At 40.1% G+C, this 144,179-nt stretch overlaps 5 protein-coding genes across 11 annotated transcripts; 3 read left to right on the top strand and 2 right to left on the bottom strand.

Annotated features, from left to right (window-relative positions):
- Positions 1-20,538: 20,538 nt before the first annotated feature.
- On the bottom strand, positions 20,539-39,789 carry LOC141940171 (interleukin-5 receptor subunit alpha-like). The gene is made up of 10 exons (XM_074860944.1): positions 39,687-39,789; positions 39,187-39,341; positions 38,913-39,060; positions 37,583-37,691; positions 37,310-37,497; positions 33,866-34,002; positions 29,605-29,749; positions 25,565-25,652; positions 23,936-24,026; positions 20,539-21,584 (listed from the first exon to the last, which is right to left on the bottom strand). The coding sequence occupies exons 1-10, from the start codon at positions 39,787-39,789 to the stop codon at positions 21,462-21,464; spliced, it is 1,287 nt and encodes a 428-aa protein (XP_074717045.1). The 3' UTR covers positions 20,539-21,461.
- Positions 39,790-60,170: 20,381 nt separating this feature from the next.
- Positions 60,171-72,376, top strand: LOC141939355 (granulocyte-macrophage colony-stimulating factor receptor subunit alpha-like). 4 transcript variants are annotated; one of them, XR_012627565.1, is made up of 10 exons: positions 60,171-60,405; positions 62,351-62,426; positions 65,843-65,972; positions 66,054-66,229; positions 66,976-67,115; positions 68,710-68,748; positions 69,525-69,663; positions 70,356-70,473; positions 70,881-70,962; positions 71,903-71,942. XR_012627565.1 is itself a non-coding variant. In XM_074858935.1 (10 exons), the coding sequence occupies exons 3-10, from the start codon at positions 65,915-65,917 to the stop codon at positions 71,969-71,971; spliced, it is 786 nt and encodes a 261-aa protein (XP_074715036.1). In that variant the 5' UTR covers positions 60,171-60,405; positions 62,351-62,426; positions 65,843-65,914; the 3' UTR covers positions 71,972-72,376. The 4 variants fall into 4 exon arrangements, 3 of the variants coding, with proteins under 3 accessions (XP_074715036.1, XP_074715034.1, XP_074715035.1); XM_074858935.1 differs by lacking the exon at positions 70,356-70,473 and adding an exon at positions 70,230-70,317 and having other exon boundaries at positions 66,059-66,229; positions 71,903-72,376; XM_074858933.1 differs by lacking the exon at positions 70,356-70,473 and adding an exon at positions 70,230-70,317 and having other exon boundaries at positions 71,903-72,376.
- Positions 72,377-80,004: 7,628 nt separating this feature from the next.
- LOC141939353 (granulocyte-macrophage colony-stimulating factor receptor subunit alpha-like) lies at positions 80,005-121,166 on the top strand. 3 transcript variants are annotated; one of them, XR_012627564.1, is made up of 11 exons: positions 80,005-80,120; positions 80,916-81,009; positions 84,552-84,681; positions 84,774-84,949; positions 86,323-86,462; positions 92,840-92,878; positions 93,850-93,979; positions 94,435-94,531; positions 95,395-95,476; positions 96,458-97,368; positions 98,308-99,687. XR_012627564.1 is itself a non-coding variant. In XM_074858930.1 (10 exons), the coding sequence occupies exons 2-10, from the start codon at positions 80,925-80,927 to the stop codon at positions 121,026-121,028; spliced, it is 882 nt and encodes a 293-aa protein (XP_074715031.1). In that variant the 5' UTR covers positions 80,005-80,120; positions 80,916-80,924; the 3' UTR covers positions 121,029-121,166. The 3 variants fall into 3 exon arrangements, 2 of the variants coding, with proteins under 2 accessions (XP_074715031.1, XP_074715030.1); XM_074858930.1 differs by lacking the exons at positions 96,458-97,368; positions 98,308-99,687 and adding an exon at positions 121,026-121,166; XM_074858929.1 differs by having other exon boundaries at positions 96,458-99,687.
- On the top strand, positions 109,696-137,386 carry LOC141939352 (granulocyte-macrophage colony-stimulating factor receptor subunit alpha-like). Of its 2 annotated transcripts, XM_074858927.1 has the most exons (12): positions 109,696-109,794; positions 123,836-123,949; positions 124,121-124,257; positions 125,251-125,371; positions 127,575-127,704; positions 127,797-127,972; positions 129,166-129,305; positions 131,878-131,916; positions 132,873-133,002; positions 133,679-133,772; positions 134,404-134,485; positions 137,301-137,386. In XM_074858927.1, the coding sequence occupies exons 2-12, from the start codon at positions 123,862-123,864 to the stop codon at positions 137,367-137,369; spliced, it is 1,206 nt and encodes a 401-aa protein (XP_074715028.1). In that variant the 5' UTR covers positions 109,696-109,794; positions 123,836-123,861; the 3' UTR covers positions 137,370-137,386. The 2 variants fall into 2 exon arrangements, with proteins under 2 accessions (XP_074715028.1, XP_074715029.1); XM_074858928.1 differs by lacking the exon at positions 133,679-133,772.
- Positions 137,387-140,065: 2,679 nt separating this feature from the next.
- Positions 140,066-143,948, bottom strand: SLC25A6 (solute carrier family 25 member 6). The gene is made up of 4 exons (XM_074858931.1): positions 143,772-143,948; positions 142,064-142,550; positions 141,194-141,334; positions 140,066-140,710 (listed from the first exon to the last, which is right to left on the bottom strand). Exons 1-4 carry the CDS (start codon positions 143,880-143,882, stop codon positions 140,553-140,555), a joined length of 897 nt encoding a protein of 298 aa, XP_074715032.1. The 5' UTR covers positions 143,883-143,948; the 3' UTR covers positions 140,066-140,552.
- Between the last annotated feature and the right edge of the window lie 231 nt (positions 143,949-144,179).

Genomic DNA, 144,179 nt, shown 5'->3' with positions numbered 1-144,179 from the left:
CAAAATATGCCAAAGCTGCTAACCAGCAGTGTGCAGCTTCTGTATCGCACTCTGCAGCTCTTTCACAGGCATGGAGGAAAGAAGGTGCATTGTATATCACTTAGCTGCAAAGACCTTTAATGCTCTCCTGGTGTTTTTATGCTCTTGAGCATGTGTGTGTGTGTGTGCAGGCACACACACATCTGTATGTATAGGTTCGATACAAATGGATACATAAATACATGCATATTTTGTATTCCATAACAAATTATTCCTATACATACATATGAACATATATACATTCATATATATTCTATTATTTTATCCTGGGATGAATCAGACACATATCATTCATATTTCTAGATCAAACGAAATCAGAGTTTAAAAGTGACTTCAGTGCACCCCTTAAAATATTGCATAATCAATACCCTCCACTGCCCTGGAGGACTAATCTAGCAATTAGTCTGCTTTCCTTGCTCACTCCCACTTATTGGGGTTGTTTTACTTCATATACATTATACACACACAGAAAAAAAAGAACTCACATAGCAGGTGGAGTTTCTGTCTATGCAGAGGTGTCTTTACATGAGTGACTCCACACCTTAAACATCACAGATTGAACCCAAATCTGACATTTTTTCCTTAGTTTAATGAGGTGTTAAGCACTAGCTGGCAAGTGTCCTGACTTACTGACTACACCAGTCACAGCTTCTTGGGGAGGTCCCAGGGAGGCATCACTGTCCACTGGTACCAGCCCAGTGCTTCCTCCACAGGACCCCATCCAGTGTGAGCCCAGGAGCAGCTCTGGGAGGGCGAGAGCTCCAGCTCTGCACTCAGACTTCAAAGAGCCTCTTCCTCAGGAGGACACAGCCATTTGAACACACATCTTCGAGTGTGAGAATGGGGATGAACTGTGTGGAGATAAAGTCCTGCACAGAATTCTGAGGAGAAAATAACATCTACTTAAGTTAGTACTCTGCTTTCCCTAGTTAAGATGAGTAGCAGCTTCATGGCTCTCAAGTGGGGATGCTCCAGGGAATACAGGGAAATAAAATGGCTTTGAATTCCTGAATAACTGGAAAGTTGAAACCAGTTGTTTTAAAAATGAACATCTAAGTTCATGCAGAGCTGAGCTGAGAAGTGTGATACAGCCAGGCACAGGCATTTAAAAAGCTGAATCAGCTCCAGCTCTCCCATCCTAGAGACACCAGCAAGGCTACAGTTACCTGTGTTAATATGGTAATGCTCTGCTTTCCCCCTGTATTACATTCCTCAGTGAAAAATGGAACACATTGTCCTTTAACTCATTCCATCAATAAAGGGTTCAGTCTTTTTTTTCTTAAAGAAGTATATATTTATTCAATTAACAAAATTCTTATGAAAAACATTATTTAAACTTATGTCTATTGAAATTATCAGAGTATTTAAATCACCAACTGTAAAGCTTTCAGAAGTGAAAATGCTAATTTCTTCAAAGTTCCAATTTCATTACATAAAAAATCATAATTGCAATAACATATTTAAATAGGTTTTAATTTAAAAATAGCACTAAGAATGTCAATAATTGGGAGTGCTGAATACATAGTCATCAATAATATCAACTATTTTTAGAGAAAACTCCTTTCCAGAAGGTAGCAATGCCTGGATGAAAATGCTTCTGTCACCAAAACGGGATAAAAGATCTTATCAACACCAATTTGATGTAGATAAGCAGACACTCCTTTATTTACGGCCGAGTGCACAGGGGAGTCGTCTCACCAACAACACACACCTAGCTCGTATAATATGTTGATTATATAGGATACAATTATACATATTAATTAAGTGCTCATACATAAACATGTTAATTCCCGTAACTCGTTTTCATATCCACACCTCTTTCCGGTCATGCACAGTAGGGCCCTGAAATGAGTCTGGGGACTGCTTTTGCGACCACCACAGACTGTGACTCCTCAGAAAAGACCCCCCAATGTCCTTGACTCAAGGACTTTGGCTCACATTGCAACTTTAACATGCTTCAAGGCTCTCTTACAATATAGCCCCTGGTCTATAAGACAATAAATCACTTTTACCAAGCAGTCTAACAATAGTACTTTGACAACATAATTATCTAACTAATGGTTATTACTGGCCTATGCAGCTTGGTTTGGGACTTTACAAAGGAGCTCATAGCAGCATAACTGATTACATGGTTACACAATATTTCCATGGTTACTTAAAAAATATACAATTATTCTCTAAGTTTCATAAAACTAATATTCTATTTGGTTATTTAGTTATGATCATTTTATCATAAACCCCAAAATCAACTTAAATCAATAACAAATCAATGACAATCAGTAACACTTCAGCCTTTGCTTATTGAAAATGGCAGGCCTCTTTGAACACACATGGAAGAACATAAGCACCATTTAGCTGACACAGGCAGACCCAGGCTCTCTACCCCTCTGACAGGACTGGTTACGCAGAGTCTTCTACAGACCTGACTAAAGGACAGTGAACTAAGGAAAGTAAAAATAAATACGCGCAAGTAAATACACAAAAATTAAGACTAGCACCATGGAAGTAAAATATTTTTTAAAGTGAGAGGAAAAGATTATTGATTTAGAAACTTATGTTGTGTCTCTGTTTTGCATTTTGGTTTCAAATGTCTTCCAAAATACACTCATGATTTCACGCATAATCAGTGTGACATGAAATTACAGTGACTGCTGATGCAAATGAGGTAATTGTGCATGCCAATTATGTGTTACATGCCTGTTGCCTTGTTTGAATAAGCAATTACTGAATTTATAGAGACAAGCATGTTAACTAGGAATGCATATTAGGCACATAATTACCACCACTTAATTCAGAAAATCAGGCAAAGTAGAATTTAGCTGGGAGAATGGTTATGAATCTTGGCATTTTTCCTAGGCATAAAATTCTAGTTTCATTATATGAATTTCTTGCATTTATACCAGCTTATGCCCCAAGTGATTTAGAAAATTAAATAAGCTCAGTAAAATCAGACACGTGCCTAGCTAAGCATATGAATGGCCATTTTGATTACTTTGACACTCCTCAAATTTTGTGTGCAAAACTTGTGGAAGCAGAGTTATCTGTGGAGAACTCTTAATTTTCTCCTGAACTTTGGTTGCCCCACTGGCAGATTAAGCAGTCCCACATACTGCAGGGCACAGGAAGGAGTAAAGAGTCAACACACTGAAACTGAAATTTTAGCCAGAGCAATGCCTGATGTTTTCTACCTTGGGATGCTTGGCAGCCTTAGATTGCCAGGGTGCATTTTTATGCCCAATCTGAGAAGTGCTGTCAGCCAGTGTCACGACATCACCCACACAGTGGTGACAACTCTCGGAGCATCCAGAGTCTTTCAGAATGCTTTGACCACTGGCTGGTCTGGATGGACTCATCACTGATTTCTAAATCTCAAAATGGTATGCATATGTATAACCTCAATTCTGTTACAGCATTTGTTGCAAACGAAGACATCATATGCATTTGTCAACTTGAAAAGCAAAAGCTTGTATTTAATTGTTCCTGGTGGTGACTTTGTCTGTAGTCCCAATGCTAATTAGGTATTGATAATTCTTAAGCAGAGATGTCAATATAAAGAGAAGATCCAGACCAACTTATGTTACAACTTTATAACCTATTTATATATCATAGTCTATAAAATATTTTATAATTGTTTCAAATGATAAACTAGATATTTTATAAACATTTATAACTATTCCCCGTGATAAAATAAATAATTTAGTACTCTTTAAAGAACTCTCAAATGAAGGCCACAGAACTGGCAAGATATCTCTTCCATACCCAATCTCACAAATTTGTTTTCTCCCGCTGAAGATGTATCATTCCTTTCAACTGATCTGCTTGCATGTGTAAGGCTATGTGTGCAAGTCATGGGGATAATTCATGTATTTAAGAAATTGCCTGGAGGTCCTGATTATAGCTGAATTATTTGAGCTATTAGAAGTTTATATTTTCATGTTTGTAAAACCAAAAGAATATGCTGACAAAAACTAGCTCCCTGGAATATCTAACAGGGTGGAAGGATCTGGGATCAATCCTTTAGACCCCATGGAAAACTCAACAGAGAGGTCTGAAGTGTCCTCCTTTCTGCCCCAGCTGTTACCAGCATATACTCCAGCATTTCAATGCTTGAGATTCATGTTGCATATTTATATCTGGAATGCTGGTGGGCTCCCAAAGATGTGGAAACAATCTAGTTCTCTCCTTGAAAACGAAACAAAACAACCCCAAAACACTCCACCTTTCCCTCTTCTTCCCTGTCCTCTCCCCTCCTCTATCCCCCAAAGAAAACACATTGGATCTGATTAGCCTAAATTCTTATTTCATCTGTATGCAAATTAAAGGAAACAATGAGTCACCCTGGCTTACCATGGTTTCAGAAGAGTAGTCATCTATTTCGAGTTTCTTCAATGGTCAATCTGTTTTATTCATTCAAGTTCATATTTGACATCAGTTCTGTCTCTTTATGACAAGGTTTAAGACCTTACCACTTCCTTCTGTGGTACATCTCTTTTCACTACAACTTTCTGATTAACATCCTTATGTTAAACCTATAGCAGTTGTATGCAGCCTCTGTGAAGCCTTAGGATTGTTGCGTCCACTTCAGCCTTGTAAAAGGTTTGATGCTTAAAAGCTTCTCTGTGTTTTTTCCAGGTCTGTGAGCTGCTTTCATAAAAGACAATGTCGCTCCTGACAAACCTTGTGTCACTGCATATTCCTGCATAAACCTAACAAAGCTTTTTTAATATTCAAATATTCCAGTTAAAAATGAGAGTATGACAGACATTATTTTTTTTACAGGTAACTGTCATTTTTATTACTTTTCTTGTAGAAAAATGACAAATGAAATCTAAAAATGTTTTTTTTCTTTTTTGACAACATTTTGCTTTGGTGTGTTTTTCACAAAGATAAAATTGTCTTAAATGTGAAAGATTTGATCAGGTAAATCTTCTGAACACTTATAAAGTGCCACTCTGGTAAGTGTATATATTCAGTATATAGCTTTTGGTTTTGTCATTTGACAGCTTTTCCAGACTGGGTATTAGTTGAAGTTCAAGCATCTATATTTACCAGCAGTGCTGCCTTCATAAAGATATGCAAGGATTACACGTAAACATGTCTTGCTTGATGAAGGGCTCTGGTTAGTGCTGCGTATTTATTCATAGTCTTTATTTTAATTAGTTCTAAATTGTTAAAAAATACTATTTCAAGTAATAGAGAAAGTAGCAAAAATTTACATGCTTAGTAAAAGCATGCTTACTTTTCTCTGTTTCTTGAGGTTTCACAAACCCCAGACTTCCCTTTTACATACTACCAGTTGGTGCAAGATTATGTTGATTCATGCCATTCTTGTGGTGTTTTACAATTTCGTTCATCTGCTCTCAAGTGAACCCATATATGTAAAAGTCTATGAACATAAAATTTCAGAGGAAAAATAACTTCACTCATTCAGTTTTTCTTCTGGTTTGAGTTTTGAACAAAAAAACCCCAACCAACTGTAACATGACCTATTTGGCTGTTTATTTCAGCCCATCATAGCAAATTCAACTTTTTCAGAAGATGAAAAATGTGATGAAAATTCAACACCAGAATTTTTTTCTTATACATATTTTTTCTTTCCATTGTCATGCAAAGTGATAGTAATCCTGCATGTTTTTTAAAGTCTGTAGTGGAGTTCAATATTTGTACTTTATGCCTATTGTTTTAATTTTTTGTTGTTTCCACATACTTTATTTAATAAGATTTCATTTGTTTTCTTTCCCATGTTGACTAGAGGTGAATTTCTAGTGTAGTGGAAACCCCTCACATCTATCCGACATGCCTTACTAAGAACTCACATGTCATGTTCATCCATCTGAAATTTTGGGGTCTCCCTAAAAGTGATGATGTCTCAATACTCAACAGACAGTGCGGGACACTTTGTGTGAGCTTTGTATCCTGCCTGCCATTAGCTTAGTCCAGTATACCAGAATGGGTTATAACGGCCTGAGGAGAGCCTGGGCCTTTTGCGACTGTGGAAGACTTCACAGTGGCAAAGAAAGTAGGGAATTAAATGTACATTTAATGATACTCCCTTGCATTGACCAAATGGCTTCCCATCATACAACTAGCTAAAGATGTTTCTGTTCCCTCAAGCCTCAATTTACCTGTAATTCTGAAAAATGGTACCAGAATCTCAAATTTCAGAAGGTAGTTGTTCTGTTACTGTTATGTTATTTGTGCCCCAAGTAGTACTGAAGCTTTAAAGCAAGTCTTGAGGGGAAAACTGCTCATGTGTGCAGGGGAGGGTTAAGAAACTTATTTATATATTTTATAGATGATCCTACAGCAAAGGGGACAGAGATGCAGTTCTAGACTCTGGAGATCTGGTAATCCTATGCCCTCAGGGAAGAGGATTTTGCATTAGGGAATGTGATTCATGTCAATCATCTTTTGCTATCTGAGCTAATAACAAAATGTTCTTGTGCCTTTTAATGACTAATTGCACTGGAGATTCCCTGTATCTAGAAGAGCAATCATACAAAAACACTCTAAAAGAGGACTGTATGGTCAAAGCAGTGTGGTATCTTAGGTCACTGTGTCTAGGTTGAGTTTGGGTCTTTGTACGTTTTTTCATAAATATCAGTTATATTTGGGCTGGGGGGGAACTCTTCAGCCAGGACATCTTGCTTTGTTGCCATATGATCCAGCTGCAGTTACTACTGGCTGTTGAGAGGACCCTTCAGTACAAGACTAACTGGAAGTGAGGTATGCACAAGATAATATTCTTAAATAGGTATATCTGCTTAAAGGAAGAAGGGGAAAACCAGCCTCTACAGATAGTCTTCTGCACCAGCAGCAGCTTGCTTTTTTTTCTTGACAGCCCCCATTTTGTTTTCTCTGTGAGCTGTTTCAAAAAGGAAGCAGGGGCCCTTCTCAGAATTACAGTAAATGTAATTGAATTTCAAATGTTGTTTTCGAATAAACAAACCATAGAAAAGTTGAAGATGGGGAAATATAAGCAAAGTTTTCTAAAATACCATTGTACAGACAAACACATGTTTTGAGTTAAGTTGAGCTCATTTCTGGTAATAGTATTAACTTTGTGATGGCCATGACCAGCAGGCATATGGGGAATGGAGGTGGCAGTTTTTATCAAATTAGATCTCAAGGGGAAGAACATGTATTTAGGGTCTTTTTATTGTTAGTATTTTTTAGAAGGCAATCTGGAAAGGGCAAGTAGAGGCTGGGAGGGCTCATGAAATGATCATATTGGTTTGGGGCTGGAAAGAAGGATCTTGCTTTTGTTACAGAACATTTTTTCAAGATTAATTTTTCTCTTTATTTCAGTTTAAAATGTGGTACTGGCATGGAAAATCATGCTGAAAAGTTATATCTGCTTTTCCTTTGACTTTTCCATTTTCTCCTTTAACTTGGTGTTTGGGTATGACAGAGCCCCTGTGCATGTGAGTGTAGGCAAAGTAGTTTTTATGCTACATTGACATTTCATAGCTAGATAGTTATATTCCATGTTTTTCTTTTCTCATATCCATTCAGCTACACAGAGTTTCAGCAATCCATGGATGACTGCAGTGAAATAATGTTTGAGCCAACCCCTTACCCAGTCTCAGTTACAGGCTTACAATGGAAAGTGCTTCAATGATATGGAGTAGTCATAAAAACTAGTCTTGGAGAGTCTAAGTAAAAAGGGCTTTCTGGGATTTTACACTCACAAGAGGTTGGTATGTCACGTCTCTATCAATTTTTACTGCTGATAAAAAGCACTTCTAAAGGAAGCAAATTCTATCTTTAAGTGATTTTGAAGCAATAAATACCAGCTTCCCACCTCCACTGCTCCTCCTTTGCACTGCTCCTCCCCCATATAAACCCGTTTATATTGTTTTAACTAAGTAGCTTTCAGAGCAGAAGGTTTCTTGGTTCACTTATGTGCCAAGAAGACCAAACTGGGACACCTTCACTCACAGCTAAGGAAGGGTCAGCCTGAATGCTCAGTGCCTTGTAACTCATGCACTGATTCACCACTCTTCTGCATGAGTGAAAAACAACTCTGTAACAGAATGCCTCTATTTTATCTTACTTTCCCCTGGTGTAAATTGCTGCCTTCAGTCCAAGCCTGTGAAGTGGAAGTTTTCAGGTTGTCTCCTCATCTATCAGTTATCAACCTTGAAAATATGAAAGATGAGTTTTTTCCTCATGCTTTCACTGAAGGAAGCAGACCACCTTATGCTGTAAGGACTTCTGTGGGCTAGTAGCTGCGTCAGTGGAGCCAGCCCAGGCTGCAGATGGTGTCTGCCATTCCTCTCACAGTGGAAAGTGAATTAAGCGTCAGTCAGGCTCATGCTGTACCAGTTCTGTGTTGAAATACAATTTTAAATTAAGGATGAATAAATTCAGATTAGTAAGGATGATAAGCTGGACAAATAACAAAAGTGCCTAATAATTTCTGCTGAAGTCAATGTCACATTAAGCAAGAGAAACAAAGTTTAGTGACACCTAATACATAGTACTTGCAGGGAAAAAACAAACAGATCAAGATAGGCCTTTTTTAGTTTTTCTTTTTTCTCTTATCTCCAATTTCATTATCTCCTTTCAAGAAGCAAAACAGAGATAACAGAACACACTGAGCAAGTTTAAAGTTTTGTTTTGAACAAAATGGATTCTCTCTGTTTCACATCCATGCTTAGGCGACATCTTTGGACAAGTATTTTTCTTTCCAAGGGGGTAGGAAGAAGATGAAGGAAGGAGTAAAACATGAAACTTGCCCACCAGTTGTAGATGACACATTTCTGCATGGCAGGTGTCCTCATGCAGAGATGAGAGCTGCCGTAGCCAGTGCTGTGCCTGCACCCACAACCCAGAGGTAAAAACCCTGTTAGTATGGCCATTAAAAAAGGCCTGCAGAAGGTCATGTGCCCCTGCCCAAAATCATGGGTAACTGTTCTGTAGAACATTGTTACTGTGCCAGGTTATATTCCAACCTTGTTCACCATTTTGAGGAACTTTCTATAGTCTTTTAGTGCACAGATTACAGGAAGAAGATATGGACCACACCTGCTCACACCCCTATCAAACGTGATGAGCTTATCTATACCTCAAAGACTATATATTTTCTTTCTCTTGCCAAGAGTTGCACAAGAAAGAAGAGGCAGGAGATCAGCTCTAGAACCTCTTCTGTATTCCCTTCCAAGGAGAGCATAGTCTGGTCTTCCAAAAGCCCACTCCTCCCCAGGCCAACAGGGCGCCCCCTTAGCCCCTCCGTATTCAATCTGGAGGACTCAATGCCAAGGATCAGGTCCCAGGGCAGGTGGGGAGGGCACCTGGCGCTGCCAACCCAACCAGTCCTTCAGCTGGCATAGCACAAAAGGCCAAGGGAAGGATATAAGATTGGGGCAAGTGTAGCATGCAGCCTCCCCCTGTCTGGCTGCCTGTAGCTCAGGGGCTTCCTCAGTCACAGAAGTGTGCTTGATAGTACTTGGTGAATCACAGGTTACTATATGAGATTTTTTTAACCACCTTTTGAACCTGTGTTGGCCATCAGTATCCACAGCACTCCTTGGCAAAGATTTTTACAGCTTAACAATGCATGTTATTGGAAGAGATGTATCTGATTTGTTTAGTTTATAACCAGTTGTTTAGTTTATAGCCAGTACAACCATCCTTCCCCTTAACTACCTCTGTTCCAGGCTAAAGGACCCTAGACCACCTAGTTCCTTCTCAGGTGTAAGCTACTTCACACCTTTCACCACTCTTGTCTTTCACTTTCTAGTTTTACTGTATTCTTTTTAGGTTGGACAACCAGATCTGAATGCAGATTTTGAGCCACTGATACACCTTGAAATTTTACAATGTCATAATATTTTCTGGTTTACTATTTATTACCTTCTTATTAATTCCAAACATTCTTGAAACCAATAAATAAATAGATAAAAAGCACACCCACACACTACATAGGAAAAAACAAGATAGACCATCAGTTTGTCTTGACAGGATGTTTGTGTTGTGATCCAACAGATCAAATTGCTGCTTTATATCATGTATCATCTAGTTTTGGCAAAAAAATGAAACAAAACGGAAACAAAACAAACCCCCAGCCAGTCAACCAAAACTAATATCTTTTAATCTTGTCTCCTATGTGATTTTTGTAATATTGAAATAACATTTGTTTCAGGACCTTCAAATTTGTTATGAGATAGTCCTGCTTGCATAATTATACTTCTTTTTTAAACCAAGGAAATTATATCTTCATTTTGATGTGGCAGTCAGGTGGCATCTAGATTTTCCTCCTTCTATGGATGGCACTGGACTCTGAAAACAGTCTCTGTCTTGCTGTATTGAACAGCCAGCTTTTGTGGAAGAATTGTACGCACTTCCCAGTGTTTTGATGAAATAAAGAAATACCATACACTCAGTGAGAACTTTATTATTAATTTCTTTGGGAGCAAGATTAGTGTGCCCTCATAAAGTTTACATGATAGTTTGATTTGCATTCACAAGTGCAAAAATTATATTTTAATGACACAGAGAGCTGAACACATCTTTAGGATGTATGCAACCACAGTAACGAGTTGCATGCTTTTTAAATCTGTTATTTAATAAACTTATATTACTTCCAAACAGCGCAGTATTTATTTCACTTGGTTTCTTTGACAAATAATGTCATGCTTTTACATGCATTGTAAAACGATTTTTTTCAGAGCCCTTTCATTCAGCTTCACTTAATAAGAGATCTTTTACAGAGGCAAAAAAACCAAATTCAGCATTTTGAGTCTGTGAATTCTTTTATTCCTTACTGATTGCAAAAATAGATTGCAAAAATAGAATTTAGTCTTCAAGGTTTTTATTAAGTATGAAGCATACCAATCAGCTCATTAGCTGATTTTCTAGATTTTCTAAGTATGTGTGAGACTAATTGAATTGAGTTCAACAAATTTATCTAACCTCATTAAAGGTCATATCTTATGCATGGTATATTAGTATTTTGATAATTTCACTTTTCAGAGTAATAGTGTGTCTTCAAGAACTTTGAACCTGATTTATTAGATAAATGAGGTTGGACTGACCATGCTGTGTGTGTATATGGACCTATGTCTTTCAGTCACCTCTTCTTTTTTCCTTTTAATCCTGTTAGTCAGATTCAGCTAGAGTTTGACTGAAGGTAAAAGACTGATAAATATTCAGTGTTCACAAACATTAAAGAAGTAGTCATCAAGGGAGAGGGCAGAGTCTGTGTCAGGCCAATTCATTCAACCTTCATAGCCATGGAAGGATACCCATAGGCAAAGAACATATAGTTCTTTTGTTACAGTGCTCATTTGTTTTACTTCAGCTTTGTATAGCCGGTTTGGAACAAAAGACCCACACGATAATTTGGAAGGATATAATTTTTTGCTTATGGCTGTATCGCACCGATCAAATCAGCTTAGTATCACATGCTTCATGTTCTGAGCTCTGGTTCTGAGTGAAGCAAAGACAGTACTCATGACACCAGGTCAATCTCAGGCTTCAAGCAGATAATGAGTCCAAAATTCATCCCACTCTTCTGAACTGACTTTAGGCAGAGTCATAAATGGCTATTTCAAGCAATCAGGAGGATGTTTTCGGTGATTCTTATCAGTCTTGCATCTGGTCAAACGAAGATTTATGAAAGTGACAGAACTTTCAAACTAACAGGTATATATAGTCAAGACAGGCACTTTCTGATGACAGATCTGAGGACACAGGGCACCTGAAAGCCATTTTCTTATTCACCATTACACTTCTTTCCTCCATCTTTCCATTTTCTACTTTTTAACTACGTTTCCTACTTGTGCTGCTACATCTTTGATATAGCTAATGTTTTTCCCTTATTTCTTTCCAATCAGCTTTATGTGTTGAACTAGAGTTGTTGTAGTAAGATGGAGAGTAAGAGGGAGCTCTTGGAAGTCCAGGGAGAAAAGTAGAAGGAAACAGACATCCTCAGGTAGAATGAACCATCCTTTGGAGGAATCTATCTGTCTTTCTCCATGGCTTCAGAGGGGTTCTGGTTTTCTAACAGAGGCACCTTACTTAAGTGGGATGGATCTGGGTAAAAGTGTTTGCATATTGTTCCACACAAGGCAGCCTTTTCTTGGTAGAAGGCTTGCTGTACGAATATGTCTAGTTTTTATTGATTTGAGGGGCTGTCATGGCCATCATGATGATGTGCAGGTGAAAAACTACCCTGAAGTAAAGGGAACAAGAAAGGACGGCCAAGTGATCACAGCAGGAAGACAGGTACATAGATGAGGAGCTAATTCATTGCTGTTTCTTCAGATCAGCAGGAAAAAAAGTATTAAAGCCCTGATGTGAGATCAAACAAACTAAATAATACAAAAAAGGCTCAAACGCAGTGATCGTCTAGACATCAAAGGGACTGGTTCTCCAGTCCCCTCGCCTTCTGCAGTGACCTATGCTCAGGCTGGATGAGTGAAGAGTGGGTGGAAATGCAACTGCTCTCACAGGGTAGCCCTGCACATGGCTGTATTCTGCCTCACAAAGTACAGAGCAGTGAAAAATCCAGCTCTGTTCTTTTAGTCTGGAAGCTGTTATCTCTCTCCTCTGATGACATGTCTTCAGTGGTCCTTCATCCTGTGGACTGACACGTGGAGGAAGCTGCACTAACCCAACCTTTGGTACCCTAGGATCAGATAGTCGAGAGCAGCATAAGACTAGCATCCTGGGATCTCACAGGCTGGATGAAAAAAATCATGTATTGTGGGGTCAGCATGTCATAAAAGACATTTCTCCTTACAGTCTCACAACAGAGATGCAGTAATTTTAAATGTATGTGTAAAAGAGTAGAGATCAGAATTGTAAAATACATTTCTTCATACACTCTAGAGTAAGTTTCCATTTGAGTGACGCAGTGACATTGTCTTAAAAGTAGTTGAGTGTTTGAAATGATACACATGTATGGTTCCAGGAAAGAAAGAGAGTCTGAGAGTGTTCCAAGAATAGGTAACAGATTTTTGGAGGATTATTGATATTTCTGAATCAAAATGTAGCTAAAGATAATAATTTAAAACTCTGTAACTATGAAGACAAATTTCAGACCCTGGTTAGATGACCCAGAGGATGTATGTGCCCTGACATCTAGTGGAGCTATGAGCATTTGAGACAGGTCCCTGATGCAATCCGAAAGGAAAGCTGGGTGCCTAAGTCACACAGAGGAGAGGCAGCAGAATACCACCCTACATATCCATTCTGGGAGCAAAGTGAGGACATATCAGTTTGGGTCCTGAGGCAGTATGTCTGTAGTCATGTAGCAGTGCTTAAGCAAACAACTCATCTTGTATACCATTTTTCTATGGAGACAGCTCGGGTATTTACTTCTCTTGTAGTACCAGATCACTAAAAGCCAGATGCACAAAACTGAAGATCCTCAGTGCAGAGATGCCTGAGGAGCCTGATTTATGAAGTCCAGTGACTCTTGCTAGAGTTCACCACCAGACTGCTGGCCTCTTTGCTGGAGAACTGGCAAAATGTTCAATACTTTAATAAGTTGTGTTGTTTTAATTGCGGGTAGACTCTTTTTCTTCTGAGCTTTGAGGCAAAAATTGCCTTATTTGTTGTGCATGGTGTAGTAAGAGACACTATGTGTGAAAGGGCCAGTCACTTTGAACGAGAACATACAGCTCAAAGACGTTTGAAAATATCTTTGGCAAAGGAATGTTAAACCAAAATGACTGATATGATATCAGAAGGGTGTGGCCTAAAATCTGGGGGATAAAACACTAGCAGTGAGGCACATATATGATCTAACAAGTTTGCTCAGTCTTACAATGTAATTGTCAAGACAAGCATTTTGCTTAAACAGCCCTCAGTTGCCACAACAGCTTGGCTGCAGGCATAACTTTCTCTATACCAATGATGCCCTTTGGGGAGCAACCTCCAAAGGTTAGAAAAACAATAGGGACGCATAACTTCTTGAAATTCAGTAGCATGATCTCTTGCACCATGTCCTAACTTAGCTAAGAGGAAATGCAGAACAGAAGAGTGATGCTTGAACTCCTGTTTTTCAACCTAGCTGATGGGCATCCTTTTTTTTTGAAACAGAAGTTTTTTACAAATGGTCCAGAAGCTGGAGTAGCATGAGTGGTTTACCAGAGGAATTTACCAGTCACCTGTAGCATTAGACAGCAAATTAACAAAGATTTTACAGAGACAGTGTGAATACTCACCACAGTGTGTGCAAGGGTCTTTCTGCAAAAAGGTTTTCTCCACGTTCCCTCACTCTGTGATCTCTGTGACTGCTAAACAGCCCTGTGGAATAATTGCCTCACCTGGCTTTGGCATTGCTGCTGTTATTATTTAATGTGTACATTATTGTACATGCTCTCTTTAAAAGTTTTTGCTTCTAAAGACAAATGTGCTATCGCTTGAGAGTTTGCTTTTTTGAGGTGACTGACTGACACCTAGTGTTTAAAATCTACTCACATGAAAAAAATAACCAAAAAGGGTTATTTTTAGTGAGAAGATCTCCCAGTTGTTTCAAAGTACCACCCCATCAACAATGTTCGAAATTGAAGGTTGAGATGCCCTAGAGAAGTGGCATTTAAAGACAACACAGGATATACTGGGTTACTAAATCAATAATCACCATGGCTTGATAATCACCATGTTTTCACTAACTAATTTGTCTGAAGTGTGCTGTTTCTACCCCAAACCTTCTTGTGCCAGTACAACTAACCTATGGCTCTCGACCTGGGAGGAAATTGACCTGTCACTCACCAGTGGGGTGGCCCTGGCACCTCTGTGCTCCCACAAAGCCCTGCAGTACCCGTTTCCACTGCTGGGAAGTGGTTTCTTCACCACTTTTAGTACAAGTTCCTGTGCTAAGAGTATGGCAGATGAATAACATAAATTCCCCAAACAGGTTATCTTGAAGCCTCTTAATTTCAAATTACCAAGACTAAACTTCTCACCAGGCATAGCTCTTCCCTTTAATATACACTGTCTTCAACCTATAGGAATCCAAAATATATGCTACATAGGGGACAGGTATACTGTTGTTTTATTCTTTATTGATTTTCATAAAGAAATAAATTGAGAGATGTAAGGATGCAAATAATTTACATTTTTTTATATAAACCTGAATACCTCACTTCACAGACTCTTCAGTCAAGTAGGGCAGGTTTATAATGCATCAAAGCTGACTACATTCACAATATAATGAATATATGTTATTGTAAATTCTCCTCAGCATGCTGAAAATGGGCACAATTTTGCTTGTGACCATGTCTTTCTATCATTGCCAGATGTTGGAACGGTCCACGGTATATGCATTTCTTTTTATTAAATGTCTGAAAAGGATCTGGGGTAAAGCTTTCCCATCCTGTGTGTTTTAAATAAAACATTTTGTTCTATATAAAACACCCCGATTCAAGATGCTACTGAAATTATGTAAGTAAGTGGATAAATCCCCTCACCATGTTATCATTGGAAGTCCGGGCAAATCAATTTCCCCACATTAACACAGCGAAGATGAACTGGGTGACTTTGTGCAGCCACCCATTTCTGAGGTCTTCTGGGTTTAGATGTTAGCTGAGCAGCACGTCTTGCTGTTCTCCTGAAAACAGAGGTCATACACTTGGTTTCAACATTAGCAGTGACCTCATTAGTTCTTCCAGCTGCTCTAAAAATATGGGTGTAGTTGATCAGTCAAAAAGCTGACCTAGACCAGTGGTCCATTTTCTCTCTAATAGTGCCAGTAACAGGTGCCTAGGACAGAAAGTAAGAAGAGGGCAGATGTATTCTCCCTGTGTCTTGTAATTTATGAGTGGAGGACCACATGAGTCAGAAGAGTTGACTTTGTATCTAACAGGCTTTTGATAGACATTTTTTCACATTTTTGTCCAGTTTCCTTTTGAAGCCATGTACTTTTTCAACATCCTGTGGCAAGCAGCTCTATAGTCTAAAAATCAGAAAAAAGTTTCCCCACGTAGTAGCCTTTTGCACAAAATCAGGGATGAAATGTGTATCTGTTATCTATTGTGGTCTAGAATATTTACATAATCACCACATTTCTCATTTTCTGCATTGGTCAAAAACCAAATGACAGCCAGAAGCCAAAACAAGCTTTAAAATGCAATTATTTTTCATCTATATGAATGCAAAGTGGCAGCTTGCTGGATCCAAACTAATCTTGTGAGGTAATGAAGACAAAGTAATATTGTTGTATGGTCTGGAATACTAAATCTTTTAATTCTTTCCCTCCACTTCCATCTCTTCTTTCCTTCTTTGTTAATGTCTTGCTTTACCTGTGTATTATACATGTATCTTGGTATGCTTACATGCTTTGGATTTACTGCAGCTAGGTAAGTATGACTGTGGTTTTTGAGAAGCTTTTACAAAATTAGAGGATGATAATAGGAAAGCTGAGTAAAGCTATGAAAACTTTGACTCAAAGGTGTTGACTGCTTCATTGGATCTATGTCACTCCAAAAGTTTTCCTGAACTAAATACCAGAATCATATTCTCTAACTATTTGTCCAGTGGTTAGGGGTTTGATCACCTGCCAGGTTTCAGGAGAACCAGAGGCATGATGAAAGGCTTTATATGCAATTGGCATTGAAAGCTGGAACCTGGATTTTTTCTGAGATTACTGAAAATATGCTGATGTGTATATTCTGATGAGATGCAGTTTAGCACAACCCAGTGCTACACTGGCATTTTTATCATTTCAACATCATCTTTATCTTTAGAGTTACTTTGTCGGAGCCATCTGGTTCCTTTAGATGTAAGTAGATCAAGTTGTACCAATCAGATAACATTGGCTATTCAAATGCCAGCAGATAAGATGTACAGTCGTAATGGAGAAATACACGCAGTATGCTAAGAACACAACATACACAGTACACTTGGCCCTGAGGAATATTGGTGTCTTTTTCCATATAGACAGCATTTCCTTAACTATGTTCCTTCCACATCCGTATGCACATCCCCCACACTTACACATTCTTTCTTTATCTATTTGATAAATTTCACTTTGATGAAGCTTATAACGATATACAATTATGTGTAAGTAAGTTAGATGTTTGCGTCCTCCATCCTCTCCTCTTGATAGCAAGAAGAATAAAGTTGTGAACCAGGCTTCAGCCTAAATACTGCAGCCCAAGATTCTCTGCCCTTGCTCTTGATCAAGGCTGTTTCTGATCAAAACTGTTGCTGCTGGCTTAATAATGTTGGTCTGAAACATGATGAGATATGAATTGTGACTTCTTTAACTGTGCTGGAAAACCTCCCAAACACAAAGGCTACACCTGCCAAGCCGTTCTTTGTCCAAAGTATGTCCTTTCACCTGGGTAGGGAGAGCCAGAATAACTAGGTCAAGGAAAGCATGTATTGCCAATGTAGACATCTAACTGAGTCTGATTATCTAGGGTCTAACAAGAAAGAGATGGGCATCTCCAGAGGGGAGAGTCATTCTGTCTTGGACACCTGTTCTATGTTGGAGTGATGTATTTGTTGGTCTTCTCTCAATATCCCAGGGCCCTGGCCAGCTCTGTTTGAATAGAAACCAAACCTTGAGGAAGCTAAAATTAGGGAAGATGGATCCTGTCTGGAATAAAGGCCAGGTCTTCAAGATATCAGAGCAGTTAAAGCAGCAGATCTGCCCTGAGTTAAATCAGTTTGAAAACTTGAGGAATATTTCTCATTATAAGTAGGTTGGTTGTACGGTAGGTGGCAGCAATGGACAATCTGACCAGCCTTTCCTCAGTGGCCCAAGCCTGAGGGTTGCTTTGCTGATTCCCTTCATCCTCTTACAATTACTTGCCTTCCAAAACAAAGAGAATGGGCTGTTGTGCTTTCAGAAGCTACAGTAAGGTACGCCTGATATCTACATAGTCACTGACATTCAGGAAGAAACACAAACGTTAAATAATACTCCTAGCCCTAAGTCCCTGTGTGTTATATGTACTTGCAGAAGTGGGGACTTGGAGTTGAAAGCATAAAACTAGGTAGTCATGATATATCACATGGCTTTACAACCCAATCAAAGGGATTTTAACTCCAGAGTCTTCTGTACATGCATAAGTGGAGAGGAAGAGCAATCTCTCTATGTGTAATGCATTGCCTACTGTCTCATCTGGTTGTGCCATTTCAGTACAAGAATGTGAAATCTTATACACAGGAGCTTCCCTCACAGGTGAGGTGAAAGCAAGTGCTTCATTCACAGGAGCAAACCAGCTGAGCTGAGTAAGATTTTCGTAGAATCATAGACTCCTAGAATAGTTTGGGTTGGAAGAAACCTTTAAAGGTCATCTGGTTCAATGTGCCTGCAATGAGCAGGAACATCTTCAACTAGATCAGGTTGCTCAGAGCCCTGTCCAGCCTCACCTTGAACGTTTATAGGGATGGAGCTTCTACCACCTCTCTGGGCAACCTGTTCCTGTGTTTCACCACCCTCATTGGAAAAAATTTCTTCCTTACATCCAGTCTAAATCTACTCTCTTTTAGTTTAAAACCATTACCCCTTGTCATGTCTCAAGAGGCTCTACTAAAAATTTTGTCCCCATCTTTCTTATAAGCCCCCTTTAAGTATTGAAGACCTTGGAGCCTTCTGTTCTCCAGGCTTAACAACCCCACTCTCTCAACCTTTCTTCAGAGGAGGGGTGTTCCAAGCCTCTGATCATTTTCATGGCACTCCTCTGGACCCACTCCAACAGGTCCATGTCTTTCTTGTCTTGAGGCCCCAGAGCTGGATGCAGTACTTCAGGTGGGTTCTCACCAGGGCAGAGTAGATGAGCAGAATCACCTCCCTTGACCTGCTGGCCACATTGCTTTTGATGCAGCCCAGGATAGAGTTGATTTTCTGGACTGCAAGTGCACATTGTCAGCTCATGTCCAGCTTTTCATCCATCCAAGTCCTCTTCAGGACTGCTCTCAATCCCTTCATCCCCCAGCCTGTATTGATACCTAGGGTTGCCCCAATCCATGTGCAGGACCTTACACTTGGCCTTCTTGAACATCATGAGGTTGTCCAGGTCCCTCTGGACGGTATCCCATCCCTCTAGTGCATTGACTGCCCCACTTAGCTTGGTGTTGTCCACAAACTTGCTGAGTATTTTGTATATACTTAAGTGTTTATTGCCATACTGAGGATGGTACAGTTTTGCTTTCAGATAATTGTATTTCTTTATGTATATATTGCACATTAATCCACTATTGGAGACTAGGTCTAGGATAGGTTTAGAGTAATATTCTTATTTTAAGGAAAAATTATACCATTTTATAAACAAATTTAAGTGTTTCCCAGAAGGGTCCAGATACTGATTTTTTTATTATCAAATTTGCACTTTAGGATTAATTTTCCATACAACTGATATTATAATATTTCATTTTATGTGGTGTGTCTCTGGAGGTTGCCATGTGCATGTGGGCAAGCTGTGCATTGACCAAAACAGCTCTCGTAAGCAAAGCAATTTTAATCTAAAAGAATTATTCTATTTTCAGGTAAAATAATAAAATTACTTTAATCTATAGGTTCTCTGTCTTATTTTAAATCTTGACACTGGTTTTGGGCTTCAAGTGCTGCAGGCCAAAACTATATAAAATATATGTATATAAAATATATTTTAAGGAACAATATAATATTCACTGTGGCCTGATTTCCTTATACAAAGTCTGGATTCCAGATGTATTTTGTCAACGTGTGGTACTTCTCTACCCCACTTAGCTCACATATGTTCTGACTGGTTTATTATATCAGTTCTATATCCTCACCAAGAAAGGAATCTGTAAGTTCATGACACTTGTTTTCTAAATGCCTCCTTTAAAGATTTTTAACTGAAGTAGTAATTCTTCCCCCCTTCTTGAGAAAACATGTCTGGACCATGGCTGATGGGATAAATTGTCTTGTCTACCCACAGAGATGGTGTCTGACCATCCAAGAGAAAAATTAGTATGTTGATTGTGTGTTTTCCCATCTGCACTCAAGACAGAGAAGGAGACATTACAGGAGTTAAACTTGTATCAGTACCTGATATCTACTATTCACCTTCTCCCTGATGATTTGCATAGGCATGAGGCTGACAGGTATGGAGGGAAGAGCACTGATGTTCAAAGGTAAGGCCATCCTTACCTTCTGTAAAAAATACAATGCAACTGGAAAGGTGACATTACCCAGTAACATTGATTGTTTTTTCCTGAGGTCATGAATTTGATCTTATGTCAAACCAAGTGAATGATAGTCCTTTTATTGTTCAGGCATTTCCAGCTTGGGCTCTTGAGATGTTACCAGCCATTCTTAGACTTCTCCACTGTGGTGAGGGAGACTTTTTACCCAAAAAAGCATATTCAGGTGAATCAAAACTCTTCACAAAAGCACAAAAAATGTTTTATATTGTCCTCTACAATAAAACAAAAGATGTTATTTCAGATGTAATCAAATATTTCCTTCAAGGAATACTATTTTGAACATGGAGAAATTTTGTCAGTAATGAAAGCAAGAATTTTTAAGGTAGTTTCCAAACCTTCCAGAAAATTAGGTCCATCATTTATTCGTATTTCCCACCTACAAAAAGTCTACAGAAACTTCTTTGCAAAATCAAGGCCTTATATTCCTTCTCTTGTAATCAGATAAATACTGTCTCAACTAAGAGTTAAAATAGTCTGCCCTGGTTGTGTATCTCGAACTTGCATGGCTCTCTACCTCATGGTAATGGCAAGAAACATTTCTTTAAAAAGACAGGGAAAAATAAATAGCAATAGTTGGTCAGTTATGAACTTAAACTTCTTTGAGTTACCATTATTTAAACAATCACAATTCAGCTGAAAACTTTGTTTTCTTCTCCTTGTCTAAAAGGTAAAGAAAACCTTTCTCCTTTTACTAATTGCAAAGGAATAAATCCCTCACATTAGAAGACCTTATGTCTTCACAAATTACTTTCTTTCTGTTTGATGTCTGCTTGCAGAATACAGTACTTCAGAAAGTGATTTTTTTTTTTTTTTTTTGAGATTTAGAGAACCTTTGTAAGCTTCTGTTGCTGTTTCCAGACATTCATTGTTTCCACCATTACTCATGACCACTTCAATCAGATGTTGGATAGCTAGTATGAGATTTGTATGGCCAGTCTTCAAAGGCATTGATCTATCAGGTGTTACTTCGAAGTTATTACAGCATTAAGAAATACTAACTCTAATTCCATTTTAATCCAAGTGGACCTCAATATTAGATCATATTGTCTGAGGTGCTGTAATTTTACTGTGCTAAAGATCAGTTGTAGTTAGAGACAAACTGCAAGATACTGCTTTGTCTTTGTGATCCAAAGATCATTTTAAGAGTTACATAATGTCAGAGCTCAAAATACTTCAAATTACCAGTCTCAGACAAACTCCAGTATCAGCTGTTCTTAGATCTGTCAGGATATTGTCCACCTCATAGAAAGGTAACTCTTACATGCAGATAAAAAAAGCGTACATCCCTACAGGTCTTCTAATCCAGATTCTTTCAAACATTTCTGTTGTTGAACATTCTCTTCTCCACTCTCTTCTGATATTCCCATAGTAGCCTCTGAATGCATCTCCATTTTAATTGACATTTGTTTCTGTTGGATAAAAATTACATTATGCACAACATCTGCATTTGGTGGTATTATAAATGCTGAATATTGTTACAAGCATGTTACTTATTTGGTGTATCTGTGATTAGTACAGATTACTTACTCTGTCATGTAACTGGATCATATGAGTTACTCTTTCAATCTAAAATTTCCTTAGTTGTTCTGAGCCCTAATTTTGTTGCTTGTCACCCTCCAGGATGATATGACTATGTACCTAAGGTTCATGTCAAAGTCACAGTCTAGCTTTCAGGGGTTATATTTATCTGTTGGGTAAAACAGATTTTCTCATCACCATTCTCCACAGCCTTCTTTCTTAACTCTTATAGCATGTCCAAAGCCAGTGACTTTGCTATTTCAGATGTCAGCAGTCTTTGAGCTTCTGATAAGTTCCATATGTTTTATTCAATTTATCTTTCCTAGAAGTGCCATCAACAGTCATCTCAGCCACTTGTAATCATCTAGACAGTAGTTACACAGCTATGCTGAGGTCTTCCTATCAAAGGTGTTTGCAACAGCTTGGGGAAAGAAATCTCGTCTTTATCTGTTAGTGATATTATATATATTTTTTGGGGTAATCATTGATTGCTGTGATTTTTATTCATATATTGAATATAAAGACCCCTAAATAGCAGCGTATGCAGTTCTAGGGTTGAGGGAGATACAGAATATAAGTTTGATGGTGGTGATTTTATCTTTACATTTTGCCAGTCCATATGTGATGGCCATAAGTTAATCTGCACACCACTACTAGTGAAAAGGGCACAAAAGTGTTTTTGCACAGAAAAGGTGTTAAATATGGCACCATTTGGGTCAAATCTGGTCAAAGAATTTTGGCCAGAAGTGTCATAGAATTTTGAATCTTGAGAATAAGATTTTGAGTCTTGAGAATAAGAGAGTTGGCTTCAGTCCAGTTTTGGAGCTCTTGGGCTTTTCTTTTTTGAGAAGATGAATGTAAAGAAGAGGAGCACAGACTGCTCTTGGGAGCCAGCCTAAGGCTTGTGGAATGAACTCCAGGTGCAAGTTCAAAACACTTCAATCTTGTCATTTGTAATATGATTATATACCACATGCACATCAGTTTTTCCATAAATTTGTCTTTGAAAAGCTAAAATAAAACAAAACAAAACAACCCATGCCTCTTGCCTCACAATTCAAATTGTGATTCATGAATTGAGATGGTCCATGGTTTCTGTCAGAGTTTGCAATTATGTAGATATATTTATACAAAAACCAAAACACAATACTGGAAGGTATACATTTTTCCCCTGGGAGAGAAGATGGCATAACAGCTCACATTGGCTGAATGTTAGTCACATGTTAGTCACATGGCTAAATGCACTACTAGAAGACATTTCAATATTACAGTGTAAGTACAGTAATAATGTAGGATAGAGTAAAATTAATAGAAATCCTGCAGAGGCTCTGAACAAATGTTTTGAGTATATAGTATGGAGAAAATCCTCATTACAGTTTTTTATTTCAGTGATGTTTCCCCCCAAAAAAACATAGTTTGGGCACACCTGCATCATGTGTTGCAGGAGAACCAGGTAAGAGGCAATCTTATCATGCTTCCTGGAGCACAGTTCACTCTGCAGCTTCTCAGGAGTTATAGGGATCTAGAGCATGCCTGACTAGTGTATTTTTAACTCAAATTCACACAGTGACAGACAGTGATGAGACACTGAATATGCCACCCAAGGAGCTCAATTAATGATAGCCACACAAATATTACAAATATTTATTTTCTGTTTTGTCCAGTTGACCAAAGACTTGTAATTTGCCATGACATAAGCTAGCATCTGAACTTACAGCACATTAGCTCTTCCAAAGTAAACACTTCTGTACATGGGTTTATCACACAGCAGGTACACAGTTGGGGTAGGTTATGTTGCATGCATTGTGGAGCCGCCTCTTATTTGCTATAAGAATGTGCACATTTACCTCAGCATAGACAACGACTTGCAGATCTCCACAAAAGCTTTCCCTTTGATAACTTGCCCACATGCTTACACATGTAATATCCCACAACTGACTATTCTGCAGGGAGTCAGGGTGATTGCTCTTTAAGATGTTGGCCCATTGAGTGTGGATATGCTGAAACACTAGAGATAACACTCCCCTGAGGGTTTTCTCCATCCTGTTTACTGAGATCATTGTCCTGTAACCTCCACAAGATTTCTGTTGTCTTCTGGCTTCACTACAAACATTGTGCATGCCTTTTTCCCAGTTTATCTTAAAAATGACCTGCAGCTCCAAATGTAATGTTGTACCATTCCGATCACAAGTAATATCATATGTGTCAATGTAGTGAGAGAAAAAAAACAGACATGTACTACCTGGTGGTGAGTTTCATCTGCAGCTAACCAAGTTTTGATATTATCTGAAGGATGTGGAACAGGCATGGTTATAACTTCCAGGCATCTATACCTACAAGGAAGTGATACAGACGCGTGACTATTAAATGTCTGCAGGATCAGATCAATCAATAATGTTTTGTAATATATACACCAATTAGACAGGCATCTACCATTTCTAAAGCTGTTCTACCCTTTTTTGTTTCACTGCAGATGTTTTTCTCAACATTTTTCCCAGTTCTCCTTCAGTCTGACTGGTTTTTAGCCTGATAGAGATTCAAAAGAACTGTATGGATATGCACAAACACATGATTTACAAGGAAAGTGAGAGTTTGTGACATGCTACTATGTCTATAGCTAAAAAACTGCTCCTATACGTGCTCTTCGTAATTTAAATTATTACCTATAAAGTGTGATAATCAAAGAAAGCAAAATCAGATGACAGGGAGCAGGCACAGCCTTGGAAACAATTTCTAACTCAGAAGTCTGACAGAATTTGGGTTTGAGAGTGAGTGGTGTCTGCACAGAACCATGAAAACATTTTGTTTCATCACAAAGGATTAGTTGTTGGTTTTGAGTACTAGGTAAATTTTCCACCAAAAAGATCTACCAGCTGAACTGTTCTCTTGAGGCCAGAGTCACTTCTCATTATTTGACCAGAATATTGGTTTATGTTGGTTTATGCAGATGGCTTTCAATTAATTACATGTTTGTTTGCCCCAGGGGAAACTTTTTATTCTGTATTTTTATATTAACTCTTTCATATTTATAGTTCCTTGAGTCTTTTTCTACTGAAAGATAGAGCACATGATAAGTTCTTTTACCCTAACAAGGAATAATATTTAGTCATTAATAAATAATAAATTTACTTTTAACACAGGTTCCATTTACATCCTGCACCTTCCAAATAGTAAGGCATCTTGAGTTATCATCCTACCCTGAACAAGTTTATTTTTCAGGAAAGCCTTCTCTGACATGTCAGTAGGAAAGTTAGGTAGCCAGTCAGAAAAGTAGTGGCATAGAGGCAGTTGGCTGTATTAATTGTTGGTGGGTGTAGGGCCAGTATCATTATTTTGTTGTACTGATAGTACAACAAAGCAAATTCCTTCCATCAGCCTGACTTTCCTTTTTTATTAATTTCTTGTAAACTGTGCAGCTTAGAGTAAAAGACTGCTCTCAGAAATACCCATGGATAATGAAATGAAATTGGGCAACATGGTAAATGCAGTTCGTCTTTGGTATGATTAACGTTGGTGGCCCTAAATGAAGAACCTACGAAAACATGCCATAAAGTCACGCTGAGGGTAGAGAGGCAGTAAGATGAAAAAATGTCATTTATAGTGGCAGAAAGACATCTGAGAGTAGGGTGTGATACTGGAGCTCCAGGGACTGTGATGGGAGCTGTAAGATGACAGTGATAACACTAGGTCTTTACACCTAGTACCCCTTTGTCAGAATAGTAGTTGGAAATGCAAAATTTACTGCTTCTTATAAACATAATTTATCTGAGAAGATCTGCATTTGACTTTAATCTATTGTATGGTTTGTTTACCCTCACCCTGACGTCTCTTCCACCAGAAATTTATACTATCTTCCAGAAATGTACACTACCTTCTGCATGCACATATCAGCAAACCTCCAAGGAAAATCAGGAGACAAAACAACGTGAGGCTTAGCAGCATGATGTCCACTGTCTTTTCTTAAAAAGAATAGGGAAAGTTAATGCTAATAATGTGGGAAAAGGTAGTTCATAAATGAATCAATTATATATTAACTTATAAATATTGCACCATTCTTGAACTGCCAGAGTTAAAGATTCCTCGAGCTTTTTTAGGGGAAACAGGGGTTTCTGACTTCAGCACTGTTCCTTCCTCCTCCTTTTAGCCCTCAGCCTTGCTGCTGCCTTGATCCAGCACTTTTCCTTGCTTCCTCTGCTCCAGTAGACTCCATCCCCTCCTTTCCCTAGATTTCTGCTTTCACATGTTGGGCATGGCCTGTCCTGCCACTGGATACTGCCATTCAGCCTTGATTCTCTGGACATCAAACCCTCTGTCCATCTGCTATTGACGCTCCTGCTTCTACACTAGCTGCCTCTGGATTTCTGCTGTTGCCACCTCCCATCTCCACTCACCATGAGCCCCCCACCACTGTCTCCTCACCCATTCACATCTGGTTTAAGGCAAAATGAAAATAAAAGCTTTTTGTCAAACAAAATAGTCTCTTTCACTCAAGAACCAACATTTGGTTTTCATTATATTTACCTTTCTTAAGCCTGATAGGTATAGCCCTAAAGAAGTGCCAGCAATACATATTTATATTGTTCAACAAATACTACTGCTCTGTACCTTGCATTCCTTCCTCCAAAATATCCAAAATAGCAAAAGACCAATGTCTTTGGTTGAATCAAAAATGTATTTTTGGCAAATTTTATTTTTTGTTTAATACCTAGTTTTAGAACCACAACTAGTTTGGATTGCTTTGAACTAAGTACTTTGAAGAAAAAGCAGGCAGGAACAGCTCTTAAAACGTTAATATTTGGAGACCAGTTAAACAGTGGTTTTAGGATCAATCTAGGATCAAATTCAAAGAACAAAAGAATTGAACAATAGTTCCCAGTTTGAACCCATCTGTATTGTAAACCAAGGATATTATGAATTTCCACAAATTTGATATGTAACTGAGAAAAAACTCACAAACTTCTGGGCAAAACTGTGTATAAGAATAATCTTTATGTTCTGCTAAAATACAAACCTATTCTTTATTCATTTTAAGATGGAATTTTTCCCTTCCTGTCTTTTGAGATGAGGGTTCAGAAAATATATTCTGAACAATCTCTGGACTGTTTAGTAGAAATTTTTTTGTTTGAGGTAATTGTTCTGCATCATTCTGCTAACCCTGTATCACGTACACACCCAGGAGAAGAGGAAGCAGTGGTCTTTGCATCAGCCGAACCACAAAGAGGTTTGCTTCTCTTGCTGTCTTACTTCATGCATTTTGGAAAGGAGGAAGAAAAAGAAGCACATATATTCTTTCAGGGAGACCATTCTATGGTAGGGTTTTTTCAGATGCAAATGCTTAAACTTAGTCACAGATAACAGTACTTTGAAACAAGTGGCTTGGTTTGCAAAAATGCAGAACACCTCTGAATTGCTATTAACTTCAAAGTGATCTATGAACGCTCAGCAGCTCTAAAAATTAAACCAATTATTTCAGGTTTCTATATATGAATAAAGCTGATTAAACATTTCTTTTTTAGCAGAAAGTTTCTATACTAAACAGCTCGGTTCTGTTTAAACTATGGGGTTTTTTTCAAGGGCATATGCTAATTCCAATGGAAAATGAATGTGTTTCCCATGAGAAAATTAACAAATTCTTTTCATGTCAAAGGAACATTTCAGAACAAATATTTTAGTTATGTTTTGAATTATGTTAATTCATTTTGATGTTTCAGCTTTTTTAAATGGAGGCTGAAATGTCCCTTAAAAATGCATTCTTAAAGAAATGTAGCAAACTTCCTAGATGAAACATTGGAATGTCATATAGAAGCAAACAAAAAGCAGGTCACTGCATACTCTTTCAAGACTTTCAGCAGAACAATTGGCACATTCCAAAATAAAAATACCAAATGGATGTTTTTCCTTTCAGGTTACTCCACAGATTCATTTTTTTCAATCCACTGTGTCTATGAAATTAGGTACATGACTTTCACAGATTTACCATGAATAATACTACTAATACCAGGGGTTTTTTTCATCTAGACAGTATTAAAATGCACTTCATAATGTCCACTTATACATGTTCCCAATTAGAAGCAGACAAAACAATTTCAATAGAATACAAAATAAAATGGACAGAAAACTTTCTCTAGGCTTCAAAGAAGATATTTAAAGAGAATTGTCTGAGCATGTGACCCCTCGATATAATATATCCACAGATTCATTTTATAAAAGCCACCAATCCTCTCTGAGTACAGAAAGGAAGAAGGGAAATTGCTGCATTACATGAATTTGTGCATATGTGCAGTATGCTCCAGGGGTAAATCAACATGCTGCACCAAACACATGTAGATATTATACCTTATATGCAATGGTGGCCTTATCTACCATAAACTTTTCTGAAGTGGAGGAAACATGCTGTGGTTGTTTAGCCTCAACAACAGCTGTGGCCAAAGCTGGGAAAGCAGCGGTGTTGAAAACAGTTGAAGGAGAGCTGCAGCTGCTGAGAGCAAGATTTGGTAGACCGGAACCAGGATGGGTGACTGTTCAACTCCATTTCCTTCTTCTGGTGAGGGGCTGGCAGGGAGCGAGTAAATCTACATTCCCCCATCAGGAAAAGCCCTTCTAATTTCCCCTCCCTCTACTGCCCACATAGCAGATGGTTCTGTCCTGACACCAGGCAGACCCATCTGCTGTCCAAGCTGTGGTCCTAAGCTCTCTCTGTCTTCAGTGAGAAGAAAGAAGCATCTCCAAAGGGGAATTCAAGTCTCTGATGGCTTGAAACATGCTCTCCTTCACTACAATGCATGTGTGGAGCAACTAGGTTTATTTCTCCAAGCATTTCACAAGTGAAATGCTTTTGAAATTAAATGAATGAATCTGGGCCAACAAAGGTGGCAGCTGAGAGTTGCCAGCAGACCAGTGGGATGTGGTATGGCATCTGATAGAGTAGGCAGGCAACATCCTAAAAACCCTATAACTGAATTTACATTTAATCCATTGCAAAAATAATAATGTCTGGCTTTGTATTTCCTGTGTCTTCAGATAAAGACATGCTTGAAGCTCAATAGATTAAAAAGACATATTCCAAAATAAACAGTCTGTTGCATTAAATAAAGATATTTATCTTGTTTCTTTTTTCTACCAATAGTATTGTATTTTTTTTTGCTTGCCGATGTACTGAGACAAGTCTATACACCAGTATCTCTCCATAAATATAGCATCACTCTATTATACTACTTCCCTTTTACCTAACCTGACATCAGGAAACTGCTGCATGTGGAGGCATTTTTTTCATCACGGAACGCACAAGTTTCCCTTGTTAACACACAAATGTTGAAATCTAGTCATAGGCAGTGAAGGAAAGTATTACAAGGCTCTTGTTTATTTTGTGCTGAAGTGAGATGTAGGGTGAAAGCACATATATTTAAATGAGAGCTAAACCATTTCCTACCTCTGTCAGGTAAGAAATTATTCCCCTGATATAGTAAAAGAAATATTAGACTTAGTCCTTAAGGACTACGTGATTTGATGAATGTTATAACTTTTGTGCTTTCCTTGGCTTACTAACTCCAGTTAAAAACATTTGTAGAGATGCTTGGGCTGTCCATTGCAGGACAGTCAGGGGGGTCTAATAAGCTTTTCAGCTGCTGATCATTATTGTTTTCTAAAACCTCAGAGTCAGATGTAATTTCCCTCAGGAGAACAGCCCTGAGCTAGACTGCTTTAGCACCAACTCATTAGACCAAGGACTGCCTTTCCCTACAGCACCTACAGAGTTGTGTGAGGCTGGTGTGTGCCATGGGCCTCTAGGTACTCTTATGGTAGAATAATACAGCAAGGAGAAGAGCGGATTCAATAATGAAGTAAATATGTTGAATGGTAACAACATATCTAATGATAAGGGTTATGAATAGTAAATACATGATAACTTACCATTATGAATAAACACTGGTTCACTCCATTCACTCCAAATCTTGTTTCTTATGCATATCTCTTTCTTTACCCTCACTTGTGCTGCACATTTGTTTGCTGGTTTATGAAATGGATACTCATATTTCTCTGCAGTGACATCTACAATCTATCAAGATAGGTTCAGGAGGTTATTTTAAGTGGTTTCACATTGCAGTTCAAACAGATATAAATCTAAGATTGTCAAATATTATTATTTACATCTCTAACCTAGTAGGAAGAGATTTTCAGAACAAGTGTTTATTTCCAGACACAACCTGACCCTTACCTGGCATGTGTTAAAACACAGGACTGAAAATGAAGGAGAGCCTGGAACTGATAAGATGAAAGGAGGTATCAGCTATAGTAGGACAGTAAGAATTTGAAAACACTGATTCCCCTTTCATTTTTTATCACACCAAGTGTAGGACCAATACAGTAACTAGGAAACTGCAAGTTTCAAAGTTTTAGTGTGGGTAGTGTGCTATAATTTCTTGTCTGGTAGAATAAAATCTTGCATTTTTCAGCTGGCTGGTGGTGAGGGATGCCCACTATTTTTGTGACTATCTTGAAACATCCTTACTTGTGCCTAGAAAAGAAAGCACGTCACTTCAAAAGATCAAGCCCACACAAGGGGTGTCAGAGTTTAAAACAGAGGGATCTCTAAATCATTCATCACTTTTGAAAACTGAAACCAACTTCTGTAAACAATCAATGCTAAGAATTTAAGAAGGAACAAAAAAGAAAGCAGGAGAGGAAACTCTTGCTTATAAAAATTAAAAATAATGTTAGGAAGTTGTGAAGAAGTAGAAAGTATGCATCTCAGACACACAGGGCCCCAGAAATTTTGCATCTTTGGTGTTAAGAAAGCACAATGAGGTAGTACTATAAGGCCAACTTTAAGAAAATGTGTTCTGCTGCTCTCCTCATACCAACTTGCGCAGTGTGGATTTGACCTTGTGTACCATTCCATTTCTTTCTCTTCCTTCACACTGTTTAAGACCTTTCCAGATCTGGTACCAAAAACAGGTCCAAAAGTTCACATGCTAAGTTTTTCAAAAGTAAGTAAACATGGGGGAAGTCCTTGGGCTTTCAAAAACAAACTGCAAATGACTCTAAGGGTTAAGTGCTAACCAAGCACTGTGCCTAAGAATGTTCTTAGGGGACCAATAATAAGCTTATGTCATCATAGGAAATTTCCAAAATGCAGGATTGAAAGCCTTCTTATAAAATTATGTGGGCCAGCTTCTGGCAGTCGTGATGTGCAGCAACTTTCATTCACATGTACCCAGAGCATTTGTGGAGGATGTCTAATACATTGTCGGTAACTCTATACAGAGCCATCCCCAAGCAGCCTCAGAAACCTGTTCCCATGCTAGATGGTCCTTGAATTAGGACACTTTTCCTAACTTTTAACCTATTTTCCTTGCTTCAAATTTAGCCAGTCACTTTTATCCTACTCACAAGCTGGCGTGGATAAGTATGATCCCTATGCTCTTTTATTTACCAGAAGATTGTTAACACAAGTTACACTCCTTTACTCTAGACCATATTCCTCAGTCTTCCACTCCTAGAGCATGTTTTCAAAGCTTATGTTCATTTTGATAACTCTCACTGATGTTCTCTGAACTTTTTTTAGCATATTTATATTTTGTGATGATGCCCAAAGCACAATTTTAAATTTTAGGTGAAACTCAGCAGCTAGAAGGGTGAATTAGTCACAACCTACATCTTACATGTGACATGCCTGTCATATATACTTGAATAATATTTGACCTTTGTGTAATAACATGGAATGATTGACTCAGTTTGTGGTTCAGTGTAATCCACAGACCTTTTTTCTTCTGCATTGCTGCCTACATGTTAATTCCTTATTTTGTGTTGGCACATTTGACCTGTACTTCCTAATCATGGGATTTTCCTTATTACTGAATTTTGTCTTGTTGATTTCAGACTTACCCAACATTTCAAATTCTAATCTTTTTTTCCCATGGTACTTGCCAACCCTTCCTAGCTTCCACGTGCAGACTTAGCTCCCTGTTTGTAAACTTTATCAATCAGAGTATTATTATTTGTGCACATAAGTATTCAGCAAATCATCTCTTAAGGTATTCAGAATAAATAAATATTGACTTATATATTTTAATCATTATACTCTTACCTGTTCTTCAACAGATATCTACAAGCCTCTTATGGATACCCTAACACCTCAACTCATTAAGTCTCTGCAACAATGATTAAGACCTTGCTTTGATCAGGAAACAGAATCTCAAGCTTACTCCATTCTTCTCCCTCCTGTGTCTCCTATAATACTGCTGCAGTTTTCTTCCTTAACTTTGTCACCACCACCATCCGCCCTGCCATTTTGTGCTTCTTGTCTAAGTAACTACCATTTTAATCATTACTAGCTTTGACACTGATTCTCTTCAAATCTACCTTAAAGCCCCCCTAACTTAGCTGGTGCCCTCAACATGTCTTTTGTTGTTGTTGTTGCAGCTGTCTCTCTCCTGTCTTCCCAAACCATTCCATTTATGGAAAAAAAAAACCCTGTAGCTGTTTATTCACTTCCGTACCCCAATGATTTTTCTTTGCTTTCCTCCTCTATGTTTATATCCTGCAGATGTGCACAAAACAAAGGAGCAGCTGTATAAGACAAGGAAAATAAGAGAGTTTTATTCCATTTAAGTAAGAATGCTGGACTATTTTATGTATTTGACATTTACTTCCAGAGAGTGGAAGGTGTTGGGAAGCTGGAATCAGGGGCTGCAGTGACCGTATGAACACTGTAGATTGTAGGATCCCCCTGCTCACCCTGGGCATATCCCAGCCCTGCAGTGGGAGGGGACCCCTTACTCCCATCCCTCCACAATTCCACCTCCCTTGTTCTGAGTCTTGAAACAGGAAAGACATCTGTGTGCATGGGCAGGAAGGGATCACAAGGGTTCTAGCACAATGTTGAACAGGATACCAAGGATCCAGCATGAACATCCCTTGCTCCCTCTGCTCACTGCCTTTTGTGATTAGAAGCTTTGTGAATGGACAGGGACAAGATCCTGGATGCCTCTGGCAGGGGTTTCAAAATATTAGACTTGGAAACGGTTTAGGGAATGATAATTATTTGCAGAAGTGGCCTAGAAGGAGGCTGATATGTCTGTCTGCTGGGAAAATAACAAAGAGGACTGGGAAACTTTGGCATGTCCATGTCAGACCTGAGCTCCTTTTCCACATGCTGCAATAAAGGAACATGGGAAGAGCCAGCCCTGTTCTGGAAGCTGCCTAGCAGTATTAGCAGTGCATCTGAATTAATAAACACTGCTGTAATTTATGAAGATAACATTATATGATCAATAGCGTGTCTACCTCATTGCACTTCTCCTTTCTACTGTGTTTAACAAAGAGTGGATACATATCAATTTAGTCATACATTCTCTCAGGGTTTAATTGTCTTTTAAATGTTTGCAGCCACCTTAGATAAGCCTTTTATTGTTAGAGTACTGTGCACTGAGGTGTGTGTTTTAGCTGAGATTTAGGTTCTTAAACAAAACATAGCTTGAATTAAAACAACAAAGATTCAGAAAATTCACATTCCAATACACACATGAATTTCATACTTATTGTATTCTGAATTAAGTGCTTGGCTTTCTACTCTTTGGGAGCTCAAATAAGAACCTGCATGAAAACTTTTCAGCTCTTATTTCTAGGTAATTTAAAAATGCCACCAGGTAATGCCAGGTGACAGTTAGTCACCAGACGGCATAACATAAAATATATCACTGTTCTATTTCTTAGTGATAAGACTAAGAGAAGCTGCTGATATGGCTTGAAAGATTTTTAAATATATATATAATATATGCAAACAACAAGGGTGATTTTTTTAGTGATGTATGTAGAAATAGCAACAACAGTTTTTTCCTTAAAAAATGTTATTAAAGTAGCTGTTAAACTTTTCTTTTAATCAATACTCCTTTTTCTATAACAAAAGTCAACAATATGATACTAATGTACAATTAAAATTCAAGAATAAAAGAAAAAAACAATCTACTGCAATGCAAACATGACTGAAAGATTTAATAAGATGTGTTGATTTTCCATTTTTGAACAGAAAGACAAGAAAAGTTGGATTATTCAGGAAAGACCTTGGGATTTCTTTAAAGCTTGAGTTTTAACTTTGTTAAATTCAAGGGTTGTCTAGTTTTTATGGAAGTTATGTTGTACAGGTTAAGTGTATTGCCAAAAAACTGATTACCTTACGATCTGTTATTTTCACTTGATACAAAAAGCATTTGTTACTTGCAGAACCAATAGTAGGCGGGGGTTTCCAGTGAATTTTAATACTTCTGTTTTCAAGGGAAACTGAGACGTTGATCGGCGGGTTCAGTTTCTCTGAAAAAAGAGCACAGAGAGACCTTCTGTACCTCATGTTCTTTCTCATATTTATGCCGATGCAAAAGAAATGCAGTGTGTTAGTCCTTATTTTGGAGTTTACAACAGCCAAAGAAGGCATTCAGTGAGTGACGCATTTTCTTTAAAAGCACTGCTCACTAAGTGGCATCCACTTCTGTCTCAAAATAAAAGGATTCTCTTTTTTTTTACCCATATTTTTCCAGGGAAGGTAGCAAGGGTGGGTGGGAGGAGAGGGCCCTTTGAGTTCACTCTCTAGAGTCTGTGTGGGTGTCAAGGAGACCTCCGAGTTGCTACACGCTCCCTGCCATGTAGGATACATGTGTTTTGTGGGATACCCCAAGTCTGCTCATAAGCCTAGTACTATAACTTCGAAAAAAATGAAATTTCATCTCTCAATAAGGGGTTACTGAAGGAGTACCAGCTCCTGACAGGTCTTATTCAATATATGAAGTTTGTCACAGATGCTTAAGAAATCTATCTACCTCTCCTGTAAATGAACAGATGAGCACTAGCTATGGAAGAAGGAAGATGTGCTTAGGAGTTGTAAACAAACAAAAAAAAATCTCACTCCCGCCACTGTGCTCCAGTCACGAAGTGCAAGAGTGTGATGGCAATGGGTTTTTTTTAGGGAGGGACGAGGTACAGTGTTGGAAACAAAGGACATTTGGGTTCCCAGGATTTTAACCTTTGGTTTAGATAAGCAAGTGTACAGTTGCTTTCTAGCACAGTGAGTGTTAACGCACTGATTCTAGGTGTGTGCTGGAGTACTCAAGCAGCCTGAGCCCTCCCTGGCTGCTCTTGCATTGATGTGAAGGGAGGAACCGCAGCTGGAGTTTTCTGAAAAAGCCCTCCCAGCAGAGGCAGAAGTGCATGGCATATCCCTGTGAACAGGGTCAACGAGGTCTGGAGCTGACATGCCTGCAATGTGGTGCCAGAGACAGAGAGAGTGAGTGGTAGCATCACTGGTCCATGAAGCCACTGTGCTCACTCTGTGTGGCTCTGTGACCTTGTGTCTCTCCACAAGGGTGTACGTCACACTGGGGTTTTATTTTTTGCTTCTTTTTTCTTCCTCTCCCTGAGAAGTCTCCTCTCTTTGAGCAATGATCCCATAAAGTCAGAAAAATCATTTATTCCAGGGCTAGCTCAGGAAAGCTGTTGCAGGTGCTGTGACCAACACCTGTCTTTGAGGGTGGAGGCACACCATTATCCATGAAAGGTGAGGAGAGTAAACAGCAGCTTTTTTTTGTTTAGTCTCTGAAGTACTATTCCCAGAGGATCTCTCCCTTCTGTGAGTATGCCAAAAGTAGGAAACAACTTTTTTTCCTCCCTTTTGTCACCTCTCCTCTGGAAACTTCTTCAGCCCACACACACAGAAAGCCAGGACTGATTATTTTTGGGCTGCCTGAAGCACAGGGTGTGTATGAATACTGTTTCGTCAGACCATATGTCATGTTACTGGAGGGAAGCTTGGATAGCGGGGCCTGGTAAATCACAGCAGGACAGTGGACCTCCAGGAGCTCCAGGACTGTGCAAGGGCTAGGACTAAGCCCAGCTGGAGGCTTTCTTGTTTAAGAAGGGGAGCCCAGATACACATGACCGTTCTTGATGTGTGTGACCTGAAGAGTACCTTCTCATGAGGGAGAAGAGAGCCCTGGTTTGCAATGTTGGAGCCTTGTAAGAGTAAGTCCACTACTTGCAATGTGAAAAACATCCCCTGCAAGCATGCTCAGATTTTGCTGTGCCCTACCAAAGCTGGGTAATGGCTTTAGAGGCAAGGCGAGCTAACAGGGTTTGTGCCTGGCACTGACACAGGAGGGGGAGCTGTTGGCTGAACCAGTTGTGACCGGTGTGCACCCCTGATGATGGCTAAAGATGGCTAAGATGGGCAGGGAAGAAGAGCAGGAAGGAAACACTGGCAGTCTGGCCTCTGCAAAGAGGAGGTGGTGGCTGCTCTGAGCAAGGGGGAAGGAGACCCAGTGCATGGAGAAAGAAGCAGGGAAGGGACATCCTGCTCCCTCCTGCTTATTCCCAACACCACCACCCACCCCCCCCCCTCCATGGTCAGTCCTGGTCACCCCATCCCAGTGCTCCCTGGGGAGGCTCTGGGTGGGAATGTTGCCCCAGGAGTAGCAGAGGGGTGGGAGAAGGCGTGAAACTACCCAGGTGGGGCTGGGCAAACAGGAGGAAACCTCAGGAGGCTGTCAGGCAAGTTAGAGTAGTTCAGGCATCACCTCTGAACATTACCTGAAAGCTTTTGTTGCTGTGTGAAGCATTTGATCCTAAGACTGGATGTACTATGCCAGTTTTCTGCTCTGGCATCTGCGGGTGGGATCAGACCCAGGCAGCCAGCCTGGAAGTGAGTGTCTGCCCAGTCAGCTATGAAAATATCTAATACAGTCTTCCTGTAGATTAGTTCCAGCCTTCCTCCTCTTTTTTTTTTTTTTTCTTTTTTCAGAAAAGTCAGGTTTTCCTGAAGGTGTTTTATTTTGCTAAAACAGAATGTCTTGCTTATAGCTGGCTCTGATTGCAGTCTAAATCTTTAGGTAAAGCAAACAATTCTAATATCTTAGAACAGAATAAATGAGATCTAAGAATAAATTTTGATAGTTTTGAATGAGTTTTTTGCTATCCCTTGAGTTATGACTGATTCCCATGTTACAGGTCTGGAATATGATCAACATGTTCATAATTTAAAAGGTACTTGAATCTGCAGTCTGGGCTAAATCTCAGGTGAATTTCTTACCCATGAGATTAATTCAAACTTCCCAAAGAAGTAAGGAGAAATAATTTTATATGATCATTCAAAACTGTCAATAATTAAAAATAACTGTCAAAGTATTTGTAACTGAAAAATGGCATCCTAAATAGAAATGTTACTAATGTTTGAGAACTTTCATATTCTTAAATTCAATTATGAATGAGACGTGTCTATGTTCCTTTTTTAAATCACATTTTCTTCAGCACTATAAAAAAAGGAAAGGATAGAAAAAACTGGAGAAAAGAAGGGTATAATGCTTTTCAAATTGCATTTTCTCACACTAGCCTATCAATTTTTTAAAATGCCATTTATAGATAAACGATATTACATCAGAGAAAAAAATAAAAAACTTTGAGCCATAATCCATTTTGTTTAATCTTTGTGTAAAATTAACAGAGAAGAATGCATAAACAGTTAGAATTAATATTCTGATTTTGTCACACTTTCCTCTTTCCTTTCTTTGCTTTCCAGACCAATGAAGTAACCAATAAATGAATTTTTCATGATAAATAATAATAGAATACTTACCTATGGTCTGAGGTGTAAAAGCTTTGTAATAAGACAGTCCTCTTGAATTATTTCTCACATCTCTTATGGTTATGTTTAAATTGATTTTTCTTGATGGTTGGAAATACATTTCTTTCATATGGCATCCAATGTTTTTCTTCCTTGAATTTTTCATATATTGCTGGCATTCAAAATCTTTTCCGACATGTCTGTGAGAAGGAAATATGAGTCTTGTAAATCAAAGACTTAGGTACAAAAACATGGTTTCATACTTTTTTTCTACAAGACCCTTACCTGTATGAAAAAAAGATCTCGATATCTTCAGGAGCTTCTGCTTTAATATGCCAGGTGCAATTAAAAAAAGAAATGTTATATATGATGCATGAAAGATTCTGAATATATACTGCAACAAAGAAAGGGGAAAAAAGAGTGACTAATGTTTATTTTACATGGATTGTCTAATAATACATGATAGTTGCCTTTACAAATCCATTATGTAGCCTTATTTCTAGAAACATGAATAAGTGGTAGGTGAGAGCAAATGGGTCTTTCAGCTTTCTGAACAATGACAACTGAGGAGCACATCTGCTGTTACCACCAAAAGCCTTACTAACCCACTTAAAGAAAAAAATTGTCTAGAGTTGTAGCTGAAAAGCTCTGCTCTTTCTATCCTGAAACCAGGTGATACAGAAAGCAATCTTCAAAAGGCATGGGAAAATGGAGACAGTGATTGGGTCGTTCTCACATCTTGTTTGGCAGAGCTGGAGTTTTCTGAATCTGAACATGTCTAATAAAGGAAATAATTCTGCAATATACCAAGGTGTTATGTGTCATCTTCTTAACAAATCTGTACCAAAAAAGTAGCATAAGATAATAATGAGCTTTCAGAAATTATTTTGATGCATGCTAGCTGATGCCTGCAAGTTGAGGCCTGTAACAATTAGTGATAAAAGAAGCATTCCATTATACCTTATGTGGTCATGTTGTACCCAGTTGTGTATACCTAGAAGTTTCAAAGGGGGGAATATTAAGAAATTCTTTTACCAAACAATGTTTAACTTTGTATTTAACAAGGCCTGAATGATTAAAATGTACAGAGAAGATATCTAACCTGGAGAATAGATACATCCTGGCAGAAATGCTCAAACAAGGTGGATAAGAAAGAACAGCTTGTCTGGACCACAGAGTTGGGAAACATCCAAGGAGAAGAAATTGTCCTCAAAAGACTTGTGACCATAAAAGGGAAAAAGGAGTAGGGGGCTAACTCCCCAAGCGACCACCAACGACCACCCAAGATCCCTACGCATGCGCAGTGTAGTTTTGCAACGCCAGCATTATGTAGATGTAGTAGACAGGCAGAAAGGTGGTGACTTCTTGGAAAATGTATGAATATTCATGTCTTTAAGGTATATAAAGGATGAATTTTTGTTTTAGTGTATGCACATTAGGTGGAATGATCCCCCATGCATCCAGTGCTGCAACAAAGAGTGCCTGCTTTCTAAATCTCCAAAACGAGTCTTAGAGAGTTCCTCTGCCAGCTTTATAGTAACAATACGTCTCCAGGCAAGACAGGACATTATCATGAACATTTGGATGTCTTAACAACATGTAGGAAATAGCTGACCTGGAGGTGCCTTGTAAGTAAATTCTGTCCAGCCACTCTCCTTAATTACTTCTTCTGTTTCTTTTGCAAAAAGTTGTGTTTTAACTTTAGCATTAAAACCAGAATGTAATTCAAGACGTATTATCTTTTTCTTCTTCTGCAGTCTTTCCTATGATGAGGAAGAAGGAATTACGCAGTAGATGGTACTAAGTAAGGGAAATTATGCAAATTCATCTACTGAATGAAGTAATGCATGATTTCACTTTAAACTATGTGTAACCATTGAACAACTTACTTTCCTTTCGTGAGTGGTATTGAAGAATTTATAACTCAAAATATACTTCACAGTGTACTTCTCAGTTTCTTCTTTTGTCAAATTATTATTCCAGGACAGAATGACTCTTGACTCATTCTTGGTAACCCACAGAATGTTATGTAGCCCAAGTGCATCTGCAATTACAAAGATATTACGTAGAGGAAGAGAGGGCCCACCACTGTGTACACAAAGGATTTGGCTTTCAGCAAGGCTTGCACACACAGCAGCTCTCCCAGAAGCTCTGTTCTTACATGGAACAGGTGGTTTCTTACATGGAACAGGTGGTTTCTTTCTATGACTGACTTCAGCAGTGAGATTCATATTTACCTTTTTGCAGCTCTCAAAATATTAGGTGATTCACTCTTACTTGTCTTGGAAACCTGTCCTAGCACTATGGTCTGTAGAAAGTGCCTTAACAATAAGTTCAGACATATGGGATGGCTAGTGTAAGATGAACTGTTACTTAATACTTTACTTACCCACTACATATTGTTGTCCACTTGTCAGGCTACTGGAAAACAGTGTCTTATGCTGGAAAAAAATTAATATCAACATGACAGGAACGACTGTAATACGTGCCATAGCAAATGCTTTGGGCCACAGGTCTGTAGAAACTGGGACTCTTTAGTTCCAAGTTTGGTTGAAAAAGCAGTTAGAACACGATGTTTTCATTTTGATTCTGTGAAATAATAGGAAACAGTCACTTAACGACTTAAGTGATGTCCAAAGTATAAGAAATAAATGTGAAACGACATATGTTTAACAGGTTTTGTTGATAGGTGCCTTCTATTCCCAGGATGTTTGTATTTAAGCCCACTCTTTAGCTGGGTTCCTGGGTCAAAGAGGACATGTGTGCCCAATTGAGCTGGTTTTGAGTGGCAGTATTGCTTAGATTGCAAGGCAAGATCACAGACATAACACTACTGATACTGAAAGCGGACAGTTTGCGTAGGAGTCATCTGATGTCACTTTGGCTAGATACAAAACCAGCAGCTGTACCTGTACAAGTCATCTAGCCTTTAGTGGCAGTAGAGCAACTGTCACTTCTAAGTTGTGATTCATGTTACCTGGTTTAGGAATCTGCTTTAGGAGGATATGAACCATAACTATCTGAGGAGAGATGAATCCTGCCGTTTGCAAAAGCGAGTATCAGCAAGAGTATATCAGGTGTTTGATAAATTTGGGATAAAGTGAGCAACAAATTCCACATTGATCAAAGTTGGTTTTAGAATGACATAATTGGTGTTCCTCTGATGACTGAGTATTCATTCAAAGGTTGCTTTAACATAAAACAACTTCTGAGGCCTTCTGAGTTCTCCACAGAATCAATATTCTTCTGTGTTCAGGGTCTTTCACTCACAAACTAATTGATTTATCTTGGCACATCAATCTCTGATTGTTTTCAATACTAAATCCTCAGACACATTCTATGTATGTTATTGAGGGATCAGCAAAAGGACACCTGGAGCCATATCAAAATGTTCATAGTATGTTGACTAACAAGCGGCACTGGTCATGTAGAGGAAAATGCGTGAATATTCAGTGCATCCAAAAAATCTGCAATAAGGTTACCCGGAAAAAAAGATATACACATACATGTACACTTATACAAATACATATCCACACAGATTCATTTATAATGCTATTTTGGCACAACGCAGGGAACGAGGTCATTTAATGAATGCTGTCAGTGTTTGTGAAGTGCTATGAAAAATCATAACAAAATGCTTTAAGGCAGAGGTTCCCCCACCTGGTTCATTCTAGTAGTGATCTCAGCTGTAGCAGCAGCAGCACCTGTAGTATGTGTGCCACACTATCACATGTCCAGCAAAAAAAGTAAGTAAGTTGTCCTGCATGGTGTGCTGGGAAAAGAAACCAATTCTAGTTGCCTGGCGAGGGAAGGGGTGAGCTGTGCCATTAATGATGTGCTTGGAATGGTATGATGTATGGCAAGAGAAAAAGTCAAGGAAAATATAAAATGAAAACAAGGAGCTTTCAAGGGTTTATAATTCAATATGTAGTGGCTGTAAAGTGCTCATCCATCCCCATGAGATGGAGCAATCAAAAATAGTTCTGGGAACATGTATGTACTTTATTTAAATTAGGAGAAAGGGAAAAATGAGGATGGAAAACACTAAGCAAGTTAAAATATTTCTGGCTAATATTAACGTGACTTTTGTGGAACACACAAGACAAAAGGGGACCTGAAAAAGGAAAAGGAACAAAATAAATCTTAAAGTAACAACAACTTTTGGTGTTAGAAACAAAAATGGAAATCATCTGTGAGGTAACTCGGTTGGAGAGAGGAAACACAGGGGCAGAGAAGGAAGATCTTTAAAGTCTGAATAAACTTAGAAAAAAACAACCAACTTGAATCAATGAAAGGCATTTCAGGAGAGATCATTTCTGTTTCCCAGAGGTGACTTGTTCCTAAAAATACCCTTTGTAGAGGACTGAGAGGCACTTCTCCACTCAGTGTGCAATGAACTCCTGCACCTTGCTCCCAGAAGCACTGTCAAAGAATGCATATTTCCATATATGCCAAAACAGATGAGCAGAAAGACAACATTTCTTTTCAGACATACACAGACAGGACTGTGTATTTCTAACGCTGTGCTACAAAGAGCTTTATGTTAACATATGGTGCTGAAATTCAGTCTATGAGTTACAAAATAAAATTCAGTGCCTGACAAATTTTTTTTAAAAAGGTTCTCTGGTCCTTTTGTCTTTGGAGAAATACACACTAGCCAAATATCCTTACAAACATTCCAGTTAATCCAATGGGATATAAATTATCTCAATAATCTAAATAATCTAAAAAATAACCATAAAGCAAAAAACAAAAGAATTATTGCTTTCCAATAGCACCAAACAATGCACTGTCAAAAAATACTTTTGTTTTTAGTAGGAAAGTATTCTTAATATTTAAAAACAGTACTACACTTATATTTTACTTTTTTTTTTTTTTTTGGTCTTTTGTTTATCCCCTTGCTTTCATTTCATTGCTGAGCTTCAACTACAACCAGTGCCTGTTTGTTGCTGCTCAGCAATATCTGGTTTACAACAGTGGGTTGCTGGAGTAAGACAAAGGAGAGGTAACATAAGGGGAGCTGCCAGCCCACACGCCACTGCAGCTGCAGAAACGGTAAGGGTTTATGCAAAACCCACCTGGTGAATCTGGGAAGTAGACAGTCAGGGCAAGAAAAATGAAAGTAGAAAAACCAGCCTTCACAAAACTTAGCTGTTACTTGGAGTGTGGGGAAAATGAACTATTTAATTGTAAAAATTCAGGAGACCTGAGATTTTCCTAAAATGTAGATGTGTTCACTGTCAGTGTCTAAATAAAGTAATTTTTGAAAAGTTTGTGGGACTGGTTATTATGTCTTCATAAATGCAAAAGTAAACATTTTAAGAAACAGAATTTTTTAATATTGTCTTTGAAAAAAGTAGTAAAATTGTCCAAAAAGCCAATTTAAAGTGCCTCTGAAAAATATGTTGTGCCTAATTTAGAGGGTAAATTCAATTATTAAGCAATGAAATCTTTTATTCATGGTTCTGATGCACAGTCTTAGCTGAGGGGAATCACTAGGACTGTTTGTCTGATTAAGACTACCTAAAACTTATGCTTCATTTAAGGCTGTTAATTCATATTTTTCAAAGCCCCCATATTTGATAATAGACAATGTACAAATTGATTAAGGAATCATGAAATAAACAATATAGGTTAAACACATTTTAAAGGTCTGGGTAGCTGAAGAGTAAACACAAGATGCCATTTACAGTCTTTTTTCAAAACTTACCTTAATTTTAATGCTTGTTCAATCCTGGATACCTATGCATCGGTTGGTCTGAGAAGGAGGAGAGATCAGCACTGGAGAATGTCTTGATTTAAGACTATAATGAGAAATTGAGTCAAGAGACTTCCCTTTTTGCAAGACAACCCCTCAGAAAAACCCATTCCCAGTGCCACTTCTCACTGTGGGACTGAAGCACACCTCTGAATACACGAACACTAACTGGAACCTTACCCAAGTTCTTCAAAATACCTTGAAAGAGGCACACCTCTGGATGACTAACTCAGTAGTCAGAGCTGTTACTATTTTTTCTCTTTGCATATGGAAGAGAAAGATTTCTAAACTTTTTACATACTGTAATGAGCTTTTATCTTTTAAGAAAAATATTATAGAAGAAATTAGATCACATAGTGCAAGTGGTGGCTATGAAATTAAAATCCCAGAAAGATCATACCCTACTTGTCATTGTTCTCCTGGTTTTTCAGTGGCTAATAAGCATCTTCCACTGTACACCAAATTAAAAACAAAACAAAACAAAACAAAACAAACCACAAACTAGACAGATAACCAAACATCACAGAACTAATGGAGGAAAAAAACCAAATAAATCTTACATTTTGAGCAGGTATGACTGTCTGGTTTGCTCTTCACATCTGAAGCTTTGCCCAGCCCAGCTTCTGAAATTGTCTTACTTTTACCTGGTTTACTTTGTAAATGAGGTTAACTTGCAGTTATCACATATGCAATTACAAGCCATACCAGCATGCAATGAGTCACATTCTGGGGGGTTTGACTGCCTTGATAATGAGAGAGTTTGAAATCAACTTTATGCTTACAAGCTGATATTTTGCATTCCAGCTTTGCACCTTAAGCTGAATTTGGAGGGGGAATAATGGACAAAATTGTTCAGTATTTTCTGAGAATGTGGTTTGGAACAGATACGCCTCTTTGTTCACGTTAAAAAGTTTATTCACTGAGGATCTGACCCCAAGTTTTGGCACAAAAACTGAACCTAAGGTGTCAAGGATGCATTATTTACTGTCTTTTAAAAAACTGCCAGATTTGAACAAGCTATTATCCTCTTAGGAGACTCATTTCACAAGCACTGCTACTAAGGGCTGAAGAGATCAAGGAATATATTTTCTTTCATTTACTAACTGATGCAGTCCCCTCCAAAGCATAGGAACTTGCTCTTCTGCTTTGCTTTTCCACATCTTTATCTACTAGACATACAGCAGAGAAATGCTGACAAAGGAAGGATCCCATGCATCCTCCACACTTTGATGGCTTATTAGGTGAAGTGGTAGAGACCTAAAGATCTTCACCCTCATCCCAGGCAGAAGTTGCTACAGTTGAGTATGGAAATATCTTTATTCTTTCAGTATGTATGTTAAAAATACATGTTTAAAAAACCCAACCAAACAAACCCAACCAAAGACTTGTCATAAAAAACCCAGTGGAATGGGCTTTCAATTTCTTACTATTAAAGCTTGGAAAACTGTTGCTTTGTGTCTTGGGTGTACATCATGTGCCTCTTTCTTTTAATAACATATTTTTAGATGTGATTACTGTGACTGTTTTATATCCAGATTTCCTTTATACATAGATTCAATAAATTAATCTTGGCTTTAGATTAGAAAATAATTTATTTAGGTCCATGTGTTTTATTGTTAACACTAAATAATGCAATTATACAATGTAAAGCCAAATGAACAGCCTTTACCTCTAATGCCTAGAATCCAATTGTTCCCTTGTTCTGTTGTTCATCAGACTTGAGCTTAAGGTGAAAGTGTACAAAAAGCATACTTTTCTAACAGTGATACAAGGAGGTAAATGCTTCTTGAGAACTTTGACTATATTTAGAAGTATGTTGTATTTAAATATAAGAAGATTGGGACTTAGAATCTCAAATCTAATGGTAATAGTAGCAAACCTGACCACAGGCCCAGTACTTCATTTTTAAAATGTAGAAAACTTATTTTCTCATTGCTTATTAACAAAACACATAAATTTTATCTGGTTTAAGTGGGACTAGTACATTGAATTGACGGTAGCATGTTAGTAATTGCAACATGTTTCTTCCTGTTTTCTTATACCAATATCATATGACCATTGTTGACTTCAGAGAAAAGACATTCATTACCTGGTGGCATGTTTTCTGGAGTTTTCTTATAATTTAAAATAATTAAAGATAAAAATTAAGAAAGCTACACCTCAGGGATTTTTTTTTATTTATTTATTTTCACACATTGTTAATATATTTAGAAAAGCAAGAATGGTAGGAATTCAACACTTTTTTCCACCCTTAGTAGACTCACACTGAACTGAACAATAGTTCCAGTTCATCACAGTGCTGCACTGGAACCACATACGGATTTGGGCTGATCAGGATGGCGTGTCATATAATTAAAAATACCCATAAAGCCAATGCACTGTGCAGTACTTCATGCAGGGTTTGGCTGCTGTAAAAAGGAATGTCTGTTAACAGTCCATAAAGCCAGAGCTCTAAGCAGTGCTTTGTACTCCGCAGCCATTCCTTTCATAGTCACTAGAACCCTGTCTTGAGCTAGTTCCAGCAAAGTCCCATGAGTGTGACTAAAGGACATGGGGTTTCCCTTCTCATATTTCCTAAAAGCCTAGTTTGTGGTGTTAGCACAACTAGTGTTTAAAATCATGTGCTGGGGGCATTTGGGGTGCTCTGAGGTTCCGCCTCTATTTACATCGAGAAAGGAAGAGGGGAAAATGTCATCTTTTGCACTGATGTGAAAATGAAGTTTCAGAGATTTGGGCTGTTGAAAATGAAAATTTTCACTGCAAAGGTGTAGTAAGGCGAGCTTGAAGGATATCTGTGAAATAAAGGGAGTGTCCTGAAAATGATACGTGCCTGTTAGCAGAAGGGAATTTTGACATCACAGTTTTCTACTGCAGTGACTAAATTACCACCATTTGGGTGTCTTAATCCTGTTTTGAAGCTGATCTCGTGTTTCTGTTTCACATAATAGGGAAGGCAGCTGTTCATGTGGCCTTCTACTCTGCATCTGCAGTCTCAAAACATTTCTTGTGTTATGGATTATTTTTTACATTTTTAACATTTTACATTTAGATAGATGCATATGTACATATATTAATACAAGGCTTGCTAGAGAAAGTAATTTCCTGGAGATGCCTCTTTGCTTTCTGAAAATTATCAGGTACAGCAAATAGCCACCTGTTGACAGTGAAAGTAAACTTCAGGTACAATGCCTCTGTTCTAGTTTCTCTGGTTTTCTATAGCTGTAAAGGTTAATATCAATTACAGTAAAATCCTACATGCAGAGATTTATGAGACAGCAGTGTGCAGGTTTGGGATACACTGTAGACTATGCTGATTTTGCATCAGGGCTGGGAATGATCTCTATAAAGGAGTGCCATAATATATAGGCATGCTTGTTCTCAGCTAATCAGGACGAATCAGTGAAAGGTTTGAATTATAAAGGTAGTGCTGATAGTATTGCAATTACAAATCCAATAGATTAAATCAGATCCATCTTAGGATATGCACTACTTTTAATGGGGGAGAGAAATTGGAGGGAAAGATGAGAAATAACAGACCTCTAATCTTTACTAGGTAAGGAATTGAGGCACGGAGAAATTATACAAGTTTTGAAAATCACACCCGAAATAGCTGAAATAGCTACGAATTGCTACTATTCTGAAATTTCCATTTTAAACTTTGGGAACTACACAGAAAAATTCATAAAACTGATCAGGAGCTGATATCTCATTATGCACACAAATTCCCTCTGGGGTGATGGTCAGTTCAGGGATGAATCGCAATAATTGTGAGAGCAAGCAGTCTAAGAGACCAAGGCTTGAAAGAATGACTTAGCTTTTAGTGTGAAAACAATAGATATGTATCCTGAATATTTCAAAGGAGACACCCTGCTGTATTATAAAAGATAAACTGTATTTCATAACCATTATCCTTCTTTCAAGGGAACTTGTAGAACATAGCCTATCACAGAGAAAATTCATAGAGGTTTAAGAGCAAATATATTGGCATTTGATTGCTAATTAATGCAAATATTCCTGATCAGATATTCAAGCACTGACAACAGAATATTTTATATATATATAACTTATCAGCTACAAACTTGTGGAATCAAATAAGAGACAAATAATGTCATGTTTGCCTTTATTTATGTTTAGCTCTTAGAGTCAGTGTGAATCCTCTCATGGTTGCTGTGCCACAAACAGCCACTCACCGTGGTCAGAAGTCTGTGATGTGCTGTAAGGAACTGAAAGAGGTAATGCCTCAAACATTCATTGACGCAGAAAACCTCAAGGACAAGCTGCGGCCTTTGCTATTAAGGAATGTCACCCAAGGAAACAGGACTGTATCGAAGGATGCACCTCCCACTCCCTTGCAGTTGCATTGACAAACTCCTTAGATAAGTCTCAAAGGGGGGAAACTGGCCTGAGTGAAGTCAAATGTTTCCCCTCAAGCACAAGTACCACTAACCACTGGCTCCATTGTGTACACCTGATACTTGGTGGCTCTATTGTGTAACACAGACAACATGATTATCTTGTTAATGACTTCACGACTTTGCCGTTGAAGAGGTGACAAGAACTGATAAGAGGTGGGTAGGGTGAGTAGGACCACCACTCAGTTGGACAAGGGGTGATGCACCCCATTTCTCCCTCAATGCATATGCAGAATCCATGCTCAACCTTTTTCTTAGTCTCTTATGGAAATGAGTTTGTGGAATACCTGCCCTTCCTCGTTTAGTATGTTAATCAGCTGATAAGATGATCTTGAAAGGTGACAGAAAGCTTTTCTGTGTGTGCACCCACCACCCAAGATTACTGGACCTGGGACACCGCTGGATCCAGGGGTGGTGATCTGGATTTCTTTGACTCTCTTTCTCTCCTTTCTTTTTCTTCCCTTTCCTTTCTTTTCTTTCTTACAGATTTATAAGAGATCTCCCTGCTTATTATCTTTTTCCAAGTTTAAATTGGTTTTTACCCCAAGTAAAACATTTTAACCGGTCGTTTGGTGTCATTTCACCTTAATTTAACCCAAGAGGATCACAGAACTGTTGCAATTCTCTAGGCTTCCAATCTGGGTGGTGACATGTGCCCGCTTCTGTATTGGAACTACCAAGATCTGTGTATATCACTGTATATCTCGAGGAGGCAGAGACCTCAATGCTTCCTTCTTTAATTCTGTTTATTACTCATCTTTCCCATTTAACAGAACAAAACCGCCGCATCAGTCTGTAGAGTATCTTCCCACTAGACCTGTACAACATTCCTGCAGGCCTTTAGCTACCTGGAGTGCATAGTGTATGGACAGTGAATGCGTGAGCAAACAGACCCTGATGGGAGGAGGCAGGTGGGGAAGACCTTAAGACACAGGTTCAGTTTTTTCCCCAGTCACAAGTCTGGGGATGGGATTAATCCTCTGTTTGGGTCTCTACAGTCTAGGACTAAACTGACATTTACAAGGAGCAAAGTCCAGGTTTCCATTACAGCTAATAGAGATCTAGCTAAAAGTAATTAGTCAGCTACAGAGAGAGAAGGGGGAAGGGGAGAGAGGAGACTCGTCTCACCTTCAGGTAGACCCATACAATAAATCTGATTAATCACATTGTAAACTGCATTGATCAGATCTCTGCTCATTACAACTGAATTTCAGACCCCTAAAATTGTTACAAACACAATGTCTGCTCCCCCTGTCTGGATAAAACCTTTAAAAATGGGCAAATTTGAAAAAGGGACTCTAAATAAAAACCTTCATTTTTTTCCACTCCATTCCTTCAATAGAGCACTGCCAATTTGTCTCCATTCTTCCTCTATACAGTTCATTTAAGAATGTTCTTCAGAATGGTTCATTCTATTTTCCTTCCCAGTCGGTAAGCAGAAAACATTTCAAATTCTCAAAACCAATCCTTATAACATCTTTAAACTTAAAGTCTTAATTTTCATTCTTCTACCATTAAGACCTAGGACTGGCATGGGCAAAGCTAATATTGATTCACAAATGGTTAATAAAAGACTGCTTCCTATCTAGATTACTGAAGATATTGTAAAGTGCTGCCTTGTGCATCCTCCATCTGATTCTTTCAACTCACAAACAAGTATTTGATAAGGAGCCTTCTAGTGCTACCATGGGCCACTCATTGCCTAAACAAGAAAGACAACATATATGTACACACGACATTCTCAGTGAAGACAAGCATATCGGTGTCCTTTACATAGCCAAATCTGGAGGGGAACATAGTCTATCCACCTGCTATAGCCATCATTTTAGGAAGAACTTTCTCACCCTTGTGACACTCCTCCTCTACCTAACGTTAGTTGCCCAAGACCACAAGAGTGAAGAGCAGCATTTACCACTCAGTCGAAAGAAAATTGACTCATCACCAGTCTGATAATATAAAATTTATTAGAGACAGTCAGAGGGAAAATGTCTATCCATATGCTAAGTGAAAGTTAATAAATGACTTGTTTGTGAAACAGCTTTTGCTAATCCCAATTCCAAAACATGACAACCTCTTCACCATTGAACCATCTAACAAAATCATTGTCATTAGCCACTTCACCTAGAGAGATTTTCAAAAATTCATTCTGTATTAGAGAAAGATATTTTTCGAGGTGCTCTGTTCAGTACTCTTAAATTTTGATCAAAACTGATAATTGTACTTGTTCAGACTTCTATCTCCTTGTTATTAATCTGGAGCTCATCCACAGAAATTCTTCCATTGCATTCTTGTGGTCTCAGTCTCCTATCAGTGAGAATACACTGAGCAAGAAATCTCACTGAAAGACAGTGAGTTGTGTCTGTTCATCATGACACTTCTGAAGCATTGCCATAGCTCAGCTTAGAGCAACCATTACACATGCTTTTTGAACTAACTCTATTCTCACCCAAAAGACTGATCTATCTACAGGCACTGTTATTTGTCATTGGCAAAAAAAAATCAGGAAATATTTTAATATAATCCTAAAATGTTAAACATTTAACAAATTTGATTTATTCTGAATTTTAGAAAGTTTTGTAAGAAGAGGCTTTTGAAATCTACAGCTCTGCCTGAAAATAATTTGAGAGTTCAGGACTTTTTCTGCAGTTTCCCATTGGAGGGTACTTGATTTTTCTGACTAAACTAAGTTTTTTGTTTGAGGATTACTAGATAGAAAACAAAGGAGGTGTAGAAGAAGCTAGGTTAAAATCTGTCAGTCAGAGGAGGGCTGCTCTAGCACAGCCCTTACTTCCTGAACAGAGGAGGGGGTGAGTGTTTCTGCCTCTGGGAAGAATTTGAGAGAAGGGGATGAACCTTTCCTGGAGTTTAAAAAAGGAATGCTGTTAGGACCTACCATTGGCAGAGGTTCACAGCTGTTGCAGTCCATCCATGATTCACTCCATTCCCACAAGGGCACACACTTTTCTGATGGAGAAGATGAGAGGATACAGTCCTCTAGATGTTATTTCCAACTGTGAAGCTTAGGTAATTCCCCATTTAGCATGCTGGAGAGTCCCAAAGAGACATGCTTCTCATTCTGAGGTGATTTCTCAAAGCTGTAGCTTCCACTATGGATCAAGCTGGACTAACCTTTCCAAATCCTCTCCTGCACTCAGTCTATTGTTTCTTGCACTTCTCCCACAGATCAGCTTACTCACCTCCCTGTGTGCAACCAGATCAACTAACTAATAAATCAGTCACATCCCTGTTCAGACCCAGGCACTACTTCCTTTTCCAACGCTTACTAGCATTTGTGATCACGCATGCAGTACCAGCTCTCTTGACGCAAGAGGACTCAAAGTTTGCCTGGCTGAGTCACAGTTGTCATCACTCTGTTAAACTGCTCCCTGCGTTAGGTTGGGTCACATTATTTTAGCCGCTTCCATTTCATTTTATCTGACAAATGTATGTAATTAAATGTTTTTCTTCCTTTTAGGCAGTTGTTCCTTAGTTTAACAAAGGTTTAATTCTGAAGAATCACTGTAAGTGTTCCAATAGCTGGAAAAAACTAAGGGGAAGATAGAGTAAACACTGCAAACATGATAGAGCTAGCTAATTTGTAGTAGGTACTGGGTACAGTACACTGAAACTACCAGTACTCGTATCAGCAGAGGAACCACTTGTGGCACGTTGCAAAGATCTGTCTCTACATCAGAAGGATAAGATTCATCTGTCATTACTTAGGTATCTGTTTATTTTAGGAAGAAAAAGCAAAGCACTAAAAACTTATTTTAACCTGCACTGGGTGTAGGTGGCCAGATGTGGTGATAGATGTGGCCAGGACTTCAGGGGTAGGCCCTGTGAGAAGATACCAGGGCTGTCCTGTATCTTATTCCAGCCAGCTCCAACAGACCCACAGGGGAAAACAACTGAGACCAACAATCAAGGTGGTGCTACATCTGAGAAAACATGTTTAAGAAAGAGGGGGGAAATGCTGGGTAGAGAGAGGAGGAGGAGGGAGAAAAAAGAGTGAGAAAAAGCAGAGGAAACACCAAGTTTGGAAGAGGAGGAGGAGTTGGAGATGCACCATCACCAGGTGTTATATTAGAGATGCTCATACACTAGGTTACTAGAAGAGGTTCCAATAGCTCCCCAAACTGAGGTGCCGTAGAAACAAACAAGGTCTCCTTCAAGAACTTACTACCTGCACTGCACTCATTTGTGTCCCGTTGAAATAGTATCCCATTGCTGATACAGCAAAGTGCATATTGGAGAGGCAATCTCACAGGGTCAACAGTTCAGTGTGTACTGCTTTACAGCTAAAAACAGAGTTGCTGTAACAGAGAGACTACCCCATATGGGTGGAGAGGGTGTTAACAACTATTCAATATTTAGGGTTTAATATGTACTGTATTTTTTTTGAAAAATCTCAAAATCTCAAATTGAAAAATAGAGGGTAAATAGTTCTTAAAAAGACTTTGGAAAAAAAAAAAAAAGCAAAGCAGTACTATCTTGGATAGTATCTTACAAACTTGAACAACAGATCAATGAATGAGGTACTTCTTAGAAGAAAATTGCTCTAAATCAAAACCTTACTAGGAAGTAACAATTAGAACATGATAAGCCCAAGTTTACTAAGAAATAAAGAAAGGCAGAGGAAGAACACCACTGATTTACTTCCTTAATATTTTCTCACACAATACTCAGCGTAATCGAGACTGGAAATGACTGAAGAACCTGACCACAATTCTCTGTGAGTCAGAGTACAATAGTGAGTGCATGGGAAAGAAATTAAAGTACTTATGTTACTGCTGTATAATCACAATTTCAGACTGACACATATCACTTTTCTGGGAACAATCAGATGATTATCCTTGCAACTGAAACAGCAAAGGAATTCTGAAATGAAGAAATGTCTTTTCAGTGGAGATATTTATATCTGCACAAATCAAGTTCAGCTATCATTATTGTCAATGAAAAGAAATACACTCTGACAAAACATTACCCTGTTCATTTTACCCAGAAAATATTCATTTCTCTTCATAGAGTCTGAAGTGACCACAGAGTCATGTAACTAAAGTATAGATGACTCCAATACACTGTTTTAATCTAGACTTCAGAAATTAATCCCATCCTTGAAGTCTTGTTTAACATTCAGTGTATGGAGCTATAATGTATAAAATGACTGTAAACAAAAGCATAACTTAGTCTGGTCAATCAATCTGCCTGCAAATTCAGTATTGATCTGCTACTTATCAGTACATAAGCTCTGTTAACAGAACTTATGTTTTGACAAAAAGTTTAAGAGCTTTAATTCTGGCAAAAATAAATAAAATAAAATAATAAAATAAAATAAAATAAAATAAAATAAAATAAAATAAAATAAAATAAGTAAAAATAAAAGTAAAAAGTCTCTCCCCACCTTTCTTATAAACCTCTTAATGTATTGAAAGGCCACAAGGTCTCCTCAGAGTCTGCTCTTCTCCAGGCTGAACAACCCCAACTCTCTCAGCCTTTCTTCAGAGGAGAGCTGTTCCAGCCCTCTGATCATTTTTGTGGCCCTTCTCTGGACCCGCTCCAACAAGTCCATGTCTTGTATTGGGGACCTCAAAGTTGAACACAGAACTCCGGGTGGGGTCTCACGAGAGCAGAGTAGAGGAGCAGAATCACCTCCCCCAACCTGCTGGCCACACTTCTCTCTATGCAGCCCAGGATACAGTTGGCTTTCTGGGCTACAAGTGCACATTGCTGGATCATATCCTTAAGTCCTTCTCCACAGGACTGTTCTCTGTCCATTCATCCCCAAGTCTGTATTGATACTGGGGGTTGCCCCGACCCAGGTGCAGGACCATAAACTTGGTCTTGTTGAACTTCATGAGGTTCACATAGGCCCACTCCTCAAGCCCATCAAGGTCCCTCTGGATGGCTTCCCCTCCCTCTAGTGCATCAACTGCCCCACACAGCTTCGTGTTATCTGCAAACTTGCTGAGGGTGCACTCAGTCCCACTGTCCATGTCATTGATGAAGATATCAAATAGTACTGGTCCCAATACAGACACTTAAGGGGCACCACCCATTACTGACTTCCACTTGGACATTGAGCAATTGACTGTAAGTCTTCGGATGTGCCCATCCAGACAGTTCCATAACCATCTAACAGTCCATCTGTCAAACTGATATCTCTCCAATCTAGGGGTAAGAATGTTGTGGGAGACCATATGAAAGGCCTTACAGAAGGGGTTTACATAGGGCTGAGTTTGGAATGTATGGGCAGAAATGCCCAGCAGAGATAAACCTATATCTTAGAGTTTAATGCATGCAGTGGCCCAATGATGTTACTTTTATAGAAAAATGTGCACCTTTTCCTTCTGAAATTAGGGTATGTTTTGTCAGTATTTGGGGGAAGGGAACAATTAGAACAAAACAGACACAAACTAAAATAGAGTGTCTAAGTAAGGGATGACTGAGTTCAGTCAAGAAGTAAAATTTAGCCCTCTGAAACTAAATGTGGCCTTCACCTTGTATGCAGGCAGTACCTTGCTGCTTTCCAGGCTGAGTAATCAGTCTTTGTTTCTGTTACTTGGGAAGATTCTCGAAGTGGCCACATGATGGTAGCCTAGGATCAGAGACAAGCAAGTCAAATCACAAAAGTAAAGGAAATAGGGTGAAAAATACAACTTCTTGTAAACTGAAATCAAAACAAACGTTGGGACCAGTCACTGACACACAGTGAGGAGCTGAGCTACACTTCAGCTTCCAAGTAGTGTAATATCCACGCTAGGGCTATCTTGTGTACCTACTGGATAGCACTACACCGAGATATGCCATGTGTCTGGAGCTCTGTACTGTGATGGACAAATTTATGTCTAGCAAACTTCTTACACTTTTCTTACCATGTAAGGTCAGCATATCATCATCTGCTGTTGCCTGCAATTTCCCCTCTTCTTCTAAAGTGCAAAACAGAAAGAGTAAAAGGTCTAAACAATTCTCCTTGCTGTCAGCTTAGAAATTCCTGATACTTGCTACAGTCTCAGAGTGTCTTATTAATTAGAAAAACAAATAGCTTTGACTGTATGCCACAAATAAAGGAAAAAAAGGGTTTTGGACAAAATCAACAGATTTGAGGAGACCTGGTGGTATTTGCAGATTTGAACAAAATTCAGCCAATGGATTTTTAGTCCTGTTTCTTGGGAGGGTATAAACTGCTTGTGAAATTTGAAGCATAGCTTGGTCATGCAGAAAGGTGAAGACAGTGCTTGCGTTCTACAGAAAACATCACTGGCCCTGAAACCAGCTTGGGGCTCTGTCAATTCTACTACACAGATGTGTATATTTGTTGGTGTAAATAAAAAAAATAATTTAAAAAAAAGCGCCAAAAGGCAAAACCAAGTTCTAAGTCATATCAAAGTTGCTAATATAAATTGCTTTCTGCTTCTGATACCTCACATAAAATATGATAAATTTAAAATAGATTAAGCCACATAAAAATAAAAAATTAGTGAAAGATTATCTTTTGATTATTAACTTCTTGACTATAACAGCAATGTTCTTTCTTAGCATTAGATATGAAGCAGACTAAATGCAAATGTTTGAGTTCATATGTTTTAAATTAAAGGTTACAAAGCTAGTCATATAAAGCTTGTACAACTAGTCTGGTTTTAAGAAGAATACAGATTGACCTGAAAAGTCTGTGGTAAAATGTGCTGGTCTAGTAAACGATGTTTTTAGACTACTCTGGCATGTAGCTCTCTTTCCTTTCATTAAGCAAACCCAATCATCTTTCTGACTGCACAGCATCTAAGGGGATCTTTATCTTCAAGTTGGCTGGTTTGGTGAAAACATCCATGTCTAGGTCAAACACTGATTATGAGACTCTGATTGACAAGACTGGGATACATACGTAGTACCCCAAATCCTCTGCAGAGGTCATCTTGGGCATTTTGTGAATTTTCATGAAGTCATACATTCCATACAGTTAGTTAAATTGCCTATACTGAAATTGATAATATATTATTTACTCTGTATAAATATTGAAGGTTTTAGCTTTTCCAATCTATATGAAAAATTTCATAATTAAGGAAATTCACTTGACAATAAATTAAGGTATTTATAACAGCCCAGTTTCCTGTATCCTAATTCACTGTAAGTTACGTCATGACCCAGCTTCTCTTGTGCTGGGACTTGGGGTTGCAAGAATAATTCTGTTCTAAGAATCTGCAGGGACCAGTTTCAAGAATTACAGAAGCTGAGTAAATACAAAAGTCTCGGCACTATCTTTATCCTTTAGCAGGACTCTTTCAATTCCTCTACAGAACAGCAATCAGAACAACTAATATTTTCTTCTCTCTCATTTCCTGTTTCATGAAGACAATAATTGTACCAAATACACGCATTGGCCTTTATTCTTTCATCCCTTTTCAGCCCTTTTTTTTCAACCCTTTTTTTACCTTTATTTGTGGCGTACAGTCAAAGCTATTTGTTTTTCTAACACACAAGGTCTCTCAACCTCCCAGACACTGCCATAATGCAATTTGTCAAAGTAAACTTTTGATGTAATTGTGGACTTCTATTTACCTGCTGTTTATGGGCATGCTTGATGCAACTACTCTTTTAACAATATAAATAGCCACAAAACGTAGCTCTTCTCAGATCAGTGCCACTATTGTTCAACATGCTCTGGCATGTGTGTGCTTCAGTGCCTCACTTGTTTCTGGGAGGTGTTTCTCTTGCTGAAGGTACTTTGGCAAGAAGCAGCATCAGCTTTGAAAGACTAAGAAAATTCTGTGGCTTCTTACTGACACCCCTTGGCTTTTGCAGCAGTTTGATCTACCAGGCTCAGAGAGGCTGTCTTGGTTTCTATTTGAAATCACAACATTAACCTTTATTGGCATGTTTATCCTGTGAAATGGTTTATGCAATCACCTTCAATTCTAACCTGAAGCCATCACTGAAGGAGAACTAAAACCTAAACCATAAAACTCTCCTGATATCAACCTCACCACTGGCAATATAATGCTTGTTTTTCAGGGGAAACCTTTAACCAGAAGACAAACACAAACTTGAAATGCCAGTTTTCTTCGGGGGTTCACATGAAGTCTCACAGAAATATTTTTTTCTGAATGATTCTTCACACCTCTGAAAGTGAAGTGGAATATTTGTTTTCCTTTGTCTTTGGATTCTTTCCATTGCTATATTTTCACAGTAATTCTGCATATATTTTTGCATCTGTTCTCACAAGACTCCAACAAAAAGTCCCCTGCAGAGTCTTATGCAAAATAGTACGCTTTAGAAGGAAGGTAATAAACAAGGTGAAGTGCTTTCTCTTAGCTAAGAAGAAACAGATGTCTGCCTTCACTCATATTGTATTAATTCATCTGCTGTTAACCACAATACATGTGTGAACGTCATCTATCTATCTGCATTTTCCGTTCGTTGCACAGGAATATAATCAGAAAATAAATGAATAATTACAACTTAAGTAATTTCATTCATCTGTGACTGCCTTAGAGTAGCTATTGATTATACAATTTTCTCTGTTTCCTTTATTTACCTCAGTTTCTATCCTAAACCTTTAGATCTGTTTTGCCAACCAAACCGCTCCTATAAAGTGCAACTTTACAGTGAACTTTCACCTTTTTGCCATTCATTATTGTAGGGCAAGTATCCCAGCCAGGGCAACTTTACAGTCAATGGGCACATTTTAAAACTTCTTCTCTCTTTGAGAGCTTGCCAAGGAGAGATTTCCATTTCATTTGGAAATTAATTGCAAGCCTAAATAGAGTTTGAAAACTAGTTGTTCCCTGAAGTAAGCAAATAACCCAGACAGGGACAACCAAATCTGTGTGCTGAGCTCAAGGTGGAAATCATGAGTGGGAGTATCCTAAGCCTTTCCTCAGCTTGTGGGAGAAACACTAGTAACATGACACATACCTGTAGTAGCTGCATCCATCAAGAAAGAGTGTTGTTCTGTGGAAGGGAAGTCATTCCAGGTACTTACTTGCCAAAGCGTGCCCTTCCCACATACGTGCTCAGGATGCAGAAATTCTGATACAAAAGAAAAAAGTAATAAAATTGGTGCTTTGTCTCGCAGCAGTAGACTACCACTTGATGCTTGGGTTTTTTTCATTATCTCATCAATAAACAGAGCATGAGTAGCTTGCATGATGGATTGTCATGAGAATATTTGTCTTACAAAATGTTACAGCTCATCTGGTGCCAACTTGGTATCTTGTCACAGGTACTACAGAGGCAGAGTTTGTTTGATCGCATTTTCTCTAGTCATTGCAAGATGTCATAAGTAATGAGATTTGCTTGGTGACCAAACAGAGAATACACACTAGTCCCAAGATCACCAATTAGCTTTTGTTCTACCTGCACATAATAATATAAAAGCACACTTCACAACTTGATGGCTACCTTTCTGTACAGCATAAACAGTGAAAGAGAAACAGTGCTGAAAATCTTATTTTCCATAAGACCTGCCAGTTGGTGTGAAAGATGTGCCAGTTTGTACCTTACCTAGAACTCTCATCATAAAAGCCATTTTGTTTCTGCTTTGGCTATTTCACTTATTCCCTGAGGTTAGGTCATGATTTTTGGGTTGTAGTTGCGAACAATTCATACATTATTTCAGGGAAGACATAGTGAGTGCAATTTACGTGTGAGTTCACCATGTACCACATCTTGGACCTAAATTAAATACTAAGGTCTGAACCAAATGCAAGGACAAGTTCTTCTCTGTCACTGCTGATGAAGAAAACATCCCTAGTTTTATTCTGCATGATCCCTCTCTGCTTTTTTCATGAGTGACTTCACCTGAAGGCTCACGTGTTCAATAATAGATTACCTAGTGATGCCTATGCTTCTGGATCAGGTCCCATATTTTTCTTCCTGGTTGGCACGAAGAGACTGTATACCAAGTGTCCAATTGTCTAGGAGTTTGTATGTACCACTGATGGGATTTGGACTGTTTTCTGAACTGACCTTTCTAAATTCTTAATTTTTTTTCCTAGGCAATCTGCCCTTAACAGGTTCAAGGACACAGTGGCAAAGTGCTTTGTCAATAGTTCATTAGAATTGAGTGTAGAATTAACTGACACTTTGGAAAGCAGAAATCCTGTTAATGAACTAAAGAACATAACCAAAAAAATCCAAGAAAACACTGGACTATTTACAGCTGTTTTCCTGGATAATTCATGCCGCTAACAATGTTAAGTGTTCTGAGAAATTCTAATTTATTAAACGAGAAAATGATAGTAACAGGGTTGTAGTTTGTGTTCACTACACAATAACTATTGTTTCCTGTCATACTGAAAAGTTTTGGCCTCAAAGTGATTACATATTTACATTCTTTCCATGGAAGACCTGTTTCATTCCATGCAACCTCTGGATGCATACAATAATCAGTTGTTTAGTTTCAAACCTACACAGCATTATTGTCATCTAGCTGGGCAGGTAGTATATACCTTATAGAGAATGAGGTTTCATGTTTACCGATACAAATCTATCCCAAACCCATAATTCACTCCAATTTTACGGAAGTATCTACATCAGAAAGTGAGAAAGAGAACAAAAGAACTTACTTCTGCAGGTCCTGAAATGAAATGTCTTAGCAGGGAATGTGCTAGTGTCCTGTTGTCAACTCTATGAATAAAATTGAGGAATTGAGACCTGAAGAAGCAGAAACATCTCAAGAAACCCCTCTGTCAGAAGAGCAACAAGAACAAAGGCTGATGGGAATGCAGCTGTACAAGATACAGACAGACAGAAGCAGGACAGATTTGATATGATTTACCACTCCTCCAGTGAGATATAACAGATACGTATAGTAAGACTATTACACTCAGTAAACATTATAAGTGATCAGATTTAAATGCTGTTGTCTACTTTAATAACTTCATTTTCCTGTTCAAATTATTTAAAGGTGAGAAAGGCAGAGGGCTTTGTAATCAGACTGTACGATGGGGTACATGAAAAGGCAGGTGCTATGTTTCTCAGTTCACAGAGAGTTGCTTTGCTGGACAAACATCTATCAGGACCCAGGCACACTCTTCAGAGTCAAAAGCAGTCAAGATGGCAAAAAAAGCCTTGGGTTTACTCATTTTGGAGCCTGCTAACAAGGGCAATTGTGGATGTCCATGCCTGGGCAGTGCAAAACCAATCGTGTTAGCACCACACTGTGTGTGTTCTCACATTGTTGAATGCAGTTGGAAAGAGGATGTTCAGACTCTGCAACCAGAGGGCAAGGGGGACTGCACACCTTCCTGGGACCAGGGCATGAGCACAGACAACTGACATAGTGTTGATTTGGTGCACTCGGGGTATTTGCATGAGTGAAATAGCTTTTCCTGGTCTGTGGATTGGATTCACCCAGCCCACATACCACGTTACAGTGAAAAGTTGTGGAGGCTGGTGGCGTTGACTTGTTACCCATCTAGTGCAAAGCTGGGAATGACTGTTACGAAGTCCAGAGCACTAGGCTTATTCTCCTGTGCAGGGCAGTGACATAAAGCAATAAACAGAAAACAGTGGCATGGCTTGAAAGGATGGTACCTGACCTATACCTAGCCAGTAGGTAGGTTCATATATTCACCTACCTTTGAGGTTGTGCCCTGTACAAACACCTATATGAAAAATGTATGACAGAAATGAGTGAAAATTATGTGAATGAAGTGATAAAGAGGGTGTCCTTCTATTCTGAGACCTATTTGTCTTCCTGTAGAAAAACAATGGGTGTAACTACGCTTTTCCCTGTTACGTTACAGAAGTACAGGGTAAGGGAAGTGAGTAAGACGTAGGCGGGATTATTAAGCCTGTTACATGAGCAGTTCAGAAGAACTTAATAATGAAGTCACATTGTCAAAGCACATGAAAGTATGGCATCAAGGCAAATTCACGTCTTCTGTCCTTTTTGTGCCCCATTACTGTAACTGCCACAGCCACAGAGAAACAACGTAGAGGTAGGTTGACTTTTGTCTTTGTCTGGTTTTGTTTTCTATTTTTTTTTTCTGTTTTTCTTTTTTTTTACTCCAAAGAAACTAGGAAAAGAAATACTGCATTTTGTTATTTTTGCTAGTTTTAATGTTGTGAGGTGTGGATAGACACTACCTGCAAATGCATGTTTTTGTCTGATGAATGTCTTAACCAAAATTTTGATGGTGTATTTTTGTTAGAGTCTGAAAATAATTATATAAAAATATTTTAAAATTAGCAGTTTCCAGTATTACTGATTTCATCCACATAGCAGTATTTTGCTTAAGCTGAAACCTGCATTACAGCATTGAAGAGTGCCTATGTCACCTTTGAAACACAGTTGCACTGAAAATGTTCAGATTCTAGCTCTTTACATCCACAGAGCAAAATCGCTATGCAGAGTGAATCCCTTTGAGGACTACTACTTTTAGGCACCAGTACAGTAGAAGTATGTCGTGTCTTTTCTCTTATTACAATTTTAATACCGAAGTAGAAGATTTCACACTTACACAGTTCTCTGAAAATGTCACAGGAATGTAGGTATAATTTTAGCCTCATAGCACATACAACATATAAGCAGTAATTACGTTTCATATATTCCCTCAGATAAAAATAACTTTGCAAGTATTTCAGAGGAAAAGCTGGAAATAAAACTCAGAGGTCTTAAGTACTATACCCAGCACAGATAAGATATTTCCCTTAATAAAAAAATAGCAATATAAAAAAAAAAAGTATGGGTGGTTTTTTTTAATTACAAACCTTCCTTTTCATTGGTTATAAAAAACAGCAGTATCGAGACATGACAAGCTACACGACTGTATGTTACTTATAATCAGCAGGCTATTGGGCAGCTTTTATTCTCCTCTAATCAGCTCTCTAATGAATCTGGATAAGAATAGTCACTGCAGCAGGATTTTAACCTCTCTGATATTTCCAAATTCCTAACACAACCATTTCCTGTGGACATGTGTCAGGATTCAGCATGCTTTGAGAGGTAACTGAGAGTGGTTTTGCTGTAGCATGGAGTCTAGCAGTAGCCAATTTTCAGAGAAAGTTTATAAACTACAGTGCAGAAGGGAAACAACTTCACACAGAAATACTTTATGTTTCCTTAAGATTTTGATCAATAATCTGCACAGGAATTATCTGAGATGTGAAAGAAAGTTTGGACAGCCTCTGGGGAAAACAGTACTATTCTTCTACTGCAACTGTTTTTCTAAAGAGAAGCATATGATAATAACACAGGTGTAAGAAAGAGGAGGAAAAGGAATTTTCAAAAGTAAATTTGCAGTTTTCAGTAAAAAAAAATAGTGGCATCATTTCTGCGTAGTACTTACATGTGAATTTCAAATGATGTGAAAGAGGTGAAAGAAATGAATCCTCCTGGATTCACTTGACCAAGGTGGATAGCTTAGTCTTAGAGGGATCCCACTGGGCTGGTCACCCTGGGCTATCGTTTCAGTGACTGGCAGGAAATAAACATAGTGAAGCCTTCATTCATCTTGCCCTAGACGGTTGAATAGATTGTGTCTTGAGAAGCTGTTTCTTTCCAGACACTATTAAGGCAGTGTAGAATTACTGGTTCCCCTGTGGGCATATCTGTACAGCACTTGGGTAAGTTTAGGAAAGACAAACTCCACCTCACAGTTTAACAGGTTCTTCAGAGTTAGGTTAAAAGTTTAAAACAATTTAATTTCCTTTTATTAATTTCCAATAGCAAATATGTTATTTACAATTCTTTACAAATTATCTAATTCATTGTGTTCAAGAGTCAAGAGCACTTTATGCATTTTCTATTCAGGAACTACTGAATAAACCTAAAACTTCTCTTGAGTTCAAAGTCCAGAGGGGAAATCCTGTCCTTGTTAATAATCCCGATCACCATAAAGCATTACAGAGTCAGATTTTCTTTTCTCTGATACTTCTCTACAGCTACTACTCTTACACAGTTTCTAACATCTGCTCAAGAGATGGAGGTAATCTAAGCTGACTCAAGAAAAGTAAGTAGGTAAGTAAATAAATAAATAAATAAATAAAGTGCTGTATATGCTTTAAACAGTGAGTTGTTATGCAGTTGGGTGCAATCACAATCATCATATCTGTCTTGATAAAGTACCTTACCTCTTTTAGGAAAAGATATAAAGAATGTCAAGAAAGATTTCAAATATATCTAAAGATATTAAAATATAGGAAAATAGGTTATTCATATATGAAGCAAAAGATGCTTGTGAGGATATTCGTATACTTGCATATGTATTTCATTTTAAATATCAATTAATATAGGAGGCAGTTCAGAAGGAAGAATACAATAGGCTCAAAACTAAAACTTAAGGGAAGGATAATCATACTTGGCTACTCCATTCAATATTCTTTAGCATATCCATAGAAAGGTGAATAAATAAAAAATTAAAAATAAATCCACTCAAAACCTGGAACAAAAGTCCTGGCAGCAAATGGAGTAGAGTGACTCATACATATCTGAGTGATCTTCTCACCATGTGCTTGCTTTTAGCATGAATGTGACACTGTGCAGTTGATGATGGCTGTTTTGTAGGCAAAGTAATGTTCTGACTGTAGAACTTGGGCTATTTAGTTTTAAGAACATCTGAGTATATTTCTATACATTTCTCTCAGATATAAAAAACTAAGGCCACCACTGAAGAGGTCAAGGATGTGGTTTCATTTGCCTTTTCCTTGACTACAATGCCATTTTAGGAGTTCTTTTACCCTATTTCCTGTGTCACCAGCCAACTCAACTTCTTGCTTCTTTGGCCACACATGAATCAGGTTGTGATCTGATTTGAAATCAGAATAACCTTTATTTTTGATTTGCAGTATTGTCAGAGACTTCACAAAACTCATCCTTCTAAGACCCTTGCACAGCACCTGTGACCATACTTCAGACTGCTGCATTAACCTCACAATTTCTTGATGGAAAGAAAGCTCTGTTTTGTAATTGAGGAAGTGAAGTACACAGACTTGATTGACCCTGGGCCATAAAGTGAATCTGTGGCAGACAGAGAACTGAGCAAAGCTCTCCATCACCTCAGTATAGTACCATAATCACTGGACTCTCAGGAGTGGTTTGTTATACATATATATAAACTTACACATAAATTGGATACAAACAACTCTATACTGAAAGCTTAGATACCTCTAGTGACTAGACAGAGGTCAGCATTTCTTGCAGCAGCAGAAATAGCTTAGACATCTCTCCTCTGGATCTTTTTTGTTAACCCACACTGTCATCTCAGATGAGCTTGTTCCATTGTTTCTGGTAAAGGATGATAAGCCAGTTGAAAAAACAAGAACCAAAAACTACTAGGGTGGGAAGTGCATTAGTTTTAGTGATAATCTCTTCAGAACTACTCACTATGAGGCCCCACAGGGAGTGGCACCAGCAGATCCAGGGAGGCAGGGTGGAATCAGGAAGGAGCCATGGAGGATGGGGAAGGACAGGGGATGCTTAGGCCAACACTGTTGTCAAAAGACATACTGCTGAACCACGTTCTTGAAACAGTTTCAATCTTCCTCTTGGAAGAGAGGAAGTTTTCCAGAAATCCAGGAGTACTCTGACAACTTTGTTGTCTCTTAAACAATTCCTCTTTATTTCCAAAGTTTTAAGAATGAGATGGTTGCTGCTCTTGGGACTCATTTGCAAAGTCCTGGCCATGACAATATTTTCCCTAGTGCATGCTGACTCCCAGTGCAGTGAACATGAAGTGAATGCTTCCACTGAGGTATTCTGAGGATTGGGGTTTAATTTGTCCAGCTCTATTTGTAGCTAAGCCACACAACATCAGGTCTCCTAGATAACAACCTTTCCCTCTGGAAACTGTGATCCTAGCCATCTTTATTATGTGCCTACATTTGTAGTATACTCAAATGACATCTTCCTTCTGCAGAGTGGTCCCAAAAGCCTTCATACAGTGCAGTAACTGCTTGGAACAAGCCATGAAAAACACAAGTGTGTTTGAGTTCCTTCTCTTCAGGAGAAAATGTGTCATTTCTCACATTACAGCTGAAGAGAGGAAAGGATCCAGAAGGAAACGACCTTTTGAATTCTCCGTTTGCTCATCCTATTGGCAAGGGATGTGGTAGAGACCAAAAGTATAAATGGATTCGAAAGGAATGAAGGAAATTAATGGGAGATCAGGCTTTCTTGGACTGCTAAGCACAGTGATCTGTGAGGTAGGCTTTAACTGCTTGCAGGTAGCTGAGAGACCATATAGGGTGAAGGCTTGCTTGGTGCTTTATCTCTCCTTATACTTTTCTCCCTAAGCATCTAATGGTGTCAGAAGTTTTGGTCTGCTCAATAACAGCATTTCTTTTTGAATCAGTGCTGTCATCTACATGATCAGATGCTTGTGGGAACATAAGAAACAAGAGCGAAGCTCAGACAGGAGGCAGTCACTTGTTTTCATAATATGGTGGCTTCTGAACCATGTTTGGGAACCTGTGTTAGACATGTAGGGAGATTTAAGGTTAACTAGGGAGATACATGTAAAGGTAAGCAGTAATGGTGCTTAAGCTCAGTGAAGCACTGCCATGGAAAACTGTGACCCAGTCCTTCAATTCATGGTCATAGTAGTTAAGAGGTACTGCATGATTATTACTTCCTGCGGGAGATGTCACCTTTTGATAGGGAAGAAAAAACAGAGGGAATTCTTTCCTCATGTGAATATACGACGTGAATAGTCTTCTAACTTAAGCAAGCTATCGCATACTGCTTCAGTTTTGTCATGGTTTTACGTTAAAGACATGGATGTTCAGGCCTGCTTCTATCAAGTTCAGCGCATACAAAATTCACCCTATCCTTGAATCCAAAGTGCCAGAACAGATTAGCAACCGTTTGCAACTCGAGATCAAAAAATATGCCATTCTCTCTTCAAAATTGTGACACTTCTGCAGGGACTAGCTTCAGGAAGCAGTCTCAGGGTTATGTTGCAATCACCCAGCTGTTATGCAGAAGAAAGTGGTGGACAACTTATTTTAAATACTTAGTCCTTTATAAGCCAACCAAGGGTCAGAGCAAGAGAACTTGCCTTGCTCATGGTTGTAGACTTTATATTTCACTGTAAACTGGACCTTAGATAAACAGGGGATCTAAACAAAGGACACAACAGTGACTGTCTTTGTTATTAACTTCCACTACATCACTGTTCCTGAGTTGATTAAAGAGTTGATTAAATCCTAATCACATCTTCAGCATTTGTAACAATGATAAGCAATCCTCATGGCTCAACACAAATAAAATCGCTGCTGTCTTAAAGCAAGCACGTAACTGCAAGACCCAATATGAAGTTGGATTCACTAATCAGGTAAGTAAAAATTACTAAATGAGCTTGCAGAGATCTGCATGATTTGAGCAGTTATACAGTCTTTCCAGGGAGTGGACATGGGATATTCTTTCTGTGTTTGCAGGCATGAATGAGACAGCCATTGAAAATTTTGTCTGTGTCATTTTTAATGTTTCCTTCATGAACTGCACTTGGCATGTGGACAGGACTGTTTCAGGAGATACCCAATATTTTCTGTACTGGAAGACCTCAGGGTAAGAGGGTCTAGGAATTTTGATTTCTGGTCTGACATGAGATACAGCCAATATTTAACTGATGTAATATGTCATGTAAAGGAAAGAAGATTTCACAGAATGCCAGAATTACATCAAAGATGATTTTGAAAGGCACAGAGGATGTAGATTCCAAAATGTGATGATAGAAAATACGAAAGCTTATTTCCTGGTAAATGGGTCTAGAAGTGGCCAAAACATTCAGTCATATGAGAAGAAGATTAAACTGTACCAAATTGGTAAGGATTGTTTTTTTTCAATTTTATTTCCACTTTTATTCTAATGGAATGAAATAGAATTCGTCCCTGGAAAAAAGCATACATTTTAAAAACACTGCTCTTCATAACAGATTTTGGTTTTTTCCTTTTCCCCAGCCTTGATTCCTGAAAAGTCAAAAGTACAAGAATGATCAAAACCAAATGAGTCAGAGACAATCTGAAATCATAGGTTAGAGAACAGTGAACATTTCAGTCAAATATTTATTCTCTGACAGAAAGGTTTCGCCTTTTGGGATTAACTAGCTAAGGATGCCTGAGCAGGACTATCTAGAAGTTGGTTTTATATCATTATCTCTTAGTTCTGTTCATCCACATACTACAAAAGAACCAATTACCTTAACACTGTGAGCAAAAACTTTTTTTTTTTTTAATGGAAGAATGTTGTTAATTAAAAATTAAAAAAAACCCAACCTTCTGTCTAATATGAACACAGTATAAAATAAAACCCAAATCCCTGCACAGACTGTATGCTGAATTCAGTAGAATCTAACAAATGGTTTGTGTTTTTTAATTTTACCTATTGCTGCTGCCGATACTCCAGGTTCCTCAACTGGAGTGTTAAATCAGGGAGTCCTGCTTCAGAATATGGGGTGAAGCTGCATTACATCTTTTTAGACCAGTTGTCTGAACATCTACCTATATTTTAAAAAGGCAGAGTGAAGAGTACTGATTATTAACCAACTGTATTTCTAATTATATTATTGTAGAAAAACTCACTCCTCCATTAAATGTCACTGTGAACTGTACAGAAGCTTCTCATCGTTGTGAAATTCAGTGGCAACCACCTCGCACAAGTCATGTGAACAAACATGCTTGTTTCAAATATGAAATTGTCATTGAAAACAAGGTAAGAATAATTATAACTCTTAACAGTATTTTGTATGCTTGTATTTACACACACACTACCATGCAACCAATACTGTTCTTTCCCTACTTAACTAATCTCTCCTTTTTGATCTGTAGTACCCCACTTGCACATGAGCTGAGGACTGCTGCCACTCACAAACAGGGGCAGCAAGTTGAGGGAATGCTTTCAGTCCACTGTACAGCTGGTCCTTAAAGAAACTGGGCAAAGGATTCCCCACACTGAGGTTGAATAGCTATTCTAGCACCTGGAGGGGGATGGGTCATATTACCTGATGACTTTAGAGTGAACAGCCATAGGATACATCAAATGAACTCTAAATACACTACAAAAAAGCAAAGATACTATTAAATTGGATGCAACCAATTTTATACGTCCCTGTCAGGCAGTTTGGGTCCCAGTGTAGTCTTTCAGTCTTGCTGCTGGTTTTTGATGAAGTTCTATGGTTTTTCTCTGTGCAGTCTCCTATCCCATCAGTCGCTTATTATCATGTCTTTCACAAACTCACTTTGCATTTGTTCCTCCTTTTTGTAGTCATCATTACTGCTCAGTCAGGTTTATGGTATTACTAAATTAGCTCCAAAGAAGCAACATGTGCGCTATTACAAAGGCACACTTGTGAGTTGGGATATGCTGCAAGAGCTCTTAGGTATCTCCACCTGGACCACCGCACATTCCATCCTGCCCTTTATGTATCCAACCTTGCCTTATTCTCCCATTGCCTCCATTTACTGACACCAGCATGGTGTTGCTGAAAGAGTTTAGGAGTTTAGGTTTATCTAAAGTAGGCCTGCAGCATACACAATCAAGATGGTTCCACCACATCTGTCACAATCAGACATAAGGGACAGTAATACAGAATCTGTTCATTGTGGGGTTTCATTAAGTTCTGTTTCCTTTCTTTTTAAGTTAAAGTGGAAAGAGCCACCCATGTCTTTGAATAAAAAGAAATATTCTGTCAGGTTATTGAAACAAAATATCCAGGATTTTCAGGTTTTACCTGTATATGGTTGTTATTATACATTTCAGTAATTATAATATTTTGAAGACATGGATGAACATAAAAAGTAGTATTACATACATCAAAAACAAAGGTTGGAGTATTTGCAGAAATATTTGTGAGTTCATTGTTCCAATAATAAAAAAAAAAATTAAAAATGGAGACATAACATGGCTAAATTAAATGTTTAAGAGCATAAAAACTACGCAGACAAAAGTTTTAACAGAAAAAACATTGTTCAAGGTTACTAGTATTTTTTTATGTACTTTGTATTGTACAAGTAAAACATAAAATTTTAATTGGTGGGCAACCTGAGTCTTTTGTTGTTTAGTTCTTTGATACTCAGTTCTGCAATCAAATTGAAAGGGTACAGTGTTTCAGAGCACCAATGGTGAGGAAAACTTTTCAGTGGAAGAACCGCTTAACCTCACATTCTTTAAAAGAAAGCATTTAAAAAATTATTTTTTTTTTTAGACTTTTTTTTTCCTGAAAATCAAACATTCATAAGGTAAGACCCTTTATTATATAGTAACAAAAAGACCAATCATAAAAATTATTTTTTTCTCTTGTTACTAGGCTGATACTGAGAAAAACCTCAAAACCACATCTAAACCAGTAAGTCATCATTACCATATTAATCTAATATTTATGCTGCAGATATGAAACTTTATATTACTTCTATGCAAGTCACAAAATCTTCCATTTTACAGTCTTTTGTATTTCCTACCAAATTCATATATATGTAGAAATATGGATCATAATTCCACATTACACTTAAACACACAAAATGTGGGTAATTTTTTCTTCATTAATTGTCTCTGGAAGGGGTTCAGGTGGATGAGGCAAGAAAATATCATCTGAAAGATAAACCAGTATAAAGGAGAAAAAAAAAAAAGTTTTCAAGAAGGCCTAATATTCCTCTGAGAAGGATTTCGATATATGTCAAAACTTTTCCTTCTGTATAATCAGCGTGTTAAACTCTACTTCGGTTTTGAAAACATCCACAGTAGGGGAATGTCAGATCTTTAAAGAATTACCTTCTAGTAAAATAAATAATTTACAGACTGAAAATGAGCTTTTTTTTTTTTTTTTTTTTTTTTCCCCCACAAAGTCTCATTGTTTAGCAGAGGCTAAGGAGCCAGGGAAGCATACTGCAAATTTCATCTTCATATCACCAATAATAAAAATGTTCAAACAAAAGGAATTAAGATGGAACCAGCTAATTTATTAAAGGCTAGTTTTCTGTTTGTTATTTCATTCTAGCCTGTGCACAGAAGTATATGCAAAATTTTATTTTGTAATTCTTTGCATCATTAAATGGACCTGACACATTCTTCATATCTGTACGTCTAATGAATAAAAAGTTCTCAGTTTAGGTGTTTTGTATTTAGGAAAGAAGCATTACAGGAAACTCCTACATATTTGAGAGCTTCAGAGCAGAAAAAAGGTACAGCGTCAAAATCAGAGCAACTGACAATGGCTGTTTAGTGAGCACAAGCTGGGGAGAGTGGAGTACACCCATTGAGTTTGGTAAGAGTGAAAATCACTTCCTTGACCTAGTTTTCATTCAGTTATTACTTATCTGCCTCACTTATTACTTCATACTTACATATGGAAACACATTGATATTTGCATATTAATTTGCTAGGATGAAAAAGAGTGAAGAATTGGCATATCTCTTAATATAAGGGAGATCTCCAAGCATTCTGGTGTGACAGCGGGTGCTTCTGGCAAGGAGATAGTGAATAAAGCAGACCTTTTTGAGGTCTGTTGTTAGCTCATTTCCTTCTTCCATTTCTACTTCTGGCTTTATAAACTTCTCTTTTTCCCTGTTACTCTCTGCCACCTTGGATTCTGAAGGACTGTGTAGGCCTCAGTTCCTCACAAAACACTTTTTAACGTCCCAAATTACCATACAGTCCACATACTGTCAGCCATCCCATTCACATGTTACAGGACAATGAGGTGCTAAGCTAAAGAAGAAGCCACTTCATATTGGTGCTTCACACTATCATGTAAAGCAGATTGCATGTAGCTGTGCAATCATTCCTCTTCTGTGATACTAATCAACACTTTGATGATTGCTTGTCTTTCAGGAAAAGAACAACTTACATCTACTTCATCGTATACATTATTTATGATACCAGTGCTGGCAGCAAGTCTTGTACTTTTTCTCTGCACAGTGTAAGCCTTATTTCTTGTACAAAATTTTTATTCTGTAGGTGAAAGAACACCTCTTTCCCCAACAGAAAATTTCTGGCCTCCTTTTAAAGGAGAGGAGGAAGGAGAAAATGGACATTGAACTATAGTAGCAATCATGACCTGCTGGATGTTCCTCAGGTGGGGTCTATATTTCTGATTCCAAACCTTCTTATCCACTTGATCAATGTAACAGAACGCTTTTCAATACTGGGACAAGGCCTTATATCAGTGCTGCTTTCCTGCCATCAGACCCTGCAATGTAGATGGGTGGTACATTAAATTGTTTACTTGTTTTGAGAATATTTCTTTTTCAGATACTTAAAAAAGCAACTTCCCATGATTTTTAAAAGTCAAAAAATAAATTATTATCCATATTTTCAACAATTAAATGATATCATTTTATCCAGCCTATGTAATTTTTAGTTACATTTTCACTGCTTTTGTCTTAGAGGAATAACATAATACCTCAGGAACATTATTATATAGTGCATGTTCATATGTTTGCATACTAAGTCTTTTCTTCACCAACCCTTTTGTCACTGTAGAAGCATTTATTTGAAAAAAACATCTGCTATCATACCACAGCCAAGAGACCCATTCCATGAGCTCTCTCCAATGGATTTCCAGGTATGTTTTCTTCCCATTTGCCTGAAATTTGTTGTAAATAAGGATCCATTGCAGTCTTAAAAGTATGACCTAAGTGTCAGAAAGATGCTCAGATCCAAGGGTAAATTTTCTTTATTTTTCTTGCTCTGGGGGTATTGAAAGAGAAGGCCCATATGCAAATAATTAGTTTATTCTTCCTTTTCTATTCTGAAACAATTGTCATCCATCTAACTGGAGCATTGGAGAAAATACACAATTTCACCCTGCTCTCCTTATAATCCATATGTTATCACTAGAATAGTGCTGAGCCTAAGATTCTCAGCAGAATAATAATGCAGAATCAGACTTTTGGTTAGCAATGGGGAGAGAAGGGACAATCTACTGCTGGCCAAAAATAGTTGTGCCATAGCAGAAGTTGAGACCCATGTTAGTATTTGGCAATGATGTTGAAGGAGAAAAAGTCTCCAGGGTATGGAAAGCAAAAAAATACAGTAGAGAGCTGAGAGGTTCTAGCTTATGGAGAAACTCATGAGAAGAAGAAGGAACAGACAGGCAGACATTGCAGAAACTGCCTATCTAGACTGCATGTTGCAAAGTTTGCTGCAGTATGCAATTTGAAAAATCTTTAAGTTGGCTACAGCCAGGCCTGGAAGCAAGAATGTGTCTGCAAGAATACACTGGATCCCTGGTGAGCCTTTATAAATCCTTTTATTTTCTGTTCCTTTATTATGGTAACTTCTCTGTGTTTAAAAGATGAGTTTTCTGGCTTTTGACTTGAAACGTCTTTTGTTCCTCATGGAGGAGAGACCTAGACATGACTACTTCAGTCCTCTTATTGACAGAGTTCCACTACAGCTTCTATATAGTAACTCTCTGAATGACAGGAGATTCATAAATTGTAAACTCATGGGTAATCTCATGGATGAAACACTAATGAAATGTTTTATTTTTCCTTTAATAGACAGAATATAAGAATCAAATAATACAACATGGAACTGAAGAAATAACTATTATTGAAGAGGTGACATAATGACATGCAGATGAAATGATCAACTTGAATTTTTTCAAACATATATATTTACAAGTTTTTAATATTATCTTCCTCTTGCAAGAAGAGAGAATAGCGTTGCCTGTAGACATAATTACCCAAGAGCCTATCTTTAAAAGCCTCTTTGTGTTTGATTGCATTTTGCATAAATAGAGTTGTTTGGACTATTTTTGTTTCTTCTTATGATGAGTATTCTTGCACTGTTTCAGCAAAAATATTTCAGTGGTGTTTTGGAAGTTATTATATTGCTTTTCAATACCATACAAAAGAATAAAATCTCCAGTGATCCAGTGCCTTGGAAAAGATACAGCCATATTGAGATTGTGATCAGGAATAAAAATTTGTCATCTGTATGAACACAGCAAAGATTAAACCTCTTAAAAATTACCATTTGCTCATACAAAATGGGTATTGTTAAAGAGTTCAGGAGACTATTTTCTCATAAGTCTATTTCTTGCCTTCAAACTATGTTGCTACATCCTTCAGCACAGCATGCCCTAGATGTTGCTCATAGCCATTTACAAAACCAAAAATTTCCTCCTACTTTTCATCACTTCGTATCTGTGGTAGATGAAAAAATAGCTTAAAATATGATTGCTAACAGGTAGTAGATAAATATGGGGGGGCGGGGGAAATGTTGGCAATTGAACTTCTGAACTCTCCAGAAGAAGCCTGCCACTTGCTAGCTGCAAATGGTACAGTTTGGTTGTATGGTTTTATAAACAAAACTACAAAGAGGTCAAGAAAAGTTCAAGCAGAGCAAGCCTGACAAACTTCAGCCATGAGACCTTTCAAACTCATTACAAACCTTATGTCCTGTTAGTAATGGCAACACCATATGTTGTGGTTTAAACCTGGCCAGCAGCTAAACACCATGCATCCACTCGCTCACCCTCCCCCACCTGTGGCATGGGGAAGACACTTGAAGGGGTAAAGGTAAGGAGACTCACAGGTTGAGATAAAAAACAATTTAATAATTGAAATAAAATAAAATTAAAATAATAATGATAGTAATAATAGAATATACAAACAAGTGATGCACAATGGGATTGCTCACCACCTGATGACCGATGCCCAGCCCGTTCCCAGCTAATGAACCCAAAGAGAAAAATCCCAAAACCGCAATTCTGGAAGAGGAGAGTGAGCTTCCCGGCCAACCCTCCTCTATCTACTGAGCATGATGTTATATGATACGGAATATTTCATTGGTCAGCTTGGGTCCATTGCTCTGGCTATGCTTCCTGCCAGCTTCTTGTGAACCTGCCCACTAGAAGGACATGGGAAGTTGAAAAGTCCTTGATTTCTTAGTAACAACTAAAAACATCAGTGTATTATCAACATTCTTCTCATATCAAATCCCATACTGAATCTACCAGCACTATTCAAGCTACTAAGAAATATTAGCTCTATCCCAGATGAAGCCAGGACACTGTATTACAGAGCTATATGGTTACAACAACTAGGTTCACTAATACTGACATTACAAATGATCTGTTTTTTTCTCACATCAGCATTACTTGGAGGTGGTCTCTACAGAATAAACACTAAAGATCACCCATGCCTACTAAGCAATTCTGTTCCTGACTAGCTTTGCCAAAGCTTTACCTGAGGCTGCTAAAATGACTTCTTCTGAAGTTGGTTTGATCTTGGTTTCTGCACTTCTGTCAGGAAAAAAACATAGGACAGACTCCTGCACAGGGCAATGTCTCGAGTGATTTGCACATTCTGGTAAACCGAATCCCTGTGAAACAGAAAAAGTTAAGAAAAGACTGTACCGGGGGAAAAAACTCAGTATGGTGGCCCTTAAACTGAGAAGCTGGAATTAGTTTTCCTCATCAAATCAGAGCTTGCTATGGGAGTTTCACTTCTGTCTGGAGCAGAGTCCTGGCTGGAGGGTGGCATGTCTTGAGCCAACTGATACTGCGAACTGAGATCCAGCAGGCAGGCACCAAAGGAGGTCCTGCAACAGAGGAGATGAATAGGATAGGATAGGATAGGATAGGATAGGATAGAATAGAATAGAATAGAATAGAATAGAATAGAATAGAATAGAATAGAATAGAATAGAATAGAATAGAATAGAATAGAATAGAATAGAATAAAGAAAATTTCAGTTGGAAGAGACATACAATGATCATCTAGTCCAACTGCCTGACTAATTCAGGGCTGGCCAAGTCAAAGGATGTTATTAAGGTCATTGTCAAAATGTCTCTTAAACACTGACAGGCTTGAGGCATCTACCATCTCTGTAGGAAACCTGTTCCAGCGTTTGACCACCCTCTCAGTAAATAAATGCTTCTTAATGTCAAGTCTAAACCTCCTCTGGTCCAGCTTTGAGCCATTCCCACATGTCCTACCACCGGATCCCAGGGAGAAGAGATCAGAACCTCCCTCTCCACTTCCCCTCCTCAGGGAGCTGTAGAGAGAAAAGAGGTCACCCCTCAGACTCCTTTTGTCCAAACTAGACAAACCCAAAGTCCTTAGCCTCTCCTTACAGACATTCCTTCCAGACCTTTCACCATCTTTGTTTGTCTTCTCTGGATGCATTTGAGTACCTCCAAATGCTTCTTAAATCATAGGGTTCAGAACTTCACACAGGACTCAAGGTGAGACCACACTAACGCTGAATACAGTGGGGTAATGACCTCTTTTGCTCGGCTGGTTATGCTGTGTTTGATGCACCCCAGGGTAGAGTTTGTCCTCTTGGCTGCCAGGGCTCACTGCTGGCCCACACTGAGCCTGCTGACAACCAGCACCCCCAGATGCTTCTCTGCAGGGATGCTCTCCAACCACTCCTCTACCACTTTATAGTATATATACACTATATAGTATATATAGCCTGACATTACCCATCCTAGGTGCAGAATCTGGCATTTGGACTTGTTAAATTTCATCCCATTAATCATTGCCCCATGCTCCAATCTATCTAGATCCCTCTGCAAGGCCTCTTGTCCCTCAAAAGAGTCAATAGCACCTCCCAGGTTGGTACCATCAGCAAATTTGTTAATGGTGCATTCAACCCCTGCATCTAGATTGTGAATAAATACATTGGACAGAACTGTCCCTAGAATTGAACCCTGAGGAACACCACTGGTGACCAGTTGCCAGCCAGTTGTAGCCCCATTCACTACAATCCTTTGAGCTCTGCCTTTCAGCCACATCCACAAGGTCAGTAGGAAGCAAATGGTGGCAGAGAGCACAGAGACTTGCGTCTGTGAGGTATGTAAGGACACCTCTGGCATAGTAGATTGTGTGCCAGGGCAAAGGTGGAAGATGTCATTAGCTGTTTAGAGAGGTTACTTGGGACTGCAAGGGATGAGCCATGGTACATGTCATGGTATCCAAAACATAGGCAAGAACAGGAAGGATGTGCTGGAGGCTAAACCAAAGCTGCTGGCAGTAGTCCAACACATCCATAGTGGAAGTCTCTGAATTACTGCCAGTGTCTCAGCCAAGAGCTGAGACATGGGTAGAGCACTAGTTCTCAGATTCTATTCTGCCTTAAGCAAGCTGAAGTCTGCTTTAATAATATCCAACTTATATAGCATGCTATTTGTCTTCCTCCTTTCTGTAAGGATCTTAAAGTCCACTATATCATGATCCTTGCAGTCAAGACTGTCAATGACTGTCACATCTGTGGTCAGTTCTTTGATGAGTTGCAGATCTGGCTGAGTACCTCCTGCAGTCATCTTGTCTGGCATCTACATCAAAATATTGTTTCTGGTGATCTCTGTAATTCTCCTGGCTTGCTTATACTCTGCCATTTTGCCTTTTCAGCAGGTGTCAGGATGGTTAAAGTCATCTCAGGTGGTTGAAATCCTCTTATGGTAGATAAAGTTCTCTCAGGGTGATAAAATTCCACTAGACCGCATTACCTCCAAGAAGTCACCTTTGAAACTGAATTTTTCTATGATTCTGTGTTTCTAAATAAGCTTTCATTAACAATTTCTCTTGAATAACTTTGTAAAACAGAACCAGAGCAGAAGCCTTTTGTTTAAGTTATAGCTGCCTAAAGATAAGAGCACTTACATCACAAGTGACCAACTAAAGCCAAAGCTTACTTTAATCTAAGGGGAATTAAACAGATAAAGTCTACTGGATCCTCTCCATCCTGCTTCACTCACAGTTGATCATGGCCATTGGTGCACCCCTTACATCCCCACTGCTTTCACTGCAAAAGCTGCTGAGACTGCAAAGCCATTCAGAAAACTTGTTCACAACCAGCACCCTGATGAGAACACCAGAAATCCCATCTATGAAACAGGGGAGGTGGGAGTAGGGGTGGGATTAAGGTATCCCTTTCTCATCCCTGGGCAAAGACCTAATACAACACTTACTGGGAAAGGATGGTCATGCTATATAACCTTCTAACCACGTGACTCAGATGTTCACACAGATAGAAGTCCTTTATTCTGATCTCCTATGGCTGTTCTGTTCAGAAAGACATTTGCTAAAAACTAGAAAGTTCTTGCTGCAAGTACCAAAGAGAGGGTCTTGTCTCCCATTTGTATTTTTGCCGTCTACACAAAAGCTGTAACGCATCAGCATAGCAAAATGCCCAGGCACTTCTTGTAAGCACTCCTATAGCTGTTGGAGCAATAAATTATTCTTCAAGGTTTTGGGACTTTTAAGAAAGGTTGGTTTTAATCATGTTCCTACAGTGACTCTGCTCCCTGTAGAGCAAAAAGTCTGTAAACAGCCCTAGTGTCTCTGCCCAACTTTCTCTTCTCTCTTGCTTGTTCTTTCTCTTCTTCTTCTCATTTCTCTTCCAGCTCCTGGGTCATAGCGAGGACACTCAACACTAGTTTTCTGGCCTCTAAAAGATAACTGAGTTTGGTGGCACCATGAAGAGCACCAGCTTTGCTTGGGGATTTTTTATGTTTTTTAATTAGTTTGCATTTATGAAAGCCTCAGGTGAGGACTAGCCCTAAATATAGGTAAGCAAAGAAATCCCCCGAGTAGGACAGTTCCTTTGTCTGTGGTAACACCACTGTCTTTGTGGGCTGTTTGGATTCTTCTGCTTCAGTATATTTCAGCTTAAGAACAAAAAGTACTGAAACCCCAAAACCTCAAAACCCAGACTTCCTCATAATGTTACAGAGGTGTATAATCTGAGAGAGCACCAGAAAGCACACTGCTCCTCTGCTGCCTGCTCTATAGGCTTGGGATATTTTCAGAGTGGGAGCATGGGACTTTGCCTGGGGTGCACAAGTAGCCACACAGCTGAGAGTTCAGCTGGAGAAAGAGAACCCAACACTGGACAGATGTGTTTGTCCTTGTCCACCTATTGCAAGATGCTTAATTGGGATGGCTCAAAAGCTGGAAGTTGACAGCACTTCCCTGGACCTTAGGCACAGAAAAAACACACAGTTTCCCAGGGCAGTCAACATCCCACTGCATCAGTACTAAACAGTGTGATGAAAGGGTGTCTCAGATACAGATGCTGCCCAGCAATTCAGTCACACAAGCATCAGTGGGCACACAAGAAATCTCCCTAAGAGGATGGAACTACGGCCCCCTCACAGCCACAGCTGCCCTTAAACACCATCCTTAAAGTGATGCAGGATCAGCAAATGCAACTTTGGTGCAATTGAACCTCTCCTTTCTCCTCCACAGCCCAATTTCTGGGCTGCATGGCTCACCTCAACTCCCTCCCTTATCTGCACCTACAGTGTGAGGTGCCAACAGGTGAACAGAGCTCCTGCTTCAGGTGTCTGCTGATGGAGTGAGTGGGAGACTGCTTAATGCTCTGGGAACTAACCCACTGGAGGATGGAGACCAAGGGAGGTAAAAGTATGGGGAAAAGGAGAGAAATGCAGATGTACGGAAACTCGGTTTTTCTTCATTTTCTAGAATCCCCTTTGATTCTTCATGACACTTCCTACAGCTCTGATTTTATTACCCTGGGCACTTCCCTTCCCCCTTTCTCCATCAAATGTAGTCTATTACCACTGCAAAATTGAATGTTTTTTCTCCAAAGATGATGACACAATGAAGTGTGAGTTTTTTCATTCTTTGTGATCAGAAGTCCTTTCTTCCACCTTTACAGCACAATAAGTGTTCAGAAAATACCTACATGGATAAATATGGAATTTCTTTAATCTGGAAGTACAATGAAACTTCTGACAATGGACTACTTTTTCCTCTGAATGACTATCATGGGCCCAGACCTGAAGTCTAAACTTTCAGTTGCTTTGTCTATTGACACCTTCAATGTGATAGGGGGTAGTCATAGTGATTCTTATCAAAAAGAGCTTCTTCTATGACTAAACCTGCTTTTTGGTAGAATAGCCACGTATTCTTTTTTGCTCCTTATTCCCACTATTTGCTTCATAACTACGCTTCAGGAAAGCTTTGTCATATTTTTGTTCTCTCCTAGCGTATGAAGAAAGTGAACTCCCATGAACTGGTCCTTATAAAGCCATCATTGCCTTAGATCTCTACCTCTGAAACCACAAAAGACCAAGCCAGTCTCTGTTGATTTCTCATTATTAATGTTTCTAGGGATGACTGGAGTTTTTTAAGTTCTGGATCCTCAAGGTGAGTTAGTTGTTCATCTCCTCAGTCAGTACTGAGTTACTGACAAACATGATCAAATGCATGAGCACAAACATAAGGCATCACTTAATACATTGTTTTTCAGTTCATGCCTTGCTCTATGCTTCTAGTACTGCATGTGAGCAGAAGAGGAGCTGGTTCAATTTTTATTTTTGTAGAAAATACATTTGCAGTCAAAAAGTTGTTAATATGATGAGTAGACTTGCTGTGCTACACCTGTTCCCTTTATACTGCGTGAGTTGTGGAGAAGAAAGCAGGTCAGATATCCTCCTTGGGGTGTTGGCTGGTCTCAGTGACAACTCAGTATCATTCATGTTTACAAGCAACATAAGAGAATGAACGTGGAAAAAGATGGTCCACTTATAGCTCATCAGTCATCAATCTCACACTCTAGCAGGAATCTAGGAAGCAGAAATACTCATGACCCTAGGCATTTCTAGGTCTCTAGAAAGTAAGCCTTCTTTGTCCCCAAAGACAGTCAGCACTGCACTCACTATCTTTGGCTTTTTCTTTGGGAAATAACTATCTTAGTTATGTATCAATAGCTGATATATGAGCTAGTGCTGATATGGTTATATCACTCCATATGTCAATAAAGAAACAGTAGGATAGGAATTACCTTGGGATTTTGATAAAGGTGAATTCTGGAGCACCCTGGAAGGGTGCTGGGCAGCACGTGATGTTTTCCAAATATAATACACAAGAAATGGGAGTGATAGAGAAGCACGTGGACAGTTCTCTCTCCTACAAATTTTTAACTCCAGCAAAACAGATCTGCTTTTTTTTAAGCCGAAATATTGACATATCTTTCTGTTTGAAAAATGTAATATTTTCTAGTGACGCTTCAATTTCAACATGTGAAGAAATGAAATTACTTTACATGTATTATAAATCTCCATATTAAGTAAATTACATTGTCTTCTGTGAAGCAAAGCCTTTCAGGGTATAAGGTCTCCAGCTCCCCACAGCCCTGCCCTGCCCAGCCATGGGCCCCGCTGAGCCAGGCCCACCCACAGGCCCATGTCCTGGCCTGGCCTGGACCCATCCACAGAGAAGTGCCCAATGTTGGGGCTGGGGCTTCCCCAGTGCCCCGGGCTGCCCTGCTCCTGGCTGGGGGTGGGATGGACCCTGGCTGCCAGGCCCTGCCCTGATCCATCAGGGGGATCCCCCACTGCTCCCAGCCCCCCAGAGATGGTTTGTATTGAGTTGCTTTCTACTACTCAGTATTATTTAGACCTGTGAAAGAAAGGATTTTTCATCACTCACCAGATTTCCAAGAACCAGTGGGCTCTGTACAACAGAAAGAAAAATTTAACCAGCTAACTGCTTGTTCATGTTATATGAAATCACGAGTTGTGAAATTACACGAATTTGGTAAGAATCAGGAGGGAAGTGATGAACATTGTATCTTGCAACACTTCCGATGGTATGACAGTTCCCCAAAACACAAGCAACAAGTGAGACAGCACCATTTATAGCTATACAACCATTTAAATATGAGTCTTTCCATCTTCTCTGAGCCTGAAGACTATGACAGAAAGATAAACAAGATAAAGACATTTTGAAATAGAAGGTAGGTCCATCTTTGTCTTTCTGACTATTTTGTTTGCTGAGGTATTCATTGACATTCTAGGAAGTCCAGGGCTTGGAGGAGTGATGTGCCAGGCAAAATCTAAAAAGCTGTCAGAAGAATACATGGAACTTAGCTGAATGAAGTTATTTTGCAAATAAAGTACCTACTGCCTCCTAAGATAGGTCCTGGTCACAATTTTTATTTTCTTACTGGGTTTGGTACTGAATTTGTACAAGTTAGACATCACTCATAGATCCACTTTTAAGCATATACTCAAAAACATCCTTGAAAGTACAGGAGCTAACACCCTCACCAAACTTACCATATTCACCACTGGGTAACGAGCTGATAGATATTGCTGTGACCTATTTTGATATTTTCTGTTTGCAGATGTTTACCCACCTGCTTGACATCTAGGCAGACTAACCTTTGTATATAACAGATAGATAAATAATCTTTAGACCTTAAGATAGTAGTCACCAAATGTATGTATATAACTTACACACTGCTCCTGAGATCACCAGTTTTACGAATCATCACAAACAAATCGTCACAAACAAAACAAAGTGTTTTGTTACAGAAAAGGACAACTTCTTTAACTTTGTTACTGTTTATTTGAACATTTCTCTGACTGCTTGAGAAGTCTATCTAATCTTTCCTTCCATCAGAACTGAGACATAGTCAAATGATATGGAAGCAGGCATATGAGCAGGTCAGACTACACAAATTTAGGGAAAAGCAGTTCACACTGGCATCTTTCACCTTGATAAAGTTTCAATGTTTTCTCTCTCCAAGGAGGAAGAGATGGTTGCTGCCCTTGCACTCATCTTCATAACCCAGTGGATGTTGCTGATCATCCAGTTGTGTGTTGGCTGGAACTGCACAGACTGTGAGTAGAATACATCCATGGGGCAGTCCTCCAAGATGGAGTGCAACATGCTTCTCATTGCAGGTAGTTGTGTTTAAGTTGCCTTCTGTCTTAGATGTGCTAGGTAGTAACATCTGCACCCAAAAATCTGGGAATCAGTCCTGCAGCTTACTGATCCTATTATGTGACACTTGCAGTGGAGATGCCAGACTCACTTATTAGAAATTTGGTCCATATCCAAGAATGTTGTGGGGGACCATACTAAAGGTCTTACAGAAATCCAAGCAGATGACATCTGCTGCTGATGTTTATCAACTGATGCAGGCACTCCACTGTGGAGATGCACTAGATTACTCAGGCATGATTTGCCTTTTGTGATGCCATGTTAGCTGTCTCTAATCACCTCCCTGTCTTCTATATGCTCCAACATAACTTCCAGGAGGATCTGTTGCGTAACTTTACCAGGCACGGAGGTGAGGCTGACTCGTCGATAGTTCCCAGGATCTTCCTAGTGAACCTTTTTAAAAATGGGTGCAATATTCACTTTTCTCCAGTTACCAGTACTTCTTTGCCTGACTGCCATGACTTTTTAAATATGATGGAGAGTAGTTTGACAACTACATCAGCCAATTCCCTCAGGACCCTAGGATGCATCTCATTGGGTCCCATGGACCTATGTATGCTCAGGTTCTTCAGGTGGTCTCAAATCTGATCCCCTCTTATAATGGGAGGGACATTCCTCTAGTCTCTGCCCTGAGATTCAGAGACTTGAGAGATGTGGGAAGAGTGATTGATGGTGAACACTGAAGCAAAAATTTATTGACTACCTCAGCCTTCTCCATGCCAGCTGTCACCAGTTCTCCTGTCTTATTTATCAGGGGAGCTACACTTTATTTAATTTTCTTTTCTGACCAACATACCTGTAGAAGTAGAAATTATTATTTTTCACATTCCTTGCCAAATTAATCTCCAGATCAGTTCCAAACTTCAGCTCCAATTCAGATCCAAACTTTTGATAGCAGACAGAAGGTCTAGAACTCAGATCTTGTGTAAATAGGTTACTTGAGAAGTGTCATGACTCTATGGAAAGGCAACTTCTGCTTCTGATTTAGTCTATTTTCAGTGCTTATGCAGAGAAGACAGCAAGATAAGCATTTCCTATTTTGTAACTACTATATCTGTTAATTAAAATAGTTTTCTCTTTCACTGGCCTCTACAAGCTGCACAGATACTTCAAAGCAAGTAATGAAGTTGTCCTCTTGGGATTATTCTTTCCCCCATACATGTATTACTTCTGCCTTGACTAAATTCTCTTTCTCTAGAGCTCAAAGCTGTCTTCATCCATTTGGCTGATATTTCTTCTGCATTTGATTGAGTAGGTAATCTCCAAAATAAAGCTATTTCAGGAACAGGAACTGTAAAAGGAAGATACTGGTTTTGAAAGTCTGGTTTGTATGAATAGAGAGGGAGCAATTTATGTTATGCTACTGTGTCAGGCAAGTTGAATACCACAGCTATGGTAAGCATTCATGTTTCTACAGGCAGTTTCTAGAAAATTCAGACATTTCGGGCCACTCTGATACTCCGTGTGGTTATATTGCATGTATCAGTAATCACAGATTCGAGTATATTCATGTCACCCTCATTTCAACCATGTAAGCACGGAAATTATCGTCCTCTAAACTGTGTCAGAAGCCACTGGAGAGGTACAGACCCTGCTTGAAGGCAAGGTATCCCATGCACCTTATATGCCACTGTTTGTGTCTTCCTTCACCACTACATAGACAAGGCATCTATGACTTGCTCAAATTAGGTGTTAGCTTTTAGAAAGCTAATGGTGGAGATGAACCTCAAGCCAGCTCCTTGCCCAGGCAGTCTTTTGTGGGGTATCGCCCTTTGTCTTTCAAAGGAGTGTAAAGCACATTACAGCCATGTGTTGATTCTTGTGAAAGCACATATGCCCTATTTTGAGGCAGTTCAACTGATTTGGTGGACTATGGGAAGAAGGAGGGAGGAACTGCTATTCCTAACACTGCCATCACATTTTCTGGAGGGAAGCACTGAACTCTTCACCTTGCACTGGTAAAGGTTAATTACCCAAAACTTCTGGGAAGAGAGTTCTTGAGCCTGTGAAGACATCAGTACCTACTTTGCTATCGTAGTGGTCCCACTGTTACAAATCAAGCACAAGCTTAAGCCCTTTCTAGAGGGAGTAGCATTATGTAAAGCAATAGACAAACAAATAAAAAGTAAAATTCTGCATGACATTTTCCAGGCAGAGAATATGAAATGCATGTTTGGAAATATAACACTTCCTCTGCACAATCGGGCAAGCTTTTCTGTCACAGCAGTGAACATAAATGGCACATACTCAAGTATATGTAGATATATTCCTCAAGGTAATACGCTAGATTTTGGGAAAGGATTTGCCTGTTTCCAATGGCCTGGGGGTAAAAGAAAACAGAAACCTTTAATTCCTTAATTACATTTTTCCTGTAGATTGAACAGGTTCTTGTTCACAGCCTTATAACAATGTTTCTGTGAAAAGAAAAGTAGGTTCCTACAACTAGCTCAGCAATTTTTTAGTCCCCAGTTGTCACCTTGCTTGGTGCCATGTTTTTAATTGCCAATTCTCTTTTAACTGTTTACTAATAATTTATTGACTGCATTTCAATGTCTTTAGAATGTTATTAAAAACCAAAGCAAAACAGGTTTGTGGCTGTAGTTTTTAAATTCTTCCTTGAGAAATCTGTGACACTTTGAATTTTGTCACAGCGTAATTCATGGTGTAATGCCTAATATTTTTCAGTAATAATGAAAGATCTGAGAGAGTCTACTCCTCTTCGTATGAGAGAGGTCATACATATGAGACTGTTAAGACAATGAGGTACAAGATCTGCTCATTTAAGCAACATGGAGTTGACATATACAAAATGGCACTACTTCCTGCCTCATCAAGCAGATGATTCCTGATGTTAATCCCAGATGGAAGAAGGTATCTCTGCAGAGCACAAACACCTTGCAAGTTTACATCTACACCTCCCTGAGGTCTTTAAAAACTTCACAGCTCTGCACTTCGGTTTCTCTCCCTCTCCAGAGTCCACAGGGAAGCTCCTCATGCTCTCCACTCATTTGCGAGGGCACTGAAGTACATCCTTCAAATAGAAATGCTACAGCAGGGTACTGAAGGATGACAAGCAAATGTATCACTTTGTGGCATTTTGACACCAGTGTCTCCTTTTGAATAGAAACAATTCAAAGCACAGGGGTAGCAACTTTAGATGTCAGCCTGTACTAGAGCAGTGTAGACTCCCCTGAGACTTATTCTATCAGATGCAGCTATAATCATACCTTTGGAGGATTTATCCATGACAAATTCTTCATTGAATCTGTCAGTGCAAATATCTTCCAGTGGTACTACCTAAAATGAAGCAAATCATTCCTAACTCAAGCAATAACCAGCTGGAGTTGCAGGTGTCTAACATATCTAAACATGTGCAAGATCCTCCAGCTTGGAGCAGTCACATGAGTTTTCCTCATCACAGATATTCCTGTGTTTGCAGGCATGAATGGGTCAGCCATTGAAAACTTCTCCTGTGTGATTTATAACATATCCCTCATGAAGTGCACTTGGCAGGCAGGCAGGGATGCTCCAGGAGATACCCAATATTTTCTCTACTGGCAGAACTCGAGGTAAGTAGGTCTGCTTCAGTCTAGGAAAGTCTGGAATCTCATTTGACACATCACACTGCCCACATTTAACCAAAATACCTTGCTATATACAGAGACAATGATGTGATGGAATGTGAGCTTTACATTAAAGATGAAAATGGCAGAAACACGGGATGTAGATTCCAAAATGTGATGATAAAGACTGAAAAATCTTACTTCCTGGTGAATGGATCTAGCAAAGACTCCCCGATACAGTTCTATGATGAGTACATTGAACTGTATAAAATTGGTGAGTAATTTCTTTCTGCTTCATTTTCATTATTTCATAAGGGTAGTAGAGTACTTATCCATGAGAAGGAATCAAGTACCCTGCCTCACCTAAAGTTGACAGTAAGAGACTGGCATCTTCAAGAAAATCTATTCCGAAGGAAAAAAACAATGAGGGAAATTAAGCAAGAAAGCTCCACAGCTGCAGCCTGCCTCAGATTCTTTGGCAATCTACCCTTACTGTTTTTAGGTTTTTCTCCATCAAGGTCCACAGGACTTATGAGATTGTACTCCCCCCTGCTGTCCTTTCACTGCTGGCCAAAGACCTTTCAACAGAGGAGACTCAGAAGTTTATCCAAGCACTGATTTCTGCTTCTCATTGCCAGTGGGGATGGCATATGTCAACACCATACCCTCAATTAAAGAAATTAGTATGTGTACAAAATACCCCAGGTTTTCATACGCTCTTTCACATGTGGTGGTCTACTTGGAAGAATCCTGTGTAATTACTTTTACTATGGCAAAGCCTTTTTGGCAAAAAGTCCCACTGGTTTTGGTATTGTCTCAAAAAAATGGACAAAGAAGGCTTCGTTCCTTGAAGAAGGAATTGAGCTGTAATACCACTCATGACAGATGACACAAGACTTTTCTTTGACCAAATAGCTCATCACAAATAGGCCAGGTCTGTTCTAAGGATTGATGTAAATGAGTAGTCTAGCTAAAAATAAGCTTTCCTCTATCAGTCTTTTAATACCCTTTCTGTTATGAGTGACTATCTTTTGCTGTTACAATAATCAAGTCCTTGGCGATGATCAAAATATAAAGGCCCTCATATTTTTGCTCACATCTGTGAAATTAGGGGGTATGCGTGATGAAGTTGGCTAGATTCTTAAAAGTGAAATGCCTTTCTTAAATTTGTATGGCTAATTTATTGGAAAGGGGAAATAAACTACATAGTTCACAACACCAAGCAACACCTTCATGTCATAGAAACATTGTGTGAGGAGGCTTGAAGAAAGAAATTACCTTTGGATTTCTTACATTAGGGTTAGAATCAGCTTGTTCTTCCACAGTGAAAAATATCCTTATAAAAGGAAGACGGGACTCTACCTTATTCATCTAGAAAAGTAAATGAGGGGGCTTGTATCTTTGTATGCTCATAAGTTGTTCCCTGGTTTAGTCCCTGTTTTTCTGATCCTGGGGAGAGAATTTAAAGATCTTTGGTCTTAAAGAACTTTGGTCTTTCAATTATTTCTAACAAGGTTGCTAAGAAAACTACATAAAAGTAAGTATCTTTCTTCACAGAGGTGTTACTTGCAATTTCGCTCTCTTTTATCAAAGCAAAAAGAGATGAAGTGATTGTAATTATTTGAATTCTTGGTTATATCATTTCAGAAAAGCTCATGCCTCCATCAAATATCACAGTCAACTGTGATGAAATGAAAAATGATTGCACAATTCAATGGCAACGACCCCAAATAAGTCATTCTAACAAAGACAAGTGTTTTAAATATGAAATCAACATAAAGTATAAGGTAAGAGGAATTTCTTCACCTACATTTAACATCAATATATATGTTTGCATTTACCAATACACATGGGTGAACAGAAAATCAGTCTCCCTTACATGGTGTAGCCTTCCTCATACATAGCACCATATTCCTTTGTAGTTGTGCCTTTCAGGCACCCTGTTACGCCATACTGCCTCATTTTTTTTATCCCCGTTCCCCTGAGCGAGATATTGTTGGAGATACACTGGAAGACTGTGACTTTGTGGAACTAAGGGGAGAAGCATGGTTAATCAAGACTTGAACATATCACAGCTGTGACAAAACTCAGAAATGTCACTTCTTTCACCAAAACCTGTTGGAGCTGTTGTGGATTGGAGTCCTTCCAGTGGTGACTGCATCTACATGAAAGGGCAGAGCTGGGCTGTAAATACTGAATAGAGAAATAGGCATCCACTTAACAAGTATGAGCTGATGGAGGTGAATGAAATTTCTCTATAAACAAAATATAAATAGCTTATCCAGATATCATATATAAGCAACACACCCGTTGGTCCCAAAGTTGAAGCTGTATAATGTTAAATAAAAGGAAAATATATGTGAGAGAAAGCAGAAAGGCAGTGTGAATACGCACAGGGAGAGATTTAAGCTATTGAAAGGGAAATTGAGATCCTTGGCTTTATAAGTCTTTTTATAGCAATAGGAAAGGAATGAGATTGCTGTGTTAGTAAACCTATAGTGTAACTGTGGCAGAATTGCGTCAAATGACCACAGGGTGGCAGATAGTGACTATAAAGGAAAAACCTGCCTTTACTACAACCAGATTTGGACACTTAGTGGCTGATTGAAGGCATTACCTGGATTTCTGCTATTTGGACCTTCTTAGCCTGGTTCGGGCCTGCTATTTCATAGGTGAGTTTTCTTGCAAGCTCAACTAACTGTTAAAAGAGGAGCTTGAAGACATGATGAAACAGGAAAATTATGATGTAGTGGCTTAACAGAAACATGGTGGGATGTCTCCCATGACTGGAGTGTGCCAATTGATGGCTACAAGCTCTTTAGGAGAGATAGACAAGGAAGGAGAGGTGGTGGGGTGGTGCTGTATGTTAGGGACTGTTATGATTGCTTTGAGCACAAGTGTAGTGAAGACAGGGTGGAGTGTCTTTGCGTTAGAATCAGGGTGAAGGCCAACAGGGCAGATGTTGTAGTAAGAGTCTACTATAGGCCACCCACCCAGGACAGAGAGGTGGATGAAATATGGTACAGGCATTTAGGAGAAATCTCACGATCGCTTGCCCTTGTTCTTGTGGGAGACTTTAATTTCCCAGACATCTGCTGGAAATACAACACAGCAGAGTGGGACCAGTCCCAGAGATTCCTGGAATGTGTGGAAGACAACTTCCTGACGCAGCTGGTGAGTGAACCGACCAGAGAAGGTGCCCTGCTGGATCTCCTCTTTGTGAACAGAGAAGGACTGGTGGATGATGTGGCGGCTGGAGGCCGCCTAGGGCACACCAATCATGAAATAATAGAGTTCGCTATTCTTAGAGAGACCAGGAGAGGGGGAAGCAGAACTGACATACTGGGCTTCCAAAGGGCTGACTTTATCTTGTTTGGACACCTGCTTGAAAGGATACCTTGGGAGACAATCCTGAAGGGTACAGGGTCCAGGAAGGCTGAGCACTCTTCAAGAAGGAAGTCTTAACAGCACAGGAGCAGGCGGTCCCCAGGTGCTGTAAGAGAAGCTGGTGACAGAGAAGACCACCCTGGCTAAACAGGGAGCTTTGGCTGCAACTCAGGGAGAAAAGGAGAGTTTACAGCTTTTGGAAGAAGGGGATAGTGACTCACAATGATTACAAAGAGGCTGTGAGGCTATGCAGGGAGGAAATCAGGAGGTCTAAAGCCCAGCTGGAAATTAATCTGGCTTCAGCAATCAAGGATAACAAGAAATGTGCCTATAAGTATGTCAGCAGCAAAAGAAAGACCAGAGAGAGCCTCCATCCCCTGCTAGACGCAGGAGGAAACATGGTAACAAGTGATAAGGAAAAGGCTGAGGTGCTTAATGCCTTATCTGCCTCAGTCTTTAGTAGCAAGACTAGTTGTATTGAGAGAATCCAGCCTCCTCAGCCAGAAGACAGAGACTGGAAGAATGACCCCACTGCATTCCAGAAGGAGACAGTCAGTGACCTACTGCACCACATAGACACACACAAGTCTATGGGACTGGATGCGATGCACCCGAGGGTGCTGAAGGAGCTGGCTGGGGTGCTCGCCAAGCCGCTTTCCAGCATTTACGAGCAGTCCTGGCTGACCAGGGATGTCCTGACAGATTGGAAATTGGCCAATGTGACACCCATATATAAGAAGGGTCAGAAGGATGATCGGGGAAATTACAGGCCTGTCAGCTTGACTTCGGTACCCGGGAAGCTGATGGAGCAGCTCATCCAGAGTACCATCATACAACACATGCGGGACAACCAGATGATCAGGCCCAGTCAGCATGGGTTTATGAAAGACAGGTCCTGCTTGACAAACCTGATCTCCTACGACAGGGCGACCTGCTCATTGGATGAGGGAAAGGCTGTGGATGTTGTCTACCTTGACCTCAGTAAGGCCTTTGACACCGTTTCCCACAGCATTCTCCTGGCAAAACTGGTTGCTCGAGGCTTGGATGATTGCACGCTTTGCTGGGTAAAAAACTGGCTGGATGGCCGGGCCCAAAGAGTTGTGGTGAACGGAGTTAAATCCAGTTGGTGGCCGGTCATGAGTGGTGTCCCCCAGGGCTCGGTTTTGGGACCACTCCTGTTTAACACCTTTATTGATGATCTAGACAAGGGGATCGAGTGCACCCTCAGTAAGTTTGCAGATGACACCAAGTTGGGTGGGAGTGTTGATCTGCTTGAGGGTAGGGAGGCTCTGCAGAGAGATCTGGACAGGCTGGAGCAATGGGCTAAGGCCAACTGTATGAGCTTCAGTAAGGCCAAATGCCGGGTGCTGCACTTGGGTCACAACAACCCCCAGCAGCGCTACAGGCTTGGGGAGGAGTGGCTGGAGAGCTGCCAGTCAGAGAGGGACCTGGGGGTGTTGATTGACAGCCGGCTGAACATGAGCCAGCAGTGTGCCCAGGTGGCCAAGAAGGCCAATGGTATCCTGGCTTGTATCAGAAATAGCGTGGCCAGCAGGGACAGGGAAGTGATCTTACCCCTGTACTCGGCACTGGTGAGGCTGCACCTCGATTACTGTGTTCAGTTTTGGGCCCCTCACTACAAAAAGGACATTGAATGACTCGAGCTTGTCCAGAGAAGGGCAACGAAGCTGGTGAAGGGCCTGGAGCACATGTCGTACGAGGAGCGGCTGAGGGAACTGGGGTTGTTTAGTCTGGAGAAGAGGAGGCTGAGGGGAGACCTCATCGCCCTCTACAACTACCTGAAAGGAGGTTGCAGAGAGCTGGGGATGAGTCTCTTTAACCAAGTAACAAGCGATAGGACAAGAGGGAATGGCCTCCAGTTGCACCAGGGAAGGTTTAGACTAGATATTAGGAAGCATTTCTTTATAGAATGGGTTGTTAGGCGTTGGAATGGGCTGCCCAGGGAGGTGGTGGAGTCCCCATCCCTGGAGGTGTTTAAGAGTAGGGCTGACATAGCTCTTAGGGATATGGTGTAGTTGGGAACTGTTAATGTTGGGTTGATGGTTGGACTGGATGATCTTCAAGGTCTTTTCTAACCTAGACAATTCTGTGATTCTGTGAAAACTGCATTAATTCTCCAAATCCCTTAGCCATTGCAGGAAAGAAAGCTTATAGAAAACTCTGTGTGACACTGGAATAAAACTTCACTGCAGTAAAGCAATATATACTTCTTAATGTCTTTTAATATGCCTAATATTCAGTTTATAAAGAATATTCAATTCACATGTAGTCTGAAGTGCCTAACATTTTTTTAATAATCATTAGGAACTTTCATGCTACCAATTATGTCAAAGTTCGGCAATTACTGTGTTGCAAATTTATTGCTTTACTACTGCCAGGTATAAACTTGCATTTTATTACTAATACACTATGATCAACATATATTGCATTACAGTCAGCCTTTAAACTTTATTTTCACCATTAAAAATTACTTGCATTGTGAGTAAACAGAAAAAGAATAACACTATGAGTAACATAATTTCAATCACATTTTTTCATGTCTGACACCAATAAAATGACTTGGTTTCTCTTTCAGCAATGTTTTAAGATAAGGTTTTACAGATCAGATTATCTGGGAAATCTGAAGTCAAGCCTTACCAGTGAAAACTGAACTAAAAACACACCAAATACCTCAGACCTTCCTATGTCCCCTGTCACTAGGCTCCTTCAACTCAGTGAGCACCAGGCCTGCATTCTCCTTAACTTCCCTTTTGCTGCCAATGCACTCATGAAAACCTTTCTTGTGTTCACCTCCCTCACTAGTCACAACTCCAGCTGAGCTTTGGCATTTCTGACTCCCTTCCTGCACACACACAGATGATGTCTTTGTATTCCTCCCAAATCCCTTATTCTACATTCTGCATACTTCCTTTTTGTCTCTGAGCTCAGACTCAAGGTTCATGTCGTGCCGTGCTCACCTGCCACACTTGCTTGATTTTCTGCACACTGGAATGGATCATTCTTGTGCTCTGAGGAGGCTGTTCTTGTAGATCAACCAACAGCTTTCCCCTCCATGGAGTACCAAGGTCTGTGGCTGTGAGGCTTTCTCAGACTGCCTGAAGAGGGTCTTATCTGCTTCCTTTTCTTGATCTGGAGATCTGGAACAAACACCTACTACATTGTCACCTGTGATGGTCTGTCCTCTGATGCCTACTCACAAACTCTCTTACTGGTTCATTATTTGTCCCAAGACAGAGCTATAGAGGAATACACAGGCACTCCTTCACACAGAGTACAAGGACTAGGTTAGCAAGCCTGTTTACAAGGACACTCTCACCCTACTTGCTGAGATGCATCCCGTGCCTGCTCAGGAGCCCCAATTTCTCAAAAAGGGTCCCAAGTTCATAAGAACCAAAGCCCTGCCTGTGACACCAGAGACTCAGACAGGTGTTGACCTGCTGAATGAGTGCAATTCTGTTCAAGCCTTTCCCTTTCACTGGAAGGACTGAGGACACACCATCTGTCTCCAGTGTTCTGCAATCACCCTTGTAACCATCCAGGTTATGCTGGCCATATCATTGGTGCCCACACAGAAGAGCAGGAAGATGTAATAATTCAATGGCCAGATGAGTCTGGCAGTCCTTTTGCAGTACCCTGGATCCCAGCCCCTGACAAGCAACAGACCTCCATCAGGTCAGGTCAGGCCGCCATCCCCTGCAAGAGGGAGTATCTTTTAACTATCATACAGATTTTCTCCTTCATTTTTTTAAACACAGGGCCCTTTAATACATCTCTTCTTCCAAAATTTGAAAAAGGCCAGCTGTCCTTCTGAAACTTCACTTTCTGAAGTGTTCCATGACTTCATTCTTTTAATTTCTCATATATTATTTTAGCATAAAAACAAAAAAAGGGAGACTATATTGTTGCACTTTCTCCTAGCTTTATCCCTGTGCTTAAGCTAGCTTGGTTACAGATTCTAGAAGCTGTCCTGGACAGCAGCATGCCTTGCAAACTCATGTTCAGGTGCCACGTGAGCATGCATGCAGTTATTTGATAAAACAAGTTTGGATTAATTTAATTTTGTTTTAAAATATAGTAATACAGCATGTAAAATAATTTTAAAAATACATAACTGGCAGGCTAATGGAGATAATACAGTTGGCAGTTATGAGCTGTGTGTGGTCAGTACATTACGTGGTAGTACATATGGTTATTCAGAAGAGATGAGTGAATTTTATTCTATCTATCAAAAATGTAGTTGGAGGGCAGCCTAAAATATCTGTGAAACTGTGTCAGTCCTGAATATTTACATCTGAGGGAAAATAAAATATTTAAATAGTATTTATATTAAAATATAGTGACATTTATTGTAAAATATAAACACTAGATATAAACTAGAAAGTTTCTTTCACAGATATTTTTTTTTTTTTTTTTTTTTTTTTTTTTTACCCCTGGTGTATGTAAGAATAAAGTTACAGTTTCATTCAGGTCTGGTTTGCTTGTGTTTCAGTTTAATTACAAATCTGAAATAAAATTTATTTCTCAGATCTGGTGGTAAGGAAAACAAATACTTTTCCATAGAAGAATTAGTTACCATATAAACTTGGCATTGTAGATTAATTATATATTAGATACTAAATGTTAGATAAATTATTAGTTCTTCTGACCAAACTGACAAATAGATGAGTAATGCAGAAAAAGGGATAGATAAAAATTACTTATTATATAAACACAAACCAAGCAATCATAAAAATAAAGTTTTTTTCTCAATTTACAGGGTAATCCTGAGGGAAAAACCAAATATACTTCTATACAAGTAAGTCTGCTTTTTCTATTAATCAGCAATGCATGTTGGTTTCATAGTCATTTGTGAAAAGTAAATAGTATGCAAATGCCTTTAAATCAGTATGTGTTCAATGTCCTCTGCTTTATAGGATCCTTATTTATAAATTTCTTGAATGTGTCAAACTGTTAAGTCATCATGACATGTCATTTATTATACATCCAAGGGCAGAACTTTATTACTATTCTGTAAATATTTTGAAAAACCTTACATTTTACGTTATACTGGCCTCTCCCCTTCAAATATTTGGAACAGAATTTGAAGTTATACATCAGTGACAGCAGAGAAAAGGGACACAGAGAAAACACCTCTCAGGAATTTAATTTTGTTTGTGACAAATGAAGACCACAAAAATCCTCTGGGATGAAGGCTGTCTTCCAGGGTATGCTGCACCTCTTTCTGGTCAGTGCAGCTTGCACATCCCACCTCTACCCTGAAAGTCTCCAAGAGCAAACATGTTTCAGTAAATTCTAGTAACACTAAGTATAGCATCTTCTACTTATTTTACAGGTTTGACTGGAAAGTTAAGCTTTTCCTGAAAAGTCATAGTGCAAAGACTGGGGAAGGTGAGGTGCACGCAGACACTTAACTCCTCAAATCACTCAATTCTAGCAGGAATTTCTGCCTCTGTCAATGTGCTGAGGGAAATTATCAGTAAATCAGACTATATCATGAGAAATTACAGGATATAGCGTAAAAGATTAAAAACTTCTAAACTTAAAAAGTTTACTGAGTGACAGGTTATTTTTGAGATACACGTATGCATACATATTATATACATAACAAACATGAATACATTTATTTTTTGCTCTGGAACAACAGTCTGCTTTAACAAGCAATCCTCTCATAGCCTCATAAAAGTTTCACTGGTAAATGGCAATTACATATTATCAACACCTAGACATGAAACAAAGAAAAACAACTCCGTTTTACTTTGGTTTTAGGAAGGGGGAAATAGTCATACATTTCAAAGATCCAATACAAGAAAGAAGTACCTCTTGAAAATGAGATCAGCTGGCAGTGCCTGTCTCGTGAGCTCAGCTTGGGGGGAGTGGAGCGCAACCGTTGAGTTTGGTAAGAACAACTCCATGCCTTGAACTACTCTCCCCTCAGTGATGGCCTGTCTGCTTCACACTGCTGCGCACCTACAGACACACAGATGTATAAAGAATTGACAAACATTTTGTTTCACTCCACACTACAGAGAAGAAGAGGAGGAAGAGACTTAATAAATCTCTTAACAGTCTAACATTGGAAATAAATCCATCTAACATTGGAAATAAATATAAAAATTTATACATTTGCAGCTGAAGTGCATCCCTGCTTACTGCAGGCGATGAACAGGCTCAATGCTAATCCCTCCCAGCAGACATTACTGTTGAAGTGCTAAATTAAAGAGAATATTTTTATAACAAGCGAAACTTTTCAGACTGACATTCACCAGTTAGTCACCACAGTAGATGTCTGACACAGCTGTGCCTCTATTCCTCTTTAATAACAATAATACTTTATCACTGTTTCTCTTTCAGGAAATGAAGAGATTATTTCTTCTTCAGTATGGATTTTACTTGTGATAGCAGTTGCGACACTCTTAGTGGCAATCATCACAATTTTGTTCTGCCAAAGGTAAACTTAATTTATGCATTTATTCTATTTTGTGTGGGTGTGTGAAACATCTGAAGTTCTGAAATAAATAAGGTAGGGGTGTCCCTGTAGTATAGATAAATTTTTTTCACTCACACCATAGTACAAATCAATCCAAATGAGTGATCCTGAGGCAAGTACTATAATGGTGATGCCCAAAGTCCCTCCCCGGCTGATCCACGCATCTTTTTCCAGGGCCTCTTCTGTCAACATGGCAAGGAGAGCAATTATTTGCAATTATTTATGTTAACAGTACAGCTGCTCTGAATATTTGCAATGTAGACTGTCCACACAATAGGCTTTCTGATTTCTTGAACAGGTGACTTTATTGAAAACCCACAGGCTGATTGTACTTAGCAGTAAAGATTTTGCAGTGTTCACTAGAATTGTCCTAAGCACACTGAATGTATCTGAAAGAACATAAGCTAAGCATCTTGCTTCTCAAACTAAACCACGCAAGTGAAACAGAAAGAAAAAGGTTATTCTGCCATATCATGCATTTTGTATAGAAATACACAGTCATTCAGAGAAGATGCTGTTCTTCCAACTTGCTAAAATTTTTACACCCACTTTTCATTGGTTGTAGTGACTTAAAGAGCAGGACAAATTCCTTTTCCTTTCAAACAAAATAATTACTAGTGAATCCTTAACCAAAAATGAAACTATTAACATTCCAATTCTTAGTGTTTTCCTAGTATGTATACATTCTGTGCTGATATGATGTATATTTTTCATTTCTCTTCTATATTGGAAGAGCAAGATGAGAGCTGTTTTGAGGTACAATGGTTTTGACACATGATGGTTACTTAATTTTTCTTTTCTATACCATCCCTTTTGATCTTCAGGGCTGCCTGTTGGAAAGCTGCATTTTCACAAATCCCAGAGCCAAAAAGCTCATTTTGTGGACTGCCTGATACAAATCCAGAGGTATGTTGTCTTTCTATTTTATATTAAATGTGTGAAATACATACAAGACTCTACTGCAGGTATTTTTTAAATGATAAGGAACTTTACACAGAGAAGAATTCTTTGCCATATTTTGAGAAATTACAAGAAAAAATCAGCAGACAAGTTTATTAAGTGAAGTCAAATGCAGTGGTCTTCCAGAATCAGGGATTTTTTCCTGTTCCAGTCTCACAGGTGCAGGGGCTGATGCTCCCATTGGTAGGTCCAATGTCAGCGGTAAGGGCTGTGCATTTTCCTAACACAAGGCACACACATGTAGCATGACACACATAGAGGACACTAATGCAGCCAGCCACAAAGGCCAGCACAGCTGCCTTTACGAGAACGATGTCAACACCAACAGCAGTCACATAAATAAGGTTGCAGACATCTCAGTCCTCCTGCTCCTCTCCAGCAGAGCAGGGCTGAAGTTTGCCAGTGAGACAGGCAGACACCCTCACTCTCTTCATTCACAACAAGCATAAATTCACAAGCTCCTCACATCTGATCTCTGTGTCTGGTCCCTGGGTCTCCCCACCAGGTCACCAGCTCTCACATTGGGTCTCTCCAGGTACAGTTCCCTCCTACTCATCCACTAGGCCAGCTTCAATATGAAGTTCACTAGCAAGTTACATGTACTTATCTGCTTTCACACCTCAGTGAGGTTAATCCTTCTGCATTTGTTTGAGATAATTTGTGGTAATCTGCATGGTGCACTGGGGAAAAGCACACGTTCTCCCTGTCCACTTCCAGGCCAGTCAAAAATTATGTGTCAACATTACAAAGTTGCTGAAATTTCACTGTTATGTCCAGCTAAGGAAAGCTTATCAGCTAAGAAACAAAGAAGTAAAATATTTCTATAAAATATGCAACAAAAGTCAAAATGCTCTCAGAATTGTGCATAAGTAGAGGCTAGCCTAACTTTATGTATAAAACTAATGGAAGTTTTTATTTTCCTTTCAGCTGATGGAGAGCAAAATTCAGTCAGTAACATCTGAAAATGAAGAGATAATATTAGTTGTTGATGTAGAGAAATAACTAAGAAAAAATGAGGAAATTGAAAGTGCATTTCTTAGCCCAGGCAACTGTGTATTGCTGTGGAAAGTTTGGAATAATATATAGCCTTTCTTCACTTTCGTCCTTTTCTTGTCAAAAACAGTAATGCAGCCAAAAGAGAATGATACCTCACATGTAATTTTTTTAAATGCCATTGTATTTGTTTTTAATTTTGTGTTGTGGTTTGAACCCAAAGGGCAACTGAGTGTCATGAAGCTGTTCACTCACTCCTTCCCCCCTGCACTGGGAAGGAGAAAAATTAATCAAAAAGCTCAGGAATCAAGATAAGGACAAGGAGGGGTCTCTCACCCATTTAACTGTCACAGGTAAAAGACAGACTTCTTAGGGGAAGAAAAAAACATCACTTTAATTCACACACTAACAAAACCAACTCTTAACAGACAGAATGGGACAGTGAGAGTTGCCATATCTTAAAATACCTCCCTCCACCCCTCCTTTCTTCCCCGGCCCAGCTTTTTTTCTCAATATTTCTATCTCCCTCCCCCAGCGGTACAGGGGCAGGGGATGGGGAGTGCAGTCAGTCCACCACTTCTTCCTCAAAGGTGAGGGGGAAGCATTCCTCTGCATTCTCCCCTTGCTCCATGTGCCATCCCTCTCACGGGAGACAGTCCTCCACAATCTCTCTCCTCCATGAGTCCTTCCCATGGGATGCATTCTTCTCAAGATGCTCCGGCATGTGTCACCTCCACATGTTGCAGTCTTCCCAGCACTGCTCTACAACAGCAGGGGCTTCTTCCTACAGACTCCCAGCCTAGTGCAGCCACCTGCTCCAGCATGGGTTCCTACATGGGCCGCAGGTAAATCTCTGTTCCTCTGGTGACCTCCATGGGTGGCAGGAAGAGCAGCCCTGCCATCTCATCACGGGATACAGGGGGGCTCTCTACTTCAACGCACCTCACCCCCTTCCTCCTCCTTCCTTCCACTGACCTCAGTGTTCACACAGGTGCCCTTCTTATAACTTGTCCTCAAAGTCTCCACCCCCTCTCAGGTTCTCCTTAAATATGTTATCACAGAGGTGCAGCCACCATGGCTAATTGGCTTGGCCTTGGTGCAAAAGAGGGTCAAACTTGAAGCCAGAAGAGCTTTCAAGAAGCTTCTTACAGGGGGCCTCTGCTGTAGCCCTCTGCCGCACTACAAAAACCCCACAAACCCAGCACATTTTGGCTAACTCTAACTGTTTGGGTAACTTGTTCTTATTGGATATCTTCTATTTTGTGAATATGATTGAAATATTTCAGTCAAGAAGTTTTAGTTACATTTTAATTTATTTAAGGAAAAATAATGTTTCTGTCTCATATTAAAAAGAATAAGAATGAATTTATTGAGATGAACAAAAAATGTTTTAAAAAATTTATGGTGCCTGAATGCCATTGTTCTACTGTCAAGAACAGGCCTATTCATACTTGAAGTTTCCTCAAACCTTTTCAAGTACGCATGGGCAACTAGAAAATTGAGAATGGGATTAAAATTGGGCTGACCCATTGAGTGGTGGCCTGTAATCAACAGGAATCTCAAAGGACAGGAGTATGTCTAAAACCCTAACTAATCCTAGTGCTTAAGTGTGTTACAAGTTAAGACATCAGCCACCATTAACTTGATATCAGCCCACTTTTGTAAGTATGTTCTCACTCTTCTTATGTTCTTATTGCTCACTTGCCTTTTTACTACTTTAATTTAGTATTTTAAAATACTGAGTGCATGACACAGCTAATTTCTTTGTTCTTTTGTTCAAATAGAGGGCTTTACTATTGATCTGAACATAAATTTTGCAGAACCATAGGGTTAGGACAAGGTACTGTGAAAACAGCCCAGGCTGTTGTTAAATGCAGTGACTGGTCATGACCATCCTCAAGGATCAGTGCTGAGACTCATAGTATTTAGTACTAAAGTAACTTGGACAATGGGATGAAATGCAGCCTTAGCAAGACTGCATATGACAGCAAACTGAGGACACTGCCTGATATACTGGAGGGCAGGCCTGCTTTTCAGAGGGCTCTTGACAGACTGAAGTAATGGATTGATCGGAACCTCCTGAAGAAAATGCAAAGCCAAATATCTGGGAAAAACTAACTGCATGTATCCTAAAGAATGACTGACTGACAAGTCTGCAGAAAAGGCTCTGAGGTCCTGGTGGGCAACAAACTGAACACAAATCAGTAAGTGCTTCCTTATGTTAATGAAAACTATCTACATACTAAGCTATACTGGGACGATTGGACCCAGCATGTCAAGGGCAGTGATTATTCCCTCTACTCAGCCCTCATGACTCTGCACATGTAGTTCCATGTCCAGATTTCAACCTCTTAGTACAAGAAAGACATTGACAAACTGGGTAAGTTCAGCAGCAGGGCACCAAGATGATTATGGGAGTCTGTGAGAACTGGGATTCTTCAGCCTGGAGAATAGAAGCTAAGGGGATCTACTTCTGTCTTCCACTGCTTGTAGAGAAGACAAAACAGACCTGTATGGGACTTGCACAGCATGAAGAGGAGAGGGAACAGTCACAAGTTGCAGCAAGAGAAAGTCCAGTCTGATATAAGGAAAAAGAGTGATTTACATGTGAGAGTGGTTGGATGGTCTCTAGAGCAAGTGTCTGGAGAGTCTGTGAAATCTCCATCCTTGTATATATTCAAAACACAACTGGACAAGCAACTGGATCTGACACTGAAGTTAGCTCTTCTTTAAGTGGGAGGTTGGACTCAATGACCTTCAGATGTACATTCCAACCTAAATATTTCTCTACATATTTCTTTAAATGGCTCTTGTCAAACCTGGTCAACATTTCTAAGTCCCTGTTGTGAAACAATGGTACCCATTTGTCGGGGGAGGCAGCGGGTCTGCCTCTAGTCTAACTGAAGAAGAATTTAACCTTGACGAGATTCCAGTGTATCCATGAGAGGCCAGAAAGTCCTGAGAAGTGCCATGGAAACAAGATTAGAGAACTAAGATAAGAAGAACTGTCCTGATGGCTAAGATGAGAAACTATCACCCAATCATGAACTGTTAGTTACTAAAGTAAACCAATCCTGTATGAACACCTACTTTGAAGAAGGTTATAAAAAGGCTTGTTAGAACAATAAAGGTGCTTTTGCAGCCATTTTGATCATTTCACACAATCTGATATTTGTCGTGTCCGTCTCTACTGCGACATCCACTTGTACACTTAAAGCAGCTGGGAAAGCTGGAGTCATACAACATACATACTAGTACAGTTGCCTAGAGAACTACTGCATAATTCCCCCTGGGAATAGGGCTTGACTCAGAAGGATCTTCTTGTTTCTTTTCAGTGCTGAGCTGTCAGTTTGAACCAGTAGTTATTTTTCTTTTTCATTTCTGATGCATTCTCCACCTAATATATAGCCTTAAGGTTAGGTCCTGGGGGAGTGTAGGAAAGCCGAGTATTGGACAAGATGAGGAGCTCAGGTAACTCATGTATTTTGGTGGTCCCTCTGAGGTAGGAAAAGGAATAACATCCTTCAAAGCCAGTTCTTCATTTTCTGTTTCACTGACTGGAAGGGCCCTCTGTCTCTCATGAATCCCAAAAAGAATACTAACCTTTGCAGTCAGAAAACGTCATAAATTGTGATTCTTATTCAAATAAGAAAGAACTGAGGTGTAGTAGCAAAATGGGAGTGCTTGGGTCTTCTTATTGTGAAGGAATGTAGCCCATTTCAATAATATGTTCATTTTATATAGATGTAGGAAAGTGTTTCTCACCTTCTGATCCAACGATACTGCAGACCAAGGAATTTGTGAATTATGTGGATCATTAGAATCATAGAATTATCTAGGTTGGAAACGACCTTTAAGATCATTGGGTCCAACATAACACTGCCAAATTCACCACTAAAACATGTACCTAAGCACCACAGACTAGTTGTATTGAGAGAATCCAGCCTCCTCAGCCAGAGGACAGAGACTGGGAGAACGACCCCACTGCAATCCAGGAGACAGTCAGTGACCTACTGCATCACATAGACACACACAAGTCTATGGGACTGGACGGGATACACCTGAGGGTGCTGAAGGAGCTGGCTGGGGTGCTCGCCAAGCCGCTTTCCATCATTTACCAGCAGTCCTGGCTGACCAGGGATGTCCTGACAGATTGGAAATTGGCCAATGTGACACCCATATATAAGAAGGGTCTGAAGGACGATCCGGGAAATTACAGGCCTGTCAGCTTGACGTCGGTGCCCGGGAAGCTGATGGAGCAGCTCATCCAGAGTACCATCATACAACACATGCGGGACAACCAGATGATCAGGCCCAGTCAGCATGGGTTTATGAAAGACAGGTCCTGCTTGACAAACCTGATCTCCTTCTACGACAGGGCGACCTGCTCATTGGATGAGGGAAAGGCTGTGAATGTGGTTTACCTTGACTTCAGTAAGGCCTTTGACACTGTTTCCCACAGCATTCTCCTGGCAAAACTGGCTGCTCGCGGCTTAGATGATCGCACGCTTTGCTGGGTAAAGAACTGGCTGGATGGCCAGGCCCAAAGAGTTGTGGTGAACGGAGTTAAATCCAGTTGGTGGCCGGTCATGAGTGGTGTCCCCCAGGGCTCGGTTTTGGGACCACTCCTGTTTAACACCTTTATTGATGATCTAGACAAGGGGATCGAGTGCACCCTCAGTAAGTTTGCAGATGACACCAAGTTGGGTGGGATTGTTGATCTGCTTGAGGGTAGGGAGGCTCTGCAGAGAGATCTGGACAGGCTGGAGCGATGGGCTAAGGCCAACTGTAGGAGTTTCAATAAGGCCAAATGCCGGGTGCTGCACTTGGGTCACAACAACCCCCAGCAGCGCTACAGGCTTGGGGAGGAGTGGCTGGAGAGCTGCCAGTCAGAGAGGGACCTGGGGGTGTTGATTGACAGCCGGCTGAACATGAGCCAGCAGTGTGCCAGGTGGCCAAGAAGGCCAATGACATCCTGGCTTGTATCAGAAATAGCGTGGCCAGCAGGGACAGGGAAGTGATCTTACCCCTGTACTAGGCACTGGTGAGGCCGCACCTCGATTACTGTGTTCAGTTTTGGGCCCCTCACTACAAAAAGGACATTGAATGACTCAAGCGTGTCCAGAGAAGGGCAACGAAGCTGGTGAAGGGTCTGGAGCACATGTTGTACGAGGAGCGGCTGAGGGAACTGGTGTTGTTTGGTCTGGAGAAGAGGAGGCTGAGGGGAGACCTCATCGCCCTCTACAACTACCTGAAAGGAGGGTGCAGAGAGCTGGGGATGAGTCTCTTTAACCAAGTAACAAGCGATAGGACAAGAGGGAATGGCCTCAAGTTGTGCCAGGGAAGGTTTAGACTAGATATTAGGAAGCATTTCTTTACAGAAGTAGGGGTAGTCAGGCGTTGGAATGGGTTGCTCAGGGAGGTGGTGGAGTTCCCATCCCTGGAGGTATTTAAGAATCGGTTTGACATAGCTCTTAGGGATATGGTGTAGTTGAGAACTGTCAATGTTAGGCTAAATGTTGGACTAGATGATCTTCAAGGTCTTTTCCAACCTAGACGATTCTGTGATTCTGTGATCTACAGTTCTTTTAAATACTTCCATGGATAGTGACTCAACCACTTCCTTGGACGGCCTGTTTAATGCTTGATAACTCTTTCGGTGAAGACATTTTTCCTGATATTCGATCTAAACCGCCCCTGGTGCAACTTGAGCGTATTTCTTCTCGTCCTATCACTTGTTACTTGGGAGAAGAGACCAACACTCACCTCACTAGAACCTCCTTTTAGGCAGTTGTAGAGGGCGATGAGGTCTCCCCTCAGCCTCCTTTACTCCAGGTTAAACAACCCCAGTTCCCTCAGCCGCTACTCATGCTACTTGCCCTCTAAACCCTTCACCATATTCATTGCCCTTCTCTGGACACATCCCAGCACCTCAATATCTTTTTTGTAGTGAGGGCCCCAAAACTGAACACAGTATTCAAGGTGTGGCCTCACCAGTGCCGAGTACAGGGGGATAATCACTTCCCTAATCCTGCTGACTTCACTATTTCTGATACAAGCTAGGATGCTATTGGCCTTCTTGGTCACCCAGGCACATTGTTGGGTCATATCTAGCCGGCTCTTGACCAACACCCCCAGGTCCTTTTCTGTCAAGCAGATTTCCAGCCACTCTTCCCCAGGCCTGTAGCATTGCATGGGGTTGTTGTGACCCAAGTGTAACCCAGCATTTAGCCTCATTGAACCTCATATAATTGGCCTTGGCCCATTGATCCAGTCTATCCAGATCCCTCTGTAGAACCTTCCTACCCTTCTGCCCAATATGATGTTGTCTGCACACTTCCTAAGGGTGCACTCGATCCCCTTGTCCAGATCATTGACAAAAATATTAAACAGAACTGGGAACGGAAAGGGTCTAGTCTGGTGAGAATTTTCATCCTTTTTAGTGTTCGGACATTTCCAATGGTATTTACAGTTCCCAGTATGAGGTGAGATACAGTTAGAGAAAGCAGCCTAAGGAGGCCTAGATTCTTCTGAATGTTGGAAGCTTGTCAGACTTATGAAGAAGTATCATATCTGCACAATACAGCAACCACATGTAATCTCTGGAAAGTGCTATACCTGATGTTGAGATTTTGAGACAAGCATAGACTTATATTACAGTTTGAGAAAGAACAGACTCTTGTGCCCAGAGCAATGGTTCACCTTGGAGGAAGGGTACATTAGATTTGCACCAACTGTTTTTTCCTTTTTCATTTTCTATGGAGAGTGTATACCCAACTTTTGTTCACTCTTGTAAAACATATAAGCTCCATCAAAGCTTTTCAGAAAAAATATTTCTGTTTCTGTTGTTGGTCATGGTGTCTGGCATGACCTTACCTTGCCATAAATTAATTTGTATGGATGGACCACTTTTGAAAGGACTAGGACAGCTTTTTCAAATAAGTGATAAACAAAGAGGAACCATTTCTAAAGAGATGTAAATAGGGATATCTTCTGGAGTATTGTTCTTGATGTAGGCTCTGTTAAGCCATGTTCCCAGAAGCCTGGGAGGTTTACTTTGCCATATTTCAAATCTGAGACTGTTCTGCAGGAAAGGCCCTGCTTTAGTGTTGTTGGGTAGAGTACTGTAAAAGTCCTATGGCCTGTTTTCACTGCTTAGAGCAGTAGTACCTAAATGTGTCAGGCGTGAGAGATTTCCCCACTAAATGTTAGATTTAGCTGGCCATTGCAATCAAACTTTCTAAGCATTAGAAAATTGTTATCATTTCAGCTCTTAATTTTCTCCTCTCTTCCTAGTAACACTGTGCCAGGTTCTGCTAACACTTTTACTAACTCACAAATGGTTACTCTTTCCAATGGTAGATCACAGGGTTTCTTTACACTCTTATTTTGCTGGATCCCTACATGTGCATGCAATTTATGAGCATAAGTGGTTTTAGAAGAGATTCTGTCCTGTTAGTGGTGTCTTGCCTGTTGTGGAGGACCCGTGGAGTTCTGTCATGCTCAGATGATGCAAACAAATGTATTTGGAAAGTATTTTGAACCCCTCAAGTCAAGCATTTTTAGACCAGACAGAAAAGTGTTTGGGAATTTATCATATAGCAATAGCAATATACAGGGGCATAAAGGCTATACCATATCAGAGTAAAATGTCCAGCCAGCCAATCCAGCACTTCAGCATGTTAGGATTTCTCATCATGTGTGCAACTTTACATTTTTGTACACTGTACATGAAATTGGCATTTCATCTGCTAATTTATCATTCAGTCATTCACTGGTTATCAGGTTACTGAACTTTCTCACAGTCATCTTTGGTTGGTTTCTATTTTCCCAAATTATTTGTAACCATCCATGTGAGGATCCTCCTCTTATCTCAGGGCAGCTTAGACTTTTCTCCTGGTCTAATGATGCGATGCTGATTTTTTTCTCTAATCCCTTTGGCACTTCATTTTGAGTGTGATCTTCCTTCTCACTCTTTTCAAAGAAAAGACCCAGCATGACAACATCTTTGACACTATTTGTAGTACCAAATATTTACTGATACTTTCTGCTGTCACTTTACCTCCTTTAACAAATCCTTTAATATACCTTAATCACCTATTTGCTTAGTGGTTTCTGATAAGATTCCTTCTCTGGGAAATTATTTCTTATTGGATTTGTTTTATTCCTTTAACAGGTTTTTCCATTAAAAGTGTTTTTGACCTGACTTATTTTGCTCTTGTATTTATCCTGTCAGAATTCACACACTTTCCTGCTTTCCTTCTGTGGTGAGGGCTCCAACTTTTGACAAATGCCTTCTTATTTTGTACAGCCTCCCTCACCCTTTTACTTTGCTAAGCCAGGATCAAGGAGATTTTTCACTTTAGAGAGACAAAAAAATCCTAATATTTGATCTATTTGTATTTAAATGGTACCCAAAGAATATATTTAAATGTTTGATTTAACTGTGTGGGTATATACTGGAGTGGGCATAGCCATGTCTTTATCACATACTGCCATAGTGTCTCCACATGTAAAAGAATAGCAAGCAAAGAAAGAACATTAAGTAACATTTCTACAGAAAACAGTATTATCAGTACTTGGCAAAAACCTAATTTCTGCATCCCTTGTAAAGTGTAGCAATGGGCAGACAATGTAAGACCTTGTAAGCCCTTGTAAGAGATAAGTAGTCAGCAGAGACCATGAGGTCATCTCAGAAGACAAGAGACAAATACCCTCACTTCCTGGGGTGTCTCCTGATACCCTTGACAGAGATCAGGAGCACAGCAACAAACTTTATTTTACTGGTACAGTTTGATTTCTGGGCTCCTTTCTTTGGGAAAGAAGCATACTCCAGCAAGGAAGCACAGAATTCTATCTTTGGTTAAGTGTAATTCAAAGCTCAGCCTTGATCTAGAGTTGTACCAAGAGTCTTCTCATCTGACTCCCCAGATTGGATGGTTGGTTGGTGAACCATCTACTTGTTCCTACCAAAGGATGTAATGCTAGAAGCTCACCATGATTTCTAAGTTTGTCTTAAGACTCAAAGAGAAAACGCACAGTGATTTTCTCCCTTAACAGAATTAGCCTTTGAGCACTTTCATTCACAAGAAAAATATCTTAATCCTCTGAGTAGCCCCAATAATTTTGATATCTCATATATCTTGCTGCTGGTTTTGGTCTCTGAGATTCAGATTTTGGGGGTCTCACAAAGTATTTCATAACTGGGTGAGGAATCACTGACACATCAGGTTTATGCTTTGGTGTAAAATTGCTTTTCGCTTTGAGACTCGAAGGCTCAGATTTCCATACTAGATATTTGAACATAGTTATTTGATTTTTAGACAAGATTTACAATGATACTAGACATTTGATTATTAGACTAAATATTCCCAGGACTACTCTCTTGCACTGAGGCCAACTACCATGTAAGAGCCCAGTTACAATTTATTAAACCTTTAAATAAAGTGGACACATGCAAACTGCCTTTAGAAATTAGCCCTGATCTGAGCTAACCTCTGGACTATGTCCAGGAGTTGTTCAGGACATTACTTGCAAATCAGTGCTGAGAACAGTTGCTCCTGGACATGTTCCAGCACTAGGGAGCCTTCCAGTTACCAGTGCAGCCAGGGGTGATCCCCCACACTGTCCAACTTCTAGTGTAGCTGGATGCAAAGAGCTCTTGGCACACCTACTGCCTTTGACAAAGTTAATGATTGCCTTTTGGTCAAAGACTCGCCTGGGAAGCTTTTTGCAGCAGATCAGAACAACAAGGCCAATTTCTTAATGAGGCTGAGTTCGTGCTGAACACACATGCAAACCATCTTTGTATTTCTCTCAGTATGCTTCAGTGGCCAGAGTTAAAATGCTCACAATCACTTGCTAAAAGAGTAATGAGGTTGTGCTAGACTATACTAGTATACACAACCTTTCACAGTATCTTTCCTCTTGGCCAAAATTGCCAGAGTGAATCATAGTTTGGCTCTAACCCACCAAAACCAAGCCATGAGCTATGAACTATTCATTTGCTCTCTGCAGGGAAGGTAATAGGAAAGTATAACAAAGACAATATCGAGACACTCAGGAGATGACATTACAGTCTTGTTAAATAAGATGCTAAACAAACTCCTCATTTGCTTCCTGTTTTCCCCTGGAAAGGGATAGCATACTTCAACTTATTCAGGAAAGGTGTTACACCCATGTTCAAAAAAAGGCCCAAAGTTCAACCCGGAGAACAACAGTCCTATCAACCTGGAAAACTCATGGTGTGAGTCCTCTTGGAGCACATTTCCAAGCAAGTTAAGGAGAAGAAGGTCACTGGGAATGGTCAGTATGATTTTACCAAAGGTGCATCAAGTTGGGTACCACAGGGGTTTATCCTGGGACCTATCTGGTTTAATGTTTTTATCAATGACCTGGAGGAGGTGATGAAGTGCCTTGTCATCATGTTTGCAGATGACACCAAATAGGGGTGACCAGCTGATTTGCTCAAGATGAGGGCTGTCATCCAGAGGGACCCAGACAGTCTGAAGTAATAGTCCAGAAGGAACCCTGAAATCATCCACTACTCACTTAAGTTTACATGGCCTGAAAGGAAATGGTAAAAAAATAGAACATAATTTTAAAATAGAGTTTTGAAAAATTGTGCTGTGCATTTCACAAATCTCTGCATTACAGCAGTCCTTGTTAGTCTATTACAAAACAGCTTCATATAACATTTGCCAACTTCTTGAAGGATATGAACACAATTGTTCTATCTACTGTTTCCTTATGAAGGGTTGGTAACATTGCTGAAGCTTTTGTTAGTCTTGTATTTTTCTCAGATCTCCTCCTAATGTTGAAAATGTTAATGTTAAACTGAGACATTATTAACAACAGATTTTTCTGGGCATGTAGAGTGAATTTTCTGTCTTTCATTTATGACAAGCTGTTCACAAATTGACTATCAACATCTACATCAACAGTGTGGAACACTACCTGCATGAGATCCCAGCAGAGCACTCTACACCCATGGACCAAGAGCTCTGGTGCTGGAAGGGGCTGTCTTGGGAGAACTGGAGAGGTCTCCCCTGACTACTCTAGGACTGAGAGTTACCAATACTGAACTAGAATAAAACACAGAACAGCATGTGAAACAAAACCAAAATAATTGCTGGCTTACCATAAGCACCAGTCTGTAGACTGTGGCAGTTCACAATCTGTTGAGATGACTGTTCCCAGGAGAAGGTGGGTCCTGTTGAAGGGAAACACAAAAGATTCCATGTGTCCTGAAGGAAGCTGGTCGCCAGGAGAGTCAGAGTCTCGGGTTTGTCCAGGACCTGAAGGCAGCCTTAGGGCCAGCAGGGCTGTGCCCTCCCCAACCAGGGACTATCCACATCACCCAGCAAGGTAGCACAGGCAGTCAGACCTCGAGAAGAAGGGAAGGGTGGCTGCACCAGTTGGTGCACACAGAGCCCTGATGAATTGGTCCAAACTAGAGTTTAAAATGGATCAGTTAAATCTAATTTAACCACTGTTTGGGCAGCCTGAATGTACTGGTCAGATGACACTGTAAGACAACCCTCAGGTTACCCAGAACCTGACCAAACATGCCACCACAAGAGGATGAAAATCCCTTCATCAAAATTAATCAGGCACAGACACACACTTTGCATCAGAAATATGTGTGGCACAGAAGGATGGTGCTATAGAAAAGTTACACAAAGTGGTAGTGGTCACTGAGGTGGCTGGTGGTAACCAAGTAGAGCATATTTGATGAACAGGCACTTTCAAACCACACTGACACATGTACTATGTTCTCTTTAGGCTGTATAAAATAAGCAAATAAAATCCTTTAGTGAGTAGAAGGTTTGAAACACGCCAGTCCTGTTCCCAAGGTACCAAAACTGCTGGCAAGGACTGAGTCAATGCTAGGTATATGCTTCTGGAGACCAAATTCTGTAGCTGAGCCGCTGCCTCACACACACTCTGCCTTCAGTATTACTCACTTAACTTGCCCTTCTGGTGAGAATCACTGAGTAAAGCTGGGCAAGACTGACCAGTGTGGACTGAAAAGCAAGACATTTAAAATTTGAAATGTCTGTGAAGTAATTTGCTATTGGTGGATCTGACCACATACAGGGTAAAAAAAAAAAAAAAATAATAATAATAATTTTGGTACAAGGAAAGCAGGGTTAAGAAAAGTTCTTCCTCTAACACACTAATTACTAAGAAGCCCGGGGGATTCTTCACCTTCCTGCTATTGTGCCTGTGTTGGGAATGGAAGGTAGGGGGTGATTCAAATCACTCTTGCTATAAGCGTTTGAGAACAACAAGAAATAAAAAGAATCTTTTACATGAAGATTACATATCTGCATGCTAGATATCATGTAAAACAAACTGGGAAGTGGCTAACGCCCATCATGACCCAGAGCCATATCTAAAGATGCTGGAAGTTAAAGCAAATATTGTGCCTTAGACTCTCATATTTATATGACTGCAAAGTCTTTTGAGAACTTGACATTACTGAATTCAGTAAATGTTTTGGATATTTTCTTTTAATTTGAAAATTCAGACACTTTTGCACCTAACCCCATTGATATTGTAGCCTCAGATGAACTAAACAAAGCCAACCCAAAATCTTGCAGTGAGAAAGTTCAGAAATTTGGATCTGATACTTTCCTTGCCACTTCTTTGCCTACAAATATGCAAGACAGAATTTTCTTGGCTGTTTGCAAAAGCATGCTAAAGATTGATCTTCCTCAAAGTAGAACCTGGGCTGGTGCAAAGGTTATAAATGACATATATAGCCAGTCAGGTCCTGATAGAAATAAATGGCCATTTGTAAGCACTTTAAACATAGACTAGTCATACAACACTGCTGTTATTTCCAGAACATATTATTTATGAAAATGTGTTTGTTTGTAGGAGAGATAATTCTATTAGCATATTAATGTATTAAGACTACTGAGTATTTATGTTTTTTAATACAATAAGTTTGCATATTGTGACTATTATTGCTTAGTTCATACAACATAACAGGAAGGAAGAGTTAGTTGCGTGATCAGTTCATGTGAAATCATTAACATCTGCAAAATAGGAAATTTAAGGAAGTTCAAAAGCAGTAAGGGAAATGATAAACTGAGTCACCTTCTGACTTGCAGCATTTGTTACTTAATATCAGCATGCAGTAAAAAAAGTTAACTGGCAGAGCAAAACACTTACTGATGCCTGCACATCCACAACTACAGGTTCAAGAGCCCTTGCTTCTGCGATCCAAACAAGATAAAGGAGGAGAGTTTTTTCAAGAGGAGGTATGTTTCTCTATGCTGTTTACTGTTTTTTCTTGTGCCACAGAATATTTTGTGCAGAATACACAAGGATTTTTGCAGAATCCATAACAAGGATTCAATTAGGTACAGTTATACTAGCACACATACAAAATCTGGATTAGCTTCGGGCTTAAGAAAATCTAAGCAACATTTTGGTGATGTTTTAGCCTACTTGATTAAAACTTCTAAAGCTTTCTGCAAGATTCAAGGAAGACTATGAAATGTCTATGATATCTGTTGCTTTATGTAACATTTGTTATCTGACATTTATTTTGCAATAATTAAAAAAAATGCTATTTTCTGTACCCGTTCTATAAATTAATTTGACTAGAAATATGTAGAATTCTATTTCTTGCAAAAAAAGTAAATCACAGAATCTTGGGATGTTTGAGGCTGGAAGGCACTTCTGGACATTGTCCTGTCCCACCCCTTGCTCAGAGCAGGGTCAGCTACAGTAGATTGCTCCAGGTTTTGTCTGGGCGGGTTTGAACATCTCTAATGTTGGAAACTCCACAACCTCTTTGGAAAAGTTGTTCCAGTGGTTGATCACCCTCACAGTAAAAAGTCTTTTCTTGTGTTTAAATTGTATTTCCTGTATTTCAGGTTTTGTCTATTGCCTTTTGTCCAGTCACTGGGCACCACTGAGCAGAGTCTGGCTCCATCTTCCTTACTCCCTACAGCTGGGTATTTATACACATGGATAAGATACCCCTGAGCCTTCCTCTCTCCAGGCTGAATAATCCCATCTTTCTCAGCCTCTCCTCATATGTCAGACTCCTTAATTATCTTTGAGGGTCTTTGCTGGACTCTCTCCAGTCTCCATCTTTCTTGTACTGGAGATCCCAGAACTGGACCCACCACTCCAGGTCTGGATTCACCAGTGCTGAGCAGAGGGGAAGGATCACCTCCTCGACCTGCTGGCAACACTCTGCCTAATGCAGCCCAGAGTGTCTTTGACATTCTTTTCTGCAGGGACTCATTGCTGGCTCATGGTCAGCTTGTTGTTCACCAGGAGCCCCAGGGCCTTCTCTGCAAAGCTGCTTTCCAGCAGGTTGTCCTCAGCCTGTGCTGGTGCCTGGGATAGTTCTTCCCCAGGTGCAGGACTCGGCACTTCCCTTTGCTGAATTTCATGAGATTCTTGTCAGCCCATTTCTTCAGCCTGTCCAGGTCCCTCTGATGCGAAATAGTGGTACATCAACCACTTGTTCCAGTTTTATATCATCTACAGAAATCAAAATACTGATCTAAAGACTGAACTGATTCTGAGAAAGTTGCATTTAGGTAGCAAATTCAGAGGAATATTTCATTGCTTGGTATGCGCTGTAAGGTTTTTACTCCTACCTCTATGCCTCCTGGTGTGTTTAACCAGTGCATGGTACCCTCTATATGTCTGCAACATATAGGCATCAGTTTCTCTGCAGTGTACAAGCATCAGTTTATCTGTGCATCACCCTATAAGTAAAATTCAAATTTTCTTGAAGTGAGCAGGAGTAACTTTCCCAGAGCCACTCAATAAAGTCACTGGTAAAGCTGGGAATTAGAACCAAGGAACCTTGGTCTCAGGTGACATTTTCTGGTAGCATCTTGCACTCACAGCCTAAGAGTGAAGACAATAGACTGTACAGACTGAGGGTAAGAATTCAAAGTGCTTAAGACAGTATTTAATGGATGCTTTCCGTAAAAACTACTACAGGCATACCACAGCTTTTAAATGTGACTGTATTTTCCTTCTGACGTGTTGATACAGAGATCATTCTAGAGCAGACTGAGTTTGATCGTGCCTTGCTACAGAAGACAAAATGGGGTCATGCTTGCTGGCATCCAACTTACCAGGAATATGATCAGTACTGCTGAGTAAAACACATCATACATCTGGTAACATTAGATAATAAGTTTAGCAATGTTTTCGCTGATATGATTTTGATAGGGAAAAAATTAAACATGCAGGCTCTGCACATACCTCTAAACGGAAGTGTCACTGGCCAGTTCATATTTACATAGCTTAGGTGGATAGATTAGGTTTATAGCAAACCTGTCTTGGAGAGAGCTAGGGAGTGAGCTAAGAATTGAGGAGTGTGGAAAATAGGTGCTTGAGTCCCCTCTGGGACCCTGCCCTACATAGCAGGGTAGACACACGCTGAGAGGTCAAGACACTTGTGAGGCTAGCCAGGGGAGAAAAAAGAAAAAAGCAAAGTAGAAATAAGCATAGAGTTAAGGATGCGGGTTTTCATCCTCACAGATTCTATATTACCTCCTATATTAATGAAATATGAGGAAATACCACTTACATGAGAATATATATGTTTCTTCCAATCTGATCCTCCAAATAAGACTCCCAAATGGTTTGACATAAGTATATGTTACTTCTGATGCCTTCAATACTGAGGTCTGTTCAGAGCAGAGGGAGTTTTACCACACCTCTCTGCAAAAAACCAGCCTGAGAGAGGGGGGAGGTCCTGGAGACAGAAAGTTCCTACAGATGTGGTGCTGGATCCATTTGCCTGGCCACTGGGCAGAAAGTATGGATTGGTCAGGTAAATGGCTTAGGTCTCACCACAGCTCCTGCAGGTCAGAGAAAGCCAGGGGACCTGGCTATGTGTTAGTGCATTTAGCTGAGGTGATAGAGAGAACATAGGCACAATCCAACACTAAACCTTTCTTGTGCAATTTGTTTTAAAAGTCAGTCAACTGTGAAACTCAAATCCTTCGGGAAGCAAACTCTCTTAGTACTATGGTCAATGGAAATGGCCATTTCTTATGAGGAAAGTGAATGCTTACAGGCCCTGATATTCCCCGTGCAAGCCCAATGACATGTCCAGAGCCTGGAGGCAATGGTGCCAGTAAGTACACCTCTAAGCAGTCAAGGCTGCAGATGACTCCTTCAGCAGTGCTCCAAACAAGAATTTCCATGAGAGAACGTGAAGAGTGCTTGCAGTATGGGACTGTCATGTGTAGGAAACCTGAGGGAGACTTTGAAAGCAGAGCAGTCATGAAAGCAGAAGAGGGAGACAACAAGAATAAATAAAAGACTATAAAGAAAATGTGAGCAGACAGTTGCCAGAGAATAGGAAAACAAATGCCTAAAAAGGAACATAGGATGCGGAAAGAAAGGGAAAAGGTTACTAGTGACTGAACAGATGGCAAAAAAATTGAGAAAATTATGGTTATATGAAAAGGGACAGATGAGAAGGACAGGAGGTCTCGAGGTTCCTATGTGCATTACTGGGGAGATTGCTGTTGAGACCAATATCTCACAAAGCATTTCACAGCCCGCCCTCCATACTGTTTGTACTTAAGATTCTTCAATATCGCTTCTCAGCAGCTGTGGCCACATCCTTAATGTAGCACGATGATTTACAAAGAAAAGATTGATGCTGCAAGAGATAAGCAGAGAAGAATCAGGCTACAGTGAATATACTGTCTCTGTTGCAACACCAACATGGTGTCCTGCTTGATTCTTGAAGTCCATGATGGACAGGTCACATCAAGACAATTTCCATGAAATGTGATGTGCTTCCTGGAAATATTCAAGATTCCAGCTTGCTTGGATGTTCTGGCTGGCTTTTTGCTTTCACCACAAATGGAGTCAGTCTGGAATCAGCACTCTGAAATGACCATAAAAATTAATATAGAAGGACAGACAAGTAACAAAATATTACCATGTTTCTCTTTCTCCTGAGTTTATAAGAATTTGCCTCACAGTCTTAGAATTAAATGTAGACATACAATCAAAAAAATTGCCTCTAGGAAGTTACACTACTAGAATATACTGAAACAAAAAACCCATTAACCAATGTTGCTTCTTCGTGTAGAAAAACAAAAACAGAAAAACAAATGATGGGAATAGAGAAATCTGTTACAAAGAGTTTTAACTTCCTCTGAGAAAAGGAAAATGGTACCTAAGATACAAATGTGTTTGACAAGAGCTGATGCCAGTGTTTGACTAGCTCTGCTCAGACCTCCATGCCATGTAAATGAATGTGGATTCGCCCTTTGCAGGTACTCACACTTCCTTAGTAATTTAAATTTCCTACAGTGATCTATAACATCTGACTCCTTGGTTTCTGACACTGCAACAAGCAAAAATTTGTAGTAGACTTTTCTGGGGTGAGGGATGTAAACCTCTAAGAACAGAGGGAATTAATCTAGTTTAAAAAGTAGAGAGCCATTTGTGATAGCAAACAGGAAAAAAATACTGTGGTGGTTTGACCTTGTCTGGTCACCGGGCGCCCACCAAGCCAGTCTCTCAATCCCCTTCTCTATTTTCTAAATCCCATCAGCAGGCAATATCCAGCCACTCCCTAGGAAAGAGGGCCTCAGTACACACAGCAGTTACTTCAGAAGACAAATGCCTTAATAACGAATGCCTCCTCCCACACACTTTCTCCTTTGTCCCAGCTTTTATTGCTGAACATGACATCATATGCTATATAATTTCCCTTTGGTCTTTTGGGATCAGCTGTCCAGTTGTGTCCCTTCCCAGACTCTTGCCCATCCCCAGCCTACTGGCCTTTGCGGGATGGGTGCAATGGGGTTGGAGAGACAGCCTTGATGCTCAGCAATAACCAAAATGCTGGTGTGTTATCAATGCTGTTCTATCTACAAATACAAAGCACAGCATTATATGGACTGCTCTAGGAAAAGTTAACTTCAGCCCAGCTGGACCCAATGCAATCTTCACCCTTTATTCCATATCATTTTTGTCACGCTCAGGTCCCACATACTTTAATACATTTACATGTCTTCTGATCATCCCATTGTATCTGTTCCTCATTCCTGAAATCCCGTTACCAACACTTACAACTTATACTGCATACTTAAACCGTGTTTATACCCAACATACAGATTTATACATTCTCATTAATTAATATTCTCTATCCCTTAACAAATAGATATTATTTCCCCATTCCATGGCCTCTGCCACTCCCCAGGATGTCCATAAAAACAGGTTATGACTTTGGTCCATCTGTCAAGGTGGTTACCCAGGACAGGGGAAATAGCATGTTTGATTGTTAGGTGCCAACACCAGCTTGGTTTGGGTCATGGCTGCACTCACTGGTTCCTTGTGAAGCTCACTCTTTGTCGTTTCAAGTAGTTCCTGCTACATTGCTTCCTACAGCATAGAATTCACATTGTGGATTATGTTCCCCCAAGGTTAAATATAGTTGAGGTACACATTGGATCTCCCCATTCTTCCACATTACCCACCAAGTACTCAGGTCCTTGAGGAAAGACAGTCTCACAAATGAGCTTACCTTTTCCTAAGGAGGAACACCACACACTGCCTTCTGCAGCAACTTCTTTATGTGCACTACAGGGACCTTCTCTCCTACCACAGTATGCAGGGGCTTTATTTGGGCAGGACCAAGATGGTTAGCAGATCCCCTGGTTACCAAGTGACTCCTGCTAAATTTAAATCCTAGTGCTTCCATGCCCCAGTGCCCAATGTTCTCAGCATAGTCTTTAAGAGTCCATTATATTGCCCAATTTTTCTTGAAGCTTGTGAGTGATAGGGGATGTAATACACCAAATCAATGCCATTTTTCTTGGCCAAGAAGTCTATGAAGTTATTTCTGAAATGAGTGCCATTTTCTGACTCAATTCTTTCTGGGGTACCATGTTGCCATAAAAATTGATTTTCAAGGCCCAAGATGGTGTTTTGGGCAGAGGTATGGTTTACAGGTATGTTTCTAGGCACCTGGTAGTTGCTTCAACCATGATGAGTATGTAACACATGCCTTGGCGGGTCCGTGGCAGTGGCCCAACATAGTCAATTTGCCAGGTCTCACCATATCAAAAACCCAGACACCACCCTCTGTTCCAGGGAGACTTTACTCACATGGCTCACTTGTTTGTGGCAAATTGTTCATATTCATGTGTTACCTGCTTGATGGCCACCATAGTCAGGTCCTCCCCTTGATCACAAACCCATCTATATGTTGCAACTCTCCCTAGATGTCCCAATGTTTCATGGGCCCACTGACCTACAAATAGTTCTCCCTTATGTTCCCAGTCCACATCCACCTGAGCCACTTCAATTTTGGCAGCCCTGTCCACCTGTTTGTTGTTTTGATGTTCTTAGTAGCGTGATTCTTGGGCATATGAGTGTCTACATGACATACCTTTACAACGATGTCTTCTACCCAGGCAGCAATGTCTTGCCACAGTGCAGCAGCCCAGATGGGTTTACCTGCGTTTCACTGCCAATTGGTCTGCTTCCTCTGCTGTAGCCACCCCCATAGGGCAGTTGCCACCATCCATGAGTCAGTATAGAGATAGAGCACTGGCCACCTTTCTTGTTCAGCAATCTCTAGGGCCAGCTGTATGGCTTTCACTTGTGCAGACTGACTTGACTCACCTCCTTCAATGACTTCTTGTGTGGGACTCCACACAGTAGCTTTCCAGTTCTGATGGTTTCTTACAACATGATAGGATCCATCGGTAAACAGAGTATAACGCCTTTCATCTTCTGAGAACTTATTATATGGTGGTGACTCTTGGGCATGGGTCACCTCCTCAGGCAATGTTACAAAACCTCTGCCTTCCACTCCATGATCTCTTCCAGGATTCCTAGGTGGTTGGGGTTTTCCATTTTAGTCTGTTGAGTTACCAATGTTAGCCACTTACTCCATGCTGCATCGGTTGTGTGATGTGTAGACGGGACGCTTCTTTTGAACATCCAGTGTAGTACAGGCTATTGCAGTGCCAAGCGGAACTGTTTTTCTGTCCCAAGAACTGCTGAAGCAGCTCAAACCTCCTCATATGCTGCTACTATCTCCTTTTCAGTCAGTGTGCAGTGGGCTTCCAACCCTTGATGCCCTCAGCTCCAAAACCCTAAAGGTCAACCTTGAGTTTTCTGGTGTTTTCTGCCAGAGGCTCCAGGTGATGATGTGCTCCCCAGCTGCAGTGTAGAGGACATTTTGCACAGCTGGTTCTGTACAGACTGGTCCAACCCCTACTGCATAAGAGATCTACTCTTTGATCTTCTCAAAGGCTTGCTGTTGTGAAAAGCCCCACTCAAAAGAGTTCTTTTGGGTCATTCAATAGAGAGGGCTCACAAGATGACTATAACCTGGAATATGCATTTTCCAGAATCCCACAAGGCCTAGGAAAGCTTGTGTTTCTTTCTTGTTACCTAGTGAGGACATAGCTCTTATCTTATTGATCACGTTTATCTTGCCATTTTACTCCCAAGAACTGGATCTCCTGTGCATGTATTTTGATCTTGCTTCTTTTTATGGCAAAACCAGCTTTCAGAAGGATCTGAATTACTCTTTATTCCTTCTCAAACACTTCTGCTTTATTGCCCCACACAGCTGTTGGTGTATTACAGGTGTTCAGGGGCATCACCCTGTTCCAGTGCAGTTTGGATCAGTCCATGACAAACGGTAGGACTGGGCTTCCACTCCTGGGGCAGTTGATTCCAGGTGTATTGGACATCCCTCCACATGAAAGCTGACAAAGTAATTGATAAAAATGCATTGGCAATATCAATTGTAGCATACCATTTGTCTGTCTTTGACTCCAGTTCCAACATGTCTGGTACAGCAGCACTCAGTGGTGGCATGACTTTGTTCAGGCCATAATAGGCCACTGTTAACCTCTACCCTCCATCACCTTTAACTGGCCTTATGGGATTATTAAAGTGTAAGTGAGCCTTGATGATCACTCCTTGGCTCTCCAATTGATGAATCAGCTCATGACTGGGAACCAGTGAGTCTTGGCTGGTGCGATATTGCCACCAGTGCACCATCATGATAGCAATCGGCACATGCTGTTGTTTTTGACTCATAACAAGTCCACAATGGAGGGATCTTCCAAGAAGCCATGTAAAGAAGATAGCTGTTTAATCTTCTCTGTACTAACAGTGATGACACCAAAAGCCCATCTGTACCCTTTAGGTCCTTGAAGTACCCTCTCCTAAGGTAGTCTATGTCAAGTATACCCAGGGCCTCTGGGCCAGTAACAGTAGGGTGTTTTTGGAACTTGACCCTGCTAAAAGCTCACCTCAGACTCCAGGATACTCCTGTGTTACAACCCAGTCTGGGAGCCCAGGGAGTTGTAAAGGTTTCGTGATCCCCTCGGGTTAAATTAAGGTGAAACGACACCAAACAACCAGTTAAAATGCTTTACTTGTAGAAACAACTTAAACTTGGAAAAGAATAGTAAGCAAAGTGGCCTCTTATTGACAAATCTATAAGAAAGAAAAGAAATGAAGTAAAAGAAAAGGAAGGGAGAGAGAGTCAAAGAATCCAGATCACCACAACCAGGTTCCAGCATTGTCTCAGGTCTGGTAATCTTGGGTGGTGGGTGCACACCCAGCAAAGTTTTCTGTTGCTCTTTAAGTTCATCTTATCAGATGATTTGCATACTAGACAGAGAGGTGGGTTTTCCATGAACTCATTTGCATGAGAAGTGAGGAACAGGTGGAGCATGGGTTCTGTGTTGAGGAGGGATGGGGTGCACTAACCCTTTCATCCAATTGAGTCAGTGGTCATGATCTGCCCCTGCCACCTTTACCTTTTCCCCAGTTTTTGCTTCTTGGGCAATCATCCAGCCTTTAGCTCCATCTGGTGCTGTGTGTTTTCCCTCTTACCAATCCTTTAGCTCTTCTTCAAGGGTATAGTCATAAATTAAAGTGTAGGCATTAATCCGAACATATGGTTTTACTCAGTCTACATCTCCCGCTTTTGAGGTTTATCTAGGGAACTTGGCAATACAGCTACAAGGGAGTGGAGCCATGCACCCTTCGATGCACTCTGTGCTTCCTTAGGCAGATAGTTCATCCTTGAGGCTTTCATCTTGATGAATGTTTGAGGCATTAACTCCTTCCGTTCCTCACACCCTGTCACTCCAGAAATCCAGATGGGTTCTGTGCCCTTATACCCTGATGGCACCAGGGTGCATTATGCACTGGTTTCTACCAAAGCTTCATACTTCTGTAGATCTGGTATGCCAGGCCATCAAATCCATGCAGTCCTGTAAACCCAGTCATTCCTTTCCTCCTCCTGGAGGAGAGACCGTCTATTCCTTGTTGGAGTGTTCACTGTCTGACCCTTAAAGTGCCAGTCCAGAAGTCCCTTCACCAGGCAAGTAATTGCAGTCCTTCTGCATCTGGGGAATTGCTGATCGCTTTCTTCCGTCTCAACAGCAACTAAGCTGACAGCTTTCTTAGGTGGCCCCTTCTTAGCAGCTGCCTTCCCCCTCAGATCACATACATTGTCTTCCAGTTTAAAAGTGGGCTCACCATCCCACTTCCTCATGTTCTTCCTGCCCAGTAACACAGGAAGAACCAGAAAGTGCCATGTGGCATGCACCTGGGACTCCCCTTCCCTCCGACCAGGGCCAGAGGGGACTGGTTCCATGGGGATGAGGAGGGAGAGAGATTTTCTTCAAAATTTCAAAGCCAAGAAGATGGACTCTCCCTAGTTGGTGTATCCGAACCAGGGCAATATATCATCACCAAGCTGCTGGAATATCATGCTGGTGTATTTTGATCAACCTTCCTCCACATGGCCCACATACACAGGAAGTCATTCAAATCTTTGGACACCTGGTTATCATCCAGGTCATTGTAGATGACTTTCAGTACTGTTAATTCTCTCAGGTGCTGGATACCTTTCTCAGTGGTAGTCCACTTCCCTTGGTAATTTCACAAGAGCCCCACTGAATGGATATCTTGCATTCATGCTTGACAGAAGCCACCTCCAGAGATTGCGGATTGTTGCCTCTTTTCCAATTCCTGTGTCAATTGCCCAGTCCCTCGTGAGGGATCCTAGCTGTTGGGCTTCCTTATCTTCTGATTCCTGATGTTGGCCTGCTATCCCAGCATCGGAACAGCCAGGAAGCAATCTGTTCCCCTGTCTGGTGTCTGTGATCTTTCCATATGTCTTGAAGTTCTCTCAGGGTCCTAGCTTTTATTGCACTCAGCATTTATTGCTAAGCATGACCTCATATGGTCTGGAACATCTCTTTGGTCAGTTTGGGTCAGCTGTTCTGGCTATGGCCACCCTCACCCTCCTGGCCTTTGGGTGGGTGGCTGGAGATGCAGCCTTGATGCTGTGTGAGCACTGCTCAGCAACAGCCAAAACTTTGGTGTGTTATCATAAACACTGTTCTATCTACAAATACAAAGCACAGCACTATATGGGCTGCTCTGGGGAAAGTTAACTCCAGCCCATAGAGAACCAAGTGTTTCTTAAGATAGAGAAGGACAACATGAATTACCTTGTTGAACCAGGTAGCCATGTCAACCCTCTCCTACACTTACACAGCCTGGATGGGGAGAGGTAGCCTCCTACACATTGTCTACACACTGCTTCATCGGAAACAATATTCACACACTCTGTGAGAGATAAAAAAAGAAGGAAGCAGGCAAAAGAAACCTAACCAGGTGTAAGATTTCATTGCTGCTTAAAAAAATGCCTTTAGGAAAAAGACATCCAAATCAAAGAAACTCAGCAGAGGGAAACAGATTCAAATGTATAAAAAATAAGAAGATACTAAAAAGGTTCATAAATCTTCTATATAGAAATAGTCAAAGGTTTTAAAACAAATAGTGAGAAATTATTTGTATCAGAAGCAGTGAATGGTATTCACCCAGATCTCCCTTGACTATAACGGGAGCTTAAACAACTTGTGCTTACGTAAATACTTACTTGTAGATACTTTTAGATGTCTTAATATCAAAATTCATCCCACACGGGATATGTGCAAGTATGCTAATAGGTCTGTTTCATAATCAAGACATGATGGAGACAAGTCAGAAAGGAAGGAAAAACTGAAAAATAACTTGTCTTTTGTAGCTTTGCTTGTTGAAAAGGATCATTAGCATATACTATCTTATTTCAAGAAATTGGACTGAAAGACACACAAAGACAGAACTAGGTTCTAGAAAATATTGACAACTTACAGAAGCAAAGTTGTAGGCACAGATGACCAGAAATACCAAGAATTAAGGTGTATACTGTTTGTAATTATGTAAATATTCATTCAAATGAACTGTACATGAAGACTTGAGAGTCACATTCTCTAAACAGCTCTAAGCAGGTTCAGCATTTTTTCCTGTCCTCTCAAGTATATTTTATAGCCCAAGTTCAATTGTATAACACAATATTTATATTAGTTTAAAATTATTATGAACATAGTTCTATGAGCTAGCATCTTATTTTGATTACAAAGCAGACATCTTCAAAGTTTATTAATGTCCACAGTAAGATTCAACAATTTCTGGACCCAAAACAAATTATAACATGAATGGTGGAGTTCAAGATCCTTAGGACTGTGAGAAGGGAGCACAACAAGCTCACTATCCTCGACTTCAGGAGAGCAGACTTTGGCCTCTTCAGGGATCTGCTTGGCAGAGTACCATGGGATAAAGCCCTGGAGACAAGAGGGGCTCAAGAAAGCTGGTTAGTATTCAAGGATTACCTTCTCCAAGATCAGAAGCTATGCATCCCAACAAAGAGAAAAAAGTCAGGTAAAAATGTCAGGGGGCATGCATGGATGAACAAGGAGCTGCTTGACAAGCTTAAACATAAAAAGGAAGCCTACAGGCGGTGGAAGCAAGGACAGAACGTCTGGGAGGAATACAGAGAAATTGTCCGAGCAGCCAGGGATCAGGTTAGGAAGGCCAAAGCCCTGATAGAATTAAATCTGGCCAGGGACGTCAAGGGCAACAAAAAAAGCTTCTATAGGTACGTCATCTCTCCAGAAGGAAATGGGAAACCTGGTTATCCGAGAAATGGAGAAGGCTGAGGTACTCAACAACTTTTTTGCCTCAGTCTTCACCACCAAGGTCTCCAGCCACACCGGCCAAGTCACAGAAGGCAAAGGCAGGGACTGGGAGAATGAAGAACTGCCCACTGCAGGAGAAGATCAGGTTTGAGACCATCTAAGGAACTTGAAGGTGCCCGAGTCCACGGGACCTGATGAGATGCATCTGCAGGTCCTGAGGGAACTGGCAGATGAAGTGGCTATGCCACTATCCATCATATTTGAGAAGTTGTGGTAGTCCAGTGAAGTTCCTGCTGACTGGAAAAAGGGAAAGATAACCCCCATTTTTAAAATGGGACATAAAGAAGACCCAGGGAACTATAGGCCAGTCAGTCTCACCTCTGTGCCCAGCAAGGTCACGGAGTGGATTCTCCTGGAAACTATGCTAGGGCACATGGAAAATGTGATTCTCCCCGTATACTCTGCTCTCATGAGACCCCACCTGGAGCACTGTGTTCTGCTCTGGGGTCCCCGACATAGGAAAGACATAGACCTGTTGGAGTGAGTTCAGAGGAGGGCCATGAAGATGATTAGGGGCTGGAGCACCTCCCTTATGAGGACAGGATGAGAGAGTTGGGGTTGTTCAGTCTGAAGAAGAGAAGGCTCTGGGGAGACAGGAAAGATGGGGAGTGACTCTGTATCAGGGAATGTAGTGATAGGACAAGGGGTAACCATTTAAACTGAAAGAGGGTAGATTTAGATTACATATGAGGAAGAAATTCTTTACTGTGAGGGTGGTGAGACACTGGAACAGGCTGCCCAGAGAAGGTGTGGATGCCCCCACCCTGGAAGTGTTCAAGGCCAGGTTGGATGGGGCTTTGAGCAACCTGGTCTAGTGGAAGGTGTCCCTGCCCATGGCAGGTGGGTTGGAACTAGATAATCCTTAAGGTGCCTTCCAACCCAAACCATTCTATGATGATAGAAAAGAAAGTGTAGAAAAAATTATCATCTTTAATAGTGAGATACAGCAAACTACACCTAATAATTTGGATTCTTTAGTATATTCAGTTTTCCATGAAAAGAGGTGAGAAGTGAGGGATGACATATAAAAATGAAAAATTCGTTCAGGTTAGGTTCAGGAACTGACAGAAGTGTCATCAAGTTTATGATAAGTGCTGCTATTTTGGATATTCAGGACAATGGAAAAGCAGCTGAAACCAGGGCTATCCAGTGCCAAATAACCTTTGGAAAGGCCCCATCAAAATTCCAGCTCCTAAGGCACCTTTCTGAATGGAAAGCTGTTCTTAGCTGATCTGTGGTCAGAAAATAAAAGAAGAAAAGATGATAGAAAACAGCACTGAAACTGGTAAATAACATATGCAAAACCAACAGTATGTCCACAGTGAGCTTTGATCTTAGCCTCCAGGAAAAGAATGAGAAGTGATTCAGGGCATTGCTCTAAGTATTATTTTAAGGGCTATTAAGGCCTTACTACATGAAATCCTGAAATAAGCCCCAAAAGACTTTGAATCAAGACTGTAGATTTGCCATAGTCAAAAAAAGGTAAGCATGTAGCATTTAATTCCTGCTAAAACCTGACAGAGATTGAGACCTTTCTCTTCCTGCTTTGCTTAGATCAGATCTCATGGACATCTTCCATGCACTCCTAAGACATGCTGGCAGGAGCAGGTACAGGCTCTGAACATGCCTGGTGTGGTGATGCTGGCTTTAACAGAGCACTCACAGAGAAGTGAGTCATCCACAGCCTGACACAACCAAAAGCCAAACCACCCACTTCCCAAAAGGTGCCTTCAACAAATGGTTGAAAACCAGTCTAAATGCTCACTTTGCAGCAGAAGCTGGAGCACTGAGTAGGAAGATCTGCAGTGATGTTCACAGGATCAGAAAGCAAGAAAACCTGACTTTCTGATGGTATGGTTAGGATAGATATGTGGGACAACAGTAATTCTAAATCACGGTCTCTGCACAGAACACAGTTATGTATCATTCACTGAGCATGAGTGTATGTATCATAATGAGAGTCTGCGGCTTCTCTATCTCAAACTGCTGTGTTGTAATAGACAGTAGTGAGCCTGTTCAGTTCTTTCAAAGAAGAGGTGCCTGCCAGATGTCCTGATGCATACTCTCTGCTTGGTTTTTTTAAATAATTTTTTTTTAGGGGTGAATTAGACAGCATCTTTGACTCATTCCATGAAAAAAAAAAAAAAAAAAAAAAAGAAGTTTGCAGAAACCAAAGTACACTTTGGCATAATTTTTCATTGTTTTTCTTTTCTTGTTTTTCCCTGAGGGTTTCATTCTCACTTTCCAGAGAAGATGTTTGATATTCTTGGATTCATTTGCATGATTTGGTGGTGTATGCTGCTATTTCATCCCTTGCATGCTGACATCCAGTGTATGGGGTGTAAGTACATTTTTGCAGATATCATCTGAGAAACAGGGTTTAATTCTTCATTCATCAGAGATATTTGTAATTAATCTGGCAATTATCATGTTAGGTCTGACAGATACTATCCTCTGCATTCAACAAAAACAATAGCATATTTTCACTCAACTTATTCTGTAACACTTGCAGCAGAGGCACAAGAATCACCTATTACAAACGTGAAAATGAACTGGAGAATAATGGAATTGTCCTGGGAGAGCAGCAAGAACTTCTCTGTGTACAAATGTACCATCACGAACAGTGACATGGAAAATACAGAGATAGAGGTAAACTTGATATTCGTTGAGATAAATAATCGCACCTTTTCCTTTACCTTTTATCAATTTCACTTACTTTGAAAAAATGAATCAGTTGCAGATAAAATCTGATCAGTGATTGTTTGCAGTCTATAGCTTGATCTGTCAGGGGCCGTGGAAAGCCATCACCAATGCCAGGGTGCATTTGCTGCAGGAGGAGCACCCTGTGCAGAACTGAAGTTCTGGCTCCAAAATGGAAAAGAGGTGATAGGCTGAACTGTATCTATGTTGAATCATGAATAGGGATATAGCTGCTGAAAAAAGGGGCTGTGAATCTCCTAGAGAATTTAGAGACACGGCAAGAGACCTTCTGAATTAAAAAAAAATAATTCCCCAAACACTGCCATGGATTTTTATTATCTCAAGTTCTTTCCTTGTTTCCCAGTAAATTGGATCATGCTTGTAGCACAGGTTGTGTTATAAACCCACATTATCCAAAGAGAAAAATAGGAAGCTTGACAGAGAGATACAGATGGCTTATTTAACCTAGCAAAGCAGATGCCTTAATTAGAAATACATATTACAAAACCACATCACATCTTTATTGAAGATTATAAGTGTAATGCCGTAGACACCTTTCTGACCCCTGGGGAGGTCAGACGAGGACTTCTATTTTGCTTAATATTTTGACTAAATTCTACTGTGGTTCCCCTATTTATTACCCATCTTCTGTTATGCCACTGGGGTATTATTAGCCTTCTCTAATAGTTGCACACTAGTGTAGCATCCAACTCCTGAGCTGCAAAGATTTTTGTGTAGTTATGCTTTTGATCACTCAGCTCCATTCTACGTCATCCTCAAATGGTAAAGGACAAATTTTGCTCTTGAGACTAAAACACATACATATACAGGCAAGATTTTGGCCTTACGAATTGAATTTCTGAGTTGCACTTCCATAGCCAGCATCATCTAACACCAGCAGAGGAAAAACAGAAATAAAACATCAACATGGTTTTTTTTCAGGTGAATAGTCCACTATGCAGGTTTCCAGTGGAACAATACATGCCTCTGCACAAAGGGGTATTCTTTATCATTGAAGTGCCAAACACAAACACCTCAGAAAACTGCACCTTTATCCCTGGAGGTAATGTCTATAGTCTGGGTAAGGTTTTCTCCATTTGCAATTTTTAAAGGTAAACATTGCCTTAGAAAACAATTCCTTACACAGCAGGTAACTATTTAAAATGATCTTTTGCAGATCTGCTAAAATAATTTGCTCTGTAATGAATGTTTCCATAATTCTGCAAGACATGCATTACTGCATATGTATCAGTAATTGCATTATTCTCTTTCATACTAGGGCTCCAAAATGCCACTAAATTACAGTGTTTTAAGGCTGGATTTAAATAACTGTTCTGGCTGTCACAAATTAAGATGTTAGCGTCCATTTCTTTATTAAACGTTTTTCTGCTGGGCTGTTGGTGAGTTTGTCAGGAGCCAGACCATAGAGCTAGCTAAAGGCACAGTCTGGAGATCAGTGAAACCCATAAAATGGGAGGAGGAGAGGAAAGAAAATGACAGTGATAAGCAGCTAGAGGCAAACTGAATGTAGCAATCTCCTAATCTGGCCCTGGTGTGCACACTCACGTGCACACACACACACACAGAGACAGAATCACAGAATCATTCAGGTTGGAAAAGACCCTTGGGATCATCAAGTCCAACCATCAGCCCTACTCTACAAAGTTCTCCCCTACACCATATCCCCCAACATCTCATCTAAACGACCCTCAAGGATGGTGACTCCACCACCTCCCTGGGCAGCCTATTCCACTCTCTGACCACTCTTTCTGTGAAAAATTTTTTCCTAATGTCCAGTGTGAACCTCCCCTGTTGCAGTTTAAAGCCATTCCCTCTTGTTCTATCGCTGATTACCTGTGAGAAGAGACCAGCACCAACCTCTCTACAATGTCCTTTCAGGTAGTTGTAGAGAGTGATGAGGTCTCTCCTTAGCCTTCTCCTCCTCAAACTAAACAGTCCCAGCTCCTTCAAGTGCTCCTCATAGGATCTGTTCTCCAGGCCCTTCACCAGCTTTGTTGCCCTCCTCTGCACTCGCTCCAGCACCTCAATATCTCTCTGGTATTGAGGTGTCCAAAACTGGACACAATACTCCAGGTGCGGCCTCACCAGTGCAGAGTACAGGGGGACTATCACCTCCCTACTTCTGCTGGTCACACACACACAGACATGTGTGTTCCCTCAGCCGTTGTGTACCCATGGAACTGGGGCAACTCTTTACAAAGATATTCTGAGCCTTCCCCATGTGGGAGTTAATTAAAGTGGGATTTAGGCAGATCCTAGGTTCATAATTCCAAATCTGAAGTTTTATGGCACATTTTCCCCTTCCTTCTCAACTCAGAGTTCTCCTCCACTAAAATTGCCCAGTCACCAGTGCTCCTGCAGCTGTGCAGAACTGGGGTATTTCAGACTTGACAGAGGTGATGAAATTAGCAGCTTGCTTATATCTGAGCAGAGAAAGTAGGGAACTCATCTCTTCCTAAGGACTTGACAGAGGAAACACTCTCACGGTGACCCTCAAAATATAAGCCAGGACACATTGCCTCTTAAAACCTCTTGCTTTTGGTGTTCCTCCCCAGCTGGCCCTAGCCTCCAAGCATGCAGGTTCCCCAGGGGATTCCCCCCTGTTTCCACAGGATGCCCTCAACACTGGGTGCTGGAGGGGGCTGGAGGCAGCGGTAGAGGAAGCCTCCACCCTTTTGGGGAAGTTGGGGCACACCACAAAAAGAAGGTGAAAATTGGCTAAAGGAGAAGAGAGAAGGAGGCTGAGCATGCCTGCACATCTGAGCCACAAGGGAGCTTCCAAAGAAATGAGGTTCCCACTTCAATGTCCTCCAGAAAAGGAAGAATCAAGTCACTGTTGCCTGCATCAGGGTGGAAAGATATAGCTAATTGATTGGCAGGCAGAAAAAAGCCCAACCTTACTTTTAAAAGTCCCAGCTTTTTAAATGCTGTGTGTAAACACTTCAGGAGTGGATTCCTGGGCATTAATTGCAAAAGGAGAGATACTACTCTCTGTAGCACCAAGGATGGTGTTAAAAGACAATGTGCCTCCCTTTACCTGTATGAATGCCCTACTTGCTCCCGGGTTTCACATTTCAGAGACAGTCAAAATAGGATGAGAGTCCAGCTTCCTCTCAGCTGTCACGCCTAACTCAAAATAACCAGCTGGAGTTGCAGGTGTCTAACATATCTAAACATGTGCAAGATCCTCCAGCTTGGAGCAGTCACATGAGTTTTCCTCATCACAGATATTCCTGTGTTTGCAGGCATGAATGGGTCAGCCATTGAAAACTTCTCCTGTGTGATTTATAACATATCCCTCATGAAGTGCACTTGGCAGGCAGGCAGGGATGCTCCAGGAGATACCCAATATTTTCTCTACTGGCAGAACTCGAGGTAAGTAGGTCTGCTTCAGTCTAGGAAAGTCTGGAATCTCATTTGACACATCACACTGCCCACATTTAACTAAAATACCTTGCTATATACAGAGACAATGATGTGATGGAATGTGAGCTTTACATTAAAGATGAAAATGGCAGAAACATGGGATGTAGATTCCAAAATGTGATGATAAAGACTGAAAGAGCTTACTTCCTGGTGAATGGGTCTAGCAAAGACTCCCCGATACAGTTCTATGATGAGTACATTGAACTGTATAAAATTGGTAAGTAAGAGAACATTTTTATTTTATTACTGTTTTATGAAATAAGGAAGTGGGGAATTTTTCTCTGAAAATAAAAGAAGAATAAAATTATGTTTGTAGCCATTGCAGGATCCTGCACTGCAGGACAGATTTTGCTCCTGACAGCTGACAGAACATAGTTCCAAAAATTAACTAAAACAAGCAAAGTCAGAGGCAGCCTGAAATAACTTCTTAGAGAAGTGATGTGAACATATCCACGGAATCCAAGTGATGAAGTGCAGTGGTTAATCTTTCAAAGCCACCTTTCTGATGGGCTCATTTTGCCATCCCTTAATTCCACGCCTCTCTGAGAGCCACAAGAGCTACATGTCCTAAAACCAGAGGGAGGATTCAACTTGCAAATTAAGACAGCGTTAGTTAAATATGTGGGTAGCTATGTGTAAACTAGGTGTTTAAGCTCCAAAAGAAATCTGGGACAGTATTCAGTTGTCTAAAAACATGCCTCTAGTGCCATTTGAGACACCCTCAGACACTTGAGGCATCCACAAGGCTTGCAGATGTGGTCTAGTACCTGTAGTCCAGAGACCAGGGTCCTCCTGGGTGTCCTGTGTGGTCCAAAATGCCCAGTGTAAGACCAACTCCTGCCTGCAGCTGATGCAGGCTGCAATGCCCAGAGCTATTCAGACAAGCACGCCTGCCCCATGGTGTGTCAAACCGCTTTGCAGACATCATGGGCACTACTGATGAGGTCTCTTCTGACTATAGGGGTTAGGCACTTAGGTCACACCTAGTCAACTATATTCAGATGATTTCAGATGACTTGATCTTCTACAGGAATAATACCATACATTCCAGAAACTTTCATCTTTTTACATATGGAAATTGCCAACATGAAATTTGGACATAGAAGAAAATTAGACGTAGAAGAAATTTAGATGTAGAAGAAAATGGCACTCTGCTGATTGTACTACTGAATTACACAAAATCCTTCATACTTTTTTTACATGAACTTCAATTACTTCAGATGTCCAACAACTGAAGTGATATATTCCAGTTTTGCTAATACATTTTACTCGTGTTTACTAGATAACATTTGTTGACATCAGTAGCACAGTTGTATATCAGTTGCCTCAACTTCACATGTATTTTGCTATGAACATGAGTTGTAGCTGATTACTGACCATGTCTACATTAATTATTTTATTTCTTTCCAGAAGTGCTCACTCCTCCATTAAATGTCACGGCCAATTGTACTGGAGATTCAGCAGGTTGCATAATAACATGGCAACCACCCCTTACAAGTCATATGGAAAATGTAAACTGTTTTCAGTATGAAATCAGCATACAAAAGAAGGTAAAAACAATTTATTTATTTGGTTTTGGCACCATACCTACATACATGCATATCTATAATGTGGAAACTTCTGTTTCCTTTATTTATTAACTTCTCTCTCACAAGTTGTGGTGTCCTCCTGCTCCAGCTCTGCTGGTCTTGCGTCCCACAGCTTATTTCAAACTAATCAGAGGTGTAAAGCAGAAAAGCAGAGGAGACCAGGGAAATGTTATGAGGGGTCTCTGTCCAAAGACTGGGAGAGCACCTGAGATGCTTTCCTGCATGAGCACGTCTCACAGGAGATGACCGCATGATGGCAGCCTGCGATCTGCAACAAGGGGGCTGCCCTGGTGGCAGCCTCCTGCCCAGGCCAGGGCCCCCCATGCTCACCCTGCTTCCCAGGGCACCTCGGCTTCAGCCACCCTGACAGCATTTTGCAGGTGCTGGAAAGCTCACAGCTGCCCCTCAATTTCGACACACGGGACTGTTTTGCCCCCCTCAGCCTCCACACTTCTCCTTCACCACCTCTGCCAATCTCTGTTGCCCTTTGGCAGCCTTCCCTCAGATGCTGTCCTTCCCCTGGAGCCTGGTTGAGCCAACCTGACCCCCCTCTGTCTACAGTTTCCATCAAAACCTCCCTTCTGAAAACAGCACTGAAATAGAAGCCACTCTTCTGAAAAATTAAATACCAGCAACTCAAAAGAAAGTTCACACAGGTCCAGGGTAGATGCCTGCAATGGATGTGTTTGCTTTTCAGTGAGTTACCATCTACCCTCTCTGCAGTCAGGTTTGGTGTTACCCATCTCCTTCCAAGGTAGATGTCAGGCAAATTGTGTCCCTAAAGTGCTTCTTTCATTCTCTTGGCTATAAGAGAAGAACCTAAAATGGCTATATCAGATGTAAACATGAATGTACCAAAGTGAGTTGAGATGTCTTCCACATTATAGACAGAGCACTGCCAACTTACCATAGTGACCACAGGAAAAGTATAGAACAACACAGAGTGTGTGCTTTACTATAGCTGAGGTATGTCTGGTTTTCACCTTGTACGACGGAGCAGAGAGGCTGAGGTGTCAAATCCTCCTCCACAGATCTCAGTGCCTAAAAGACCTGATTTCAACACCCCTAAGGACAAAGGGCAGCAAAATTCTTTAAGCCCAGAAGTTTGACAAGGAGGCAAGAAATATCACTCTTCCTCCCCATCCCTGTGATACTTGGTAGCTGTTTCAAGGAGCAATTGTAGTACACATAGCTTTCCAGCTGGCTGGTATAAACTGACAGTAAGATCTTGTGTGAAATAATTAGAATGTTTTACATAAAGATATAGGTTACAACATATGACTTAAGCAATATTATCAAAACACATTATCAAATATAATATTATCAAATACATATTGCCTTTTCTTTTCCGTACCACAATCAGAATGGGTGGAGTTCAGTAGATTCCTACATTTGGCTGTGAAATTCATCTCAAAGACTGAGACACCTTAATGTAGATGTTTGCAAAGGAGCACAGATATCCCATAACAGTCAATGCACATCTAGGGCTTCGTGCAGCTGAGCAGTAGGTCCTCATTCCCCTTAAGGTGCTATAGGTACTGAAGGTTCTAGAGGTACCTACATGGAGATGGCAGATTTAACTCACACCTTTTGTGAGGGGCCATCAGAGGTAACACAGCTAAAATGGCACTGCACACCTAAAGCTTAAGTAACTCATTTGCATCTTCCCCATTCACAGCATGGTATGATGACTTCCATTGTGTCCTAAGTTGAAAGAGCTCAGCTGACAATGAGTAATGGGGAAATACTAGTCTACTTTATAATGCAACATGCATGGCAGGTGTATTTTCTGAAATGAGACATTCCGTCCAATAACTTCTTTCTGACTTTTCCATAATGACAGCTCTCTCTCTGACATTACATGTGATAGATGTTTCCAGGAACTCAGCTTTTCATTGTTTTCTGCTATCCTTGCAAAAATTACTGCTGTTGATTTCGTTCACTCATTTTTCAACTTACCATGTTTCAGAATGTTCAGGTTCTTTGATCCAGGTCAATGTTTGATTCTAGTTAATTAGATTTTGATTTTATGGAATGTGTAAGTAACTCTTCACAGTATTTTGAGGAAGGCCCCTGAGTATGGATCACTCAGATGTCTAACAGAGTCTTTGACTGTAAGGAGGGTAAATTTGCTGTTCACATCAATTTTCTGCCCCATGTTATCAAACTATTGTGAAATCACAGCCTCCAGATCTTCTGTGTTTGGAGGATAATTTGATTGCTTGCATAATTTGGATATACTTCTACTGGATGAGAACGCACAGTGCAAATATGCCCTTAGAGGCAAATACTTCTCACAACCACTGATAAATAATCCATGTTTCCTTCCTTTTCTAAAATGGAATGGAGGAAGCCAAAACCCTGAATAAAGTGCTACATTCTGGGATATTACTAGAGCAGAATATCCAATTGATTTTTCAGTTTAAAATTACTTCTGATGTTTATAAGCAAGAAAATGAGAACAAAAGAGGGAGAAATATTTGATTATTTGACAAGAGAACAATAAAAATGAAGATTTGTCTTTGGTTTGCAGGATGAGCCCAAAGAAGAGAAAAAGGATCCTCCTGTTAGAGTAAGTATTCTTGTCATATACAAATTTGTGCTTTTGCCCACTTAAGCATATAAATACCATTATATAAAATATACTGACTTCTAGATCTATAGTTTTTGTATTAATACAGCAATGAAAACTCAGAAAAATATGTTCCTGTGGTATCTTTATGTGTAAACTTAGTATGTCCCTTTTGGATGGCACAGCTTACACTAGGCAGAATTTTCCATACATTTCACAAAACTTCATACTTCCCATTTATTGCACAAATATATTTTGCTTAAGACAGATGTGACATTTTGCTTAAGAAAAATTGGAAACATTCTCTTTTTTGTATCTGTCGGTGGAAAAATACCACCGTAGTTCAGGACAGCTAGACAGAGGGAACGCTGAGATCTTCAAAACCTGTGGACATTAATACACTGTCAGTCTTCCCCTGACACACGAGTGATCCTCTCAGCCCTGGAATCACCTTAGGCTTGGCAGATTCCAGACTTTGTATAATTTATCATGAGCCCAGATAATACATATCTGTTATTGGATTGTCTCAAAACATTAAGTCTGTTTAGCAAAGACAGACACCATCCAAGGCTTATTTGCATGATTAATCCCTGTGAAGGTCGCAAGGTGAATTTACAGGGTACTTCTCCAGTTTCGGCTTTCTGTCCTGGTTTTTTTAGCATGCATAAACAAGGCCAGGGGAAAAAAAGTGTCCTTAAAGCATAATAAAATAAATTAAAGATCCAATAAACTTCAAAATCCAATTTTGAACTTAAAAAAAACAGATTTAGTGGCAGGATGAACTGATTTATCATGGTTTTAAATTTGGGGAGAAGTATGTTTAACTAGTACATACCTACAAAATCATATGAATTTGTTATTTATAGAAACCGTTATGAGGAAAACAAACCCCAAATTTTAATAATATTTGCCTATTGGGTGAAATGAACAGTCTGATTGCTTTGCTTTGATTTTAGGTAAGGAACTACAGATATGAATTCCAAAATTACAATGAGAAAAAAAAATACATTCTGAAAATCAGAGCAAGCGGAAACAACTGTTTCTTAAGCTCAAACTGGGGGGAATGGAGTGAACCCATTGAGTTTGGTAAGACTGTGAAATATTAATATAGATTTTTTTTTTTTTCAGTATTACCTTGTTTGCCTCCCTTTCTCCCTCACATCCACAGATATGAATAAAATCTTAATTCTTACCCAGTAACATGGAAGGAACCAGGTGGAAATTATTAACATGGAGGAAAAGCTCCAGTACTATGGGAAACTGGCAATGAAGGCTGATACCAGCCTTTGATTAGCTGGGATTGTGAAGGCAGCAGTTATTCAGATACCAGGGCTACAGAAACAGGCTGAGATAGACCCAGTCTTGTCTTCATTCTGAAGTGCTGAGGCTGCCTTTCAGTTCCTTAAGTTTTTGCCATGGATATCATCCCCTTCCTTCTACATCTTCCTTTTCACCTTTTCCTCAACAATCTTTTTACAGTTCCACCACTTTTGCTCTGTTATTCATTTCCTTCTGTTCCTTCTTCTCCTTTTGTTTTGTTTTGTTTTTGGTTTTTTTTTTTTTTAATTCTCCACATTTTAAATGTTTGAAATGGTTTAAAATGCGTCAAGTATACCTGAACTTTTTTACAAGGTCCTGTAAGAAGTCAAGTTGAAGTCCTTCAGATTATTCAAAAAATCAGGTGAAATTTGCATTCGTTACTGACAGTGACACAGGCAGCATTTTGGCATGCTAAGAGATTTCTCTCTCTTGGATGTTTCAGGTCAAGGGAAAGATTACTTTATTTTTGTGATTTTATTTCTGATATCACTTGGAACAATCTCAGTGACACTGCTCCAATATTGTCTTTTCAAAAGGTAAATCAACCTTATTGATGTAGAAACTATTGATAGAGTATTATTTCTATGAAACACATTCCTCCTTTCTTCTACCTTCCTACCTAACAAACTTAAATAATCTGATTATCAATGTCATGAAGTATTATTAGCAGTATTGTTGTGGATGGCACTTTGGCATGCAAAATCAGTACACGTGATAAAGGGGGAAAGGATATTAAAGTTAGTAAGTGATTGATTCCACCAGATCCTGCAAAAGCGCTTCTGTTCTTACTTTTAAGCTTTGAAGCCATTGGCTTCACACAGTACCAGACAAGAGGGAATCAGGACAAATGAACATGTCATCATTTTGATAAAACTTCTTAGTGGTTGAAGAAAGTTATGTCATGTGATTTATTGAAAGTCATTGTTTAATAAAGTATTTACTGTGACTCTCATCACAAAATAAGTTTTAATTACCCAAGTGATAAATGTAACAAGTTACCCACCAGTCTACACTCAAAATATTTTACTTCTCATTTAGTGATTTGTAGAGCAATAGCTATTCAATCTTGAAAGTAAAAAATTGTCCCTAAGGTACAATACAAAATGTTTGTGTAAGTTATATTACCAGTATTTTAAACTTCTTCACAATCTCATTTTCTACCCAAAGATATTGCAGTTTCAAGAGCATATTTTCTCCTATACCACAACCAAGAGACAAATTTAATGCATCAACAGATGAAGATATGCAGGTATGCTTTCTTTTCAATTCAGTCAAGTTTGTTAACTATAAACCACGATAGTCTAAAGACTAGAAGAACTGGCATATAAAGATAAGTGTTAAATTTGATCCATTGAAAATTAATTTGCTCTCATGAGAAGTACGCTGTTTTGAAACCAGAAATGCTCTATGCCAGTGCTGGGACTAGTGATTATCCTGTACATATTTGTAGCCATATTTTAAGACCAGAGTTACCACTTTTACTGAGACTGGTAATTTCTGTGTCTACTGGTTTTGCTAGGTTGCTGTTCGTACTTTGAAAATAACCTAAGTGAGGAAGCATTTCCATTAGCTTTTTCAAATATCAATGATCATAATACAATGTGAATATATATTTTAAGTCTGACCTATACCCATGTAAAAATCCTGTTGTATTGAATCATGAAAATCAACAGGGCTGAAAAGTCTCAACAGCTTAATTAGCCTTCCTCTTTGCTTCAGCATAGGATTAACTATGACATTTTCGATGTTGTGTGCAAATCGTGTTCGACATGTATTCTGTAGCATCCCTGTGCAGTGTGCTCTAATGTTTAATTAACCTTACTTTTAGAAGGCTTTTTAATAGCCTGTTTTACGGCACTTAAAAGCAATTGCTTCTTATCCTTATTCCTTTCCTGTTTACAGTATCTTACACACTTGCACACCGCCAACAGCAACTAACTCTTCCAGTCTTCCTTCACATCATGACAACCAGGCTTCAAACCATTCATGCTTCTCTTCCGATTTTTCCCTTTGAATAGTGGTTTGTGTAGTGTCTGCACAGTGGAGGAATGCTTTGTATCAGCTGGCTAAAGCAAAGATGTATTTTAAGTCAATAAACCAGGCTAGCTGTTTATTGCCTACATTTCAGTGGACCACACCACCCTTTTCAATGAGGCTTTCAAAAATGACGGAAATTTTCCTTCAATCCTTTACAAAGAATCCTCAAAGCTACTAAAACTGTCTAGTCTTGGTAACTATATAGCAGCACATTGTCCTGACTGACTTGTCTTTGGTCCTACCATCTTTGGCTTTAATAGAAGGTAGGTAGCGATAAGTTTCCTCATACACCTTAAGTCATAAATACCTGATATCTCACTTCGTATCAGTCTGCCAGAGCTAAGGCTACAGAGCAGCAGCAGTCCATAGTCCATCATGTTATTAAATAGTAATTGCAAGTAAAGTCACAAGCAGTCGTTCAAAAATTGCAGACTCTCCAATTGCTTGCTTTTACTAAACTTGAGGGGCTTCCAAATTCCTGTGCATATACTACCAGAATTACTGAAATCGCTCCACTACAACCCAGAAGCATTTGTGGATGTGGTTTTGTAAACGGTGGCACAGGCACTTCCACGCAGGCACTTCCACGCAGGCAGCAACGTTTCAGCAGTAACTGTCGGAGTTCAAGTGAAGCCCTCAGCTCAGGTTGCCTCATACCTGCCAACAGGCACTGCGAAGATAAGTTTTAAGTCTCCGACATGTCTGAACAGTTTCTAGACTCTTCTTTGCCTATTATAATCTAGTCTTAAAGCCTATTTTACCTCTTCTCTCTACACTCAGGTATCTTTAACACTGGTTGAATGGTGTAATTCTCCAAAGCAGCTAATAAAGCAAAAATAGGTTATCTCAGGAGAGCTCTCCTTCTCCACTGAATACCAGGAATATCTTCCTGGCATTTAGTGCTAATGTGTATGAGTTATTTTGAAACCTGTAATGTTCTTTGCTAATCACATATTTTAAAGCTCACATTTCCTCATTTTGTTCCTACTTACTCAATGACCTTTCACATTTTCTCATTATCTGTCCTGTTTCACAATACAACTTTTCCTTAGATCACTGAAAAACCTCATGATTTACAATCCTAACCTTCCTGCACTGAGTTTGCACTGAGTATCTTTAACACTTGTATTGAAGAACTGCCAGTTTTCCTATTTGCTGTGGCTAAGATCATACCAACCAATTCACTCAGGGCCTCAGACACCTTGCATTCCTCTAATCCATTTTATTTTACTAATCTTCCTTACTTTTTGGTTATTCTCACCCCAAACGCTTTCCTCACCCTCATTCTGAACTATTTTAATACTCTGTTTTTCTCTTTTCCTGAATTAAATACATTCCAAGAACTTGCAAGACACCCTCTGTGTGCAGATGCATTGTTTTCCTCAGAGAATGGCCAAGTAGCACAAAACACCATGACCACAAAGCCCTGCAGTGTTTACTAATCCCAGACTTCCTAGACAAAATTCCCCACCAAGACATCCTGGTTTGATGTTCTGTAACATACCCTCAATCTGACAGCAAGCTTGCTTCCACCCCCCTCCCGCTCCCCGGCCAGTACTATCCCTCTTACTCTCCCCTCAGTATTTTAAGCCCCAAGCACTGTATCTGTACTACGATCTTACCTAGCAACTTCCACTCCTGTAAACTGTAGGTTGAGCAATGTAAGACCATATGATAGCATCCAAAATTATTTCTCTGTAAGTGTACTTAATGCCTACATACGTAAAATTCCAGCAATAGTTACTGAATAAATTTCTTCTATTGTCTCAGTTAAGGTGGTCCAGCATTTCAATCTTTTATTTTTTCCTTCCCCTGACAAATGGCTGCTACTGATCATACATGTTAAAAGTCAAACAATCCTTAACTGTTCTTAAAATGGTTTTGTCCTGCTTTGCAGACATTTCTTGTGTATTAAAATAGCAAGACGAGGTGCCTTTGGTACTGTTGTATTTAACATTTAGAAATATTCTCTGATCAACAGTGACTCTATGGCTTATTTCACATTACAGAATTCTCTCTCTCTTTAGACAGAATACGTCAATCTACCAAAAAAAAGTTGTACCGAGGAAATAACTATAGTTGAAGAGATGACCTAACTTTCCAAACAGAAAACACACTTGGATTCCCCAACATGAAAGAAAATCATGGATCCTCCTGACAAGGAGTACTTCAAACCAGACTAGAAATTAATATAATCACCTATAAAACTATTTGTCCCATAAAAATCCACCTAAAATGGAACAGGGGAGAAGTGGAGAAAATAAGAATTTGTTCTTTTCCCTTTGTTCGGAAACACAATACATAGCAGCTAAGCCTTTCTGCAAACACCTACTGTGAAGACTTGCTTAAACCTTGCTGAGATTTTCTTTACAATGTGAGACAAGGCCTCTCATTCACAACACAGAAGAAAGTTATTTCCCATCTTCATTATGATGCTTCTTTTCTCCGAATACGATGATTTCCTATAGGATGAGAGAACTGCTTAGTAACGCTACAGTTGTTAATTTTCCCAGCTTAACATTTTTATACAGAGTATTTTCTTAAGCAGAAACTAGCTATCTAAAAATGTTTAAAATTGCCCTTCAACCTTGCAACTAGCAATACCGAACTGTCAAGAGTATGTTCAATAGACTTTATGCAAAACAGAAGTTGGGAAATAAAATGACACTTGCCAAACATAACTACTAATGCTGGGCTGCCAGTCAGCCATTTCATGAGCTCAGTACTTCCTATGCAAATGTGAACCTCTGCAATATTACTACGGACTAGCTCACACAGGTATTATTTAAATCTTAAAAAAAAAATCCAGTGTAACAGTTGTGAGAATTGGAATAAAATCTGTAATGATTTAGGAACTGGATTTTAAATGTAAGTATTTCCTCATACCAATGCATTTGCTTTGTTCCCTTCAAAGCGTGCAAGCCCCATTTCCAATGCCTTTTAAAAACAATATAGGATTTAGATGCCAGAATTTTCTTATACAAACTCCAGATCTTTTCCTGTTAAAAACATTTTTCAAAATAAATAAATTTCAACAAGTGTTTCAATAAGGCAGAAAACAAATGCTTTTTTTAAAAGTCTCATTTATTGTTTGCCTCATGTTCCCACACTGCATAATCACACATTGAAAATTGCTGCTGCATGACTAAGGGAAGCCATAAACTAAAAAAAAAAAAAAAAAAAGAACACCAAGTAGTACATGCTGAACACACAGCATAGGTAAATTGCAGTTCCACTTAAAAACACACCTACACTTGCATTGATTTATTTTCCTATTTCTTCTGGTTAAAACCTAGTTCTGGAGAGACGGGGGAGGTAGGGTGAAAAACATCCTCCCCCTTTCAGGGGCTGCTCGAGTAACGGTCATGTTTGATTCTTCCTCACAAAGCGTGGGCCCCCATACACTTACTGTGAGGTTATGTGAGGTATCCTATCATCATTATCTCTACCTTTCAAGCCACTCATGTAGAAAAGAGACCTAAGCAATTATGTAGACAAAAACTCTCCCCCCGCCCCCCTCAAATCAATGTAATTCTATCTGCAACAGCAAGTTGATTGGCAAGGTCAACATCAAGTGACCTGCCCGCACCACAAAGGGAGCTACCATTACCGAACAGGATAAAACCACTTGCAGTAGGTACATAAAGTTTGCTATTAGCCTGTGTACAAAGTAGCTGTGCAATGTACTTACGTTCACATTCAGATGTTGAAAGCAGTGCTTGTGCAACAGTGAAAGGAAAAAGGTAAATTATGTTTGAGAGGAAGATAATAATCAGCCAAAGCCAAGCAGTTAATTTAAATACTTCATCTTGAATAGCAACCTCAGAAGGCACACAAAAGAACTCAAGACAGCTCAGTCAGCCTTCAGTGACTCATACAGCAACACAGTTTCCTTCTCAAGATATAGGGAGAGTTCTTAAAAACCATGATCGGAAGATGAACACCTTGTTTTCCTTTACTGGTCTCCCTACCATGTCTTTGCAGATTACAAAATACAAAAGTAAGATTACATATATATGAAGAACAGCACAGAGATATTACATTATCTCAAATAGCAGTATGAGAAATTATTCAGTCTGATTTTGGTCTTCTCACAATCAATCACTTCATATTGAAGGCTGACCTACCTTGATCTGTATTTTACAGCTACACAGAAGCACACATATTCCTCCTCACACGCCCCATCAGTCTCACCTCTTAGAACGAACCTCATTTCAGATTAAATTCACCTTCCACAGAGGTACTGACCACTGCTACAGATCAGGCCAAACAGTAACTTGAATCAGCATTTCCAAACAGCAGCAACAATACAATACATAAGTTACTCAGAAGTTGAAGGCATTTACCAGGTTCCTGGGTTTTTGCATGAATGCCATGTTGCTTTCTACATTAATTTTTAAAAAAATTATTTCATTTTAAGCTGTTTTACCAAGGGCAAGAGTATTACTTTTGGACTGTCTTTCGGACTTTGGGTTCTCCTAGCACTACAACAGAAAAAAAACCACATATTAAGTGAGATGAAAAGTTCCAAATCAATTTCTAAGAATCATGCAAAAAGCCACTTGCAGCAGCCCATCATACACTATCAGGCACAAAGAATGGGAGTGGTTTCTATTAGTATAGCCCATGCTTCCCCAACCCCCCCAAGTTCTCACATTCAATTTTTTTTTTTTTAAAAAAATCAAGCTTATTCTGTTACAGAGTGCAGTGTATCAGAGGAACCATTATCTGAAACAAGTTTTCAAACAAAAGAGGCTTTCCCAAAGCTTTTATATAATAATTTCAACACAGACAGAGTAAGTATGTTTATTGTTTTACAGCAGAATGCCCCAATTTAAGAACAAAATTGCTAGATGTTCAGCTGTGCAAAATGGTACATAGTGCTTCAATACAAGTGGAAAAGAACATGATTTGTTAGCAAGTACTTTCAAATACAATTTTATGGTCCTAGAAGATAGGACTTGAAACCAGGGACTGATCCACAGGCAAACAATTCTTTCTGCCTAAATTGGACCCAGCCAGTTTGGACCCAGAACCAACGCCACTCATTCCTCATTGCTGGAAAAGAAAAACCACTACACTGAATTGCCAGATTCAGTGTCTTCATGCATGTTACTGAGAAATGGATCAGTCCTCTGTGTCAGTTTCTAGCCCCATCTACAAATATCATCTGGCTCCGATAAATAAGACTCACAGGAATTTCTTGAAGGTCAATGGTCCATAATGGTAGTTATTCTACGTGATCTGCTCGACTTGATTTCCAATTCTAGTTAGGCTGTTTAAATGACTTTCTTGAATTCATCATACAGCACAAGCACAAAAGCACCCCCCATGCCTCTGAGAACATTTGACCATGCACCCTTGAAGAACGCCTTTCCTCCCTCATCCCTTGCAATCTTCCGCCAGCAGTCAATTGTTCCAGAGTACATGATATCAGCTGTAGAAAAAGAGCAAAGAGTAATTTAACTCCTGTAATTGTATCCAAGATGTTTTTAACAACTGCCCTGTCTCACTCCTCTAGCTACTCCGTGATGTCCCAAACCACATTTTAAGACTGTAACACAATACTCAGTAGTTCAGGCAATAGAAACGCTTCCTATCTGCCTGGCTAGTTACTAAAAGCCAAGTCACAAAAAATGTTAAGCCTTCTTTTTGGCAATTATACTGTCCCCTAATTGCCTTCAGTTAATCTGTCATTGCAAACAGGCAGTCTGTTTGTCCCTCTTCTGTTCTGTGAAGAAAAGTCCTCAGCATAATTCCTGACAAACACAAGTTGAGCCCTACTGCATTTCCTCATATCATTTAAATGTTATATAGTTTAAATCAGATTTATGGAACAAGGAACTGGACGTGCTGAGGGATGACTATTGTGAAAAAAGAAGTCCATCTTATTAAAGAACTGCACAAACGAACAGTCTACCTCCTTTGCGTCCTGACTGCATCATCATTCTACGCCGCACTGTATCAAAAGGATAGGAGACCACACCAGCCACAGCAGTCACCGTCTGGGCAATCATCCAACTGATAACAATATGAGTATTTCTGGGGTCCGGGAGCATGCCTGCAATGAAAAAAGTAATTAGCTTTTTATCTTGTACATCCTCCTCCCATTCACTCACTGTATGACAGCTACTTTACTAGACAAACTTTGTAAAGCCATACTTTGAAATTACAACAAGAGATTTGGTAAACTTTAAACATGCTAAAGCAATATAAAAAACATTTAAGGAAATTCAGGACTTTCTTCTCAGTAAAGAAAACAGGTAACATTTAAGCACCAGGATTCTTTCAGATTGGCATAAGAAGAAATCTTAACTATTCCTTTTAGAAATGAAAGTCACTAAACTAAGTCACCGTCCCTGTGAATTACGTTAGACTATAACCTCGTATCAATGACCTCTATGCCCAAATGTCAAGCTTAACAAACAAGTGCTTTGCAAAAGCACCACCCAATACCATTCTGCTAAACACACTTGAATTGGTCCAATATAACAACAGTAACACACAGAATAGAAAAGAACTTATAAATGTGTATGGTTACCAGCACGCTTTGCTGACATTAGGAGACTCCTTTAAGTACATAACCAGGAGCACTTTAAAGTAGCCTGCTACCACAAACACATGCTCAAGTTTTGTCCTGAACACTGCAGTGTCACTGATGTTGGCACCGATATGCCCTTCCACCTCCACGCTCACATAGTTACTAGACAGACACAGAGTAACATCTAAGAATGGCCACAGACAATACAATTCTGAAAACAGGTTTATCAGATCCCCTCTGAAATGTTACCTTTTGCTGTATCATAGATCCCAAAGTAGGCAGCTCTATAGATGATGATGCCTTGCACAGAGACATTGAACCCCTGATACAAGCCACGCAGACCATCAGACTTGGTGATTTTGACTAGACAGTCCCCAAGACCAGAGAATTCTCTGTCTGCACCAGCTTTTCCAACATCAGCAGCCAAACGGGTTCTTGCAAAATCCAAGGGGTAGACAAAGCAGAGGGAAGTGGCTCCAGCTGCACCACCAGAAGCCAGGTTGCCAGCAAAATATCTCCAGAATTGAGTGTGCTTGTCTACACCTCCCAAGAACACCTGCTTATACTTATCCTTGAAGGCAAAGTTGAGAGCTTGAGTTGGGAAGTATCTGATGACATTTGCCAAGTTTCCTCGCCAGAAAGACAGCACTCCTTGTTCCTTTGGAATACGCACTACACAATCGATGATACCCTTGTACTGCTTATCAGCGGCAATTTGCTTACTTGCATGTTGTACCTGCAAATAAAAATATGTATTTTGACTGTATGTCTTGACAGGCCTGCACTACAGCTGGGCTTCTACTATAAAACAAAGAGTTGTTAAGTCTGAATGCCTGATGACTGTTGTACACAGAGATTAAGCCTCTGTTAACCATGATAAACCAGATGCAACAGCAAACTTCCAAGCAAAAAAAAGAAGAAAAGCTCCTAGGTTAGTCTGAATCTTAAGACTAAGAAGACCTGTCATGTATTCATATTTTGGTGAAGACCAAAGAACTCGAGCATTAACGAGTTAACTCTCAAGAATTAAAAGTTTAGGTTTTACGGTCACATAAGACCAGAAATTGTATGTGAAGAAGAACCACTGATAGGGGAGATCTTGTACAATCCTAAGAACCAGAAAAAGGCTTCAAATTGCTTCTCAGCTTCTTCAGAGCTCAGGGCTTGCCAAGACAACAAGGGCCAGCCGTGAGGTACAATGGCAACCACCGGACAAGTACGTGAGGTCTGGGACTACCTAGAGCCGGCTGCCCTCACTGACGGGGGCGGCCTGCAGGCGAGGGGGCGCCTGAACGAGCCGCACGGCGCCGACACGACTTCCAGCCGGCGGGAGGGGGGGAAGCGGCGGAGAGGAGGCCGACAGCCCCGGCGGCCCCCTCGCCCCCCGCGGCGAGGCCGGGGCCGCGACCGCCGCGAAGGTCACGCGAGTCACCTTGGGGCGGCGGGCCGCCGCGCGCCCCGCCCCGCCCGCGGGGGTCACGCTAGGCCCCACGCGCCGCCGGCAAGCCCGGCCCCGCCCCGCGCGCGCGGCGGGCCAATGCGCTCCCCGGCCGCACCGTCACGTGAAGGTCACCAAGATGGCGGCGCGCTGCCGCCCTCCCCCCCGCTTCGCCCTCTGCGCGCTCGGCGGCAGGAGCGGGACAGGAGGAAGTGACACTGGGAACCGCCCCCACGCCCCTCCTTCCCCCCTCCCCCAGCCCGCCCCCGCCGCATCGCCGCGCCCGGCATAGCGGAACCGGCTTCCCCGCCGCCGCGGGCACCCACCGCCCACGTGACCTCCCCGCCGGGCCGTCGCCTCGCGAGTGCCCTTTGTTCCGCGGGACGGGGGAGGGGGCGGCGCCCGCCCTCCGCCCCCCGCCCGGCCCGGCCCGCGCGGGCCTCGGCGGGCGCCTGCGGGGTGGAAGGTGACGGGCTGCCCCCGCTCCCCACTGCCGCCGGGCTCGGCCGCGCCGCTGACCTGAAGCAAGAGCTTGACCCGCTCGATGGGCGCCACCGCGGTCTTGCTGATGGCAGCGGCGACGCCGCCCGCCAGAAAGTCCTTGAGGAAGGAGATGGCCTGGTCCGCCATGTTCGCGCCGCGCCGGAGCCGCCGGGGAAGACACGCCGCTGCCGCTCAAGCCGAAAGGGCGGGATCGCCGCCGCGCATGAGCTAAATGCCGGGCCCCGCCGGCCCCGCCCCCCGGCGCCCCATTGGCCGCTCCGCCCCGGGGGCGTGGCCTCGCCGCCCGGGGCGGGAGGGGCCGGGTCGCCTCAGGGCGGCGGTGACGGCGGGCGGCGGCGACGGCGGGCGGCGGCCACCGCCTCCCCCGCGCGCCGGGCGGAGCGGTGCCGCCCCCTCCCCCCGCCCACCACCGCCCTGCGGCGC

The sequence above is a fragment of the Strix uralensis genome, chromosome 2 (assembly GCF_047716275.1).
Source record: "Strix uralensis isolate ZFMK-TIS-50842 chromosome 2, bStrUra1, whole genome shotgun sequence".
Lineage (NCBI taxonomy): Eukaryota > Metazoa > Chordata > Aves > Strigiformes > Strigidae > Strix > Strix uralensis.
This window is presented reverse-complemented; position numbering and strand designations above follow the sequence as displayed.

Coding starts and splice junctions, on each gene's coding strand:
- LOC141940171 (XM_074860944.1), bottom strand. CDS start 39,789: ATGGCACGTATTACAGTCGTTCCTGTCATGTTGATATTAATTTTTTTC. Junction 37,692..38,912: donor TACTTACAAGGCACCTCCAG/GTCAGCTATTTC, acceptor TCTTTGTTGCAG/TATATATTCAGAATCTTTCA. Junction 34,003..37,309: donor TTTTACACCTCAGACCATAG/GTAAGTATTCTA, acceptor CTCTTTTTTCAG/AGAAACTGAACCCGCCGATC.
- LOC141939355 (XM_074858933.1), top strand. CDS start 65,845: ATGAATGAGACAGCCATTGAAAATTTTGTCTGTGTCATTTTTAATGTT. Junction 69,664..70,229: donor GAGTACACCCATTGAGTTTG/GTAAGAGTGAAA, acceptor CTTGTCTTTCAG/GAAAAGAACAACTTACATCT. Junction 70,318..70,880: donor GTACTTTTTCTCTGCACAGT/GTAAGCCTTATT, acceptor TTGTCACTGTAG/AAGCATTTATTTGAAAAAAA.
- LOC141939353 (XM_074858929.1), top strand. CDS start 80,925: ATGGTTGCTGCCCTTGCACTCATCTTCATAACCCAGTGGATGTTGCTG. Junction 81,010..84,551: donor TGGCTGGAACTGCACAGACT/GTGAGTAGAATA, acceptor CTGTGTTTGCAG/GCATGAATGGGTCAGCCATT. Junction 94,532..95,394: donor ACAATTTTGTTCTGCCAAAG/GTAAACTTAATT, acceptor TTTGATCTTCAG/GGCTGCCTGTTGGAAAGCTG.
- LOC141939352 (XM_074858927.1), top strand. CDS start 123,862: ATGTTTGATATTCTTGGATTCATTTGCATGATTTGGTGGTGTATGCTG. Junction 124,258..125,250: donor TGGAAAATACAGAGATAGAG/GTAAACTTGATA, acceptor GTTTTTTTTCAG/GTGAATAGTCCACTATGCAG. Junction 131,917..132,872: donor AAAAGGATCCTCCTGTTAGA/GTAAGTATTCTT, acceptor CTTTGATTTTAG/GTAAGGAACTACAGATATGA.
- SLC25A6 (XM_074858931.1), bottom strand. CDS start 143,882: ATGGCGGACCAGGCCATCTCCTTCCTCAAGGACTTTCTGGCGGGCGGC. Junction 142,551..143,771: donor GGGTCAAGCTCTTGCTTCAG/GTCAGCGGCGCG, acceptor TTTTATTTGCAG/GTACAACATGCAAGTAAGCA. Junction 140,711..141,193: donor GCAGTCAGGACGCAAAGGAG/GTAGACTGTTCG, acceptor CTTTTTCTACAG/CTGATATCATGTACTCTGGA.